This window comes from Mirounga leonina, unplaced genomic scaffold (assembly GCF_011800145.1).
Source record: "Mirounga leonina isolate KUSES-001 unplaced genomic scaffold, KU_Mleo_1.0 Mir_173, whole genome shotgun sequence".
NCBI classification, from domain to species: Eukaryota; Metazoa; Chordata; class Mammalia; order Carnivora; family Phocidae; genus Mirounga; species Mirounga leonina.
The window spans coordinates 88,506,358-88,650,077 of NW_023270447.1; the positions used below are offsets into that span (position 1 = coordinate 88,506,358).

Here is a 143,720-nt window from a genome sequence, read left to right on the forward strand (position 1 = left end):
ACGTTCTACTTGTCTTTTTCTCCTTCCTCCTCCCCCTCCTCCTCCTCCTCCTTCTTCCTGTGAGAAATGAAGGATTCTCCATGGCAGAGTGATATGATCAGGTACATATTTTCGAAAGAGCCACCACCATGGCAGCAGGGCAAAAGTCAGATCAGAGAACGGAAGATCCTGAGGTCAAGGAAGACCAATTCAAGAACCAGAGGTAAAGTAGCTGCAGGGCAGCAGGATTGGAGAGGAAGGTACAGATTAAGAGCTTCATTTAGCAGATGGAATTCGGGCTTTGATCACCAATTAGATGGGAGGGATTAAAGGAACAGTGATGTGACAGAGATAATTGGCTAAGGAAAAATTACTTAAGCCCATGCACATAGATTTTAGAGGAACCATGCTGGGTAGATGACTTTTCAGTGGACGTTTGAGTTCTGAAAGGGGAATTTACTTTCTTTGTTCCTTCTATCTCCCATCTTTATATGAGCTTCCTGAATCACCATTATTCCGTTTTCCCTTTTAATGACTGGATCACCTCAAAATAAACAAAATATAAACAGAGTTAGTTTCTCAGCCACCTTTCCATAATCAAATTCCCTTTGAATTTGTTAGGGACCGACAAACTCCCATTGAATGAAGACACTTCTTAATAACGCTTGTTTTTTGAAACATAAAAATCGTTTTTGAAGTATAGACCCGGATTCTGCTTTAGAAATTCAAATACCATAAAAGTCTCCACTCTACCTCATTCAAACTTTACCCCAAAAATAGTCAGTTCCATTTTCTAAAATACATCTAAAGGAATACAATTATAAATCTATGGCCTGGAGGATAATTAGATAACCAGGCTGAGTATCTCAGTCCGCAGTACATGTGCCCTTGTCTTGTCTACACCGCAATTCAGTCTAACTGAGCGTAGCAAGTTGTTGAAACCATTTTCAAAGACCGGTTACATTATGAGCTGAGAATTATACATTTAAATTAAATAATAAAAGCCTTTGAAAATGACTAAAAACACTAGAAAACAATTCTCCCCAAAGAACCAGAAAGAGGCATCTGAAAAGCCCATACTGGACGCAGTTTGGATGACACACCGCCCAGGCATGTAACCACGCTCCTGTCCCCAAAGACAGGACGCAGATCTCTGCGAAAGCTGCATGCCCCGACCTCCGCGGCTAGGACGCTAAATGACAGCCTAATTAGACCCTAAAAAGAAGGCTTTGTCTTTCTTCTCCCAGGAGATGCAAAGGTAAAGCTGGAATTGTAATTTGCTGGAGAGCCTAGACTGAGCGTAGCCTTTGCACCACCCTCTGAAGTAAAAGCAAAGTATACAAAGGAAAAGCGTTAGTGGAAATATGAGACATTGCAACAATGACCAAACAAGCTATTCTGGACAAATGATATTTAAAGTATATTTGAAGTATTTTCTAAACCCAGTAACATTCCCTCTGAGCAATAAATGCTGTCGCTAAGTAATAATGGGAATAAGAAAAGTACACAGGCTCTGAAGTTAGACAGACCACCACCATTCGTAGCTGTGTGACCTCATGCAATTTACTCAACCTCTCTGACACCTCATTTCCTTCATCTGCAAAATGGTGGTAAGGGCATCTACTTTCACAAGATGGCAAAAAGATTAAATGAAATAATATGGGGAAATAAATACAGCCTCCAGCACAGTGCCTGGTCTGTGACAGGTTCCCATGAATGGTTATTACAATAGCACACCTGAAGCTTCTTCCTTGACTTTGCGTTTCTAAAAAATAAGTTATGAGAGATTGTTTCCCCTTTTTACACCAAGGGAGGCAAAGTTGGCCCTTCTCCTCCTGCCTGCCTCATCTCATGATTTGAATCATGGCAAAAACAAAACAAAACACTTGTGTTTTTTTACTGTGTGCGGCTAGCATCTTGCTAAGTGTTGTGGTAGATTCGACAGAAAAGAAGGGACAAGCTGTGCCATCCTAGGTCTTGCAACATGAGCAAGGAGGTGAGACCTCCACAGATGAAACAACTAGAATAAAGTTTAAAAAATAAAGTCTAGTGCCAGATTACATGACACACACTGACTTGCCATGATGGGTCAAGTGGGATTCTCGAACTCTGTGGTGAAGAACCATTTTTGTTTTCATTTCCAATCCATCGTGAACCAACAGGGGGTCCTATTGCCCATTCTTGTAACACAGCTCATGCTGCATCCAACTCATCATCTGAGTCTGACGGCACCCAGAGGGGACTATGTCCCGTCCCCAAGACTAACTCACGGACCACATCCTTGGACGTTGTGGTAATGCCAAATTGCCCAAAGTATCTCCATTTCCCTACTCGTCTTGTCACAGACCGGTAACAATTTTCAAAATAGTTTTGAACTAGTAACCTGTGGACTACTTTTTGAGTCATCCTGAGCTGGACCTATTGGGGTAGGGTTTCCGTTTTTCCAAGGGCATCCCAGGAGGAGCAGTGGAGGACAGACAAAGCAAGCGCCCAGAAACTAGAATAAGCCCTGCATGTGCTTGGGATAAATATTTTTATCACAACTTGGAACAAATCAATAGACATTGGGTCAGGGTCTAGAAAAGAGCATCAAGAACTTCTATATCTCATGATGCAAGGGAACAGTTCATTCAGTAGAGGTCCCCAAAAAAATATAAAGGAGAGGACCTCCATGAAGGTATGCTAAAACTATCACCTAATTGGCTTATCAGCTATTGAGGAACTGAATCCAGAAGTGCACTCTTTGGTAAGAACAGTCAACATCTCCTGTTTGCACACACACCTCAGCAGTCCTTTTAGGCATCAAAGGGAAGGAGACAGGAATGAGTCCAAAGCTTGGGTCAGGCCCTGCCTGTCATGAGCTAATGAGCTCAGGCTCTCAAGCCACGCTACCACGCTTCAAATCCTGGCTCCTCCATTTACTAGCTATGCAATCTTGGGCCACTGGCTTGATCTCTCTTCACTTCAGCTTCCTCAACTAACTGGAGACAACAATTGTGCCTCCCTCAAAGGGTTGTCTCAAGAACTGAATTTGGTCACAGGTGTAAACCCCTTAGAACAGTGCCTCAATGGGCCACCTGGGTGGCTCAGTCAGTTAAGCGTCCAACTCTTGATTTTGGTTCAGGTCGTGATCTCAGGGTCATGGATTGAACTCCGAGTCAGGCTCCGCCTTCAGCAGGGAGTCTGCTTGATATTCTCTCTCCCTCTCCCTCTACCCTTCCTGCTCATGCTCTCTCTCTCTCTCAAATAAATAAATAAATCTTTAAAAAAAATTAAAAAGAACAGTGCCTCGCACACTGGCAGGGCCAGCTGCTGCTATTAGACTTTTCTCCTCCAGCAGGTTCATCCTCAAGTCCAACGTAGAGGTATTTAGGAAATTGTGGTCCAATATCCTTTAACCCAGATGATGGAGCCCTGATATTCAAAAGCCCTAGGTCTAAGCAGAGCCCGTGGGAAGTGCTCCTTTCTTGGCCCCCTTTCTCAGTTACTTGCTACTCATATCCTTCAAAGCCCAGTTCAAATGCCACATCCTCAAGTAAGCTGTGTTAAATAGGAACTGCCCATAGCAGAAACCCATCTCCTGTGGCTTTAATCAAATAAGGGCTCCTTGTTAGCACCTCACAAGGAGTCAGGGGATTGACACCCTAGGGCAGGCTCAGCAGGTCCCAGATATCATCAGTACTCCAGGCTCTTTGGGTTCTACCATCTCTAGCGTGTGACTTCAATCTTCATATCACTCCGCAGACATCCCCTATCAAGGAGGAAGTAGAAGGAAACACTGAGGATGAAGAATCGGGGCCTACACCAGGAAAGTCCTACTCAGCGAGCACCATGCAGTCCACTCCTACCATGTGAGTAATCAACGCAATGTCAGGCGGCCATCCCTAATTGCAAGGGAAGTACAGAAATGGATACTTTGCCAATCCAAACAAAATCAGAGTTCTGTTCATAACAAAAAGGGGAAGAATGTTTAATGGAGAGAAAACGAGCAAAGCTTTCCCTGACCACTAAGACTAGCTCAGGTCCTACTGTAAGATACTTCCATAGCGTCATATATTCCTTCTTTGTGTCACTTACATGTAAATTGTAATTCAATAATTTCTTATGCAAATAATGTTTGGTATCTGCTTCATACCAGAATATAAGCTTTGGAAGGCAAGAACCATGTCTCTCCTGCCCAGTTTATCCCAGGACCCCCAGAGTCTAGCCCAATGCCTCGTAACCAGTAAGCACACAATAAATATATGTGGAATTGGTAAACAAACCACTTAATAAAAGTTCATTGATAGACTTACTAACTCTAAACAATTAGCTTCACTTTTTTCTTATTTAAACTCGGACTAGAAATATTTATATGCCTTATAAGGTTAATGTTATGAAGAATATGTGAAAAGAAAATCAAGAAACACTGGGAAAATATGTTGGGTAAAAACTTGATATGTGTGGCAAGAGAGAAAACAGAGCCTTAGAATTCATAAGGGATATGCTTTAAGGTCATGGGAATAGAAAAATGTCACACAGGAGAATGCCACGAATATAGCTGTATTATATGGTGATAAATACGGGAGGTGGGGACATATTTAGATATGGCTGCCTTTTCTCTTTCTTCTCCTCTTCCTCTCCTCCCAGGAAAAGAGAAATGTGTTCTTATAAACTGAATTAAACAACCCAGCAGAACACATTTACCAATAGAAGTTCATCTCCATTCATCTCCATAATGAGCAAAGAGGCTAGATTTCACTCAACCGAACAAACCAACGTTTGTGGGAACGTGCACCATCTTGGATCCTAGGAACACAACAGTTATCAAACAAACATGGTCTTGACCCGCACAGCAACAGCACTTCTGTGCCAGCTGGGGCAGTGGGACAAGACAATAAAGAAATAAATAGATTTACTGCTGGTGATAAACGCTACGAGATGCTGTGGCAAAAGAGTAATGAGAAGGAGGTGATATTTAAGCCACCACCCAAGAATGAGAAGACAACAATTAGAATAGCCAGGAAAATGAGGTGACCAGAACATGGTGGGAAAGGGGAGAGCGGCTCGATATGGTTCCTTTCTCTGATCGCCTCTCCTACTGCTCTCTTTCACTCACTGGCCAACCCTGCTGTTACTTGAACATGCCAAGCATGCTCCTGCCTCCGGCCCTTTGCACGTACTGTTATCCTATGCTCCACTTAAACATTCCCATGTACCTCCTATTCACTCTGATTCAGATCTCTGCCCAACAAAGGGATAGGGAAATGGATGAGGCTAGAACTATATCCATTCTCACATTAATTCAGCACATGTTGGTTGAACTCCTACTGTGTGCCAGGTACTGTTCTAGGCCCTAGGGATATCTGGTTAGATGCAAGGTGAATCTCTTGCTCTTGCAGGTCTTACATTGGACTTGGGAAAATGACAAGCAGAAAATGTCATACAAAATAAAATCTTAAAAAAAAAAGGGTGCCTGGGTGGCTCAGTCATTAAGCATCTGCCTTTGGCTCAGGTCATGATCCCAGGGTCCTGGGATCGAGCCCCACATCGGGCTCCCTGCTCAGCGGGAAACCTGCTTCTCCCTCTCCCACTCCCCCTGCTTGTGTTCCCTCTCTCGCTGTGTCTCTCTCTCTGTCAAATAAATAAATAAAATCTTAAAAAAAAAAAAAAAGAAAATGTTATACAGTGACCCCGTGTAAGTGGATGGGAGTTTCTATTTGAGAGAGGGTGGTCAGAATAGGCCTCTTGGAAGAAGTTTTGAGCAGAGAGCCAAACGATCTAAGTAAGCCATGAAAGACTGGAGCAAAGATACAAGAAATGCAAAGGTCCTAAGGCAGAAACTATGTCAAAAAAAAACACAGGAAGAGATCTCAACAAAGCTGTTAAAAAAATGATATGAAAACTATATTAAAAGTTTGTGTCCCCCTCAAAAGATAGGTTGAAATCCCAGCCCCCAGGACCTTACAATGTGATCTTACTTGGAGAAAGGGTCTTGCAGGGTCTTACTGCATACATTGACATACTGAATTCAATATGACCAATGTCCCTACAAGAAGGTCATTTGCAGATGGAGCATAGATTGGAGAGATGCAGCTTCCTGTCCAGGAATGCCGAGGATGGGTGGCCACCACCACCAGCAAAAGGAGGCAAGGAAGGATTCTCCTTAGGGTCTCAGAAGGGGTGTGGCCCTGCTAACACCTTGGCTTTGGACTCCTGGCCTCCAAAGCTAGATGACAATAGATTTATGTTGTTTTAAGCCTCCCGGTTTGTGGTACATTTAATGGCAGCCCTGGGAAACAAATACAGATGCCTTTTAGACATCCAGGTTCTGGAGTTGAGGGGAGAATCTGGGGCCGAAGACATAAATTACAAGATATAATTATAACACGATGAGCAAAGAGGCTAGATTTCACTCTACAGCCAAATCCAACAATCCGCCATCCACAGGAATGAGCAGATGCCAGCCTTTGAAAGAACCAGATGGTCTACATTCTAAGATGCCTGTAGAAATTTAAGAAAGCCGAGGGGATTGCCATAGTGTTGGATTAAACCAATGCCACAGCAAGAACAATTGGCAGATAAAATCACCACATAACGGTAGACCATTAAACAATAAAACCATAACACACAATTCATGATCCAGTAAATGTAATAAAAACGTCTTAAATGGTGAGATGTAGCCAATAGCCATATGTAATGGTAACTGGTGACCTCAACAATTACCAAGTGAAAACTTTACTTTTAAAGATACAGAATTAAGTATCAAAGAACAGACAAGGAAGTAGCCCAGGATGATACAGTAAGTACAATGGAATTAGCAGGTATAAATGGAGAACAGTAAGGAGGAGAACGATAAACTTCCTTTGCAGGTATACGGGTCTTCCCAATAAAAAGTTATCAAATTTTAGAGCAGACGTTGGATCACATTCATAGATCCAAACCACAAGAACAAAAAAAATGAATAAAAGGCAAAGGTACCTTGAAGTAATCAAAACTTCATAAAGCATGAAACAACAAGGAGGATGGGATAAAATTCAGAACATGTCAGACCATTCTCCTCGAAGTGGTCAAGATAAATATAATACCTCAATTTGTAAAATGCCATATTAAATTAAAAATCATGTCCTTTGGGTTCTAGGGTGTGAGAAAAGGCTGCCTGGGAAGGGCGTCATCCGTCTGATCGCCAGGGTCGGCTTGGCGGGCCCTCCCCGGAGCTCAGGCCCCACCCGGAGGGAGCAGGCTGGGCTTTTCATGAAGAAGCTGTTGCCCCCACTTACAGAAAATCTACTACGTTTTCTTTTGTCTTTCTCACAAGTCCCTTCAAGTTGCCCATTTTTAAAGAAATCTCATTGCCTCTACACTCCAGGTCCAAATTTTTATTCCAACAGCCTGATAATCAAATTAAAAACTGTGTAGAATCCATTTTTAACAAACGATGATCCTCAGACTCAAGAGCTTAAGTGGGTGTCCAGCAGCAGCAGGGATTTCCTGCCTCTTCTGTTGGATGAAATCTCTAGTTATGACATTGTTATGTCACCAAGACACAGAGCTTGCCAAACCTCATCTTAGACATTTATGTGGGTTTTCCTGAATTCCCTTCAGCAATTTAAATCCTAGATGTTATTGCCAGCTACCAGGAAAATTAAATAGGGAATATTCAGGAAATATAAAGTGACTAACAGTTAGCATTGCACAATTCTTTCTCATGGGCATTTTCCATGGCTGGGAAACAAACTCGAGGGTAGAATGGAAGACAGTAAAATGTTCACAGACATCCTGAGGTTCAGAATCTACAGACATATGGAGAAATTTCTGGTCCTGTTCCTGGAAGGACTGAATGTTTTCACAGTAAACCTCTCTGCCTAGGGCTTGTTCGATTGTATCTTAGTAGTCATGATGAAATACAGTCAGAATTGGGCATTAGCAGAAGTCAAGATTTAAGTTTTATGGGCACACAGTTACCCCTCTCTCCTAAGGATAATGAATTAATTCCTCATCACCTGAAGTCAAGAATGGTCATTAGAAACACATTTAGACCTTCCTATTCAAATGTAACATCCCACAATCGTTTGAGATTGTATTATTACACCTTCATGAAAAATAGGAAATCTAAATAGTAAGCGCTAACTTGTTGCCTAAACAAAGAATGCATAATTGAGAGATAACCAAGTGTGCACCTTACTCGACAGTGTGATGACCCTGTAGGGACAGGACCCAGGAAGGGAGCACGGTTCTTAGAGGAGCAAAGAACATGAACACTATCAGCTAAGAGCGTTTTCACGTGTATAAGATAGAACAACAAAGGGCAGAAAACAACTATGTGCCTGCCTGACATGGACTAAAAAGATACATTCCAAAAAATAAAAAATAGAGCTTTTTGGCCAGGATCCTTTACATCTGGAATCTCCTTGGTTTTCCAGGATAATAGGAAGTAAAACCTTCAGTGAAAACTTTACTTTTAAAACAGGCTGATTTTATCTTAGACTTTTCTGTGGTGGTGTCAGTATCTGAATGCACCCAACACGGGGAAGCTGTGAAAGGTGAACAAGTTTGTCCTCTCTCTCGCTCGCTCTCCTCCTGCCCCTACATATATGGAACAATAAAACTTTAAAAGCATGCTTGTTATTTTCGCAAAACGTGTTTATCTGAAGTGAAATACTGTGCCTTATATCTTAGAACAAGGAAACATCTACCTCTCTGCTAGATATCATTGTATCTGTAAATTTCTGATTTCCTTAGAAGACATCTATCTACAATCTATTTTTGTGTGTTCAATCCCAAAATAAGCAGCACGTGCTTTCTCTGGCCCCATTCATCCTGTAGCTACCAAAAACAGGAGGTGGGGTTTGCAGGGGGACGAGGTGGTACTCAGAATCTATAAAATCCTGCTTCTGTGAAATGTTCTTTGTACCTACTGGCCCCATCTCACAAACTAATAAACTGTCTAACTTCGTGCTGCTCTGCCCTCCAGAATACACATCAGAGCGAGATGGAAATTCCACTGACCGAATTAAAACACACTAATTGGGCATCAAATTTCTTCTGAAAATGTTCCTTCCCAGCATCATAGATGAGGTATCGTGTGGGTGTCGGATGTACAACTAAGAGGAAATTCATTCTTTTTGTACAAATAAATCATCCAAATTCACTTTACTAAGCTTTCTTATTGGCTCCTGGAAATGTTGAAATGTAGGATGTGGGGAATTTAACTGCTCAAATATTCAAAAGGTTTATTCAGTGAATGGACACAAAAAGAATGAAAACAAGACAGCTAAATCATTTCTTAGATAAGATATGTTCCTTTGCAAAAACAATTCTAGAAAATCAAAGGCTACATCTGGAATACAGACATACAGATGTTCTTAGCTTCATATGGATGCGTGCAAAAATCTCTGCCGTCCAAATATGCTAAATGTTTAAAGAAATGATCTTAAGACTTTCTGCTGTAACATTAACTCCTAGTTCATAGTTTCACCAAAAACACGCTGTATAAAATTAACCTTACAGTTAGGGAATTCCCAATCAACATAGTCAGGACCATGAATTGCAATGAGCTTTCTGGCTATTGTACAATTTTCACGATGATTCAAAAATAATTGAACATCCAAATTTTTTTCAGAAGAGTTGACCTGAACTAAGTGCCACTGATTATGTTTATAGAGGCCTGAAATAACTCTGTATTCCTCAGGTCAAGGTCAACATCAACAGTGACAAATCATGTTAATAGCATATACCCTTATATGATGTGATAAAAATGGCACTTTACCTCTGTATGGTCTTCCTCTTTCAAACCAGTAACATCATGAGAAAGACATTAGATAAATTCCAACACAGGGACATTGGACCACATACCTGACCAGTCAGTCATCCTCAAAACTGTCAAGGTCATCAATAACAAGAGAAGTCTGAAATTGTCAGAGCCAAGAGGAGCCTAAGGGAGACGTGACAACTACTGTTATCTGCTTCCGTGGATGGGCTCCTGGAACAGAAAAAGGACATCAGGTAAAAACTAAGGAAATCCAAATAAACAATGGACTTTAGCTGATAATAATGTATCAATATGGGCTCATTAACTGTAAGTAATGTCAACATGGGAGAAACTGGGTGCAGAGTATATAAGAATTATGGACTGCTTTCTCAATTTTTCTCTAAATCTAAAACTGTCCTAAAAAATAAAGTCTATTTTTAAAATCTTTATGGCTATTGTTTAAAATGCCAGCTTCGCATCTGCAACTTATCTGTAAATGGTTCAAATAAAAATTATATAGAGAAAAACAGGAAGAAAAGAATAAGATAAATGTAAAAAAATGTTAACATATGAGGACTCTGGGTGAAGGTATCTGAGAATTCTTTATACTAATCTTGAAACTTTTCTGTAAATCTGAAACTATGTCAAAGTAAAAAAAATTAAGGCAAAGAATTGCCATAAACCACCACAACAAAAAGAGACATATACTAAGTAGGGGAAATATTTGTAACGTATGTGATAGACAATGAATTAATTCCTTCATATGTAAGTCATAAGAATAAGGCAATACCACAAGAGAAAAGATAAATAAACAAGTAAGTCACAAAAGAAGTATAAGGGCCAGTCAACATGTGTATGTATGTATGTTTATGTGTGCATACACACGCACACACACATATATTCTCAACTTCAGTATCAATAAGAGAAAGGTACATTTTCCTAAAATAAAAGTTTGCTTGGGCGCCTGGGTGGCTCAGTTGGTTAAGCGACTGCCTTCGGCTCAGGTCATGATCCTGGAGTCCCGGGATCAAGTCCCGCATCGGGCTCCCTGCTCGGCAGGGAGTCTGCTTCGTCCTCTGACCCTATCCCCTCTCATGTGTTCTCTCTCATTCTCTCTCTCTCAAATAAATAAATAAAATCTTTAAAAAAAAAAGTTTGCCTAATAAATTGACCCTCAAAAACAAATAAACAAAGAAAAAACACTAAAACTAATCAAAAATTCCAAAGTTGGAGAGTGTTATCATTAAATGAGCACTGTACTGCTGGTGGGTGTCCCAACTGGTCCTATAATCTGGTTGTAATTTGGGAGTCAAAAGTTTTTAAAGACGTTCGATCCCTTTGATTCAGTATTTCCTCTACTTGATAGCATTTATCCTGAGGAAATAAGGGGAGAGGTAGAAAAATTACATACAAGGCAGTTGCTTATAACATTATTTGTAATATTATGTAAAAAGCTTAACAATTGGAACTGGTCAGGCATGAATCATGCTATATCCGTATGATGGATTACTAAGTAGCTGTGAGAATATCATATCGTGAAAGAGTGCTTATTGACAGTGGGAAATGTTAACAATATATACACTGTTAACAGTATTTATCTTTGGGTGGTGTCATTACTGTGTTGGCAATAACCTCAGACACCATAGAAAGAGATTCTGCGTGGGTTGTAGGACATAAACACAGTGGTAATTCTATTTCTGAGGGAATGCAACGGCTACAATAAGCAATTGATAAGCCTAAGGATCCACCTCTGAAAAATGATGTGAACTTTACAATAAAATATTGAGTTTTCCCAATGACAAAGAAATGTTATGTATTCGTTCATTTTGCAAATATTTAAGTACCCGCTATATTCAAAATATTATGCTAGGTGCTCTGCACGGAAAGGAGAGAAGTCTACAGAGCTGGATAAGGGAATCTCTCTGTCTTCCATGAGCTTACAGTCTAGCAGGGGTGCTCAAAACAGTTTTACAAATAACTGGAATATAAAGCAGAACACTGGATGAGGGAAGGAATGTGTCCAATTGAGATGACAACAGAGAAGATGGTATCTGAGATGAAATGGAGTCATCTTTTAACCAGTTACTATTGCTATGGGGAACACCAGGAATGAAACATGTAAGGATAGTGCAGGGAACAGCATGACCATGGAAGAGAGGCAATAAACAGAAAGCTTCTCTAGGAAAGTGTGAGTTTTCTAATTTGGCTGAAAGTGTGAAGTAAGGTGAGCTAAGAACTGGAAAAGATAGGCTAAAGACAAAGACCAAAAAGCCTTAAACATCCATCTGAGAAGTCTAAACTTAATATGTTAGGCAACTGTGGTTATTAAAGGTCTCTGAGCAGTTTGAAAATCTGAGAAAATTTGTACTGACAAGAGGAATCTGACTTTCATTGCAGGAATAAGGTGGACTAGATATCCAGAGAAACTCTCCCAGTTGCAGAGCAACTCAACTGCAAGCAAAATATTTGAAAACATCTTTATAAATACATGACTGGACTGGCAAAATAGTAGGTGAAATCCTCAGAGACCTGACATAGGAAAAAGCATGACTCCAAATGGGTAAGAAAATGATGAAGTTGCCATCTGCCAACTCCTGATGGCCACGAGCAGGGGGTCAGCAAACTACAGCCCACGGGCCACATCTAGCCAGCCATCTGCTTCTGTAAATAAAGTTTTATTGGAACACAGCCACATCCATTCATTTATGTATTGTCAATGGCTGATTTCAGGCTATAATGGCAGACATGAGTAGTTGCAACAGAGACCAGATGACCTGCAAAGCCTGAAATATTTATGCAGAAAAAGTTTGCTGACTCCTGGCCTTGGGTTTTAATGGGTTGAGTCTGTGGGATTTGGGAGACAAAGCCAGGTATCTGCATAGAGCAGGAAGCCGTAGAAAAGACTACAAGAAGTTGGGACCCTAAAAGGTGACACTTCCAGTAGATGGATTAGGAAAATGTTTGTTCTGAAGAGAGAGATGGAGAGGATACTAACTTGCCTATCTGGCTGTGATGGAAAGAAAAAAAAAATTCCCCTGAAAATTTCTTTGCCATTAGCCCATCCTCATACATGTCAGAACCCACATTATCTGTGTGGGAGTCCAAAAAACCCTTAGCCAAAAATTCAGTTTATTCAAGTAATCCTGGCTCGGTAGTGCCTCTTGGTGTCTAGCATAAACAAAGACCAATCTTTGAATTCCCACAGATAAAGCTTCAAAAAATATAAGCTTCAAATCAAAAAGCACAAAATGCATGAGTAAATAAGTTAGTAAAAGTCAAACTAAGCAGAAAAAAACAAACATCAGGAGTAGACCCACAAAACTGCAGATATTAGAATTATTAGGTACCAATATAAAATATTATGTTTACTATAATATTTACTATACAAAATAAAAGAAGAGGGTGCCTGGGTGGCTCAGTCGGTTAAGTGACTGCCTTCAGCTCAGGTCATGATCCTGGGACTCCAGGATCGAGTCCCGCATCAGGCTCCCTGCTCAGCAGGGAGTCTGCTTCTCCCTCTGACCCTTCCCCTCTCATGTTCTCTCTCTCAAATAAATTTTAAAAATATTAAAAAATAAAGAAATAAAAGAAGATATCACCAAAGAAAAGAGATTATCAAAAATGACCAACCATATTTAAGATCAACCAAAGAAAACATTGAAAAATGATAAATATAATAATTGATATTATAAAGTCAATTAATGTTAAAGTAGCAGATACAGATGGAAAGTAATAACAAACTGGAAGATAGATATGAAAAAATTACACGAAATCCAACACAGAGAGACAAAAACAGAAAGTACAAAAGAGTTAAGATACACAAAGGACAAAGTAAGAAGGTCTATTACTCATCTAATCAAAGTTATAGAAGGAGAAAAAAGAACAGGGAATGTACAATAGAGGTAACAGAAATAATACCTGACAATTTTCTAGAACTAATGAAATACAGCAATCCTCAGATATAAATGAAAGAACTTCCACAGACCAATTATAAATAAACTGCAATGCACCAACAAAAAGAAAGGCTTTAGGGGTGCCTGGGTGGCTCAGTCAGTTAAGCGTCTGCCTTCGGCTCAGGTCATGATCCCAGGGTCCTGGATCAAAGCCTGCATCGGGCTCCCTGCTCAGCGGAGAGCCTGCTTCTCCCTCTCCCTCTGCCTGCCACTCTGCCTACTTGTGCTCTCTATCTCTCTGTCAAATAAATAAATAAAATCTTTAAAAAAAAAAATCTGCCTTTGGCTCATGTCATGATCTCAGGGTCCTGGGATCAAGCCCTGCTCAGCGGGGACTCTGCTTCTCCCCCTCCATTTTCTTCTGCCCCTCCCTCCACGTGCTCGTGCATGCTCACTCGCTCTCTCTCTCTCTCAAATAAATGAGTAAAATCTTTAAAAATAAAAAGAAAGCCTTTAAAAACAGAAAGAAAAGATAATAATAATGTAACAACTACCCAAGAAACAAGAAAGAAGAAAAAAGAAATTCCTTAGAGCCAAATAGAAGGTACAGAGTTATGTGATAAAAATAAATGATAATTGGGGCGCCTGGGTGGCTCAGTCATTAAGTGTCTGCCTTCAGGGTCCTGGGATCAAGCCCCGCATCAGGCTCCCTGCTCAGCGGGGAGCCTGCTTCTCCCTCTCCCACTCCCCCTGCTTGTGTTCCCTCTCTCACTGTCTCTCTCTCTGTCAAATAAATAAATAAAATTTTTTTAAAAAAATGATAATTATCAGTAAATATATCAGTAATCACAATAGATAAAAGTGAACTAAACTCTCCAGTTAGAAGACAAATTAAAAAAAACAAAACAAAACTAGCTCTGTGCTTTTTACAAGACACACCTAAAACTAAAGGAAACTCAAAGATGAAAAAGAAAATTTTGAAAAAAGATTCACCAAAGTACAAACTAAATAAAGCCAGTGTGACTACAGCAATACCAAACAAAACAAACTTTAAAGCAAAAGCTATTACTAGTAGAGGCTCATTATATATTAAGAGAATGTTCAATTTACCAGACAGGTTTAACAATTCTAAACTTATATGCACCTAATAACATAGCCTCAAAATAGCTAAGTAAAAATGTCAACAAAATTACCAGAATAGAGTGAAGGAGAATAAACCAACAGCCAGAGAGAACCAAAGGAAGCTATAATGAGCTATCCAGATCCCCCTTGAGGGCTGAAAGTCCTACCTCTGGGATTAGACCCCATACTTCTATGATTGATGCCAGAAAATAGTCCTTACCTGTCAACCCTCCTTAGAGAGTGTCTCAGGTGAACAAAAAAAACCTGCTTTGCCCAAAATTACTCTTCCTCCCAAGGGCAACCCACATCCAATGACTGGCCAAAGGGGGTGGAAGGAATAAAGACACAGCTCCCTTGCCCAAGTTGGGACACCTCTGGAGGGCCAGTCCAGCTCCAAAGCTTTCCACAAGATCAGCTAAGGCCTATCTTGGGCCTGCTTCACAGCTCAACTTCTCCTTCTGCCCAAATCTGCTCCTTCTTCCTCCCTTCAATAGATTCCAAAAGCAAACTCTAATAAATTATCCTCCATCCCAAAGCCTGCCTCCCAAGGAAGCCAATCTGCAACAAATATCCAAGGGGGAAGCATTTGTAAGAAACCAAAAGTGTGGAATTAAAAGTCAGGAAAGAAGATAGGGCTACAAGTAGATTTTGGCACAATTCATATAGAGGTGATAATAAAAGTTCAGGAATTGAATGAGATGGCTAAGTTAGAAACAAATAAAGAGAGCTCCAGAGGATGACTGCAGGGAAGCATCTTAGGAAGAGAAGACTAGAAGGCTGAGGAGGACTGAGGAGGGACGCCAAAAATGTGTGACAGTGTAGAGTCATCGAGGTCAAAGAACAGAAAACTTCGAGGTATTTGTAAGTTACTGTGCTAAATGTTTATCTGATAGACAAGAAAATTGTTGTTGCGGACTCTCTGTATACCAAAAACATCCATTTCCCTTTTCTCCTGGTCAATTGTCCAATCTGACAGGAGGAGACCACCACCTCCTCTGGCTCAAGTTGATGTTCTTCAGGTGGAGCTGATTCTACCCATGGTTCCCACGGGGGGCTCACGCTCAGGCTTGGCCACTCAGAACACTCATTCCCTGCCCCTCTGTTTGAACTAATGAGACTCAGGCCCAGGGTTTTTGTTCGAACCATTAAATAAGCTCTTTTTTTTTTTTTTAATTAAATGATCCAGAGTTTGCTGGCAGCCATCTTGCCTCAGAGACACTGGCAGCCATGATGCCACTGAAGAACCTCAAGATGAAGTCACTACAAAATAGAACAAAGCCAAAAGTGAGAGAAAGCCCTGATGTGGATGACATTGAGCACCTGAATAAAGCAGTGCATAGAGCCACACACCCTTAGACTTGTCCATGACTGAGGCACTGAATTCCCTTTTTTTTTTTAAATGAATTTGAGTTGGATTTTTCTGTCCTGATAACATGAGGATAGGTATTCCATATTTTCAATTTCATGTTCCACTTTTTACACCAAGCAGGATAATGGAAGAATTTGTGGTGCTTGAAAGTAACTGCCTCAGTTTAAACCCACAGTGACCAGCTTTGTAACCTTGGGCATATTACTTCACCTCAGTCATAAACTGGGCATAGTAACAGCATGGACTTCACAGGGTTGTGTGAAGGTTTAATTAACTCATATAGGTAAAGCCCTAGAACAGAGCCCACTTCCTAGTAAATGCTATAAAAGCTTTAGCTGTTATTAGTGATTATTATTCCTAATTACAAAATCTGCATAAGCGTCATTTTTAATAGCTGAATAGATACTCGATATTTTACGTGCTGATCATCCTATTAACAGGTCAGTTGTTCACTATTATGAACGACACCGCATCAAACAACTTGAGTGGAAAGCTTTACTTATTTCCTTAGTGTAGAGCTAGTGAAAATATGGGTTCAAAGAGTCTATTAGAGTCTCGAAGTTTTTTTTTTTTTTTTTTTTTTTAATTTATTTGACAGAGAGAGACACAGCGAGAGAGGGAACACAAGCAGGGGGAGTGGGAGAGGGAGAAGCAGGCTTCCTGCGGAGCAGGGAGCCCGATGTGGGGCTCGATCCCAGGACCCTGGGACCATGACCTGAGCCGAAGGCAGATGCCCAACGACTGAGCCACCCAGGTGCCCCGAGTCTCGAAATTTTTTAAGGAGGAAGAATCTACAGTCTTGCTATGAAGACTCTTTTGCATTTTTATATCAATTAGGTTTCCTGTGTGCTTGTCTATAATCCCCACCACCCCACATTCTCTGAACATTTCTCTGGCTCACTATCCAGTACTTAGCATGGATTGGCACATAGTAGTTCAATAAATATTGATTGGTGAATGAATGAATAAAGGTAGAACCGCGAGAAGTGTTGGCATTCACTGAGTTCTCACAATGCTACTATACCTAATCACTGGGTATATCCCCTTGTCCTTGCATTACAGAGAAAACAGTAAAGCCATTCATATTTAGAAGTTCTGCAGGGACTTTAAGTTTATGTACAAACTAAATCTATTTTTCAAAAGGACACATGCCAGGGCACCTGGGTGGCTTAGATGGTTAAGCGTCTGCCTTCAGCTCAGGTCATGATCTCAGGGTCCTAGGATGGAGCCCCACATCTGCCTCCCTGCTCAGTGGGGAGTCTGCTTCTCCCTCTCCCTCTGCCCCGCCCCCACTCGTATGCTCATTCTCTCTCAAATAAATAAAATCTTTTTAAAAAAAAGGATACATGCCTATGGATGTTTATGAGTATGGGTTTACAAGAAGGTACTCATAGATTTGTGGCTACTTGTTACCTTCCCTTCAGAGATGCTGAGATTCTTCCCACCCCTAGCGTATTTCCCCAAGGATTACTAGTGCCTGAAATTTCACTATGGCAGATCCTCTTCTTTGGCTTAAGGTTTTATAGCCTGTTAAATGGAAATACTGATCAAGTAAGACATTTTATCTTATAAATCGTTTATGCTCCTGGAATTTAACGAAAAAACCTCCCAGACAAATTAAATCATGCATACTAATAAGCAGTAGAGAATTTTGGAATCTTGCAAAGAAAGGTGTTCAAAAATCTCTCAACAAGTATATTACCGGCAATCACAGTGAGAACATTGCAATAATGACAAAAACAGATATTGTTCTTGAACCCCGACTGGGGCCAGGCTATGTCCTAAACACTTTCCCACGTACAATCTCATTTCTCTGGTCCAGGACCTTGTGGAGTAAGTACCATTATTATCACTGTCTTACAAAAGGTGAAGTAAGTGCTTGAATCACTCAGCTGGTGAGAAAGTTAGGACGTAAGCCCAGAGCCTGGGCTCTTCTTCACTGCATCAGATTTCCTATTCTCATTCTACCCAGAATAAAAGAAAAAACCTGTCACCGAGGGATCGATCTGGTAAGATAATAGCAAATTATTTCGGAACTAAATCCAAAGAAGTAAACCTCTCAAATTTTTCTTTTAATGGTACAGTTTTGCTCTCCATATATGCTATGTGTGCTGAGCGATTCGCTTGTGTCTATATCAACAGACCTCATCTGTGTTGGTGGCAGTGAAGGAATGGAATAGATTTCTGAAATCTCTTAATGAAGGGTTTACATTAATATTTTGATTAATTTATTAATTTATTAATTTATTTATCTGGCAAGGGACTAGAGCGCACCCTACTGGCCAACTAATAGGAAATACAGCATTTACTGGGAGGGGAACGTAATGCTAAACTTTGAAGATAAAATCAGATTCACGTTTAAAAGAAACCTGAAAAACACTGTCTTGCAAACATCCACGTATTCAGTTAATGCGCCTATTGGACACTAAAAAGTTTCTAATAGTTCTAAGTTCCAGAAATGGGCTATTAATGCTATTATATTGATGGAAATACAATAATCACCAAATAGCATCAAAGTTTCTTAAGGGAGAATGAGATCAATGAAAAGTGGTTCAATTTAAAAATAAGCAACTATACAAATAGCCTCTCTAAGACTCGTACTAAGAAAAAGGTAGCCTCACAGGCTGAGTATACTGCACATATGTTTTTTCTTTTATCTCTCTCTCTCTTTTTTTTTTTTAAGGGGAAAATCTAGGAAGGGAGAGGAGTATCCCTAACTACAGAAGGGAAAAATGGAAGGTGTAAAGAAATCTTTTTCTGTGCAATTTTTCAAATGGCTGCTACAGTTGGAAGCTCAATGGAGAGAGAGTCCCTTGGGCTGTGGTGCCCTTCATGAATGAATCTCAGCTCTCACCAGCATGGATATTTTGCAGTAACCCACAAAGGCTATTGGATATATAAATATATATCTGTGCCTGGATGGTTCCAAATCATAAAGTGGCATACTAACAAATGACCTCTAAGAAATGCAATTCTTCCATTGTCGTGTATTCTTTATTGCACACTTAGCTATAAAAAAAAAAGTGCATAGTCACATTTATATCATGAATAGACAAAAGTAAATGCTCTAGAACTAAGAGGGTGATTCAGAAAGTGTCTCACTTAAAAGTATTTCTTTATAAACAACATAGAAACGCAAAAGCATCTATAATCAAGAAGAATAAACACCAAAATGTGTATCCTCCTCTGCAGGATTCAATAATATTCAAACATAAATTTGGGAAGGCTGTAAGGCCCTTGTCCAGCATGTTCCTGCTTACACACAACTTGTGGTATTGTTAGACAGGAGGAAAAGGAACAATGTCTTTAGAGAAGCAGTGTCTGTGATTCTACAGTTTCTGAGCCAGAGCCTCTCCTTGTTCTTATTCCAAGGACAGCTTCTTCTTACACAGAAAAATGGGCAAGTGCAAAGGGACAATTTGGGTCAATGTGATATAAGTCTAACATTTTAGATATTATGTTTAGTTTTTTAAAATTAAAAACTAATCAGCTAATTATACTCCCTGGGAAGTGCATCCAAATTAAATAGACTGTGAGAGATGTAAAAAAAAAAATTGACCTTAACTTTCTCTCTTACTGGAGACAATTTAAAACAAGTTAGGTTTGGTACAAAGAGAATATTTTTACTCTAAACCTCTAGTCTAGTGTTCTAATCGTTAAAAGTCAATGAATGATCATTTGATGAACACCATATGCTAATACTATTTCAAGCTGCTTAGCATTTTCCTTTTAAACTCTTCCCAAAATATTCTACAATATCATTGACATGACCATGTTATTACAAAATATCACTAGTAGACTATTAGATAAAAGATTTGTGGGGTGAAAGTCTATTCATGTAATTCAGCCACAGCTGAGAGAGCTATATTACATGAACATAATTGTAAGCAGAATTCAGTAAGATATCAACTGTAACTGTTCTTTCCTCAAAATGAAAAAAATCAAGATGTTGATTTTGCTGGTTTAAAATAGATCGGAAGAAAAAAAATGGATTAATCATGTATTACTCGTGTGATTTTATGATTTTTGATAATTTACCAAAACAGCACACCGTATAGCTCACAAACATATAGCAAGTATCCTATTGATCTTCTTTCTCTAAAGAAGGGCTGTGTTGTTGTTTTTTTTAAGATTTTTTATTTATGTATTTGAGAGAGAGACTGAGAGCATGAGAGCGGGGAGGGCCGGGAGGGTCAGAGGGAGAAGCAGACTTCCCGCCGAGCAGGGAGCCCGATGCGGGACTCGATCCCGGGACTCCAGGATCATGACCTGAGCCGAAGGCAGTCGCTTAACCAACTGAGCCACCCAAGCGCCTAAGGGCTGTGTTTTGATGGTTGCTCTTGCCATTTTCACTGGCAACGAAGAGGGGAATGTAAAAACATGCCAATAAGGCCAAAGCACAAATTACAACTGTATTGTAGTGGCTTGAAATAGCATAACGAGGGTTCCTTTTGGATGAAACTCGAGCTCATCTAGGTCCCCATTCAGTCAATGCTGCAATGTTAGGTCTGAAAAGATGTTCTCTGGCAAGTTCTCAGGCTGGTCCTTTTGGTACGCTGATAACAGCATATGGGTAAGTCTTAAACATAAATGAAACCAAAATGGGGGGCAACAATCTGGGTGGATTTTCTGTGAATCAAAAAACTGAATTTGGTTAAGAAAACCAGCAAAGAGTTGTGACTAATTTCCATCATCCTAAAATAATACTAAATGAAAGGGCAATAAGAACGTAAGTTAATAGATGGAATAACTGAACTGTTGGTAAGTAGCACAGGCATGAAAATGACCCAAGAGACCCTGTAGGCCAGAAAGAGCCCATCAGAAAGACCAGAGAGTAGAGCTCTCTGCTAAATACCTGTTGATCTTGCAACTGAAAGGGGGCAAAGGAATCCTTCAGGTGTGTGTGTGTGTGTGTGTGTGTGTGTGTGTGTGTGTGAAGGCATTGAATTCAAAATTAGGTCTTTGAATTAAATTTAAAAAGAATGTAAGTAAACAATAGGGGAGAAAAGGCAAATCATTTCATGGAGTGCGTAAGTTAATAGTTAACCTGAAAATGAGGTCAGAATCTCATTCCATATGTTAAACGACCCCAATTAGGTGGTGCTAAATGTGTAACTCTCAGGCACAATTGCTGAAACCAGAAGGGGCTCTACAAGACTAAGGAGGTCAGCCGGAGGTCTGTGGCCTCTACTTAATAGAGAGTACCATTCAGGGGACTGTTCTGGTTAAAACTGGAGGGTTTCTGTCTGTTTGCTTTTTTTCTTACTTTAGTTACTCTTGGTTTGTTATCATTTGTATTATTTATTTTACGGTTAAACTATAAGCCTAAGTTGCATCACCGTTGCGGGGAGAAGCCTCCTCCCGCAGGCTTTTGGGTGTTTTGTCCTTGGGCATCACTGGCTGCCCGGACGCCCAGAGATGCTGAGAGCAGCGTGGGTCTAATGCGTCAACACCAGACTGGAAACTGAAGGAGAGGCCAGGTGGCGGTTGGGGCTGCTCCTTAGGGAAGCCCGTGGGCTTCTGCCACCAGAGACTGGCCTTGATTTTCAAACATGTGGTCGGTCAGAGGAGAGGGGGCTGGGCGGACCGCGTTCAGCGTTCCCATGAAAGGCCCTCGGCAGGGTGGCCTCACTGCCCCTCACGGTCTCACCCTGTCCCATGCTGTCCCACTCTGCCCCACACTGCAACCCTGTCCCTCGGTGCCTCTTGCTGTCCCACACCGTCCGTCAATGTCACTCTGTCCATGCTGTCCCCTGCTGTCCCTCCCACGCCTCTCCTGCCCGCAGAGGCTCTACTGGCCTTGGCCCGGGCGTCCTCCGCCATCCCCGCGGAGGCGGACCAGGTTACACCCGCCAAACCCCGCCGGGGCCAGGAAACTACGGGAAAGCCTGCGCGACGCTCGGCGCCCCCTTTGGTTTGGGCGGAACGCGGGCCAAGGCCGAGCTGCCCCCACCCTTCGGGAAAAAATTCAACATCAGGATTCGGGGGGCTCGGCAGCTGCCGCCGGATCCGACAGAGCCGAGGCGCGGAGGCCGCCGAGGCCCAGAAATGGTTCCCCGGAGACAAAGGCCGCATCCCCGCGGGCCCGCGCGACGCCGGTGGACCCCACGCCAGCGCCTGGGCGGCGGCATCGCCCCTTTAAGCGGCGCGCGGCCGGGATTGGCTGAGCGGGAGAGGTGGGGCGCCGAGCGCCGACGTCACGGCCCCGCCACTCGCTATATATGGCGGCGTCGGCCGCCGCGCCGACCGCGGCCGAGTGCGAGCGGGGAGCGCAGTCGGAGCCGGGCGGCCAGTGAGTGGCGAGGCGCCTGCGCGGTGTCCGGGCCCTTGAGCCCGCGGCGCTGAGCCAGCCGGGACGGACATGCGCGGGAGGGCGCCGTGGGGCAGCGGCGGCTCCGCGGGGGTAAGGGGCCTGCGGGCCGGGGGTGGGGTGGGGAGAGCGGCGCCGCTCCGCGCCCCCGCCCCTGCCGGGCCCCTGCGCCGGGCTGCGGGCGACTCCCGACGCTGGGCGGGTCCCCGGGACGCGGAGTCTCCCGGGACGGACAGACAGACGAACGGACGGGGGCTCGGGGCCGGTGCGGGGGCGCTGCGCGGGGGCCTGGGCTTCGGGAGCGGCCGGCCGGGGTCCTGCGCCCGGAGGCTGGCGGCGGCCTCGGCGGCCTCCCTTCCACAACGGGGCTGCGCTGCCCCGGCGCGCACCGCGCGTCCGTCAGCCCGGTCCCGAAGGTTGGGCTGGGGGTGGCCGGTCCGCGCGGTCCCTCGGCGACGGCGGTCGTCCCCGGTTTAGGGTCCTTGAGTTCCACGGAGTAGTTCCGAGCCCCCCCTTCCTCCCGTCTCGGAAACGCGATCTTTTGGTCGGAGCGCCCTAAATACTGCTTCCGAAGGAATGGAAGTTCAGAATTCTGTGTTCGGAGCGTGACTGCTTACTGGGTGTTTCTCGTGTGTAGGTGCGTGTGTATTTATTTGTGTATCACAGCCTCGTTCAAACTAGATGACTTCTTAACCGTGATTGGTGCTGTATTGGTGCTTGCAAAGTCTTTATTAGGATTTCGTCATTGCTTGAAAGGAACCAGTCTCTTACCTGATAAAAAATATGAATAGATTGTTAGTCATAAACTTAAGTGCAGTCAGAATAGACTGTAGCTTTAAAGGAGATGTGTTGGTGACTTTAGGTACACCTGCAACACAGGTAGGGCCGGACTGGTTTCTAAGCAACTGTCAGAGGTGAAGAAAGGTGAGGTTAAAATGCCTTCCCCCCCCCCCTCCAAGAACAGTATTCTGCACGGTTTTCAGCTTTTAGAAATCTGTAAGAATGAAAGGGTATGTGTTTGTTGGGATACTGAAACATTCACCATACCACGTCTTTTTTTTTTTAACCCCCCCCCCCCCCCCCCCCATTTCTGTAATTACACAGTTTTCAGCAAAGTTTTACTTAAACAGACCAAAGACAGGAGGCCAGGTACCCATTTCAGCAATTGACCACATTTTGCTAAGAATAAAAGTTGGCTTCTTGTTAATTGTGCTATGATTGGTTACCAGTATGTACTGCTATCTTTTCCAGATATTAGCAGATTTGAAGAGAAATACATACAGCTTTTAGCCTGAACTTCAGATGCCATTTGTCAGTTTCTTCACTTCACACAGAGGTTTATTTTCAGCTGCATGTCTCAGTGGATACTGGCTAATAGGTGATAGAGGTCCTGGGCTAACAGTATATAACCTGACATATATTAGATTGTAAACCCCTTAAGGGCAGGAACTCTTCCTTGTACAGCTTCTGTCTTGCACAGCCTTGCACACAGTTGATGGTTGATAAATAATTGCATGGAAGCATATTTTACATCTTAAAGCTCAGCAGGATTGGACCAGTCACTGATAAGGGTGGAAAGCAAATCTTTTTTTATGGCTGTTATGAAATGTCTGAATTATTCATATTTTCGACAGATACGTAAAATTACTGTTTCAGTGAATTGTTTCTCCTCCTTTCAGTCCACAATAGCTACTGGTCACTCTTTCTGTGAGATTTAATTATACTGTAGACTTGGGTTTTTGTTTGGAAATAACTCTCTTAACTGCTGCTCCTCAGAAGTTGAACCGGATAATACTCCCTTTCAGCTAATACTAATGGTAGCTTTTAAAAGCAAGTTGCCTAAATTACAGGTACAATCTAACATGCTTGAAACTGACCTGAATGTCTGCATACCATCAGGTTGCTTTAGAAAGGTGAGCAGAGGAGGGAAAGGTGGTGCCAAGGGTAATTCCAGGAATTTGAATGTCATCAGCTCCCTCTGCCAGAGAAACAGCTCTGCTTTTAATCTCAATAAATTTGAATTGGTACCTCATCATCAGGGTTCCTTTTGCATCTTTTGGTGCTGGTGTTTGGCCATGCTTCATAAACACTAAGGAACAACCTACTAGGTACGAGATAAGCAAGATCCAGCTGTACCCGCACAGCATAAATGCATGCTCTGTAAAGGTAGATAAAACTGGTGAGTTTCAGGGTTCTGAATGTTAGTTATTAGCATAATAGAGAAATTTGCTTTGAGATAGGGAAAAGTTAGTGTGGGACTCAGACTTCAGAAGGGGAAAAGGATTCTGCAATTTGGAATCATTGTTGATAACTTTAACCCAATTCCTCATACTGTAAAATGGGGCAGTATTACTAAGAGGTGAATCTTCCGGGCTTCAGTGAATGCATTTGTAAAATATGGGGCTCTGGCTACATGAGTTTTACTCCTTTTCCACTCCACAGTGCCGTGATTCAGCATTTCAGGGGAAGCAGTAGGTGGGTAAGGATGAGAAGACATTGAGGCTCTTCTTGAAGACCCACAGCATATGAAACTGGCCAGGTACAGATTATTTAAAATAATCTGTATTTTATTCCCTCTGAGTGGAATGCTCTTCTGATTCTTCTCATGGCTGCCTCCTTTTCATCATTAAATTTCAGTTTAAAAAAGTCACCTCAGGGAGGTCTGCCCTAACTACCCTTGTCAATCCGGCCTCCCCACTCTCTCCTCCCGGGGAAGTTATCACGGTCTGAAATTGCTTCTTGTCTCCTGGTTAAATTGAGGCTTTCTCAGGCAGCAGCCACGTCTCTTTCACTACCATAGGATCTACTCCAGAATAAGCACTTGAGAACCATTTGTGGAAATAACTCATCCTTGCCCTCTAAGAATTTGCGGGTGGAAACCCTGTGCATGGAGCTCTAGTTCCTATCTCTGCAGTTGGCTTACACTGAGGTCTTGAGCATTTCTCTTGGCCATCCCTGCATCAGTTTTCCTACTGATAAATAAGAACATTAGAGAAGTGAGGTTGGGGTGCCTGGGTGGCTCAGTCAGTTAAGCGTCTGACTCCTGATTTCGGCTCAGGGTCATGAGATCGAGTCTCCCCCTCTCCTCGGGCTCCACACTCAGCAGCGGGGAGGCTGCTTGAGATTCTCTCTCTCCCTCTCCCCTGCCCCTTCCTCATGCTCGCTTTCTGTCTCTAAAATAAATAAAATCTTTAAAAAAAAAAAAGGAAAAGAAAGAAAGAAGTGAGGTTTTTGCCTAGAATGAAGAGACGGTGGAGAGTGAAAGAGACGGTGGAGAGTGACTTTCACAGGAGTGAAAGTGTGGCGGGGGAGTGCTGGATCAGAGGGCAGAAGAGCCTCACTGGCCTTTCTGCTAACAGAAAATGTTTGGCCTCACATCCTCATCTGCAAAATGCAGAGTGTAATCCCTGCCTCCTCTTACAGGGATGTGGTGGGGATCAGGTGAGATGCTGTGTCAGAAAGTGCTTTGTAATTTGTAGAGTGCTTTACAAATGCAAGATGTTCTATTATTAAATTCCAGACTTAAAATGGATCCTGATTGTAACACCATTGCCGGGATCCATGCTGCGAGATTGAGGCCCGTTGGGTGTATGTGGGGGCCCCTTTTATGGGTAAAGACAGACCTGCGTGATACCAAGTATCATGTTGTGACGGGCTCTGTAATGGTGGGGCACCAGTGTATTCTCAAAGATTGAGGGCTTCGAAAGAATTGCTTGAAGTAGTCACAGAATATAAAATTGATACCTTAACCCACCCTTCCAGAGGATACATAGACCAAGTCTGCAATTAATAACTTTCACAGGAGGATCTGAAGGAGTTGAAGTAAAACAGGAACTTTGATAGTCTAAGGGTTAACCCCCCCCCCAAAAAAAAACTATTACCAAGCAGCAAATCCCCAGAAAAGTCTGAGCCACACTTGAACACAAGCCTTGTAGTGGGTCAGATCTTACTCCCAGTTAGGAGCCTCAGGGGCTTGGAGAGGCCGGGTGGTGTGGTGAGAGCCTGGCTTAAGTCTCTAGGCCCCACCATTGACCTGGAACAAGTTACTTAACTTGGTGTGCCTCCAGTCCCTCATCTGTAAATGAGGGTCATAATAGTAACCCACCCCACAGGGTTGTTAAGAGGATTAAATAAGTTATACATATAAATCACTTAGAACGATGCTTGTCGGATAAGTTTCCAAGAATTAGTTTATTTTTTGTACAGGTTTTATGTTCCTTGTAACAATCTGGAGTTACGCATTGGGTGACTCCAGTGCTCATTAAGTAAATTTCAAGTTTTCAAGACTCCCTTCCCATCATTGGACCATTGTGCTCCTTGTCGTTAAGATTATAATAGAACCCACATATTTTTTCCATTTGGAAACCTATTATGTGTATGTCTGGAAGGAATAATATTTTCCCATCCCGTGTGTGTGTGTTGCTTCTGAGGTAGCATCTGTAGGAAGAGTACAAAGGACAAGAGGCCACATCCCCGCTGTGGTATACTTCACCCCTGCACAAGGCCGTGCAGGACACCAAGTGAATCAAAAGGCTGTTGATGACGATGGCTGTGGAACGAATAGGTTTTTTGTTAGTTTGCCATTTCTTAAAATACTCAGCTAGAAAATACTCTGAATTACTCAAGAAATTATGTCACTCAGCTTTGCTTTTGACAGTCTGAAGATAAATTATTTTCCTTATTGCCCCAGTTTTTACCACCTGCAAGTGGGCCGTTACGTGCTGGCCCACTGAAGGGACGATGGATGCTGCCGGGGACAAAAGGTCCATCCTCACCCCGCGGAGCTGCATTGCCGTGGGTCCTGAAGCCGTCACGTTGACCTTGAATTCATGCAGGAGCATTTCAGTGACTTAATATAAAAGATGTGAAGTCCTCTATGCTTTTACCATGAAGGCCATTTATGCTTCCTCTGGTAGCAGGGGGACCGCGAAGGACATTCCTGCCCGCCTCCCCCTTCACTCCCTGCCCCCAGAGCATGGTCTGTTACGGTGAAATCTGAGAAGAACCCTGAATTAGGGCCTTTGATTGTGAAGAGTCCTTTGCTCAGTAAGTAAACTCCGCTCACGCAGCACTGGATGTCCTAGACACTGAATGTGTTACCTGAATGTGAGTGTCACGTCAGTAAGTCTTCTCGTGTTCTTAATAAAAGTTAAAATTCGGTAAAACAGCCACACTCAGTGTTCAGCGTGTCGAATAGCTTGGCTGCCAGTGCTTTAGGCACTAACACAATAAAAATGATGGGATTTTGTTTTGTTTTTAATATTCTCAAAGGTGATTACTTTAGGCATTTTCAGACTGAAGATAAACATGCAGATGGTGGTTTATGTGGGGAGAATCTAAAATCATGGAATTAAAAGAAAAATTTTTTTAAATAAAAAATAAAATCATGGAATTTGTCACGTTCCGAAATCAGTTTCTTTTTACAAATCTTGGCTTTGAATAGGATTATCTTCTATCTCTTTTCGGTAAGGAAATAGTCGTGTAGGTAGTTGTTAAATAAGGTTGAAAAGACCATTTATCACCCTGAATAAACAGAAATCAGGTTCTAAAACCAGATTGAAAGAAGGAAATTACATCACACTTTTAAATAAGGAAGCACTGGGCAGAACTGGATGAGTTGTATGACAAAAATGTGCCCCTCCTCCTCTTGTGGATTGCTTTTGAGATTTATTAATGAGATCTGCTGGAAGGTAAGCACATCTAGGTTACTGTCTTAAGGTAGCCTGGTTTAAAAAAAAAAAAAAGTTTCAAAGTGACTTTCCTCAATCTAAAGGCATGTGATTTCACCTTAATGAAGCATCTATGGTATGCTTTTTGGTGTAGCCTTTTTTGTTTTGTTTTCTTTAAGGAAAGTGACCTTAAATTTAGCCACAAAAACAGTAGGTGCAGAAGGAATAGTGTGGAAGAGGTGAAATTCATTATTTTCAGAAAGCTCTGCCTTGGTTGCTTAAGTGAATGTACAGTAATAGAAACCAACTTAGAAAGTTACATTGTTAACCACTTAAGCTTAGCGTTTTTTACCCAGTCTGCGAACTGTCCACTTGAGATCTTGGAAAGGAATGTAATGAAAATCCTTTGCCTGCTATTTACCTAAACTTGTCACATTATTATCATTGGGAGGTGTCCACCCACGTTAGGTTTATCCCTTAGTTCTTCACTGATTTACAGGACACGTGAGTCTGTCATGTCATTACTTTTTTAAAAAGTGAGATGAGTATTTTCTCTGTTTCGCAAATATCAGAAGCGAATGACGCCAGGATCTACACTGGAGGGGGAAAAAAAAAAGTCCTGTCCCAAAAGATTTGGAGGATGGGCAAGAAATCGGGGCATGGCACGAAATAACCCAAGAACATGGGGACCTGCGCTGGCTTTTCAGCAGAGAGCCAGGTAGTGGACAAGGTGGTGTGACAGCTGGCCTCGAAGGAAAAGGTGCATTCTAACAGAGATGAGGGGGAAAGAGAAGGAAGAGCTTGAAGAAGGTGGATCAGGGCCTGCCTTCTTAGAGAGGCCTTAAGGCCAGCCTACAGAGCTTTTCTTTAGAAGCGTTTGAAGATTTTTGAGCAGTGGAAGATCTGAATTTGCACTGCAGTTCAGGAATATGGATCTGGTACTGGTGTGTAGGGCAGGTTAGGTATTTTCAGACCCAAGGGCAGAGCGGTGCCCGTGAACGGAAGGAAGAGAGGTTTGAGAAGCAGTGTAGAAATAGGCTATGGAACTGGGCGATTGAATGTGCATCTGTCATAACTCAGGTTATTAAAAATGGTGCCTGTAGGAGAAGCGGGATCTTCGCAGACCCTGAGCTGGTTTGGGAAGGGGGAGGGGGTGTGAAGTAAGTGACAGGAGTTTGGTTTGTAGCATTGCAGATGCCAGAGGGCCGTCCAAGTGGAAAGATAATCACCAGACAATAGGAAATGCAAAGTGGAAGCTTGAACCCGGGCTGGAGTGGAGACTCAGGAGGTTGAGGAGCTGTCTACGCAGAGTTGAAGCCATAGAAGGGGATCCAATCTCAAGGCGCTGGGTGGGGAAGGGGGAGTTGCACGGAGAGCAATCAGAGGACAGCAGCAAGAAACAGATGGGTTTAGGGGATATTATTTTTCGTCTTGAAGTTTTCCAAAAAAGTGGGGTTAGTAGGAAACAGTTCCCATCTGGGATTGGTATTTAACCGCATTTTTGACACACTGAAAAGGCCAAAGATTAGTTGATGAATTTTGGGGACGTTCTTTTGCCCAAGGTCATTCCGATCCTGTTTGACATCATGCTGCCTGGGTCCGCATTCGCTCTCACAGTTTGCATTTCATAACAATGCCGTCTTGTGCTGAGAGGTACCGATTTCCCCACATAGGGCTGTTCTGCAGTTGCTTTCCTAATGAACTGTCAGGTAGAGCTGGCCTGACGCTTTACACAGAAACAACATTAGAAACACTGCGGCATTAGCGAAATTTCACCGGAGCGGTGGGTTTCTTTTTAACTTGAGGTTGGCCGGCCTGATTCCCACCCCCCTCCCCCCAGGAGGGCACACACTGCAGACTTGGGGCGTTTTGAGAGGGGCGTGGAAAAGAGTTGCAGGTGGCTTCCTGCCTCAGCTGGCATTCCCAGGAACACGCCGAAAACGTTTGCTTCCAAACCTACGGCAGGTCCCCCTCCCTGAGCCCATAGTTGGAAGTTATTTTCCAAAAGAGAATATGCAGTTACGTTTCCCTCCTTGGCTTCTCCCATGCAAGCAAGTAGGAAGTTCGGACAGTTTCATAACACGTCCCATTCACAATTCCCCATTGAAATGTAGAGGCAGGTCACCTTCTATGAATACACAAAGACACTATTGTGGTCAGAAGTGAGCTGGCTTAGTGAACACAATTCTTTTTATACTAAAAAAATTTTTTTTCTGCAGAAAGCTAACAAGTAGGTGATGGAAACAATGAATAAAAAATAACTTTCTAGAATGCATATATAATTTTCAGGGGCCACCGAGATGTGAGTTTAGAATTCCGAGGCCATTCCAGCAGAGGCGATAGTTACACAATCATTCTGTTGAAAGCTAAGATTTAGATGGCATTAGGAGCCTGACATGCAGTAATTACGAGGAGCACTTGCTGGCCTGCAGACAGGTGGGGGTTGGGCCTCCAGAATCCCCCGCAGCATTTTTCTGTAATCTGGATGAGTGATCTCCAAACGTGTGCTTTCAGACTACTTAAATACCATATTCTTCTTCCTATCTTGGCTTTTCGTTTTTTTACATCACCACAGATACTTTCCCTGTGGTCTTGCCTGTGCTTGTGGGGTGCTGGGGGGTGGGGCCCCACATACCACCAGGCCAGGTACCCGGAGGGGGCGCCGAGCAGTGCGTTCTAAAAATGTTTTGGGTTTTTTGGTTTTTTGTTTTTAATTTTCTGTAGCTTTCCTCAATCCAGGTAAAGTAAAAACACGTGGGTTTCATCTCAAACGTCTGAAGACCAGAAATAAAAAATAAAAACATCTCCCAATAACTTAGATTTCTAAAATGGTGGGGTTTCTTTCCCCTGTTCTTAATCATCTACCTTTGAGAGACTGATCACAGGAGAAGGCTTGACTATTTGAAATAATATTTGAAACCTATTTACGTCTCTGCCTCATGGATCAGAGGCAGCTGGCTTTGGGAGAGTAAAAAGCCGAGGATCAGTAAGGGCCCTGTCTTCGCTTTATCACCGAAACGTTACTGTTTTTGCATGAAAAACAAACAGTAAGCACTTGCAGAGTGTTTTTTTGGTTTGTAGCTAAAAAAAAGACCCCGTGCTGGATTCACTGCGTAGGTTCAGTTGATCCTGATGGTGGTGGTAATGAGATGGTAGCCTACCGTCGTTCATTCAGCGAGCACGCAGTCCTTGAGCCCTTGCTGTGTTTCAGGTAGTGATGATTATGATTGGGACCTAGCCTCTTTCCTGGACTCCGAGTTTAGTGGGTGACAGATCTGTCCATAAAACAGATGACCTGTGTACCCCCTCCCCCAGCATGCATGTCTCACTCATCTGTGTCGCCCCCCAGTCCTCAGCACACCGCCGGCCCTGGGTGGCTGTGCGCATGCTTGGGGAGAGCGTGAGAGAGCGTTAGGAAGCATCTATGCTCATCCCAGAAGGGGTCAGTGTTACACAGAGAGTTGACAGATCGTGTCCTGGTGTCTGAAAGAAAAAAAGCCTCAACTCTAAGGAAGCGTGAAGATTCAGAGAAAGCAGAGATGGATGCTAATGAACACCTCTGGCAAGAAGGTGTGGGTCGAGCTACTGGTTGACCCCAGACGCAGACCATCTGATGAGGGAGAGGGTCCTCACACTGAGGAACTACTAGATTAAGAAAAGGGCACTTACTTAGCCTTCGTCATCTGTGCCTTGCAGGGAGGCACGAATGAATCACAAGGCACTTCGTACAGGAGAATGTGAAGAATGTGCCTTTAAGTTTGTCTTTCAAAGGGAGGAGGAAGCTGTCCGTGGCCCCTGCTGAAGCCCGCAACCTTGCAGAACTTGATTTTTACAGGATAATGGAAATTGGGATCTTCATATCTATTTCTTTATTCTTGAATAGGTGGTAACTGGAAAATTCGTCCTCCCAGGGCCAACCCTGAACTGCAGAATCCAAACCAGTGCTAGGCCGTGGGGTGATCCGGTGCCACGTAGGATCTCCTGTTCAGTTGAAGCATTGGGTTCTAGTGAATGTTGGTTCTGCAGGTCTGAGTACAGTGATCTGTGAAATGACCCTATTGGCTTGGGGGACCGGGAGCTCCATGCCCACTACGGCCACACTCTGGAAGGTCGGTTCATAGGAGGCTAGAGAACTGTGTGCGCTGTGGCGAGCGAGCAAGATCTGTTGGGCCGCAGTGGGAGATCTGCTTTTGCTCGCCGTCGGTTATTCCTTACTTTGCCGGAAACATTTAAGAGCTTTGATGAGTATCCAACCCCCCTCCCCAAAATTGTTCTCAGTGTCTGTGTTTAAGTACTGTCGTGAGAAGGATGAGTTCATGCCAAAGGGTCGGGATCAAGTGAACGTCTGTAACTAAAGTTTTCTGTCCCACATCCCCCCAAGTTCTCTGATACTAGCTCTGTGTGGGTATTTCTGAATTGTTTATTCTCTCCTCTCTTCTCTGCCCCCCCCCCCCCAGGGAATGCAAGCTACTGGTTGACCACAGATCCCTAGGCCTCACAAGTGTGGAGACTTCCCAGAGTCAGACACCATGTCCACGGCAGGAGTTGCTGCTCAGGAGATTAGAGTCCCATTAAAAACTGGATTTCTGCATGATGGCCAAGCCATGAGGACCGTGAGGACCTGCTGGGGTGGCCGCAGTGAGTTTGAAAAGTAAGCGCAGGACAGAATGGCCCTGAGATCTCCAAGCCCGTGATGTTAAAATGAGATCGAGAATAGGATGGCTCCTTGTTTATGACCAAGCTGTTTTTCCTTTCCTTTCAGTCACTTTTTGAACATTGACCCAATCACCATGGCCTACAGCCTCAACTCTACGGCTCAGGAGCACCTAACATCTCTTGGTATGTGTCCGGAAATCCAAGCGGGGCTAGTGCTTGAGGAGCAAGTTGGCAGTGGGGATGGGGATGGCCCTGGCTGGCCCTGGCTGGTCCTCCAGCACCATGCTGAAGTGAGGAAGCCACCTGAGCCGTTTCCAGCAGGAGCCTGACCCCTGGTGGCAGCAGGTTCTGAAGAGAACCGTGCCCGGCTCTCGAGGCACCCTGCCCTCGTCCTGAGTCACCGACCTATTTGTGCAAGTGTGATCTCTCACAGTCATTGAATTCTGATCCCAGCTCTGATCCACATTTAACTTTCAGAGGCCTTGGGTGAGATCTCTCCTCTCTCTTACGAGTATCGGGTACGCATCCGAGGGAGATCATCAAGTAGTGTCCATGTGGATAAAATACTTAGGAAAGTGTGTGATGGGCCGCCTGGCACTTCTGACGTGGATACTGTGTTCCTTAGATTTTTTTTTTTAAAGATTTTATTTATTTATTTATTTGAGAGAGAGAATGAGATAGAGAGAGCATGAGGCGGGGAGGGTCAGAGGGAGAAGCAGACTCCCCGCTGAGCAGGGAGCCCGATGCGGGACTCGATCCCGGGACTCCAGGATCATGACCTGAGCCGAAGGCAGTCGCTTAACCGACTGAGCCACCCAGGCGCCCTTCCTTAGATTTTTGTCAGGAGCATTTAGCACATTGCAAGCAGGCCCGTGCTCTCCTGACGTCACGTTGGCACTAACGGAGCGGACCCGGTGTCGCCTCACACACACCCTGCCTGCCTCGTGTCGCCGCATCTCTTACCTGCCAGGCTGGCGTGGTGCGGTCATCACGGAAATTATACGCTGCTCGTCGTCTGTGAATTTTGCCCACGTCACAAAACCTGCCGAGATGTGTGGGTGTGTACCGCGCACATGTCCGAGGGAGATGGAAGAGATAACTTGTTCTTTGAACCAGATCATGTGCATTAGCAATCTTCTGGCCCCTAATTACACCTGTGGCTGTCCCCCGGGTGTTCTCAGGGCGGCAGCCGTCAGCGGTGAGCTGCCTTAGCAGAGAGCCGTGGGCGCACGGGTAGCCGGGCTCGGCCTCGAGCGGCTGGGCTCGCGCGGGCCTTTTACTCACCCCTCTCGTTCATTCTAGGGCACGCGGCGACATCTGGTCCGAAGAACAGCAGCCACTTCGCAGAAAATGGCCCCGCTCAGAAGCCCAGCCTGGCCCCTCTTATTATTCCCCCGGGCGAAGACTTGGGGCAGCGTGAAGAGGAGCGAGTCGTGTGTGGTTTTAAGAAACTCTCAGTGAACGGGGTCTGTGCTTCTCCTCCTCCGCTCACCCCCATAAAGAACCCCCCGTCCCCCTTCCCCTGCGCGGCCCTCTGTGAGCGGGGCTCCAGGCCCCTCCCGCCGCTGCCCATCTCGGAAGACCTCTCTCTGGACGAGACAGACTGCGAGGTAGAATTCCTCACCAGCTCGGACACGGACTTCCTCTTAGAAGACTGTACGCTCTCTGCCTTCAAGTATGATGTTCCCGGCAGGCGAAGCTTCCGTGGGTGTGGACAGATCAACTACGCATATTTCGATACCCCGGCTGTCTCTGCAGCAGATCTCAGCCAGGCCCCTGACCAAAATGGAGGGGTGCAGAATTCAAATCCTCCTCCGTCTCAGACCCACCGAAGACTAAGAAGGTCTCATTCAGGACCAGCCGGATCCTTTAACAAGCCAGCCATCAGGATATCCAGCTACATACACAGAGCTTCTCCGAACTCCGATGAAGACAAACCTGAGGTGCCCCCCAGGGTCCCCATACCTCCGAGGCCAGTGAAGCCAGATTATAGAAGGTGGTCAGCAGAAGTTACTTCGAGCACCTACAGTGATGAAGATAGGCCTCCCAAGGTACCACCCAGAGAACCTTTATCCCGGAGTAACTCCCGCACACCCAGCCCCAAAAGCCTCCCGTCTTACCTCAATGGGGTCATGCCCCCGACGCAGAGCTTTGCCCCTGATCCCAAGTATGTCAGCAGCAAAGCCCTGCAAAGACAGAACAGCGAAGGATCTGCCAATAAGGTTCCTTGCATTCTGCCCATTATTGAAAATGGGAAGAAGGTTAGCTCGACACATTATTACCTACTACCTGAGAGACCACCGTACCTGGACAAATACGAGAAGTTCTTTCGGGAAGCAGAAGAAACAAACGCAAGCACCCAAACCCAGCACCTGGGTGCTGACCACAGTGCCGTCTCGGCCGCAGACAAGCTGGACTCGAAGACAAAACTGGATCCAGGTGGCCACGTGAAGCGCAAACATCTGTCCTATGTGGTTTCTCCTTAGGCTCTGGGGTCGCGGTCCGGCAGCGGCTCCCTGGGAGCAAATGGTTCTCAAGCCACTTCCCCATTTGGTTGCGGTTCACAGGGAAATGTTTCCGATTGCAGCATAAAATAGTGGAACCCTCTGTGTTAGAGACAGAGAGGGTCAGCAGCCATGGGGCACGCTCGTGCTGAGAAGCCCAGATCTTGTTGGCGTCGGAGAAGAGTCTGTTCCAGCCTGCAGCGTAAGGCTGTGCTGGCGGGGAGGGAAGGCTGGGGAACCTTTGACATGTGTATACGTTAGAGACCTGCAGAAGCCTGTGGGGCAACCTCAGGCCATAGTCGCAGGGTGACCAGTTAGTTGCTACCTTAGAGTAACATGTATTCAGAAGGATAAAACAAGCTGGAGGACAACTCCTGACCGAAAATTGAGCAAATGGAAGAAAACACAGTATTGTTTAGATCGGAATCCTAAAACAAAACAAAAAAACCCGTTTTTGCTTAGTTTGAAAGGGTCTGGCTCTCGGGCCCGGGAAGTTCTTCTGTCTCCTTTATTTCTGCAAGCAGTCTGTGCCCCGGGGGGCAGGGCGCACGTCCGTCCGTCCGTCCGTCCCATGGCTCCACCTGCCCGGTTTAAAAATCGCCCCGAGGCCCGGGTGCCCCCGGGTTTTGCCTCCTGCTCCGTTGAGGGGAGGTTGGCAGTGCGCTGGGCAGCCGGGTTTTCCCCTGCGCACGTGTGTCTCACCCCTTGGGAAGCGAGAAGATCCCGGAACCCATCAACGGTTCTTGCTGACAGTTCCTGCTCCGCTCTGCCCGCTGACGCCCGTTGCGCAGGCCTCGCAGCTGTGGTGGGGGGCACGGCCGACTCCTGCGGAGAAGCAGACCGTTGGCCCGTGTTCAGGATGTCATTTACGCCATCGAGAACCAGCTGTGTGACTGAGCGTCACTGGGGGCGTGTGGGGGGTTTTTTTGGTTTTTTCGGTTTTTCGGTTTTTTTAGACTGCATTAATAAACAAAGACAACACAAGCTGGCCTTGTGTTGCTGGTTCCTACTCAGTATTTCCCGGGGATTGTTTGCTTTTTGAGCAAAACGCTTCTGACCAACCGTGCAGCATGGTCCAGCACAGGTCACGTCGGCGTCTTCCTGCTTCTGAGACTCTCCCGGCCGGCGGCTTCCCCCCGAGTCAGCGAGACCCCCGGCACGCGCTGGGGTCGCCCCGTGCTTTGAGGTACGGGTCTTGTATAGATAAGCACAAAAGAGAAGGTGCTCACTAACCGAGGGACATTACTACAATGTTCTCTTAACAGTTAAACAAGCTGTTTACAGTTTAAACTGCTGAATGATACTATTTGAGCTATTTAAAGCTTATATTTTAGTATGAACTAAATGAAGGGTAAGACATGCTTTAGAAAAATGCACTGATTTCTGCATTATGTGTACAGTGTTGGACAAAGGATTTTATTCATTTTTGTTGCATTATTTTGAATATTGTCTTTTCATTTTAATAAAGTTATAATACTATTTATGACACCGTTAACAATGTTGCTTGCCTAAGCTCTTATAAAAGTCGATGTCTCAAGTACGTTGACAATCATTGCCATCTCTAAGCACAAGGGAAGATTTTTTTTTTTTTTTTTTTTACAAGGGAAGATTTTTGACAGCTTCCTAAATGCTTGAAATTCACTGTCATTCCCTAAAATAAAAGTAATTTGAACGACTGATACTGAATCTTATACACACGCACAGTGAAAAGTGGGCTCTTTGTTTTCACCTTCAACAGTTCAGAGAAGGGACCTGAACTGATGCTGGGGTGCTTCTGTCCAAACAGGCGCTGCCTGCGGAGGGGCCCGCCCCTCAGGGGGAGCATACGGAAGAAATCAGCTCTCACACAGGCTTGCCGTGACTCACTGGGTTTCAGGATTAGGTCCGGGTTGCTGTGGGCCCTTTGGGAAGCTCTGCGGCTTGTCTGGTGTGCGGCCACCAGGGGAAGCCCAGCCTGCCCAGGCCTCTCACGGGGAGAACGGCCATGCTCACAGCTTCTGGACGCAGGAGGAAGCCGAGCCGCTGCGTGTGAGGGCCCCTCTCCAGCGCCGGGGGGCCCTGTGCTCAGCTCTCCCCTCTCCTGGGCCCTGTGGCCAAAACCCAGCCACTCTCACCCGTCCACAGGCTCCCGGGCAATGGTGAAGCTCTCCGTGACCTTGACTGAGCCCCTGCATGTGCTTGGTATCCTGCAGAGTCAAGAGGGAGGGCTTGGAGGTCAGTGAGCAGGGCTGGGAGTCCACCTCTACCTCCGCCTAATTATGAGTTGGGCAGATGCTTTAACATCTCTGCCCTTGGGTAAAATTGGGGCAGGGGCGTCCTGATACCCACAATAGGAAATTACCTGTGTCAACTGCATATAACCAACTGCAACTGGTCCGCGCATGGACTTCATGGTCCCTGGTTACTGTGCCTTGACAGGTATTATTTCGGACACTTTACAGACGAAGAAATGGGCTTGGGGAGTGGCTTCCACAGACATTCGCTGGGGAATACCAACCACATTCTAGGTCCTGGGAGGTGGGCATATCCTCTGCCCTCTAGAATTTTTTTTCTTTTAAGATTTTGAGAGCGAGAATGAGAGTGCGCGCATGCGTGTGCGTGAGAGCGGGGAGGGGCAGAGGGAGAGAAGCGGACTCCCCACTGAGAAAGGAGCCCGATGCGGGGCTCGATCCCAGGACCCTGGGATCATGACCTGAGCCGAAGGCAGACGCTTAACCGACTGAGCCACCCAGGCGCCCCTGCCCTCTAAAACTTAAAGCAGTCCCTAATTACAGTTTGCGGTGAGCGCCAACAAGGGGTGAATGGTGGGGCTCTACTCTCTAAGGTGATAAGATGCGAAGGGTCAGACTCAAAGCTGAAGGAGGTGGATTGAGTAGGAAAAGCAGACTGACCAAGTTACGTGTGAGCCCCTGACGCTGGAAAGAAAAGGCTGACGCTTCCATAAGCCAGAAGTTGTGGCGGCAGGAGGATGGACGCTGGGCAAGGTAGGGACCACTCAAAGATCTCGGTGGGGGATCGGCAGGATCTGATTGTCTTAAAAAGATGACCGTGGCTGTTGCATGGCAAACAGCTTGAAGAGAAGCCAAGGGGAATGCAGGGATGTCAGGACAGGCAGGCATCAGGACCCGGAGAGATAAGGGGACAGGGAAGATGTCAGGACCAGAGACAGAGAAAACTGGCTTTGAGAGATCCTTCGAGGTAGAAGCAAGCAGCAGCTTGGAGACCTTGGGTGGGACAAGCCCAGGGGTGCATAGCTCTGGCGCCCCCGCCCCCCATTCCCACCCTCACCCCCTGTGTGGGCTCCACCAGCCTCCAAGGGTCTCAGGGTGGTCCGGAGATGTGAATGGAGCGCTCCCAATGATCCTTATCTGCATCTCATTTTTTGCCTCTTTTCTTTCCCCCTTCCATTGCCTTTCCTTGTATTGTGGTCAAGATCATCTTTTTTGCTTTCTTGGGTTTTTTTTTTTTTTAAGATTTATTTTATTTTAGAGAGAAAGCGTGCATGGAGAGAGGAGGGGCAGAGGGAGAGGGAGAGAGCGAATCTCAAGCAGACTCCCTGCTGAGCACAGAGCCCAAGGTGGGGCTCAATCTCACAACCCCCAGATCATGACCTGAGCCGAAATCAAGAGTCGGCCACTTAACGGACTGAGCCCCCCCCCCAGGCGCCCCAAGCCCGTCTTTAATTAACTCCACATTTGCTTCCCTCTGAACCTTTGCATTTTTCCTTGATTTTGCAAGAGTACTCTTTTTCCCTATCTTTTCGTGGCCAACCAAATGCACCTCACCGCGGTGTGAATGCCACGCAACTAAAATGCCATCCAGAGCACCAGCTCAATCCTCAACCCGCACCTGCACCCAGAGCCAGTGGAACTCTCTGGAGAGTTCTCCCGGCCCAGGCCTGCCCAGGCCCACACTCTCAGCTGTTGCTGAGACCAGAGGCAAGGAGAATCAGCTGTTAGCTACCACTAGATGCACTGTGATTAGGCAGGTACTATCTAGTGACAACGTACTGTCCTAAAGTCAGGAAATGGGGGCTCCAGTCAACCTGTCACAACCATGCAAGCTTCCTTGAGCCTGCCGTCCCCTCAACATGAGACCAGGCCCCAGCAGGCCCAATACCACACAAACCGCAGGGATTTATTATTAGGGCCTGTCTCCTGGCAGAGAGGAGATGCTAAGGTCAAGAGGACTCATTTGTCAGTCAACTCGAAATGCAGATAATATTAAATGGGAAGTCTTCCCAGGCTGTAATAATCGATCATGTGTTGCCTATCTTTTTTAAATGCCACGTGTTTGTATGTTGCTTATTTCTCTCTAGGTCTCTAGGGATATCTTAACTATGTAATGAAAAGAACTCTCCTTAAGAGGGTGTCTAGTCGCTGCTAGGGGCCCTGTTCCCAAAAAAGAGGCCAACAGATCCTTCCAGAGCATTTCATAGTTGGAGAAAAGAGAACGCATCCCTCTGTCTATTGGCTCAAGTACAAAATATATATTAAGTTATTCTCTACTGTAGTTCTTAATTTCATCACCTAATCTGTAGTTCTGAAGTACATGGAGACTTTCTCTTAAAAATAAGCTCCTAGCATGGGTATCTCATACTTTCTTGTTTTGGTTTTTTATTTTGTAGTAATTATAGACTCACAAAAAATTTCAGACTTGCACAGAAAGATGCCCTGGACCCATTACCCAGATTCCCCCAAAGATAACATCTTACAAAATTATAGCCCCTTATCAAAACCAGGAAATGGACATTGTCACAATACTCGTATGTGGTATTTTGTTTAGAAAGAGTTCCTATCAAAACGGACTTGGGTCCCACTTTCTAAAATTAACTTAGAAATTAATTCTGGCATTCTGTTAGGCGTTTTGTGAGAAGCTAATAAAGCTTTAAGAATACATTGCCGTGTAAATATTTATACATTATGCTAATGGTAACTGAGATAAAGCTGATGTGTGTTAACTTTGATCGGCCAAGATTTTCTGCAAGATTAATTTGCATGAGCTCTAGTAAAGCTACTCCTTCAAACCTGGAGGATCCGTGAATGGTTTCCCAGAGCCTTGAGGTGCCACAACTTTGAAATGTGTAACAAAGCAAGAGGTGAACTGAATTTGTAAGCCGGTACTAAAGCTTTGAGGTATCCTTGTCTTTAGAAAAAAGTCTGGTGCAAACGACAGGACAGAGACAAGTTTTCTTTGCAGACTAGACCATTTGACAAATGTTCTGGTCCTTCTCCCCGGCACATGAGAATCACACCTTTTAAGAGAAGTTCTGGGGTCTTATTTGGGGGAAAGCAGAGAGGGGAGAGGTGAGAAGAACGGGGAAGAAGGTCCAAATGTGCCTGAACTTGGTGAGCCTTGCCTTTTATGCCTTGTGACTGAGTGAAATAACATGATGTAGGCATGTCTAAGGCAATTGGAGGGTGTGAATTTTCATGCTTGCTTTTCCCTTGAATGTATCGAACTTCAAGAACCTTCTGCCTAAGCCGCAGAGAATCTGTCAGTGGAGCGTGTTTAAACAAGCTCAGCTCAGCTTTCATGTTAGCTGCCCAGAACTCAGAGCGGCAAACATACTTCGTGTGTCTGACTTTTCGTATCTGAGGAAACCCTTCACATCAGAGCAGCCCTGTAAACCGTCCCTCAATGTCCACTGCCCACTGGCAGCAGAGGGGGTTTGAGGCTGGGGAGGGAGCTGGGGACGGTCGGAAAGGACTCTTCTGGGTCCTAGTTTCACCTGCTAGAAAGAGAGATGCTATCAGGCTGTTGGGCTTAAGTGTGCCTCCCCAGTGCGGGCAGCCCTCACCCCGTGGTTCCCGAAAACTGCCAGGAACCCTCGGCTCGGCAGGTCAGCCTGTAGCAAGTTTACTAACACAGCATCCATGACCATGCATAAATCTGCTCCCCGCCACCCCCCCCCCCACACACACACACTAAGTAAAAAGGCCTCAGGGGAGGAGGCAATTTGTTGTAACCAGGGGACCAGTCTTTGGGAGTGTTTCTATGTCCCTCAACTTGACTTTGTGCCCTTATGGAGAAAGGCAGCCACTTCAGTCCTGGGAAGTAGCTTTGGATCCATGTCAAATAAAGGTCTTAATCACCTGCTTCGTGCATATTTCTTCCTTTTTACAGTCATGAGGGTTGAGCCCAGTGCCTCCCCACAGGACAGCATGACTTTTGTACCCTCCCCTCTTGTGTAAGGCTGGATGAGTCTGTCTTTCTGGCCTGAGCCCGCAGCAGCCTAAGGCGCCACGGCTCACAGGAAGCTGTCTGTATTCTGTGTGTGCCCGACTGCCAGCCGCCCTAGTGTGCTCGCATGAACTAGCGTCCTTGTCTACGCGGCTTCTGTTTAGTGACCCATCAAAGTTCTCGGCTGAGCAGAAGCTTGGACAGTTCCCGTGGCTCAGGGAGGCCCAGGCGCCGGCTCACCAGCTCCAAGCTGTAGAGGGAACTCGCGCACCCACAGCAGCCCAGACGCATGATAAGACTTGTCTGCGCATCGTCCCGGCCCGGGAGCCTCTAATTACACGTCTGGGGCTTGCAGGAGCCCAGGTGGCCGGGCTCACATGATCCCAGAACTGTGAAGATAGCGCGGGCCGGGTTCTCACTGCCTGCACAGCCAGGTGGGGGAGGCCCCTCGGAGCCCCGTGCGTCATTTCAATACAAATTATAACAACCGCATTCCAAAGACAACAAGAGTTCATTTAACCGGGCAGTTCCTTCTTCCCAAAACATTGCCACAGTTTTATCTTCCCATCTACCCTTTTAGCTATTCCATCTTCAACCTTCCTCCTGGCCCCTGTCTTGGGACAGCTACTTGGCACCTCAGCAGAATCGGTGTGCAGGAGAGCCCAGCGTCGGGTCCCCAGGCCATGTGGTTTGCTCCACACAACGTAGCTCTGGCCCACGGGGTGTCTCGTGTCACGGAATTCGGGGTGATCTAACTTGCAGCGGTCCTTAACAGTATTCACAGCCCCCAGTTATCAGAAACTTGTCACCTGCCGGGCGCTGTGCTGGGCACACCGAGTGTGCAGGTGTTGTGACCTCATCGGGATCAGCCTTAGAACCAAGAGACCCGGCTCGAAAGGAAACACACCTGTCCTGAGCCAAGTGAGAAAGTCACCATCATCGGGGCCCGGCAGTGGCTCGCGGAGGAAAGCCACGTGCTGTGGGAGTGTGTAACACAACAGTTGTTGATCCTGTCATTAATCAGCTGTGTAGGAGGATTTTGAGGACCGAGGCCAGAAATCTGTTTTTGTTTTGTTGTTTTTGAAGACACATTTTTTTTTTCTTCCAAGCTCCGTGGATGCTGAATCAGTCCAGTTGTTCCTTTTGCAAGAATCCACACATTTTTAACAGCAATAAATAGATTGCCATTTGTCATCTGGTCATTGATAAGGATCTCATAAAGAAATTGATTTACCAAACTGAAATGCTTATTTGAAATGTTTCTCTCCAAAACCTTCTCTATGAGTCTGTAGACAACTTCTATCCATGTCGTTTTTTTCCTTAAATCATATTCCTAAGGATTCTATATATGCATTAATTACAAAAAGTTTTGTGGGTACAGAGTTTTCTCTGAACAGCCTTGGTATAGGCAAAAAGAAGTGTTACCACCCACCGGCATGCATTATAATTCTGTCCTTGCTTAATCCCCACCCAAATGCCCATTTCCATCTATACAAACTCATATTATTCTTTCTGAATCATACCTAAGTGCCACACCCTGAGTTGCACATAAAACTTGGCCATATTATTTATACACCAGTGTGTACTCACACAGCTGTGGCTGACTTAGAAGTCCACTTATATTTTTCTGGGATTATTTATCACCTTACTTCTCCATTACTGGATCTGGGTGGGAAATTCCCTGAAAGGTTTTCTTCTAAAATTTGGTAGCCTAATCTTTTTTTTTTTTTTTTAAAGATTTTATTTATTTGAGAGAGAGAGAGAGACAGCGAGAGCAGGAACACAAGCAGGGGGAGTGGGAGAGGGAGAAGTAGGCTTCCTGCCGAGCAGGGAGCCTGATGTGGGACTCGATCCCAGGACCCTGGGATCATGACCTGAGCTGAAGGCAGACGCTTAATGACCGAGACACCCAGGCGCCCTGGTAGCCTAATCTTAAGGATATATTTTCAACTCCTTTTCTGGTTACAAATCCTGATGTTGGCAGGTCTCTTTCCTTTAAGTTTGAACCTCAACTGAGACAAGCTGCACTAATTATTCAGATCAGCATCCTATTTTATAGCTCACAGCCAGGAATGCACTGTAATAGAGTTAATGGAGAGTCCATAGATAGCCTAACACATGGGGGCCTCCTGCCGCCCTGCTCAGCATCTCCTGAAATCTCCTGAAATCAAGGATCAATCTGTAAGTAAAACACAAAACTGTCTATTGGCATACCAGACTGTTTCAGGAATTCAGGAAAGATACAGAGCAGACAGATGTGATATGATGGAGAAATAGGATCAAAGGAAAAGAAAGACTAAAAGAGTCACAGGATATGACTTCTATGACAGCCCCTCCAAGAATTCTGAGAAAACTCTGCCTCTATGGATGCAGAACAGGAAGGAGCCCTGGGGTGGGCGTCAGGGTGATTATCTGGGCAACTCCTTCCAGAGTATCTGCCAGCCAACTTCTTCCCTTCTCCCCTTGTGTGAAGCTTTGCCAGTGAGTGTGTGCCTACAAGCTGGGGCATTGGTGACAGAGACACAGCAAGGCCCCAGGTAGCAAGAAATGTTGAGGTGGAGAGCGCCCATCCCAACTACACACTCTGTCTGGAAGCATAGCCCTTCCATTTCCAAGCCTGTGTAGTCAGACCCTGGATCCACAGGCAGGAGAGTGGGGATTTTCAAACACAAATATGAGCATAAAATCAAAAATCACCAAGCACTTGGGGAAAATTAACATCAAGAAAATAACACAAGTCAATAAACAGAGACCAGCACCCATGCAAACATTTCACAAGGCAAACAGATGTTAAAATAATCCTCAGAGATTAGACAGAATATTACATCCACAAAAACAGCCTATTGTGAAAAAGAGCCAAGGGACAGAAAATAGGAGGAAAAGTTAAGAGGCATTTAGTATCTGAGAAGACAAGAATAGAAAGTAGCATAAAAGAAATACTTAAAACATGTATATTGTAATGTATATAATTGTCAGATCACTATGTTGTATACCTGAAACTGATGTAATGTTATATGTCAACCATACATCAATTAAAAATTTTAAAAATAATAATAGGAAAAAAATTTTCCAGATCTGAAGACATGGGTCTCATACAGAAAGGACCCTCTCATACCAAGTAATCTGCTTGAAAATAAGACATACCCAGGGGCGACTGAATGCCTCAGTAGGTTAAACAGCTGCTTTTGGCTCAGGTCATGACCTTGGGATTGAGCCGCATTCAGGTTCCCTGCTCAGTGGGGAGTCTGCTTCTCCCTTTGCCCCTCCCCCTGCCTCAAATAAATAAAATCTTTTAAAAGAAAGAAAGAAAGAAAATAAGACACACTCAGACACATTTCCCAAAACTGCAGAATACCAAGCATACAGGGCGGCGCGGGGAGTGGGTGGGGAACTACCTTTCAAAGGGAAAAACAAGCAGGACGTTACCCACAAAGGAGCAAGAATTCTATAAGCCCCAGCAACACAAGATGCTGGAAGAAAATGGAGCCGTATTACCAAGGTTCTAAGAAACAGTGATTCTGAACCCACAGTCTTGTACTTGGCCAAATTAGCATTCAAGTGAAAGGTCAGAATGAAATATTTTGGACATACAAATCTCAGAAAGTCTGTCATTCTCAGATTGGCTTTCTGAAAGAATTTCTCAAGGATTGCAACACAGCAAAACAAAAGGAACCCAAAGAGGAGGAAGATGTATCCAATGGGCAATGGTGAGCAGAAAAGCCATTATAACTTACAGAAAATTTTAAATAATTTTTTATGCATAACTAAAGAATTAATAATAATGGAGAACTAAGATCCCAGGTTAATCCCAGGAGGAAGAGAATGAGGAGGAAACTGAAAACAGAAAAAGATTCTGGTCTTTGGGAGGAGAGGATACAATTGATTAATTCCGGATATTATTGAATACTATTAAATGTACATAAGAAATTTAGAGGCTAAGTTTCACTTCAGGTAGTAGCATAAAAACTTGCGTCAGATTAACCATCCTGCCTATGACAATTATAAAGTCAGGACAAAATATTTTTAAAAACTACTATATGAAGGTAGTGGAGAGAAACCAGTGCCCTGGAAAATAAGGAAACAAACTAGTGCAGATCCATCTGTAACCATCTTTCCCCCAAGACAGTTCCTTAATTCTCTCAGCATACAAGAAATAGAATTCAAACTGAAAGTGGCAGTTTTACTGGGCTGAAAAGACAGAAGTTAGAGTTCAGGGTTCCCTGGCAGAGTAGACAGGAATTGAAGGAGGGCAGATCCTGGAAAGGAGGAAGCCCCCAGATCTGTGTACAAACATCCCCCAAATCCTTGGCTGAATCCTGGACTGCCTGTGCAGGTCACATCTCCAAGGGATCCGGTGGAAAGCAGCAACCAAAAGGCCAAAGGAGCTGAGTAGGAATTTCAGCAGCTGCCCAACTATGGAGACAGAGTTTGGATATCAAGTACAGCCAAGTTCAAGGTGCTTGGTAAACCCACTGGCTTTCTACTAAAACCCAGAAAGGCCATATTTTAGAAGTGAGGGCCACATCCCAGACTGAGGGCAAAACTGAAATAAACAACCTAACAAAGCCTATAACCAAACCACCACAGAATCAAGGTTATCAGCTGGTAATTTATTTGCCTTCTAAAACAAAATTTATCACTTTTCAGAGGGAAGGTGACAGAAACCCTTGTTCTATATCATATCATCTGCAATGTTCAGTATATGATAAAAATTTATAAGACATGAAAAGCAGGAGAATGCGTCTCATAATCAAGAGGAAAAATCAGTCAATAGAAGCAGACCCACAGATAACCTGATGCTGAGTTAACAATGATGCCAAAATAATTATCATAAATACAAAGATTTCACAGGAGAAGTGGATAGAATGGGTGAAGATATAGGGAATTTTAAGAAGTAATATAGAAAATATAACAAAGAACCAAATGGAAATCTTAGACCTGAAAAATGCTGTATCAAAAATTTTGTTTTGTTTTAGAGAATTGATAGCAGATTGGATAAAAGAAAAAAATCATTAACATGAACATCAAGACAGATGAGTAGAAAGTATTCAACCTACAGCACACAAAAAGCAAAAACGATCAGAAATTTGTCTCTGTTGGGATACTAGAAATTAGATGTACAACTTCTAAATATTTTGAAGAAAGAGAAAATGAAAACTTTAAAAAAATGATGAATCCAACAAATGGAAAGAAAAAGGGGGAAATTTAACATTAAAAAAAATCATAGTAGGGGCACCTGGCTGGCTCAGTCAGTAGAGCATGCAACTCTTGATCTCAATGTTGTGAGTTCAAACCCCACATTGGGTGTAGAGATTACTTAAATATAAAATCTTTTAGAAAGAATCATGGTAAAAAGTAAGCAAAATAAGTTTTCAGGAATAAGTCAAAACATATCAGCAATCACACAAAAAGAATGAATTAAATCCCTATTTTAAAATACGGAGATTTTCAGATTTAGTTAACAACAACAACAACAACAAAATCTATATGTTATTTACAGAAGATGCATATAAAAAGAAAGTTATGTGTTGGTTAGAACTACTTTTGAGTACAAATAACAGAAACACCACCCAACAATAGCTGACAAAGTGGGTTTATTTTTCTTGTAGAAGTCTGGGAGTATGTGGCTGCTGGTCTTTGTTGAGTAGTGTAGAGATAGTGTCTCATCATTTCTCTTGACCTTTCCTTCATGGTCACAGAAAGGCTGCCAAGGCTCCAGCCATTATATTCATAGTGAAGGCAGGAAAAGAAAAGAAGCAATACTGGTCACATTGTTTCCTTTTTCAGGAAAAACAAAAACCTTCCCAGAATTCTCAACAGACTTCTGCTTGTGTTTCATTAATCAAAACAGTTGTCACCGGGCAAGAGAAGATAGTCACTCCCACCCTATATAGTAAAAGTATACAAGAGAGAAGAGAATTCAAAATTAGTGCTCAGTAGCCAATGAATAGTGTCTCCCAAAGGTTCAAAATAAGGGGATGGAAAAGATACACTAGGCAAATATTGACCCAAGGCTAACAAGAACTGAGCTGTTACAGAGCAGTGAGAAGCTAACTGGTGGTTCTATGCTGAATATAATCAACAGGACTCAGTACACATTACCAACTCCTGCATCATAGAGGCTAGAAAGTAAAAACTTCATTTCTGATGCTCTTTTGCAGCTAAGTTGTAGATGTGAATTAGGTTTGGCCAATTACACAGACCTGTGTGAGATTTGGCAGATGAAGTTGACACAGAGGCCGTCTTTAAGCTCATAATTAAGGTCATGAAGACAAGTGTGAAAGATAGTTGTGGCAGTGGCCAGACTCAGCATTTCAGGGTCTTATCAGCAGCTTTGTGGGTAGATATGGTTGTTATGGTAACAGCTTCAGTAGCCTTAGTGGCTTCCTAATCCTAGTTTCCTTATGTCTGAATTAAAACTATGATGATATGGTCTTCAACTCAACAGTTCCAGAGAGGCCTCCTGATTATGACTCCTCCATTTTTCCAGGGATTTTATAAGCACTTAATTTCCTGTTTTAAACTCCTTTCTGCATAAAATACAGAGTGGTTTCTATTTTCTGCACTGAACTCCAAAACTGATACCAAGTGTGCGTGCATGCAACACACACACACACACACACACACACCCCACCCATCATCTTGGGATAATAGGGCCCTCAGGTGACTTTCAGAAGCATATGCAAACCCCCTCTGGAAGAACTCAACCTCAGTCCAAACCTCAAAGAATTCCTACTGAATAAAAAATGAAATAGAGGGAAATGAACACTTCCTAAGCAAAAATCACAAGATACACAAGGAAACAAAGCACCATAAAGAACAGCAGAAACCACAGACAGCAGACACAATTACAAAGACTTCTGATTTTATCAGATACAGAACATAAAATACATGTGTTTGGTATGTTTAAACAAATAAATATGTACATAGAACAAATAGATTTGAAAAAGAATAAAATAAAACATTTAAAAATAAACTTTATATGTAATAATTACAACGAATAGTTAAGTGGATGCTCCAGCCACCAAATTGAACACAGATGAAGAATTAATGAACTACCTGGTGGATTTGAAAAATATCACAGAGAATGCAGTACCAAAGCACAAAGAGAAGGAAAACACGAAAAAGAGTTTGAGACAAAATATAGAACAAAAGTTGGTAAGTTATGTTGTCTGGAAGGAGAGACCAAAGGGAATGAGAAAGAAGTAATATTTGAAAATATAATGGATGAGAATTAGCCAGAATTGTTCAAATATACCAAGGCTCAAATTCAAAAATCCAATAAATCCCAACAGGTTAAAAGAAGGAAGGGAGAGAGGGAGAGAAGGAAGGAGGAAAGTAGATCCACAAATCATAGATTTGCAGTGAGACTGGAAGATACCAAAGAAAAGCAAAAATTTTGGAGGCAGCAAGAGCAAGGGGATGAAACAAATCACCTACAAAGGAATAACAAGTAGATGACTAACTTCTCAACTGCAATAATCAATGTCAGAAGAAAGATAATAGTTAAAAGAAAACACTGTTGAACCAGATTTTTTAAAAAATAATTCCTCTACATGCTGTTCACAAGACATGCTTCCAAAACATACACTAAAAAAATTGAAAATATAGATAAAGATAAATTGGAAAACAGTAGCCAAGAGAAAGCTGGAACAGCTATCAAACATCAGACAAAATAGATAAGAAAGCAAAAATTGTTACCCGTGATAAAGAGGACTACATAATGACAAAAATTTGCAATTCACCAGGAAAAGATAATGATTCTAAACTTTTAAGCACCCAATAATATAGCCTCAAAATATATACAGCATGTATTTACAGATCTATGAGAAGAGACTGACAAATCCACTGTTATGGTGGGAAAGTTTAGTATAACTTTTCTTAGCACTTGACAGATCAAGTGTGTAAGAAATAAGTAAGGACAGAGATTTGACCAGAACAATTAACAAGCTTGATTTAAAGAAATTTTTTTTAAGATTTTATTTTTAAGTAATCTCTACACCCAACATGGGGCTCGAACCCACAACCTGGAGATCAAGGGTCACAGGCTCCACCAACTGAGCCAGCCAGGCACCACTAACAAGCTTGATTTAATGAATATATAACTATTGTGCCCAGCAATTAAAGAATACACATTCTTTTTTTTAACTGAAATTTTTTTAAAAGATTTATTTATTTGAGAAGAGAGAGAGCGCACGCATGCGCACGAGTAGGAGGAGGGGAGAGGGAGAAAGAGAATCATCAAGCAGGCTCCCCATTGAGTGAGGAGCCTGTATTAAGGCTCCATCCCAGGACCCCAAGATCATGACCTGAACTGAAATCAAGTCAGGTGCTTAACCAACTGAGCTACCAGGTGACCATTAACTGAACTTTTTTATTGAACAATAACATATATAGAGAAGAGTATGTGAATCAAAAATATATGACCTAATGAATTCTCGTGAGGTTGACACACTACAGACCTAGGACTTGGATTATATCAGGAAATAGAACTTTATGACACCCTCAAACCCTTTTTCTTGCCCCTACACCACCCACAGTCACAGTCCATGCTACAGGAAACCACCATCCTGACTTCAAATGCTTAAGTGATTAATTTTGCCCATATTTACTTATTATAAATGACATCATACAGTAGTACTCTTTTGTGTCTCTTTTGCTCAATATTATGTTTATGAGATTTATGTGTGTAGGAATATCTTTTTCATTCTTATTTCATTGTATGAATAAACCACATTTACCCATTCTTCTGGGTTTTTTGTTCTTTTTTTTTAAGATTTTATTTATTTATCCAAGACAGAGATCATGAGCAGGGGGGGAAGGGTAGAGGGAGAAGCAGACTCCCTGCTGAGCAGGGAACCCAATGCAGGACTCAATCCCAGGACCCTGAAATCACAACCTGAGCTGAAGGCAGACACTTAACCAACTGAGCCATGCAGGCGCCCTCCATACTTCTGTTGATGGACATTTAGATCGTTGCCTCTTTGCAAGTAGCACAAATGGTGCTAGGATGAACATTTTTTTTTAACCTTTATTATTATTTTTCTTTTAGTAATCTCTATACCCAATGTGGGGCTTGAATTCACAACCCCGAAATCAAGAGTCATGTACTCTACCAACTGAGCCAGTTGGGTGTCCCAGGATGAACATTCTTGTAAATGTCTTCTGATGATCATGTGTATGTATTTCTGTTGGGTATGTTTAGCTTATGTTTAGCCTTTGCAGACATTGCCCAAAAGGTTTCTAAATGGCTGTAGCAATTTACATTCCCACCAGAAGTATGTGAATGTTTTAGTTGTCCCACAGCTCATCAGTGGTTGGTAGCATTCTACCTCTTCATTTTAGCCATTCTGATGGATGTGAGAAGACCCATTCTTTTCAACCACATGTGAAATATTTACAAAAGTTGACCAACTGTTAGGTTTCACATATTTCACAGGATTGGTACCATACAGACCAGTCTCTCTGACCACACTACAATTAAGTTAGAAATCAGTGACAAAATATAGAAAGATAAACTGGAAAAAATGCATACACTTGGAAGTAATCAGAACTGAACGCTGACACAAACTGACATCAGTATATAGAAACAATGTTTAATCTTTGCTATGTATGTTGGAAAAGAAGAAAATCTCAAAATAAATGAACCAAGCACTCAATTTCAGAATTTAAAAAGTTTGGAAAGGAAAGAATAAGAGTAGAAATTTCTGAAAAGCTAGGAAAACATAAAATAGAAAGTATTATCGGGGCGCTTGGGTGGCTCAGTCAGTTAAGCTTTTGACTTGGGCTCAGGTCATGATCTCAGGGTCCTGAGATCAAGCCCCGCATTGGGCTCCATCCATGCTGGGCAAGGAGCCTGCTTAAGACTCTCTCTCTCCTTTTCCTCTGCCCCTCCCCACCCCTCTATCCCTCCTAAAAAAAAAAAAAAAAAAAAAAAAAAAATATATATATATATATATATATATATATATATATATATATATATATTATTAAAGCTAATATCAACATTTATGCCAATACATTTGAAAACTTAGATAAAGTAGTAGATACCTTCCTGGAAAAAACACAATTACTGAAACCATCTCAGGAAGAAATAAAGAACTCGAATAATCCTGTTACCTGAAAAGAATTTTTTTTTAAATATGGAATGCTTCAGGAATTTGTGTGTCATCCTTGTGCAGGGGCCCTGCTCATCTTCTCTGTATCATTCCAATTTTAGTACATGTTCTGCCAAAGCTACTTGAAAAGAATTTGAATGGTGGTGTCTCAAAAAGCTAAACAGAGAATTACCATAGGATCCAGCAATTCCCCTCTTAGGTGTGCATACAAAAGAAGTGAAAATAGGTACTCAAAACAAATGGTTGTACATGAATATTCACAGCAGCACTATTCACAACTGCCAGAAGGTGGAAACAACCCAAATGACTATCAATGGATGAATGGATGAACGAAATATGGCAGACCCATACAACAGGATCTCATTCAAGCTTAAAAATGAAATTCTGACACATGCTGCAATGTTGATGAACCTTGAAACATTCTGCTAAGTGAAAGAAGCCAGACTCAAAAGGTCACACACAGGATAATCCCATTTATGTCAAATATCCAGAATAGGTAAATCCATAGAGACAGAATGTGGAGGAGAGACTACCAGGGCCTCGGGGAGGGGGAAGTAGTGACTGCTAATGGGGACAGTCTCCTTAGGGAACGCTGAAATGTTTTGGAACTGGATAGAGGTGATGGTTGCACAACACTGTGAATTTCTAAATGCCACTGAACTGTATGCTTTAAAGTGGATACTTTTATGTTCTATGAATTTTAGCTCAATTAAAACAAAAATCTCACCACAAAGAAAACACCAGACCCAGATAGATTCAGAGGCAAATTGCATTAAACATTCAAATAAATAAACATGCATATATTTATGAATGATTAAAATTATGTACATATATAATTTTAATCATTCACAAATGTTTCTGTAGAAAAGAAGAAGGACTCTTCCCACTCAAGGTATGACTTTAGCATAACCTTGACACGAAAAATCATACAAGAAAGGAAAATGCCAGTTCAACCTCCACATGAGATGCAAAAAATCCTAGATTAAATACTTGCCTAACAGAATTTAGTAACATATAAAAAAGATAAAACATTATAAACCAAGTTGGTTTATCTCAGGCATGTAAGAGTAGTTCACTAGAAAATGTACTAACATAATTCATGACATTAATGGATTAAAGAAGAAAAACCGTATGATCTTAACTGAGAAACTTAGGACAGTCATTTAATAAATTTCAACATCTACTTATGACAACAACTTAGCAATCAAAGAATGGAAGTGCATTTCCCTAACCTAATAAATAATATTATGATAGTCGTGAGATGGGGAAACTAAAGGGACCCCATGAAAATGCTTTTTTTGCTCCTTTTCCTGCTTCTGTTCTTGCTAGGATCTGCCCCCACCTTACACAGGTCTTATAGAACAGTTAATGTATGTCCTCTTTTTGGAGGTCAAGGACTTAACAATTCTTTTCAGGCTTCCAGCACAATAGATAATATCCAAGGAGTGACTGGGAGGGGTTGTCATGAGCGTTTTCTAGACCACTGGCTCACCAAGACCCCTGGCTCCAGGGCATAAGTGACTTATGGAGAACACCTAAACACTCACCTTTGTTTTAACCAGTTCCTGGGTGGTGGAGAAAACACATCACCAGATTACAATCCTCAATAAAAACCCCAAAGCCCGAGCAAAGATAAGATTCACTCTCCTTTCCTTCCCAAGTCTCCCGGATGCTGTGTCCTTATCTGCACACCCTGTCTTCAATAAACTCTGCTCTCACTTTGTCTCGGCTCACATTTGATTTCCATCCTGTGCAAGGCCAGGGACTCTCTTGGCTGGTCTTTGTGGGACTCCCTCTGGGTCCTCAGACCCAGCCAGCCTACATGGGTTGGAATAATGCCCCCTGCAACCCGCCCCCTCTAAAGATGGCCCATTCTTATCTCCAAAACCTATACATTACCATTCATGGCAAAAAGGACTCTGAAGACATGATTAGGGTTCAGGACCTTGAAATGGGAGATTATCTTGGATTATCCAGGTGGTCCAGTCTGATCACATGAATCCTTTAATGTGGAGCACCTTTTCTGGCTGCAGTAGGTCAGAGGGAGATGTGGCTATGGAAGGATCATTGATGCAACATCACTGACTTTGAAGTTGGAGGGCGGAGTCACAACCAAGGAATGTGGGTGCCTCTAGAAGCTGGAGAAGTCAAGGAAGTGGATACTTCTTTAGTGTCTCCAGAAGGAAGCACAATCCTGTCCACACCTTGATTTTTGCCCAGTGAGACCCTGTCAGATGTCTACCCTCCAGAACTGTAAAATAATATATTTGTGTTGTTAAACCACTAAAATCATAGTATTTTGTAACAATAACAATAAAGATGGAATACGAGTATATACCAAAAATGACAACTCTACAACAAATGTTATATTTAATTCCCTTTAAAATCCAATGTGACCTACGTTGCCCATTTTGATCACTTGAATTTAGCATTGCACTGAAGATCCTAACCAGGATAGAATGGCAAGAAAAATAAATAAAACATTTAAGGATTGGAAAGAGAGAAATAAATTGTCATTCTTTGCTGATGATATGAATAGATATATGAAAATTTTAAAAATAATTTATGGCTACATTATATTAGAATAAGAGAATTTGTAAAGGTTGGATACACGATCAATATATAAAAGTACATATCTGCATTTCTATATACCAGCAACAATCAGAAAACAATTTTTAAAAGGTCTTTATAATATCAGAAATAAAAAAAGAACTGAAAGGTGGGAAGGAAGGAAGAGCTAATAATAAATCTAACAAAAGATGTGCAAGCCTTTGCTGGAGAAATTAACAAGATTTTATTGAAAAGACATTAGATGTTAAAGGACACCTAAATGAATGGAAAGCAGATTATATTCTTGGATAAGACTCAGTAACAGAAAGATGTCAACTTTCCACAAGTTGCTCTACAAATTCAATGCAATCCCAATTAAGAATTCCACGAGTTATTTTTTGTGAGATTTGGCAAGCCGATTCTAACATTTCTCTGGAAGAGCTGAGGCTGCCAATAGCCAGGGTACGCCTGAAGAAAATGAGAGACTTGCCTCCACCAGGTAAAGAAATTGGATAGAGCCCAGAAACAAAGCACTTATGGAAGTTTGCTTTCAGACAGAACTGGAACTGCAGATTAGTGGGGAATAAATGGATTCACCAATTGGTGCTGGGACAACTAATTAACCATGTGGGAAAATAATGAAATCAGATCCCTACCTCAACATACATAAAATTAATTCCAGGTAGATTGAAGACTTACATGTGAAATACAAATCTGTAAATAATTTAGAAAACAATAAAAGTGGAAGTCTTCATGATCTTTTTTTTATTAACATATAATGTAATGTATTATTTGTTTCAGGGGTACAGCTCTGTGATTCATCACCTTACACAATACACAGCACTTACCCCAACACATACCCTCCCCAATGTCCATCACCCAGCCACCCCATCCCTCCCACCCATTCATGATCTAGAAATAGAAAAGAATTTAGCACAAACTATAAAGACAAAAATTGACAGATTCTACTATATTAAAATTAAGAATTTCCGTTTTATCACGGATACCATGAAGAATAAAAAGGGCAAGCCACAATCCAGAAGAATATACTTGCAACATATATAAATAATAGGTTTTTTTGTTTTTTCTTTATTATTTATTTAAACAAAAGCAAAAACACTTCATCCATTTCTCCGCCATTTCTTCTCATAGGGAGAATTCCTACAAATCAGAAAGAAAAAACCAAAAACCCAACAGAAAAATAAGCAAAAGACAGTCATTACAGAGAAGGAAAAAAACACATGGAAAGATGCTTCATGAATAATCAGGAAAATGCAAATTAAAGTCTCAAGTAGATACTATTTCACACCCACCATATTGGCACTAATTTGAAAGCCTGACTATAGCTAGTGTTGTCCGGAAGTGAGACAGGAATCATTCGCTGTGCTCGAAGTATAAAGCACCATAACCATGTGGGAGATGGGTTAGCATTTCTTAGTGTGGGGATTCTTAACCTGGGGTAGACAAATGGAACTTGGGGCTCTGTAAACTTCAATGAGGAAAAAAAAAGAAAAACTATGTATTTTTGCTAACTTTTAACTGAAACTTGGTATTTTCTTCTATTAGCAATCAAACCAAAGTAGTATTAGTCATGCCTATGACTTCCACCAAAAGAATATAGATTATCACATTACCACATTAAACTTGTTGCTGATATCTCAAACTATCATTTATGTTCATCACAACTTCAAAATTAGGGTATGTATGGGGCACCTGGGTGGCTCAGTCGGTTAAGTGTCTGACTCTTAGTCTCAGCTCAGGTCTGGATCTCAGAGTTGTGACTTCAAGCCCTGCACTGCACTCCCTGCTGGGTGTGGAGCCTACTTAGAAAAAAAAAAATTAGGGTGGGTATGAGACTGATGACTAAATATTACCATTTAATGGTAGGAGGACATATATTTTATCATGAATTTGCTTTCTTAATATTTTGAAAACTATATTCCAATATAATTGGTTTTCTTTGTAATCCTATGTATTCTATTTTACATATTTTTAAATGTTATTCTAAGAAAGTGTCCAATGGTTTCACTAGTGTGCAAAAGGGGTCCATGAAACATAAGCAGTTAAGAACCCCTGTCAGGGGGCGCCTGGGTGGCTCAGTCGTTAAGCATCTGCCTTCGGCTCAGGTCATGATCCCAGGGTCCTGGGATCGAGCCCCGCATCAGGCTCCCTGCTCGGCGGGAAGCCTGCTTCTCCCTCTCCCACTCCCCCTGCTTGTGTTCCCTCTCTCGCCGTGTCTCTCTCTGTCAAATAAATAAAATCTTTAAAAAAAAAAAAAAAAAAAAGAACCCGTCAGTCCTACAATAAAGCATGAGCAGTCCACAGCAAAGTGTTGCCCTGGAAAAGCTCCTGCACGTGGGTATCAGGAGACATGTGCACAGCATTGGAAGTGACCCAAATGTTCATCAGTGTACAATGGACAAATTGTGGGATATTCATGCAGTGAATTCATGAAAGTGGTTACCTTTGGGTCTTAGGTTGCGGGTTATGACTGGGAAGAATCATGCAGTAAAACACTGGTAAAGTTCCTTTTCTTAATTTGGGTGGTGAGTAAACAACCATTCATTTAAAACTGTACCTCTGCATTTTCCTTTTTTATTATTTTTAATTTTTAATTTTAATTTTAATTTTTTTTAGAGAGAGAGAGAGCATGTGCATGCGGTGGTGGGATTGGTGGGGGGAGAGGTAGAGAGAGAGAGAGAATCCCAAGCAGGCTCCATTCCCAAAGCAGAGCCCAATGCAGGGCTTGATCCCAAGACCCTGAGATCATGACCTGAGCCGAAATCAAGCCCAACTGACTGAGCCACCCAGGTGTCCCATGACATCTGCATTTTCATCCACTCTTTGTATGTAAGCTATTTCACAAAGAATATTTTTAAATAAAAAGATGGATATGGAAGCAACCCACATGCCCATCAACAGATGAATGGATAAAGAAGAGGTGGCATGTATACACAATGGAATATTACTCAGCCTTAAAAAAGAATGAAATCTTGCCATTTGCAACAACATGGATGGATCTAGAGTGTATGATGCTAAGTGAAGTAAGTCAATCAGAGAAAGACAAATACCATATGGTTTCACTGATATGAAGAATTTAAGAAACAAAACAGAGGCACCTGGCTGGCTTAGTCAATAGACCATGTGACTCTTGATCTTGGGGCTGTGAGTTCAAGCCCCGTGTTGGGCATGGAGCCTACTTAATTAAAAAAAAAGAAAAGAAAAAAGAAAACAAACCAACAAAGAAAAAAAGAGATAAACCAAAAAACACACTCAACTATGGAGAACAAACTGATGGTCACCAGAGGGGAGGTAGGTGGGGGGAGGGCGGAAATACATAAAGGGGATTAAAGATTACACTTGTCATGATGAGCACTGAGTAATGTATAGAGTTGTTGACTTACTTTATTTGCACCCGGAAGTAATGTAACACTGTATGTAAATATATTGGAATTAAAATTTAGAAAAAAAGGGTGGATAATAACAAGCATTGTTGAGGACGGGGGAAGCAGGCAAATTGGAGAACAACTCGGCCATATCTATCAAAATTAATGTGCCTGCTTTTTGATCTTACAAACTCTAATTTTTAGAGTTCACACTTGCACAAAGATGTACACACAAATTTGTCCCTAAAATGTTTTCTTAAATATTGAATAACTGTAAAAAAAAAACTTAAAAATCCTTTAATATCACCAACAAAAAAACGAAAGAACCTGATTCAAAAATGGGCAAGAGCCTAAACAGACATTTCTCCAAAGCAGACATACAGATGTCTAAGAAGCACATGAAAAGGCGCTCAGCATCACTAATCATTAGGGAAGTGTAAATCAAAACCACAGCGAGCTATCACCTCACACACATTAGGATGGCTACTATCATTTTTTCTAAAAGAAGAAAAGCATACATGTTGGGGAGGATGCAGAGACACTGGAACCCTTGTGCATTGTTGGTGGAAATGTAAAAATGGTGCAGCCGCTGTGGAAAACAACTTAGTGGCTTCTCAAAAAATTAGAAATGGAATTACCATTTCTAGAAGATCCAGAAGTCCACTTCTGGGTGTGTACCCAAAAGAATTGAAAGCAACCTCTCCAAGAGATATATGTACACCCGTGTTCCCAGCAGCATTATTCACAGTAGCTAAAATGTGGAAGCAGCCTGTCCATCAATAGATGCATGGATGAACAAAACACAGTCCGTCCATACAGTGGAATCTTACTCAACCTTAAAAAAGAAGGAAATTCTGACACGTGCTACAACATGGATGAACCTTGAGGACATTGAGCTAAATGACATGAGGCAGTCGCAAAAAGACAAATACTATATGATTTATAGTCATAATTCATAGATTTATTCATAGATTCAGAATATAGTCAAATTCATAGAAACAGAAAATAGAACGATGGTTTCCAGGGGCTGGGAGAGGGAGGGAATGGGGAGTTCATTTTTAATGGGGACAGAGTTTCAGTGTGGCAAGATGAGAAAAGTTCTGGAGATGGAATTTTGCACAATATGAATGTGCTTAATGCTACTCAACTGTATAGTTTTAAATGGCTAAGATGAGGGGCGCCTGGCTGGCTCAGTCAGTAGAACACGCAACTCTTAATCTTGGGGTTGTAGGTTTAAGCCCCATTTTGGGTGTAGAGATTACTTAAAAAAATAAAATCCCTTTTTAAATAGAAAGGGAAAAGGAAAAACAAGGTGTAGAACTTCCTTTGGTGTTTAAAAAATTATTTAAAAAATGGCTAAGATGACAAATTTTATGCGATGTGTATTTTACCACATTTTTAAAAATTGGAGGAAAAAGTCCATCAGTAGAGGATTGGTTACAATACATCTGTGCTGTTCAACTGTCACATAGACAACCCACCTGGTATGGGCAGATCTCTAAGACATTTTAAGTTTTTTTTTAAAAAATCGAATCTGCGGGCACCTGGGTGCCTCAGTTGGTTAAGCGACTGCCTTCGGCTCAGGTCATGATCCTGGAGTCCCGGGATCGAGTCCCACATCGGGCTCCCTGCTCAGCGGGGGGTCTGCTTCTCCCTCTGCCCTCTTCCCTCTCATACTCTCTGTCTCTCATTCTCTCTCTCTCAAATAAATAAATAACATCTTAAAAAAAAAAAATCGAATCTGCAAAACAATGCACACAATAGGATCCTATTTTATTTATCCCAGAATAATTTTTAAAACTCTAATGTGCATATCTATGTGTATGTGCAACCTATTAGAATGTGTGTGGGTGTGGATGTGTATTATTAGACATTGGGAAGTTCACAGAAACTAGACTGGAAGAGAGACCCCAAAGTGGGACTTTGGGGCAAGACTGGGGCAAGCGAGGGCAGGAAGGCACACTTCTGAGTCCTGCATTGTGTATTCATGTATCATCTGAGTCTTTTCCAATGAGCAGGTATTGACGTATCCATTGCATAATTAAATTTTTTAAAAAGTGTTTTAAGACTCAGGTGGCACTGAGCTAGATGCCTCATGGAATAATGACATAGTATTATCCACAATCCAGAGATAATTTGCTCTGCCCTAAGTACGCTGAGTGGCTGTCATTCTCGGATAAGGGACGGAGATGCATAACCAAGTATTAGAAAAGAAGGTGATCTCATTCTTGCTCGTGAACGTGCACGTTTTATTCCTGCATTGATTCACCATGTAAAACGAAGGGACAGTCTCAGGCTCTAGGGTGCGGCTATCAGCTTATGTACCATCTTCTACCTGCCTCTCACCTGGTTAAGTCATCTTCACAGGGCTGGCACCTTACAACCCCCCATCCCCAGGGCCGGTCATTCAGCAACGGGAATGGAGAGAATTGGGCTTTTTGTGAAACTGACCACACACCGCACCATGTTGGGGCCCCGAGGCTCGGGGCAGGCAGGGCCCAAGGCCTCCACCCAATGGCCGGGCTGGAAGGACAGATCCTCGGAACACAGGAATTCAGGACTGACACTGGCTACATTCCATCTGGTTGTAAAAACAAAGCACCACTTTCTCTTCAGTAAACTTGGTGAAATTATTCTCCCTTTGAAAGAAGAAACCTCAGCCAAGCATACTTTTTATGGCTTTTTTTTTTTTTTTTTAATACTGAAACAGAGATGTGGATCCATCGAGGCCCAGCGCCCTGATCCTGGTTGCTCTCTTGTAAGGTAGCTCCCCAGATTCTATTGTCCCCAACCCAAGGGTTGCATCTGTAGATGGCTACTGCATTACCTAGTTTTGTTCTTGTCTTTGTTTTTTAAGACAACGAACTTATCATTCGAATGTTTCTTTTTTAAAGACTTTTGTCTTTTTATTATTATTTTTTAAAGATTTTATTTATTTATTTTGACAGAGAGACAGAGAGACAGCGAGAGAGGGAACACAAGCAGGGGGAGAGGGAGAGGGAAAAGCAGGCTTCCTGCCGGGCGGGGAGCCTGATGCGGGGCTTGATCCCAGGACCCTGGGATCATGACCTGAGCCAAAGGCAGACGCTTAACGACTGAGCCACCCAGGCACCCCTGTGGTTTTTTTTTTTTTTTTAAAGTAATCTCTACCCCCAACATAGGGCTCAAACGCACGACCTCAAGATCAAAAGTCGCATGCTCGGGGCCCCTGGGTGGCTCAGTCGTTAAGCATCTGCCTTCGGCTCAGGTCATGATCCCAGAGTCCTGGGATCGAGCCCCACATCAGGCTCCCTGCTCAGCGGGAGGCCTGCTTCTCCCTCTCCCACTCCCCCTGCTTGTGTTCCCTCTCTCGCTGTGTCTCTCTCTGTCAAATAAATAAATAAAATCTTTAAAAAAAAAAAAGTCGCATGCTCCACTGACTGAGCCAGCCAGGTGCCCCTCTCATGTTATTTTTAAGCCAAGTAAAAATTTCCAAGAGCAGGCTGAACTCAAAAACAGAGTACTTTTTAAAAAGAAAAGACCCTTGGGCGCCTGGGTGGCTCAGTCGTTGGGCATCTGCCTTCGGCTCAGGTCATGATCCCAGGGTCCTGGGATCGAGTTCCGCATCAGACTCCCTGCTCAGCGGGAGGCCTGCTTCTCCCTCTCCCACTCCCCCTGCTTGTGTTTCCTCTCGCTGTGTCTCTGTCAGATAAATAAATAAAATCTTAAAAATAAAAAGTGATGACATGGTCACACACAGAACTGAAAAAGCAAAAGAAAGCAGCAGAGCCATGAGGCCCGATGGGGAGACCTCATCTGGTTTGACAATCGTTGCGGCTGGCCCAGGACTGGTTTGGGAACCTGGAACAGCCCCTTCGGGTTGCAGGAAGCAGAGGATGGCGGTGATGAAGATGATAGTGATGGTGGAAATGGTGAGCAGGTGAAGCCTTCCTCCAGGCCCCATGGGAGCCCCCAGGCCTGGGGCCTCAGGTCAGAGCTGGGACAGGGCCAAGGGCCAGCTCCAGAAGGACCCCACGCTAGGAGCAAACAGGATGTGTCCCGGCCAGATGCAGACAGGATTTCCTGCAGCCCCTTCCTGCACACCTCACTGCTGATGACTTTGCAGGCAGGTGTGACTTAGGAAGGTCCCCTAACTAAGGGCAAAGATAGGGAATTTCCTTAAAAAAAAAAAAAAGCTGAGATTATTCTGCAGGAAAATTTAATGTTCTCCTCATTCCTTAGGGAACCAACACCCTAGAATAGAGAACACATAACCAGACTCTAAGATGAGACAGTTGGTCACACTAAAAATACATTTCATGTTTCACAGTTTAAGAAAAGGTACTTCCCTTTTACTGTGGCCTTCGATCCTTCCGGCAATCCTGTACAGCACAGGACAGACAAGTTCTCAACCTCTAAAGAGACAAGGTTTTTCTCCTTTTTGCAACGGATGGCAACTCCAGCCACGTTGTAAGGCTGCCAGCATTGAAGATTGGGTTGAAAGGGGCAGCACGCGAATCTCTCCGTACACATTTTCTCTACGACAGAATCAGTGCCCGAACAGGGGGCAGAACGGGGTGACATGCGCTATGATCCCTCTTGTGTAGAGTGTGAAGGAAATGAGTCACCTAGCTCAGTGCTCGGTACCCAGTAGGTGCTCAACAAGCTGTCCTACTATTCAGCCCTGGGGACCCAATCAAAGCCTTTCACCTTAATATCCTACATCACACCGAAAGACAGTCACTGACTTCCCCTTCCGAAGAGCAGTCTGGCCGTCACTTCCCTGGACAGGCCCCAGGAATGGAGCCTGGCCGCCTCCTGCCCAGCGCTGGGCTGTGTCCCGCCAGGGCATGTTCTCCTTTCTCGGGAGGACTGAGCTCCGGGCTAGAGCTTGATTTCTGGACCCACTCTCCTCCATAACCATCCGGGCGACCTGGGCAGACTGAGGGAGCTCCCAAAGCTGTGGCTAGTGTCCCTAAGGTTGAGTGGACAAAGTGGGGGCCAAAGTCCCTCTAACTTTGACCTTCGGTGACCCCGGGCCTAGGAGGGGTCATCCAGTCAAGCTGGACGGGCCACACCCCTAAACTCCAACTCCAGGTACTTCCAAATGTTCCCAGGTTTTGTCTGCCTCCCCCTCTCCCCCTAGAAGGAGGGCAGCAGGTGTGTTTAGCACAGAAAAGCTGTAGCTGGAGAGAGGGTGGAGGCTCCTGCCTGTTATCAATGTGCCTAAAGCCAGTAATTCTTGACCTAGCCAGAAACGGCCCTAGGTTTAGATAAGGCAGTCCTGCGGCCCCTGCCCCAAAAACTGTCAGGAAAAAACCCTTCCCGACAACACCTGAGCTCTGATAAAGGATCCTCTCAGAAATGCTCTTTCATTGTCAGCCATTCTGGAACTACCTTTTCTGGCTGCCCCAAGGGCACAAAAATTCAAATTATCTACTTCGCTGGTTCCCTTCCTGTCGATCCCTCTAAAATTCCAGGGAGCTTATTCAGAGCTAGGGGCTGCTAGTAAAAAACCCTGGTTAACTTGGGAGAGTTTACAAATGCTCACTGTTCTCAGGTCAGTAATTTGTGACATTCTGGTTTCGCGTTCCATAGCGAAAGTCGATTTTATAGACACCTCAAATTTGTCCATCTGATCTCTACATTCGCCCCACCCACCCTCAACCACTTCCTCCAGCTCCAGACACAGAAGCTCCATTTGACCTTGTGTTCGAGTCGGAGATGCGGCAAAATGCCCTAGACGCCTCTTCTCCCACCCACGCACAGGCGCCCCACCACTGCCATCCCCCCCATGCCTCAAGCTTCCCACCCTGGGGCCTGCAGCAGCCCTTCTCAGCAGGGCCTTTGAGCCAAGTAGGACGGTCCCTCCTCGATGGTTCTCTAAGTTCCAAGCCTTGGCTCAGGCTGCCTCCCCAACTTCACCTCCCTGAGTTTCCCCTCAACTGGCCCCCTTGCTGTCCCTCCATACCTCAGGCCCTGCCTCAGGCCCTTTGCACTTCCGGCTTCTCCTTCCTGGAATGCTACCAGACCTGCCTCATTCACACCCAAGTGCCCAGTTTCCGAGGTCCCTTTCCAGAGAGGCCTTCTCTGACCAGCTGCAGTGACCCCATCACTGCCTCCTTACCCTACTTGCCTCTCAGAACACAGTCTCTCCTGTCCTCTCTCCCTTAGCAGTCTCTTTATAGCTTCATAGTTTATCAAAATGTGCAGTTAGATGCCTGCATTTAAAAAAAATTATCTGCCTTGCTTCCCAGTCCAGGGGTCAGCAAAGCGCAGCCTGAGGGCCAAAGCCCCACAGCTGCCTGGTTTTGTAAATTTTGTTGGAACACAACCATGATTATTGCCTAACGTGTGTCTTGTCTGCTGCTTTGGTGCTACAAGGCCCGTCGAGTAGGTATGACAGATACTTGATGGCCCACATGTTTAAAATAGTTACCGGCCCCCAGCCGGCCTTTCCACAGTTTGCTGACATTTGTTCTTTGCCAGAGGAGGGAAGGTGGAAAAGGAACAGGAGAAAGAAAGCAAAGAACATGCGATGAGGTTGTTCAGCTGAGAGCTTTACTTAGTAGCTCAGCTCCGTGTTCTGAAGCCTTAACCCTATTCCACCCCTTTGGAGATGTAGCAGTCACTCGTCAGGAGATAAAAAGAAGCCCAGGGACTCTGCTGGCTTCTGTGACCAACCAGGAGTCGTTCTTGCTCAGGTCCAGCTGGATCCCAGGTCAAGTACCGTTCTCAGCGTTCTTGGGCAGGCTCTCCTCAGTGACAGGTTGGCGGCCAGTGGCTCCAGGCTCCCTGCCGTTCCTCTCAGCCACTCAGCAGACAGAACGCCCCCAGCAGGCACAGCAGAGGCTCCAGGATGGAGTCGCACGCGCTGGCAGGTCTCACCCAGGTCACGTGGGCAGGGACAGAGGGGGGCTCTGGCTGGTGGGTTCGGGCAGCGTGTGCGGCAGCCCCTAGTGTCTGTTACCCAAAGACTTAGGGGAAACAGAGGCTGGGCCAGCCTCGAAAGGCTTTCCCTTCCATCTGAGGACCCTTTCTGCAATGGGAAAAGGAACTGGTCTACAAAAATTCACTATGACAGCCAACTTCATTGGTATTTTATTTTAAAGATTTTATTTATTTGACAGAGAGACAGCGAGAGAGGAAACACAAGCGGGGGGAGTGGGAGAGGGAGAAGCAGGCCTCTCGTGGAGCAGGGAGCCTGACGTGGGGCTTGATCCCAGGACCCTGGGACCATGACCTGAGCCGAAGGCAGACGCTCAACGACTGAGCCACCCAGGCGCCCCTTCATCGGTATTTTTAATAGCACATTAACGATACACAGTTAACATGGGAGAAAATCACAAGCTGCTTAAATCTTTGCTTTTGCGCTTTTCCTCCTTGCTGTGTCAAATGTGTTCACTGCTTGTGTATCTCAGTAGCTCTATCAACAGTTAACAGATGCAAGTGAGGCTGATCATGAATTTGGTTTCACACACACCAATAAGGGGAAACCAGCAATAAACAAAGTAACAATTGGTAGTTTGCTAAATGCCATTTGCTCTGCCATCAAGGGTCAGGACCGTGGGGACCCGGGCGCAGGCGGGGAAACTCTGCACGGGAAGCGCGCGTTTTGCTTCAAGTGAACGCGGTGAGAATGATTACGAACGGCCTGTTTGTCTACTTCTGATCAAAGATGTCTGTCCTAATCTTTAAGAACGAGCGGGGCCTTCACTTGGTCAGCCACGTCCTTGCCGTTCAGTGCCTCGACGATCGCGAGCGCGAACTCAAAGCTGGTTCCAGGCCCGCGGCTCGTGAGGATCAGGCCGTCCCTCTCCACCCGGTTCTCGGAGTAGCTGTAATGACCTTCGAAGTCAGAACGAGAAAGGGTTACATCCCAGTGTGCTCTGCCGGACACCAGCGGGTACCACTCAGCCACTCCATGCCCTGATACAGCAGAGGACTGGTCTCACGTAAATTCAAACAAACCCAAACCGCCACACTGTGGCTGGCCACCGGGAAACCACCGGGAGGCAGAGCGCGGGCAGCCTGGGGGCGAGGACGCCCAGCTGCTGACGTGACACACAGCAATACGCGCGGGGGAAATGCACCTGCGAAAGACCTCCTCCGTGTGAGGCTGAGTGGGAGGGAAGGCCGACCGGTCACATTTCTGTCTCCCACAAGGGCTCCAGAGGCCGCCCATACGCTGACACACGGACGGGTAAGCAGAACGTGCCCCCCAAAACGTGCCGCCTCGCTAGGGGGATTACTTTGAGCTGAAGACATCTGCGAAACAGCCAACGCTGGGAGAGGCTTTCTTTGAACCCCCTCTCCGGCCCGAACACAGGTCCTCCTTGGCTGCCGTGTGCCCTCGGGAGTCCATCAACCAGGGAGGACGGACTCGTGTCCCGGGAGAGGAGACCACAAGTGAACACCACACCCACTGTCACAAACGATCACACCTCCCATCTGTTCTCCCAAGGGCCCCTTCATCTTTCTTGAAAATCAGTTATTCTCTCCTGAGAGGCCTACCTTCCCTTCCCCTTCTCTACAGACTGCCTGTCACGCAGACTCCCTGTCACAGACCGCCTGTCACACAGACTCCCTCACAGACTACCTGTCACACAGACTCCTGTCATAGACTGCCTGTCACAGACCCCCCATCACAGACCGCCTGTTATACAGACTCCTGGTCATACAGACTCTTGTCATAGACTGCCTGTCATACAGACTACCTGTCACATAGACTCCGTCACAGGACCGCCTGTCACAGACTCCCTGTCACACAGATTCTATGTCATACAGACTACCTGTCACACAGAGTCCTTGTCACAGACCGCCTATCACAGATTCCATGTCATATAGACTACCTGTCACAGAGTCCCTATCACAGACTGCCCGTATCTCTCTTTCTCTCTCTCTCTCTCTCACACACACACACACACACACACACACACACACACACACTCTGTTGTCTCAAAAACAAACAAGCAAAAATTACACAGGACACACAGGGAGGGGGAGAGGGAGATAGGTGGAGGGAGAAACCACATTCATTTCTTGGGGACCCCTTTCCTTCTGTGTTCCCCAACTGGCTTTTTGGAGACAAATACAATAAAACAAGAATGTGCTTCTCCTATATTCGAATTCAGTGAATGATATGACATCTGGGCAAATCACAGCCACAAAGCTGGGCTTCCTCGGCATCAGCTCCCCAAGGCCTCACCCTCCGCACAGTCATCAAACCCTGCCCGTGCACAGACCGACCAGGCCCGAACTCCTCAGGAGCAGCAGTGCCCCCATGACCTGGCCCCCCATCTTCCCCAACCTGTCCCCACGAGGCTCCCACCTGGCGCTCCCCAGCCCCCTGCTTCCACTGTGCAGAAAGCTCTTCTCACCTCCTCCCACCACCCCTCAGAGGAGGGGTATGGGATCCCTCCCCAGAGCAGGCCCCTTGAGTTGCTCCACCAGCGCCTCCCAGCACTGACACAATATGAAAAGTCTTCTTGTTTACTGTCTGCTCTTTAAAAGACCGGGCCTCCGCCGGCCTCCTGTGGCCTAGAACACTAACAGTACAGTGGAGGTGCCCCCAAGTATCAGGTGAACCTATGAACAACACATCTGTTCTCTCCTCCCCGCACCTGCCCCTTCACGCAGGCTCTCCGCCTGCCAGCCCTCTGTCCGGCTGCCCTTCCCTCCACTCGCTGCTCAGCACCACAGAAAAGCTCACCCTTCCAAAGTGCACATCAGAGCATATCCCGTTCTGCCCCCAGGAGAAGGCTTTGCCAACTTCCTCCAGCACCTAAAGGTGACCCTGTACTCCACATCCTGGTGGGCATACCCTCTGAGTCAGACCTGCACAAAGACTTGCCTGGAAGGAACCAAACGGGAAGACAGAAAAGAACTGCCATCTGGTGGGAGCTTATGGTGACCTGGGTGCGGAGAGCATTGACAGGGGAGAAACGATGGTTTGAGAAACCTCTTAAGAGCCAAAATGCAGGACTGAACGTGGGGAGGTGGTGACGATGACTCCCGGCTGCCTGTCCTGGGCAATGGAGTGGGTGCTGGGGCCACACTGATACCACTCTGCTTCTGCTGTATTCACGAGCTTTAGAAACCACGCATTGATGTTCACGTCCTTTCCAAGTGATCAAGAACCCCTAGAGTAGTTTATACTTTACTATCCTCATTAGAAATCAAGTCACCCACTAAAATAACGGAATACAGCACATCGCAAGTTTCCTAGTTACCCTACCATAGAAGAAAAGAGGGTCTGGTTTGAAGGGAAAAGGTTTTCAGAATCTAACCCATTTACTGATGGTTAAACCGGGCCAAGGCAATCTTAGATGCTAAACCAGAAAAAACTGGCTGGGTCGAGTCTTCCAGAGCTAAGAGATGAACTGCCCAGACTGCAGCAGTGAGGCAATTTCTAAATGGCTCACCGAACAATCTCTTTGTGGGCAAAATATGACAAACACAGCTTAAACTGGTTAAAGACCTTTCAAGGTTCCACAGTTCTTTCCACAATTTCAACCAGGAAGAGCACAAAGACTACACTAACCAACCACCTCCACCTAGTGGCAGTGACGGACCAGGACAACGCGCATGCGCGGCGACCCGCGAGTGCTGATTTGATTTGGGAGCTCTGCAAATTTACACCCCACAGCCAACTGGCATAAAGCATTAATTATAAATTTCTTTTTAAAGATTTTTTTTTTTTAAAGATTTTATTTATTTATTTGACAGAGACAGAGATAGCGAGAGCAGGAACATAAGCAGCGGGAGTGGCAGAGGGAGAAGCAGGCTTCCCCCCGAGGAGGGAGCCCGATGTGGGACTCGATCCCAGGATCCTGGGATCATGACCTGAGCCGAAGGCAGACGCTTAATGACTGAGCCACCCAGGCGCCTATAAATTTCTTTTTAGCTTTAAGCAAGCACCCCAAATCCAGAAGTCTCTTCAGAGAAAAGGCAACTGGACCCGAGGGGTCAGCACCAAACAGTGGCTTTTACCGGGACACCTCTCACCCACTTGGTCAGTGGCTCTGCGACAGCAGAGTAGTTGCCGTCCAGACCCGAAGTCCCCGAAAGCCCAAAATATTTACTCTGGCCCTTTATGGAAAAGTCACTGACCGCTGAGCCCAGCAGCTCTGGGTTCAAATCCCAGGGCTGACATTAAGTAGCTGTCTGATGGCTCTGAGCCTCACTTTTCTGTAAAACGGGGAGGGCACAACCCTCCCAGGACTGCTGTGGGAGTCCAGTCCCGTGGAATAGCAGGGCCAAGGGGTGGTGCCATTACAACAGATGGCAGCCGGGTGAGGGCAGCCTGTTCACTGCCGGGCTCCCAGCACTTGGCCCAGAGCTGGGCACTTACCAGCTCTCCCTTCCCCCGCGTGGGCTCGTGACAGGCAACATTCTGTGGGCATCACACATAGTAAGTGACTCACGGGGCCTGTCAACAGCCCTGTGAAGCAGGGGCCACCGGTATCCTCAGAGGACAGGCGAGAAACTGAGGCTCGGCGGTGGGGTAAGGAGACCGCCCACAGCGGGAGCCACACCCACATTGCCGGGCCCCAGGGACGCAGCTCCTCCCAGCTCAGCCACTCGACGGGGCCTCCAGATGCTTACTAGCACAACGGGCAGGGAGGAACTGAAAAGGCTACTAAAGTCACAGTTTCTTCGTTTAAAAACTGAGAAATAGGAAGACTGTGTCCTTCCAACTGGGTTGCTTATCTGAGCAAAAATTTCACTTATCTACTAGGTACGTGATGAGGACAAGGAGGACCAGACAAGCCACCCAGGAGGTGACGAGCTCCGCCTCTCGGAGCAATCTGAAGGGGCACATGTTTCAAGCATTTTTTCCCTCACAGTAGGACTTAATGGCTGAACTCAATACCTTGGAGCTTAAGCGGGTGTGGGAGCCTCCCTGAAGACAGAGGTGGGGCCTGAGTTCCAGCCTGACTCTGGGCAAGTCGCCTGGCCTCTCGAGCCAGAGCCGGTTTCCTCACTTGTGAAGTCAGTAACCTGCCTTGCTGGGCACCAGGGCCTGGGAGGCTCCAGGGAGATAATGCTTGTGAATGTACTTTATAAACCCTGAGAGTTAACAATCTAATCTGCTTCTATTCCTAATCAACCTCAGTGTTCTTGAGGCATTACAAGACAACAGACACAACAGATCTACCTTCAGATAAAGGAGGAACGTAGCCTACTACTTGACCCTTCCCCCAATATGTCGTAATGACTAAAGGAAGCCTGATTCCGATCTTTCCAACTCTCCAAAACCTCTCCGTTAGCTCCAAGTAAATTCTATTACTTTTTTTTTTTTTTAAGATTTTAGATGTAAAGATTTTATTTATGTATTTGACAGAAAAAGATATATAGAGAGTGAGAGAGTGAGCGAGCAAGCGCGGGCGCACGCACAAGCAGGGAGCTGCGGTAGAGGGAGAGGGAGAAGCAGACTCCCTGTTGACCAGGGAGCCCGATGTGGAACTCGATCCCTGGACCCTGGGATCACGACCCGAGCCGAAGGCAGGTACTTAACTGACTGAGCCACCCAGGAGCCCCAAGTAAATTCTATTTCTACATTAAAAAATGCCCAGTAGCCAGAGCCTTTAAAAAAAAAAAAATCACTTTTCACACAGATGGTTTTATTGACAACTTAGTATCTTTCTAGCAACTAAAATAAAGTTATAGGTTTTCAAGAAAATACTACTTTGGACCAAATTTAAGAATATTCAGAATGTCCAACAGCAAGAGCGAACCCTAATATCAACGGCGGATCTGGGGCGACGATGCCGTGTCAGGGCAGGTTCACGGACTGTAACACGGGTACTGCTGAGGCACAGGAGAGGAAGATGAGGAAGACGGTGGTGCGCACCCGGGCAGGGCATGTGTGCGAACTCTGCACTCTCTGCGTCCTTTTGTTGTGCACCTAACACTGCTCTAAAAAGCAAGGTCTGTTACTTAGAAGGAAAAACACAGTGAAAATGCACAACTCGACTTGGCTGTAAAGCCAGCGTAAGCGATGCTACCCTGCCCTCCTTTTTGTTTGAGTTCAGTATCAGCCTCTAGCAGGACTGAGGCAGGGAAGAAAATGCAGCCCCGGCAGAGCGGTTCCCAAATCAGCTGCTGATGTTACTGTGTTGTCTTTTTGTTTGTTCACTGAAATTAGGCTGATGTTTTACCCAGAGCCAGCCACTTCGTCTCTTTGCTGGCTGAATGCCAACCGAACCACTTCTGGCTTCTAACTGGAAATTTCAGATGCTCACACTAGTGTGAGCTTTCTTTCTCTTTACAAGTTCCTGGGTCTCCGCCTCTCTGTTACGGGCACTCCAGGGAGAGATGGCAAAGGAAGACGCCACCTGACAAAAGACACTACCTGGTTGGTGTTCTGAATCTCATGCTGAGAAGTGGTAGCTCTTATGAGGAAGGATCAGTCAGTACGTAGTTGTACATTCAGATGCTTGGTTATACAGCTTTGGGTGAATTATACATTGCCTTCTATTTAAAGATATGCTTGATAAATGACCCCCCCCCACACACCAGAGGATACAATCTTAGGTTTAAAAAGCAAGCTGCAGAACAATATATTTAGCCGATCTCATTTGAGTAAAAACATTAAAATACAAAGGATAATGAGTATGTGCAGAGAAAACTCTAGAATTACACAGGGAACTTTCTAACAGAAGTTACCTCTGAAAAGCAGAAAGGGGGTGAGGAAGTGAGAAAAGGCATATTTATGTTTTGACTTCATCCTCCTTTTGTACTGTTTGCACTCTGTACCACAAATAGAAATTGTTTTTATAAAAATAAATTAAAGTTAGCGGTCTAGCTGGTATTTATAAAAGAAACATGCCACCTAAGGGAGCAGGTGGGTGGCTCAATCGGCTGAGTGACTGACTCTTGGTTTTGGCTCAGGTCATGACCTCAGGGTCCTGGGATCAAGCCTGGCATTGGGCTCCCTGCTCAGCGGGGAGTCTGCTTGTTCCCCTCCTTCTGCTCCTCCTCCCTCCCCTTGTGCTCTCTCTAAAAATAAATAAATAAATCTAAAACAAAACAAAACAAGACCATGTCACCCAAGGAAACAGACCCGCCACCCAGGAAGAGAGCAATATTCACTTTACTTTGGACTGCGGGCAAAAGGGCACTTTCTGAAATTGCTGTTGAGGTTTAAAGTTTACCCTCAGGCCACTGGCAAAGTGTTTAGTAAAATATCCTAGTTAACCTGGCATTTCATAATCACTCCCATCTAGGACAACTGGGCCCCTGGCTGGCCTTTGCTTAGCCCCTGAGCCCCCGTCAGGGCGCACACAGAGACAGGTACGCACCACCTCTGCCCCACTGCTCGCTCCCCCTCTCTGCCCTCTGTCTAGCTGGAACACTTGAGAAGAAAGCAAGGAACAGCCTGCATCTCAACCCAGAGTCTCTCTGCAAAGGGTTATCCTGGGTGGGAAACAATGCTAAATAGCAGCTTTCTGAGGAGATCTTTCTGTACATTAAAATAGAAGCATATACTTACTTCCATTCATCATTTTGTCTTTAGCAAGTGGGTGTGTTGTAACTTTGCTTCCAAAACCTATTTCATGAGCCAAAAGAGCCGTCGGACCTATAAAGAAGATTAATAAAAAGACTTAAGGATGGATACAGAAAAACCAATGGTTTAAAAATTGCAACAGCAGAAGTATTCTTCAAAACCAGGAGGCTCTTACCTAAAATATACTTATGATTCTGAAATTAAACACTTTTTCATATGAGAGGTAAAGTATGTTTGTAATAAACCATCTGCTGAGCACATCAGGCAAAAGTGTACAAACTCAAAATACTTCAACGCCCATCTAATCAAATCACACTGAGGAGCATCTAGATAAACAGTGTGTGACCCCCCGCTCAAGGAACGGTAAGCAAGGGTCCCAGGGGTCCAAGGAGGGGAGACCACCAATGCCTTCCTCTTAGCACGTGAAAGGCAGCTGGTGCTCTCCCAACTTCTGGACTTGACTACTACCTCACAGACTAATTTTTTCTATTTGAAAATGAAAGATGAGCACACATTCCACCATCTACCCACCCAAACATCCCAGGTGGTAGGATTAGTACAATCAACAGGACATTGTCCAGCCCTGCGAAATGCCCAGAAGTGTGAGATATAAGAACACTAATATTTCTTTATTAAAAATCACTTAAGACTATGCACAAATGTCAGTTTCTGATCCTCTAAAATATGCAGTTGCTAACTTGAGACTTTTATCCAAATGTATTCACTGAAAATGACCAATTTCATTGATAATCACAAGCATATTTCATATGTAATGGTCCTCAAATAAGGTCTAAGACAAAAAATATCTTATAAACTTTGTTACCTTAAAACTTTAAAAAGGTAGTTACTCTAACTTTTTTCCTCCAAGCCTCACACCACACGTAGAAAAACATGCTTTGGAACAGCAATGTAACCTTCAGAATGGGTTGGGGTGCCGTGGCTAAGACCTGAGGACAGAGCCTGTGCTTCAGCCAACGCATGCACCTGCTCTCACTGACCTTTCATTTATCAACACAGTTCCAAGGAAAAGGGAGTTATAGACTATACCTACCGACTAGATCACAGCTGCTATTCACAGGAAGATCAACAAATAATACTTAATTATGTAAGCCTTCCGCCTGACATCAAGCCAAGTCCCAATTTATAGCTCCTAAATCAAAAGCCTTAAATAGATTTGATGTCTCTCACTACCTTACTTTCATGCTACACACCAGACAGCCATGTATAGTGGCAAATTTTAAGTCTGTAAAGTCTGAATAATTACCACTCAAGTTTTATTTGAATTGACTCATCAGTTACCCTGAATTCTTACTTTGTAAGATTTTTAAGAGATAAGAAATAATTCCCTACATGATCTTGTAGTTGAAAGCAAACCTCAAGAGGTGATCGTACAGTGAGTTAGGAATTTTTAGGCTGCTCCCTTGAGCTGATAAAATTGCTACCTACAATAACATTAATAAATCTGTTTCGGTTGAATGCAGGAATTCCATGATGCCTTACTCGTCATGGTAAGCCCATAATTACTGCTTTCTGGGGCTTAAGAATCCTATTTGGAGAATTCGAGAAGAGATATTTATCTGCCATCACTTGAAATTCTGGTGGATGAAAATGTTGCTGAGTCTGCAACAGGGACCCAGCGAGCTGAGAGCAGAGGGCACCGCAGGCGGGAGCCCCCTGGGCCGCCACAACACGGAAGCCAACAGCGCCACCGTGTGGTGATGTGCAGAGAGAACATCACAGTCATCCACCCCGCCCCACAACCATGACCTGGAGCTGGTACCCAGAGCCAGGCATCTGACAACTCCTGGACCTTTCACCTCCAGGCTCCTTTTCCTCTCCCACCCAGAGTGAATGTCATTTTATTTTATCAAGATAGTCTCCCTTCCAGTTTCTGTCCCAGTGACTCCATACCATCCCTCAATACGAGGGGCTAAGAATAAGAAGTCTTTCAGTCTAGTACGCAGTGCCCAGTTCCTAACTGCAACACTTAGGAAGCATCTTATTTTTCATTACACTTCCTATTTTTGGCCGCACACAGAGGAGCAGTACAGGATGTTCCACAACACAAACACAAGGCGAGAGTGCTGTTTACGGCTAACATCGATTTAAGGGATTACGAGGTCTGAGCTCCTTAGCATGACATTCAAGCTGCCTGAGCTCGCAACAGTGAACCAGATGTGGCTAATTCTGCCACCTTAGTGACACAGAAGGACAAACTGACACGTGGTTTTTTCCTTTCAGCAGAGTCTTAAGGGAACAAATCCACCCCAAACCCTTCCTTTCTTCCTTTGGTTAGAGAACCTAAGAATGAGGCTGTGGCCACAGTGACTGCAGTATTCTTCAGCGAGGAGAAAGCCCTGTGCTCAGAGGGCAGGTCAAGAGGCTACTGCTGACTGGAACCTGAGGACAGGGCCCGCCAGGGTGGCCACCTCTGAGGTCCTCAAACGTCCGGGTCTTAGGACCCCTGAGCTTTTACGTGGGTTACATCAATCAATAACTGCTGTGTTAGAAATTAAAACTGGGAAATTTTTACAACAAACAATACTTGAGCATACGTGTCACGCCCAAATGATGGCATTGTCCCACTCTCATGTCACTCCTGTGAGAATGTGACGGAAAAGGGCAAATAATGTCTTAGTATCTGCTTTCACCTTATGACCCCCTTGAAAGAACTCTTGAGAATCTCTGCTGTAATTATGCAAAGTCCCCAGGCTCCCTGGCTTATAACTTCTTAAATAAATCCATCGTACTGAACAAAACATCATGTCATTTTATCTAACCATCCATCTATTCATTTATTTATTTGCTCTTTTGACAAAGATTTCTTAAAGACCAATAACAAAGAAGGCACTGGCCAAAATTATACTATGGAAAAAATGCAAGACGCCAGAATATCATGACACTGGAGCATGAAGACTGGATTTTACAATGGTATCAGAAAACAAAATATTAAGTTTCAAAGATGTGGGGACATCTATGAAGTACCGACGACCTTCTTCTAAGTTACGTGACAGATAACACAGTGCCTAAGATCTAAATTTTAACACTGAGGGTCAGGCAGAAAACACCCCGAGGCCTCTGAATCCGCAGGGCAAGCACAGGACAGAGCTGTTATGTTTATGTCTGACCAATTCTTGCTGACTGGGTGCTGGCAGATACACTTTCTGGCACAGAGATTTGCTGTAACAAGCTGTTTACTGAATTCCAGAGGGCCTTATTTTCCTCAGAGGTCAACCAAACACGGAAACCATTAAGTTTCACAGAACACAGACCAAAAGCACAGAGAGGTAGAAAATAGAACAACTGTACTCATTTCTGAAATGACACCAACTTCATGCCACCCAAACTAAATATGCCAATATGGATGCCCTTCATGCTTTGTGAAGGTAAAGAAGTATTTGGAACAAAATCTTCTAATTTTTGAAGAAAACCCAACAACACATTTTAACACAGGATGGGTCTGCACGTTACCTGCACAGATGGCAGCTATGAGGCCCTTCCTTCTTTCTTGTTCCTTCAGTATCTCCTTCACAGCAGCAGACTATTCAAAGAAAGCCCAAACATATCAAGTTATCATGAAACCACAAGTTCAATCTCCAGCTGGAAACTCTGGGTGAAGATCTCGCAGTTAAACTAAAAGCAGATTCTACCTATTTTATAACAATATTTCTAAATCATAATTAGAAAGATTATCAAATTCATACTGTTTCTACATTGTTAGACCTAAGCAAAGCATTTATTTTAAGAGAAAGGCATCCTTTTTTAAAAGATATTTAAAGATGAGATGAGAAAAGCAACTGCCCCTGGGCAAATTGACCCTTGCCATTTTGTGCTTCTGGGAGAAAGAAGGAGGAAGGAAGGGTATGTGGTGTTTTGGGTGTTTTCAGATGGCAGAGTAAGGAACAGTCCAGCAGAGTCCCATATATCAGATTCGACCTGCTTTGTAAGCTTCTGTCTGCCGTGCCCCTCCCTCCTCTCCCGCTATTCCTGCAGGCTGACTCCTCACAGAGGACTTCAGTGAAGAAGCAGTGGCCTCTTCCGATGCCATTTTTCACCCCCACTGTCAGCTCCCGGCCCCCAGCCCCATGGTCTCTTAGCTTTTTACACTTAAACCTTCATGAAACGCAAAATTAGATTCATTCTTCTCCCGCGGACTGCAGACACAGAATCTGTTCACGAGTAATTGTTCCACCAATGCCACTTACTCACGTGGTAAATGTCACTAGAGATGTTTTTCTTAATTAAGCCAGAACACCATTTTGTTCATTTCACCTGCTCCTAGTTTATTCCCAGCCTCCTTCCTGAAATATTTTAGTAACAAAACCAACACAACACAGGCAGATGCTGAAATACTTCCTCTATACGGTTTTTACCTCAGATAAATTCTGCGCACCCAGATTGCCTCCTGGCAGAACCACTACGTCATAAGGTCCCTGTAGTTAAGAAAAAAAAAAAGGTAAAAACATTTCACTGGAAATGTGCACTACAGTGATAGTCCAACAACACTTTCCTATTTTAAATGTGGGTCAGAGCAAAAAACTGTTCACAGAAGAGCAGTTAAATAAAGGAACGTATATCTCTATGATGCAATGTTGTTGTAACTAGCAAAAAATCTGAATATAGTAACACGAAAGGACATCCATGTTGCAGAATTACAGGTGTAGCATGATCTCATTCTTAAAAAAAAAAAAATGGGGCATCTGGCTGGCTCAGTCGCTGGAGCATGTGACTCAATCTCAGGGGCTGTGAGTTGAGGCCCCATGTTGGGTACAGAGCTTACTTAAAAAATTTTTTTAAAAAGGTATGTAGTTGTGTGTATATGTCCCCAACATACATGTGACACACATGTATGGTCTGCAGGTAATCACGGACAAAAGAGGCAGCCCAGCTGCTTCTGGAGTGTGGTATGGGACGGTGGCGAGGAGACAATGAGAAAGGGACATTTCACATTTGGACTTGGTCTACACTGTATAGGAGTTATTTTTTTCAACAAGAATGTACACGGTCATAAAAATAATTAAAAGAAAAACAAATTTTAAGTGAAAGGCACAGAAAAAAGTTTTTACCTCTATGAAAAGTAGAACTTAGGGGAGAAAAACAATGGCAGTATTTTAGTGTCCCAAACACCCAACATCCCAAAAACCTACTGAGTCCAAACTTGCTGAAATTATGAAATGGAAATTGGTTTAACAATACTTTAAGATGTGAAAAAAGATTTTTTAAAAATGTAGTCACTCAGCAGATCACGAAGTGACAATCTGGTACATAGGGCAACACATACTGCTTAGAATTACTCTTAAAGACAATGAACATTCTACTGCTGTTTTAAAACCAAGCAGAACTACAGACTAAATAGAAAGTGTGTGTAGTACAGAATTTCTTTCACTCCTTTTAGAATCTGAATAAACAGACACAAAAGGTGACCACTGTTCTAAAATACCCAGACACCACAAGATGAAACAGAACAGAGAAGAGGGACTATTTACCTCTACTCAGCCACTGTGAGGCTATTTATAACATTTCAACAATTCCTACATAAATACCAATACTCCTATACTCCACAATCTGGCACTGAAATACGTGAGCTTATCAGATAGAAATAAACTGTTCTCTGTGTGAGGACCGCCGAGCATGGGAATCACACTCTGGGCTCCTTGGCAGGGGACAAACGGCCGTCCACAAGCTGCCTCTGCTCATTTTCCTGCCCCACTGACACTCCAAGAGCATACAGCCCACAGCCCTATCACATTGGCCATTAAGCAGTGAACTCCACGGAAGGGTAGGCAAAAGCGCCTGCGCACTTTGGGGTGGGCTTACTTCCGAGGAAAGGGACCTCAGCTCTTGACAGATTCCCAAGTGTCAGGTGCCATCAAAGATGACTGTCAAGAAAAAGTGGCACAATTTAACTAGAATTCTTACTCCCCCCCAATCCCACCACTAATCAATTACGAGCTGTTCCACATAAAATGAATCACACAACTACGTCTGTGTCACTGAAAACGAAAGACAAAAAGCAGCTTTCGAATAAAGAATAAGAAATGAACGGGAAATGTGGCAGTTGATTCCTTGTATCAGGTGATGAAGTTGATGTAACGGGAGGCAAAGTGGCCTTTGAGGCCAGAGGAACACTGATGAAAGTGTCCTACCCACCCACTGAGCACAGGCAGCAGGGAACTGCCAGTTTCCATGGAAACAGAGTGGAAAACGGCAGAGTCCTCGACTTCCCAGGGCTTATTATAGTGGGGAAGACATCCCAGCAAAGTTGACTTTCTTAAAATAAGTCTGTGCTAACAGCCTGAAATGTAATCAAAAGACATTTGAAGAACCTGATAAAGAAGTCATAGGAAGGAATAATTCCAGGTCTGGAGAACAAACCTCTTTTTTTGCATCTTCCAGACTGGCATCAGGACAAATGACGACGTCTCGGCTACACTGTACCGGGTCTTTCCCAGCCAGACCTGCGATGGTGACTTTAATCTAAGAGAAAGATGTCATCACATTTAACATTGAAACATAAATTTAGAGTAACATTTTCACAGCTGCTGTTTTAAAATAACTTGGCAGGAAATACTGCAACAAAACCATGCTGACTTTAAGCTAGTAAGTCAGCTAAATATAATTAATAACTAGGTCTATCCCAGTTCGCCTGGGACAGTCCTGATTTATAGATGCTGTCTTGGTACCCTGCCTGGTCAGTGTCCTTTCTCCCACAAGTGTTCTGCTTTGGGCGATCATCCTGTTAATAATCCATCTTGCAAAGTTATTGTCGCTATTTAGATCTCATGGCATTTCCTTAAGATAGAAAGACAAGTTAAAACAACAAAATACTACTTTAGCTTGCAAAAATTTACAAAGTTAATAAAACCAAGAGCTGGTACTGGGAAAATGGGAATTTTCCTATACTGCTGGTGGGCCCACATTGGTACTTTGGGGAGCCATTTGCCAAAATCTGGTAATGCTGTCCTTTGGCCAAGCAATTCCACTTTCAGGCATAAAATCAGGAAAAACTTCCACACGTTTGCATAAGGAAACCTGTACAAGAATATTCGAGTATTATAATGTCCTGAAACAGCGGAACAGAAGCATGGATAGACTGCAGCACATTCATATAACATAATAATAGGCAGCAATTTTAAATAAACAAACCGGATCTAGATGTGTCTTCATTCACGAGAACCAGAGAAATGAAGGGTTAAAAGACTTTGGGGTCAGACTGCCAGGGTCGATGTACTGACTCTTTTCCTTACTAAGTTTACAAACTTAGCTAGTGTCTCTGTGCCTCAGTTTCTTCAACTGTACAATGAGGACGGCAATAACTCATAGGGTTGTTATAGGATTTAAGCAAGTTTATGTAAATGCTTAGAATGACACCTAACATCAGTAAAGGCTATTTAAGTGTTCACTACGGATATATATACATAGAAAGAAAGAGACACATGCAAAATACAACTGCAGTCTAATGCTATTTTGAAGACATGCATGGGATGGATACACATCAATGAGAGGACAGTTATCTCTGGGGCCAGAAGGGGAATAGTACCGGGGAAATTTACAAAGAGTGCTCTGCAATGCTTTATTTCTTTAAAGCACCTGTTCCTCAAGAAGTGGGTCTACAAGAAATATGGCAAAATGTTAACAAGTATTAAATGTGGACAGTGAATAAACAGGTAATTATTATACACTGTGTTTTTGTGTGTTTGAAATATTTTATAAAGTACACTGAATATTATTTTATTAAGAATGACTGCAAAACCGTGGCACGGGTGGCCCAGTCGTTAAGCATCTGCCTTCGGCTCAGGTCATGATCCCAGGGTCCTGGGATCGAGCCCCGCATTGGGCTCCCCGCTCAGTGGGAAGCTCGCTTCTCCCTCTCCCACTCCCCCTGCTTGTGTTCCCTCTCTCGCTGTCTCTCTGTCAAATAAATAAATAAAATCTTAAAAAAAAAGACTTCAAAACCCAAAAATGTTTGAAAAAGGGGAGGGCTAGAAAACGTTGGGGGACTTACTCCAGCTCGCCTCATGACATCTACAGGGATGACTGTCTCCATCTCCTCTGCTCCTTTGGCCAGGATGACCAGAGCTCTTTTCGAAGCCATTTTTATGTTGTATTTTTTAAAGACTTACTTAAAAAAAGAAGAAGAAGAAGAATTTCAAAGAACTTTGCATTGCAACCTTAAAATAGCCCAAAACTTCAAGTTTAGGAACATTTTTAAGCAAAGTAAGTAAGTGCCTCCTACGGAAAACGTTCTGATAAACAGAACGCGAAAAAAGCACTTTAGGGTAATACTGGTTTACACATTCAACTGCTGTTACTTTGAGATTCGAACACAGTAAGGTTGCTAACACGTGTTAGCACTGTTTGGATTTTCTTTTACCATGTCTGTTCGTTTGTTTGTTTTTTAAACAAACCCAATATACAATAACTTATTGCAACCAAAATTTCCTACAACACAAATACACGGGTCTTTCTTGCATTTCACAGAATGCGGGGAGAGTCTTATTTTGGAAATACTGTTTCAGAGAAACGACTAAACTTAATTTCATGGGCAAAAAGCTACAGACACAGTCTTTAGCAATGAGCCGGTGAGATTTTTGGAGGGGATTTTCTTTTAAGTTCCAATAACTGCACTAAAAATTCTGGAACGTTAACAGTGCTAAATAGTTCACCTTTTTTTTTAATGATGTAGAAAGATGGGAATTCCCCCACTAAACTCAACCCAACTGGACCCGCTCTTTACACTTCGCTCTCTCGTTGTAGAGGGCAGCTGCCAAGCGGGGGTCCGAACAGTTTTTAGCCCGTTCTCTTTGTGGAGTTTGCTGTCCATGCAAAACATACGCTAATGAAACCACTTCAGCAAACACAGCACTGACCAGTTTACCAGTTGCAAACTGGTGGGATGCCATGCACACAACCCCGGGGAATACGAGGCCGTTCCGTTTGTTCCTGCCGGAAGGCCGCACACCCCGCAGCCGCGGCGGGACCCCGTCTCCGGCGCCCCCTTCCAAGCCCGCCCCGGGCTGCCCGTGGCCCCCTCACCACCCGCAGCGCTCCCCATACCGCGACCCGAACCTCGACTCTGTGCCCACAGACAAGGAACCTCGGCCCCTTCGGCAGCAATTCCGCGCCGGGGACGACCGAATTACAACCGGACTAAACGGGGACGCACACGAGCACGCACGCACGTCGCCCGCGCTCGGGCCCTCAGAAGCGCACTGCGCAGACGCACGCCGCTAGGCTTCTCGTTCTGCCCCACCCCTCGGTACTACGCAGACGCCCGCCGCGCAGGCCCTTCCATGTTCTCCCCCTCGCCCCGCCCCCGGCCCTGCACTGCGCAGACGCACGCCGCCTGGCTTCTCATTCGGCCCGCCCCCCCGGTACTGCGCAGACGCACGCCGCCCAGGCCCCACCTCCTCCTGCACTGCACTGCGGACTGGCGCCGCTCGCTCGCTTACGTTACATCCGGCTGAACCCACCTAGGACAGCCGCGGGGGACGGCCGGCCTTTCCGAGCCCTCACTGTGAGTCCCGGGATGTTTCCATTTGGAACACCCAGCACCACGAGAATCCCGCTGGCTCACGCACCCCCCCGAAATCTCCCCCGCCCCGAATGGCGCGGTCCGGCCCGCTGCCGGCGCCCGCTGGAGTTAACCCGCTTGTCGCCGCAGCCTGGAGGCGCGCAGTGCCCTCGGGAGCTGCGGCGTTTTGCTGTGAAGGGGCGTTTTCATGGAGTGGCCTTGTGCCTTCACGCTTCTTCCGCGCACTCGGTTCCCCTTCCCTGGAGCACTTTCCCGTGTCCCCTCCGACCTGTTATGACTTGAAGGTGTTCCCGATCTTGTGTCCCCCCACGGTGGGTCACCGGTCCCCCGAGCCTGTGCGACTCTTAGCATTTGTGTGCGTGCGTTAATTTCACGTGTGTTAGTTTCTCAAGGGTGTTTTATCCCAAAGATCCCAGTGCTGCTTCTGCACCCACAGGATTAGAGCACTGCTGAGCACATGGACCTGATAGTTACATTGAACAGTCACCTTGTCCCCATCCAGTTCCATCCCTGCCCCCAGGCTCCTTGCGGGTAACGTTATCTTAGTTTCCTGAGCATCTTTCCAGGATTTCCTTATGCAAGCACAAGAAAATACATTGTTTTACTTCTTTCTCATAGAAATGTAGCAGACTATACATTGTACTGTCCTTCTCTCCCTGCCACCACCTTATTAAGTGAATATGTTGGAGATCTTTCCTTATCAAAAGGAACTTCCTTTTTTACAGATAGTATGCCATTGTGACATGTCTCATAGTTTATTTATCGGTGCCCTACTGATAACACTTAGTTATTTCCAGCTGGTTTTTTTTTTTTTTTAAGTAGGTTGTCCGCCCAGCATGGAGCCCAACCTACAGCTTGAACTCTCAACCCTGAGATGAGGAAGACCTGAGCTGAGATCAACAGTCAGATGCTTAACCAACTCAGCCACCCAGGCGCCCCTGCAGTCATTTTATTGTACAGACAGCATTGCATTGAATCACCTTATTCACATGTCCTGCTTGTGTAGGTAAAACTGGAGGGCAAATTCCCAGAAGTGGTAAATACATTGGAGCAACTCCATACAAGTTGAGTCACTTATCACTCTTGCCAGTAATGTGAGGTCAAACAGTATTTTAAATATGTCGGTGTTTTTGAAATTTCAGTTTAGCTATTAAAAACATTTATTTTCAGGGAATAACTTACATTCCTTTGTTAGTTTACAGAGCGCTTTAATATATTTCATGAGATCCTTACAATGACGGTTAGAGTGGTTTTTAATAATTTTAAGAATTGTAAATGTATAAATTGCAACACTGCATTGTGCAAAATTTTTAAGTGTCTTTAATCATTTGGCATTTTAAGGAAACATTTTGGGAGTTCTGGAATAACTTCATCTTCGGTTATTTGCAAAGGAAGCAGGCAAAAGCCACCCCCTTTCAGTTTTGAAGTATGGTGGGAAGTAGGCAAGTGGTCAGACATGTGTTTCAAAGACCAAGGAGGGATTTAGGTAGATGAAGGAAAACCAAGCGAAGATGGGCTGTTGTGTTCCAGGGCCCGGAATAAACTCTTGTAAGGAGACAAGCATGCTGGTGGCCTGCTGCAGCATGAGATAGCCAGCACAAAACAAAAATGGCAAGACCGTCTTAGTGGTGAAAGGGAGAGAGAGAATGAACCTGACGTAACACGCCTGAGACATCTGGATCACCATCAAGATCTGAAATGGACCTGGGTCAGCATCGATTTTATCAAAGAATACATTGCATGCGGTGTTTACAACTCAAGTATTGCTTGTGGTGGATTATCTTTTAGAAATATTCACCCTTTCCTCTTTCACCTTCTGAGTGGAGGATATTCCCTGCCCTTTGACTTTGGGTTTGGCCTTATTTATTGTCTAAGGTTTTTACTTTATTTATTTGAGAGAGAGAGAGAGAGCAGGGGGAGGGGGCAGAGGGAGAAGCAGACTCCCTGCCAAGCAGGGAGCCCGATGTGGGGCTCGATCCCAGGACTCCGGGATCGTGATCTCCGCTGAAGGCAGACGCTTAACCAACTGAGCCACCCAGGCATCCTAGATTTGGCCTTGTTTTAGCTAGTAGAATATTAACAGATGAAGCCTGAGCAAAGCCTTGAAAAGCAGTGACCTGGTGACCAGGCTTGCTCTCTTGTACTTTCGCACTGTTATATGAAGAGCTTTCCCCCAGGGCTGCTGCTGCTGCCCATTCCGCCTGGGTTTCAGAATGAACACCTGTGGAACCTGTACCTGTGCCCGAGGCACGCACCACAGCCAAATGGCAGACCGTAGTACTCAGATTTTGTTATGCCACGATAGCTCAGTGATAAGGCTTTAAAAGGCTCATAATGAAAAACAGCAGTCTTCTGACTCAGTCCTTTCTACCCCTCAACCCTGCTTTCCAGAGGCAAATATTTTCAACTCTTTAAATTATTTCTTGTAATTGTCTCAATACAGTTGACCCTTGAACAGCATAGGCTTGAACTACATGGGTCTGCACAGACATTTTTCGATGAACACAGTTCAGTACTCTAAATGTATTTCCTGTTACGATTTTTCTTTTATTTGAGAGAAAGAACGAGCACAAGTAGGCGGAGGGGCAGAGGGAGAAGCAGACTCCACGCTGAGCAGGGAGTCCGACAAGGGGCTCAATCCTGGGACTCCGGGATCATGACCTGAGCCAAAGGCAGACACCCAACCAACTGAGCCACCCAGGTGTCCCTCTTATGATTTTCTTAACATTTTCTATTTTCTGGCTTACTTTATTATAATAATACAGTATATATAAAATATAATGAACAAAATATGTGTTAATTGACTGTTTATGTTATTGGTATGGTGTCCAGTCAGCAGTGGACTATTAATAGTTAAGTTTTGGGGGAGTCAAAAGTTATATGCAAATTTCTGACTGCACAGGCTTGGGGGATAGGGGGTGTTTGGTAGCCCTAACCCTTACATTGTTCAAGAGTCAACTGTATTTTTAAACAATATGCTAGTACTGTTATTTTTCCTTATTGGTTTAGACATTATATATTAACTTCCTGGAAAACATACTTTTCATCTCAGCTGCAGAGGTTGGAGTTTGGAAGGGTGAAATGACTATAATAGGTCCTGCAGAGTCTTGGTCAAATGCAGATATTCTGATACCAAAGTTCACACTCTACCCACCATAAACTCTATCAGTATTACTTAATAAGTCCACAACACCCATGACACTCTCTTAACTTTCTAGTTCATACCTATTTCTCATCACACATTTGCAGAATAAAACAAAACATTAAACCATCCACCAAAAAATGTTGCTCTATTACTGGCGGTGAAGACACCTCCTAATTCAGTCCCTGATTTCCAGGCAGAAAAACCTCATCCTATTCACTATTTTTTTTTATTCAACATTTGACAAGTCTTTATGCATTGTAAGAAGTGCAAACTAAAAGTCTCTGGCTGTTTTCAGGGAGCCTAAAATCTCCTTTTTCTTGCAGCACTTGCAACATTTAATTAAAAGATCCTGTTCTGCCTTGGTGAGCTCCTAATCCAGCAATGGAGAAATGATATTGATAATGTGAGTGAAGGAGTTTGGGACATGCTACCTCCAAACATGTCACCTTGGCATATTGATTATTTTGAGCTAAAGGCATTTTTTTTAAACAACAGGTGCAAGAAAGGCACTCAGATTCCCATTTTTTCATCCTGAAAGCAGAAGATGAAACTCTCAGGTGAGAACTGCGCTTCCTGTGCGGAGAGGAAAGAAACAGCACCAGAGAAGCACTTGAGTCTGGAAGAATTTGCACATGGAGACCTTGTTAAAGTAACTCATATTCCTTTAGTCTCCCTGTTTTACTTTACTTTTCCACAGTTGCCACTCTTTGTTCAACCCAGTATGTAAACATTAGCTTTGCCACCTCTGGGTCTTCATCTTCTTATGAAGGCTCCTGGGTCTCGTAAAATTTGCGTTAAATAAATTTGTATGCTTTTGTTCTGTTAACCTTTTATGTCCATTTAATTCTCAGGCCCTGCCCACCAGAGACCCTAAGGAGGTAGAGGTGAAATTTTTGCCTGCCCTACGTTAACAACAGCCACCAGTGGCCATTCTGATCCTGGTTCCAAAAAACAACCCTCCCCCAAAGTAGACTGGTCACAATAAATATTAAAGAAACCGCTGCTGGGTTACTTATCTTTCCACGCATCCCTTACATTTCGCATCTCATCTCACTACTCATTTTCTGTGAATGCGGATGTGTCTTTTATCTCACTAAGTACTTAGCATCTTGTCTTTTGTTTACTCCTCTGTTTCCCTCTAATCCTGTGAACTCAGTAGGACCTTCCTGTCTTCGTCACTACTGAATCCCTACCATCTACTACAGTCCCTGGCACATAGCAGGTCCTCAATAAATACTTGCTAAGCATTATCTTAGTTTCACCCTAAAGATGTTCCCTCCTTTGACTATCGCTATAGAGTAATAGTTTATATTTGTAGAACACTAGAGTTTACAATGGGGCTCCAACCAATTTCTTATTACTGTTTTAATCTTTTCCACAACAAATTCATTTCGCCAGACAGCGAATGGGAAATTTTGTGTGCAGCGGATAGGGTCACTTTATTTTCACCCTTTCCTGGGTTCGCTAAAAAGGGCGAGGGGCTAAACTGCAGTTACTGGGTATAAGGAAGGCATTTGCGGCATTGAGTGAAGTATTTTTCAACATCCTCTAAAGGCTGGTTCGGGGCAAGCTCCAGAGAGGTCCGGCAGAAACGGCGAATTTCCCCTCCGAGCCCCCGAAAGGTTAGGTCTGCGAGACAGGAGAAGAGTGGGCGAGCCCTGACATTTGAGGCAGCGCTGGCGCAAGGGGGAAATTCTGACACCGAGGTCTGTGAGGGGCCCTGGGGGGCGGCTTCGCCTCTGCTCCCAGCGGTGTGAAAGCCCACCGAGCGTGGGCCCCCCGGCACCACTCCTACCCCCGGACGGGCGGCCAGAGGCCGGCTGCCGACCCGCAGTGACGTCAGGCCCGCGCCGCGCCGCAGGGGGCGGGGCGGCGCGCGTTCCCAGCAGCCCGTGCGGCGCGCTCGAGCCTGCGGCTGCCGGCCGGAAGTATCCAAACGACTTCCGGACCGCGGTGGGGGCGCCGTCGCACCTCAGCGACCCCGCGAACTTCCGGGGGAGGTTGCGGCCGGCGTAGGCGAGGCCGGAAGTCGACCCTTCCCACCTCCGCATCCCAGATTGGTTCCGGTGGCGGACGCCTAAGGGCGCGCGGGCTCTGGCGCCCGGGAGCGCCGCTACGTGCAGGCTGCTGATCGCCCAGCGGTGGTTTTCTGGAGAAGCCGCGGAGCCCTGCGTCGGAACAGGGCGGTGCCGTGGGCCCCGTCCGTTCCCATTTCTCCCTGGCCCTTTGTGGACGACACCGTCCTGCTCTGCTGTTACTGCGCTCTTCTCGGGTCAGGATCTGGTTAGGGTTTCGATGTAGGAGTATCAAGAGCGTTAAAGACACCTTTCATTTGTGAAATGGGAATAGTAACGCCTGCCCATAGTTTGGTGAGGACCTAGTGAGAGCCCACGTAAAACAAGAGCTCAGAGGAACTGAAATGTGGGGTCCCACCTGGCTCTGTCCTGTGGTGGTCCTTTATTCCAAATCTGCTGCAGTGTTTCCAGGTTCCAGGGGTCTTGGGAACACGGTGATCCACGAGCCACAGCGACATTTCTCTCAGTGGTCGAAGTGATCAGTATTCCACCCAGCAGCACACGTTGGAATCTGGCAGAACTTTCTGGGTCCTTGCTTCTGCCCCTTGATTGTGTCCTGTGTCCCTTTCTTTTCTCAAGCCAACTTACTGCACGTGGTGTCAAGCCGGGGCTGCACCCACGGTGAAAACAGTATTCTGGCAACCTCTGGCATGCCTGCATGGTGCTGTGGATCTGCTGGCTTGGGCAGTGCACACCTACGCAGGGGGTTACAATCAAAAGAAGGTATGTGACGGTGTTCAAATCCCTCCACACTGTGGTTCCTTATCTTCCACATTCTTATTTTTTTTATTTTTTTTTAAGATTTTATTTTATTTATTCATGAGAGACAGAGAGAGAAGCAGAGGGAGAAGCAGGCTCCCAAGGAGCAGGGAGCCCGATGTGGGACTCGATCCCAGGACCCTGGGATCATGACCTGAGCCGAAGGCAGACGCTCAACCATCTGAGCCACCCAGGCGCCCTATCTTCCACATTCTTAACCTCTTACTCTCCCTCACTCATTTTTTCTGTTCCTTGAACACACCCTGTACTTTGCCTCCTCCATGCTTTGGCACAAAGCAGTTCCCTCCACCTGGAATGCCATCTACTTCCCTACCGGCCTTTCAAGGTATTTTCCATTTTGCAAAACCCAGTTGCAGTGCAAAGACCATATATTCCCATAGCACTTTGTTCTCCTATTACAGAATCTGTAAGGCTGGGTGGCCTTATCATAGTTATTTGGGTAAACTTCCTTCCTCTCTAGGGTGTGAAGGCTGTTGGCATGGTGTCTTACCTAGATATGCCTCACAAGACAGCAAAACTCATTCAAGAAGCTTTGAGTGCCTGTCATGTGCCCAGCGCTGCTCTGGGTGCTGGGGATACAGCAGTGAAAAAAACGCTCCCCTCCGATGGCGCTCACGTCCCTGAGAGTGGGAGAAGACAAACAGTAAACAAATGCACGAAAAGCACTATGTGCCAGGTGGTAGTATGTACAGTCGAGGAAAGTAGAGGGGGAAAGGAGATGGAAAACAACAGGGAGAGGAGGAAACCTTGGTGAGACGAGGACACAGTCATCTAGAAAGTGAGAGGACGAGATTTTAGATGAGAGAGCAGCAAAGAAGGGCCCTGAAGCGGATGTGTGTTCCCTCCGCCCAAGAACAGCAGGGCAGGCCGGCTTGAGGGGCGTGGAAGGACTTAAAGTGGGTGAAGTGGCGGGTCAGATCATGTGCACGCTTGCATCAGACATTCAGTAAATGCTCGTGAATCAGATTTATTGAATTGATAAGGGATTAGAGAATAATGACAGTCACAATGAAACTTAGAAATTGTTAGAATGGGATAGACCTCGTGGGCATATATTAGGTGTTCGCAACTTACATGTGTGTCCATTGGAACTCTATTTAGTGCGGCAGCATTTAATTGAAAAAAATCTCAATGAATACCGATGGTTAATGCAGTGGTCTTCCATTAAAATGGAAATCTGGAAGAAAAGGACACAGATTCTGTAGAGGACGAAATGGACTGACATGTGACTGGAGTTATTTGGTAGATAATACAGATCACCATTAAAAAGTTCAGAAGGAGGGGACGCCAGTAGGTTGAGTGTCTGCCTTTGGCTCAGGTCATGATCCTGGGGTCCTGGGATCGAGTCCCGCATCAGGCTCCCTGCTCTGCGGGGAGCCTGCTTCTCCCTCTCCCACTCCCCCTGCTTGTGTTCCCTCTCTCGCTGTGTCTCTCTCTGTCAAATAAATAAATAAAATCTTTAAAAAAAAAAAAGTTCAGAAGGAGGGGACGCCAGTAGGTTGAGTGTCTGCCTTTGGCTCAGGTCATGATCCCAGGGTCCTGGAGTCTGGATCCCTGCTCTGCAGGGAGCCTGCCTCTCCTTCTCCCTCTCCCTCTGCCTGCTGCTCCCCCTTTGTGCTCTCTTTCTGTCAAATAAATAAAATCTTTTAAAAAAGAGTTCAGAAGGAAACAAAATCTATCTTCTGATGTTGTCTTGCTTTTGATTTGGAGGAAAAAAAAAAAACCTTGTATGTTAGTTGACAAAAGTTGAGTTTGTGAAGTAATTGGATATATTTGTGTATTTGTTCGTTATAAAAGCACTTTCCTTCCCCAGGGCTAAGGTGAATGCTAGGGAGAGGGGCCACAGGCAGAAGGTGGCTTTCAGCAGAAAGTCATAAGCTTCAGGACAACTTTGCTTGTTGTGGTGATCTTTCTTTGATCACAGTTGTCACTTGCAGCCCAAAGAACATTTCCCCTTAAGTGACCTGTGGCAACTATCTTCAGTGGAATTTTAAAATATAGAACACTTGGGGGTGCCTGGGTGGCTCAGTTGGTTAAGCGACTGCCTTCGGCTCAGGTCATGATCCTGGAGTCCCGGGATCGAGTCCCGCATCGGGCTCCCTGCTCGGCAGGGAGTCTGCTTCTCCCTCTCATGCTCTCTGTCTCTCATTCTCTCTGTCTCAAATAAATAAATAAAATCTTTAAAAAAATAAAAATAAAATAAAATATAGAACACTTGTTTACTTAATAGTTTTTGGTTACGTGCTCTTAAATTCTTAAAAGTCAATCTAACTTCCTTCAGAAAGTGGCTACTATTGATTGCACTCTTCATCACATTTCTCAAAGTTGAAATCGGCTGTCAGTTAATTGGCAATCATTCACATAGATGAGCTCAAATGTGGTTTCCGATTCAGCTCAAACCACTGCATCGGCAGTCTCAGGCTCCGCTGCTGAGTCAACAGATCTTTTTATTCATTCACAGGAATGAGTAGCTCCCGAGTTAGTCATAACTAATGTTAAGGTAGCCTTGGAGTGAGAACAGCAGGGCTCCGGCCCTGGCTTCTTTCCCTAACTGTGGCTGTCCGGTGTGCCGAGAAAATACGCTGTCCTGGTTCCAGCCTGTCAGTGTTTAAGCCCACCTCTGCCACGTGATAGCTGGATGATCCTGAGCAAATTAGCTGACCCTCATGCCTTGGCCCCCGTCTATACAACAGGGATAACTTCGCAGGATTATTCTGAGGATTAAAGGAGTTAACGGAGATGAAGCTAGAACAGTGGCCTGTAGTAGACACTCTAATACTGTCATTAACACTTGGCTTGGTCACTTGAATTCTTTCAGCTTCTGTTTCTTAAACACTAGAAGAGTAACAATAGTTCTTGCCTCGTAGAATTGCTAAGAGACTAAATAGTATGCTGAGTACAACATCTGCAATGCAGGAAGCAACCAGTAAGTGTTAGCTATTATTAAGTATTAGGAAACATTCATCAATAGTTGCAATCTGTTTAAATTCATTAGTGAAGGGCCCATAGGAGAGGAACATAGAAAGTGATAGACCATAAAAACATGCCATCTTGATGGGGGTGGGGAGGGATACAAATTACGCAGACAGAGCTTTTGCCTAAAGGTGCGGTGACAGGATCCACATAAAGGTTCAAAAGAAGAACGAATCAAAGACTAAGCAAGTTCCCGGAGCTAAAACTAAGTATTGAGTATATCTGTCTCAACACAAGACCTGAAAGGTAGCAAGGAGGCTAGGTACAGGGCTTGTGATCCTGGGGTCGGCAGAAGACCAAGGGGCACGGATAAAATTCAGGAGTCTGTGAATGTGGATTGCATCTTTTATTTTCACTAACCTCTGGCAGAAATCTAGTATTTCCTTCAATCTTGAATTTAAAAATCGACAGAGCATAGCCAGAAGCACAGTACCTATGATATCACACCAGTGGAAATCAGTTATTTTCTTTTTTTTTTTTTAAGATTTATTTATTTATTTGTCAGAGACAGAGTGAGAGAGCACAAGCAAGGGGAGCGGCAGGCAGAGAGAGAAGCAGTTTCCCCACTGAGCAAGGAGCCCGACTAGGGACTCGATCCCAGGACTCTGGGATCACAGCTCGAGCTGAAGGCAGACGCTTAACTCACTGAGCCACGCAGGTGTCCCAGAAATCAGTTATTTTCATATCATGTTACAGTTATTGCAGATATCTCCAAATACCATTTACACTCATGATTAATTTGAAATTATGACTCATGGTTAATTTGAAATTATGACAGGTATCTGTTAATGACAAAGTCCATATAGTACCACATTGCAAGCTGGCCTTTTAAATATTTGGTGAGTATATTTCAAAACAATTAGTTTCCTCTGTAATCCTTTGTATTTTATTTTACAAACTTAAGAATATTATTCCGTGAGGGGTAAGCCTAGAGATCACAGGATGAAAGGGCCCTGTGCACAGAAAGGTTAGGAGTCCTTGTCAAGTGCATAGGGTCTGGAGCCAGCCAGCCAGGCGAACCCTTTCTCTGCTCCTTACCTTGACACTGGACAGGCTACCCAGGTTCTCTGCGCTCCAGTTTTCTCATCTGTAAAGTAAGGACAAAGGCTGTTGGAAGGTATACTTGGGGAAACCATGTAAACACGTAGAACAGTGCCTTGCAGGGAGTAAGCCCTCAGTAAATGTTAGCCATCAGCAGAGCATCTTACGTGAGACCCAAGGAAGGGAAGGGTAAACCGTAGGCGGGGATACACACACCAGAATGATTTCCCAAGGGAGAGAGAGAAAGCAAAGGTTAGGGCATGAGGAGGTAGGCAGGCTATGAGACTGGAGTTAGCAAACTCATCCATTCATTTACTCATTCATTCATTCAATAAAGGTTTCTTGAATGCCTGCTACGTGCCTCTCAACACTTTCACTAACACTTGTGGGGTCTGGAGCAGGTGTAGAAATGGAACTCACATACCGTATGTCTGAATATTTAAAAGTGGCAAATCAAGCTAACGATGTGTTCTGTTTTTCTACTCCCAACAGAGATGTCTTCAAAATAACACTAGTAATTGTTTTTATGCCACAAAGGTGGGAAAATATCAACGGTAACCAAATTTAATTATTGCAGGTATCTGAATGAACTTGGATGGTCTGGGAATGTTTAAATGGGTGGTAAAGACACACAATTCATAAATTATTATGTATTTGCTCCATAAAATTTCTTTTTCCCTGCCTTTATTTCATTTGTCATAACTGAGAACTTCACATAAATTGTGTTTTGTTGACAGTGCTGACAAAGGAGTAAAAAAACATATGTAATTGTACTCAAAGCATACAGAATTTATATGCATGTAATGTAAAATGTAAATAGAATTTTTTTCAATTAAAATTATTTTTCGTGTTTGTTTTTAAAAAGTTACTCTACCAAAAGCTTTAAAACTATCTATTAAAATAAAAAATGATAATTGATAAATATCAAATATCTAAAATTATTTCAATATATCTGAGACTTTTTATTTTTGAAATGTAATTAAATTTCATTAATTTTTTTTTTTTGAGAGAAAACATGCGAGTGGGGTGGGGGTCGGTAGGGAGCAGAGGGAGAGAGAATCTCAAGCAGGCTCCACACTCAGCGTGGATCCCAATGCGGGGCTCATTCTCACGACCCTGAGATCATGACCTGAGCCGAAATCAAGAGTCAGACGCTCAACTGACTGAGCAACCTAGGTGCCCCTGTTTGTTTATTTATTTAAGTCATCTCTACACCCAGCGTGGGGCTTGAACTCACGACCCCAAGATCAAGAGTCACATACTCTCCTGACCGAGCCAGCCAGGTGCCCCCAACCTTGCAGTTTTCATGTTATTTACTAGGCATATGCATATTTAAAAGTAATATAAATTAATATTGCAAAGAGTTCCTCAGACTTCATTTGCAACTGTTATGAATTCCATGCTAATTCACAAGGACTCCCAGAACCACAAACAGGAACATTAATAGGATCAAGAAGATGGACACTTGGGACTTTTGGAAACTATACTTGCCATAATATTCTTGCAAAATAATAGATTATATGAGAATCTGTTACATCTCAGGTATTGCCAAATAATAGACTATACAAGAATCTATTACATTCCAAGGATTTGGCTAATTAATTTGCCTTTCCCAGCCGCAGTACTCTGGGGCTCACGCTGTGCCTGCCACTCAGTACAGAGAGGCTGTCACCATGTATTTCCAGGTCATAGACCAAGAGCTGTGGGGTAGTGTTTTCCTTTGGTTAGCCTGGATGGTACGTGCATCAGGTTAACTACAGAATTTGCCTTAGCTTCCTGTGATGGTTTTATCAAACAAGAATGTGTTAAATGAACAGTATACAACTCCTTAAACACTCGAATCGAGCTGTGCATAGCCTTCAGTAGACTAATTGTGAAGTGGTTGATTTTGGGTAACACAGGCTGGTGAAGCTAATCTTGAGAATCTTTCCTCTCAGTAGAGACTTCTATGTCACTCGCCCAGCCTGAAAAAGTGAGCTAATTATTGTGCTGGGAAATGACAGACATCACTTTCAGAGGAGGTAATATCTCCGCCCACAGACTATCCAAAACGTAGATTAGTAAGTAACATTTAGTTAAATGAAAATAGAGTCCAGTTAAATGTCACGCAGCAATGTTAAACAGCGGACCATATGTAAATGAGGAGGCAACTTGGTTAGATCGTGACTTTGAAAGTGTTAGGAGATCAGCAATGCCATTTTTATATGGTATGAAACTCCTCCATTGGGGCCAACTCTGCTGAAGCCCGTGGAGGGAATCCCATAATCATCACAGGTAAAGTGACTCTCAGAGGATACTTAGAATTTGAGAATAAGTTCTATGGACAACCCATGCATTTTCCTTCTCTTTTGCTACTTGCCCTCATTACTTTACTGATGACCAGCATGGGAAGCTAGGGAAGGCAAATTTTAAAGCAGTAAGTCTTGTAATAACAGTTACTGTTTTCTTGAGACCTATGTGCCAGGCATGGAGCTAGGTAGTTCATATTCATTGTTTCATTTAGTCCTCACTAAATGAGGATGAAGCACAGTGTTACTGTTTCTGTAAGACATGGTTGGAAAAATTGACTCAGGGAGGTTAAGAAGTTTGTCCAAGGTCATATAGCAGAGCCTGGATTCAATCCAAGTCAGTCTGACAGCAAAGCTTGGGCTCTTGCTCATGTGCCCTACTCCACTGCTCCCATTATGTGTGTGTGTGTGGGCAGGGGCGGGGGCATAATAAAATTGGGCTAAGGTAGCAAATGAAAACCAGAATGAAGTACCACCTACCAGGATGACTATAGTAAAAAAAAAATTAATTAAAAACAAAATGAAAACATAACTCATCCCAGCAAGGATGTGGAGACATTGGAATCCTTATCCATTCCTGGTGGGGATGTACAATGGTGCAGCTGCCGTGGAAAACAGTCTGGCAATTCCTCAAAAAGTGAAACAGAATTACCATATACAGCAATTCTACTTCTAGGTATACACCCAAGAGAACTGAAAAAAATGTCCACTCAAAAGCGTACACACACATACTCAGAGCAGCATTATTCATAGTAATCAAGAAGGGGAATAATTCAAATGTCCATCACCTGATGAATGGAGAGACAACATGTGGACATCCATCCAGTGGAATATTATTCTGCTAAGTGAAAGAAGCCAAGATGCTGTATCAGTCTATGGATATGGAATGTCCAGAACAGGCAAATTCATAGAGACAGAAAGCAGACCAGTGGTTACCAGGGTCAAGGTCGGGCTGCCCTGGGGAGTGACCGCTCATAGGGATATTTTGGGAGTGACGAAAATGTTCTGGAATGATATAAAGATGAGAGTTGCACAACATAGGGAATATCAGTGAATTCCATGAAATAAACACTTTAAAATAGTGACATTTATGTTATATGAGGTATATCTTAATTTTTTTAGAGACATCTTCAGGTCAGGTCCCAGAAGTCCTTGAATAGTGGGCTATAGGATCCGGGTTTCCTTTGGTGGCCAACAGGGAGCCACAGAAACTTTCTAATGAGGATGGTGGTATGATAGGAGTCATGGGAACATGTAAACTGCATAGCACATAGCAAGTGTTTAATAAACATCGGCTCCCTTCTCTCTTCCTCCCCCAATTCGACACTAAGCCCCCATGGCTCCTGGGGGAAAATAGTTCTTTTCTGTTTGGATCCTAACAGAAAGCCATCTGTTTCAGTTGAAACCACTGTTGCTAGAGTTCCCCTGGTCATCTTCCTGAGGGTCCCTAGCCTCCCAATGCTGGGCAGGTTCATTTTAGTGTCCCTAGAACATCTTCCTCCTCTTCCTCCCTCCTCCTCACCACCCCTTCCTCATCTCTTTCTCCTGTACTCCTCTTCCTCTTCTTCTTTTTCAATTTTTTAAGTTTTTATTTATTTATTTAAGTAATTTCTACACCCCAAATGGGGCTTGAACTCAGGACCCCGAGATCAAGAGTTGCATGCTCTTCTGACTGAGCCAGCCAGGAGCCCCCTTCTTCTTCCTTTTTTTTTTTTAATTAAAATAATGGTTTTCTAAAAAACCCTCATAGATCTCAACTTTACCTAAAGTTATCCACCATATAAGTTCTATGCCTTCCTTGTCTCCACTTCATTTCTCCCTCCTTCTTCCCCCATCTCACCCACAGAGCAAGGAGCTCAGTAGAAAGGAATCAGGTTGCCCTGGGTTCCAATCCTGGCTCCCCATCCTGCTGATTATCTGGCTAGATTCATAGGCTCAATGTTCTCATTTGCATAATGTCACTCTAATAATAATGATAATGTCAACTCCTGGGGTTCTTTTGAGGATAGTATTCATTAAAGCGCTTATTAGAGTGATGCCTGGTACATCAGCGCCCTCAGTGAATTATGGCTAGAGCATCACTATTATTATACCAGTAGGGGGTAGGGTATGGCAAAAGTGCTGATATTTCGTTAGAAGTGGATTTCATCCCTCAAATCTCAAACATGTGTAGGACGCATTAAAGGTTTTGACAAGGAGGGCTACTTTAAGTGACAACACCCTTTCCCAAAGTCATCTGAGAGATGTCCTAACAGTACATAGCTGCTTCCAAGAAATGATTTGAAGTGCCATTATCAAGGGAGGACGGGGGCTCTAGGGGATTTTGGGGTCAACAAACATCAAATGCGCGACCTCACAGAGTCGTGGCAGGAATTTCCCATGAGGCCCCGCCCCCGGCTGAGTCACCAAGCCCCTGTGTTTGACTTGCAGCGAGGGAGAGGCAGAACCTCACTGCTCTGAAGATCAAGGAGTGGAAAGTTCTTCACCAGCCCTGAGAATCTCAAGGTTTGTCTGTCTGGAACAGTCGGGGGAATGGAGTTGGGGTAAGGTTAGAAGCTTTATTCCTTTCCTCCATGTCTAGACTTTTTGCCCTTCTAATTTCTAATAACTTTTATTCCATAGCCTATTAAATAAAGATCAAGCACCTGACCCTAAAGAGATTTCTTACTTCTTAGTTTTGTTACTATAGGAGCTTCCAACCTCAAAATGGGCAAATATATATCTATTAAGAAAATGTGATCATGAGTTGAGCAGAGCGGTGTTTCAACATTTTAGCAACTGGGTGTTGAACTGTTCACATATTGTTCTGACAAAGGGGAAAGAGTAATGAGATATCTCCCCACTGAGCTGAGCTGTTAGGTAAGACTGACAGACTGTCATTTTAAGAACTCTATCTCAGAGCCAGCAAAGAGCTGGCATTGTTGAAATCTGGATGCTAATGCTAAGTGTCTATGAAAGTCCCCCAAAATTCTTGTTATTGTTATTTCTGCTTTTTGGCAGAACATGGTGGAGAGTGCACGGTTAGACTTTGGCAAACCTGCACGAAGCTATGTGTGTATTCATGTTTGTCTTATCATATCAAATGTCTATGCATTTGCACCTTTTCCATAATATTCCATCATTCATTGTTTCTGAGAAGCCCCGAGTTATGGTCTTGTGGATTGCATAGGTAATGGTTGAAATGTAGATAATCCTAAAAGGAGAAACCACCTCATTCTTGGAAATTTTTACCTTTTGCAGAGTGGTATTTGTGAAACCAGCTACTTTGATTAAAACCCTTTGGAATCTGCTTTGCTTATATCCTATCGATGCAAGATTTCACCATGGGCAGTAGCTATTACAACATAGTGGCTGCCGTGTTGTTGGTCATGAATTTTGAGAGGACAAGATCAATGCAGGATTCCTGCAGTAAATGCCCAGCTGGTAAGAACCAAATTAACATGTGTGTTTGATCTGTTCTGTTGAACTCATGGTTCAGTTAGTCTAGTAGTCAGGGTTAATGAGTTCTGTTTCAGTGACTTTTTAAAAATTCATTCATTTACAAATATTTCTTGGGTGCTACAACTTAGCTGTGAATATAGCCATGTCACTTAATCCCTTGTGCCCCAGCTTTGGCATCTGGGGATAATGAAAGAACCTATCTCGTTGCTCTGCTGGGAGGATCCTATGATAGGTTCTGAACAGTGCATGGCACATGGCAAGACCTCAGTAAATATCAGCCTTATCTGTGAGGACCTGTGCTCAGACTGGGGGGCACAGCAAGGAATAAGAAGTGGCAGGGGGCTCCACAGAGTGGGGAAGAAGCAGACACATGTATTGTTAGTATACTGATGAAGGATGCTGATCTCCTGAATCCAGTCATATTGATCTCCTGGATCAATCAAGAGAAATCATTTTTTTTGTTCAATAGATAAAGGAAACTGTTTTCTTTTTGTTGGATTGTGTGATGCAGTATCTATACTTTCTTATTTGTAATTCTGCTGCTATGCTAAAGGCAACCTTGCAAATGTATAATTATAAAAGTCAATCAAAATAAGATCACTGTGACATCTAGAAACTAATCATGTTTCTTACGCTAGTTTTCTTGTGAACTTCATAATGCTTTGGGCGATTACTATGCATTGTCCAACAGTACACCTATTATCTATCTTCTTAGGTACTTTCTGTGGGAAAAACAAGGGTCAGATCTGCCTTCCTTGTCCTCCAAACAGTTTCTCCAGCACCAGTGGACAAACGGCCTGTGACATATGCAGGCAGTGTGAAGGTATGATTTAAAAGATGTATGTTGATCCGGACATGTGTTGGGACAACAGGTTTTTATTCCCTAGTATGTTGATCTCGGTGGAAAGTGTTAAGTGTTAACTATGCTGGTTCCTCTGTCAAAAGGCAGGTCCAGTAAAATAATTTGCTGTAAAAGCAATAATTTGTAGATTGAGGTTTTAAATGTTAGGAGCAACACTCATTGACCAGAGAGAAGTGTTTAATTAGGAAAATGTAAAAATGTCTTCTATAGAGATTTAAACAATGAACTTTATACTTTAAGGTCATTAGGAACATTATAAGAGTGAGCATGGTTTTTGTGGGTTTGTTTAGGATGATTTTTATTGCAGAACATAAATTTGCTTCCTGGATTCAAAGATCAAGTGTAATGTAACTTGGGAAACTTTGTAGGTGTTTTCAGGACCAAGAAGGTGTGTTCCCCCATCAGCAATGCAGAGTGTGAGTGCATCTCAGGATTCCACTGCTTGGGGGCAGGATGCACCATGTGTGAACCGGATTGTAAACAAGGTCAAGAATTAACCAAAGAGGGTAGGTTTGCTCTTCTTCAATCTAGTGCAAGTCTGTTTATCTAGACATATGTCATTAATTTAGGTCTTGGTCCTTTTTATATAAAGTAAAACAGATTAGTAGAACCTTAAAGTAACATGCAATGAAGCACTGAGTCAAGTATATGATATTTACAAAATTATTTTTCAATCAATGGAAATAATTTGAAATCACAACATTTTTATTCACCAGGATTATGCCTTTGCATACATTCTATACATATATATACAATACTCTATGTACAATTAGAATAAAAACTTTAGTCATCTTGGGGTTTCGTTTCAAGAAGCATTGTTGAACAGCCTGTGTAGATTGTATTAAGTTAATGACTTTATTATTATGTAAGTATGTTCATCACAGGAAAAGTTATGAAATCATAAAAAACTCCCTTTTTTATTGTTGCTTTAATTTTTATGCAGGTTGTAAAGACTGTCGCTTTGGGACATTTAATGATCAGAAACATGGCTCCTGTCAACCCTGGACAAAGTACATATAATTTCCTTTTGCTTTCAAAATAGAGAATCTGGATTAACATTTTTGGGTTTTTTATTTATTTATTTTTTATAAAGGTTTGGTTGTTGTTGTTGTTTTTAATATTTTATTTATTTATTTGTTAGAGAGAGAGAGCACAAGCAGGGGGAATGGCAGGCAGAGGAAGAAGCAGTCTCCCCATCAAGCAAGGAGACCGACTAGGGACTCGATCCCAGGACATTGGGATCCTGACCTGAGCTGAAGGCAGACGCTTAACCGACTGAGCCACCCAGGCATCCCTGGGTTAACATTTTTAAAGACAAAGAATGTTATCACTGAAGTTTTAAAAAATCCCTCTGGGGCGCCTGGCTGGCTCAGTCAGTGGAGCATGTGACTCTTGATCTCAGGGTCATGAGTTAAGCCCCACGTGGGCCTATCAAATATAAGCATAGAAGAGCATATGAACAGGCAGTGTGTGAACAGTATGAGGTAGGAGTGATTTGATACAAAGTGGGCATTTTCTCCAGAAATACTGCCCAGAGCATTTAGCTCAGATTTACTAGAACTTTGTTACTGTTTGCCCCAGCTGTTCTGTTCTGTTTCCTTCCAATCTCTTTGCTGCCTCTTACCTTTCCTCACTGATCACTCAGCCCATCTTCAAGGGTGCAAGGCCAGCATTGAGGATGATACAAGAAGGGTAAATTATGTTTCCTAAAACACAACACCTACTTGGGCAAACAAGACCATCACAGAAGTAAAACAGCCAACAGCACACATGGGAATATGCCTGTTGACCTGTGTGATCAGGACCAGAGCTACTCAGAGTGTGGTCTGTGGACAGTTGCTGGTCCACGGACAGTCTGTGGTGTCTGGCAATTGGCGGAGTCATATGTGTCCATCAACTCTAATAAAAATTGAGGTCTTGTATTTTGTATGCCTTTGTTCTTTTTTTCATTTGATTTTCTTACTAGAAAATCATTTTGATTATTATTTTCCATTTACATTCTTAGGTGTTACAAAAATATTGGTTCGTACAGATTGGGGAAGTTTTTTTTTTTAAGGTCTTTCAACACAAATAGTTCAGAGAAGTCAATGAGTCTGCATGGAAAGTGGGATTGAACTGCTTTTGGAGGAAGAGTCAGTTTGCATTAGGTAAAGGGATGAGGGAAAAGACAGGACAATGGTGATGGTGATGATGGTATGTTGATGGGGATGATGATGGTGGTGATGATAGCTACCATTTATTGGGATGTGTGGGTCTGGGTTCATAACATCCAGCCCTACAAGTGTGTCCCTGGGGTCATTCATTTGCTCTTCACGATAGTCCTCGGTGCATGTATTCCTTATTTTACAGATGAGAAAACAAGCTTAGAGAGATTTTCTTAACTTGTCCATGGTCATTCTGCACAGAGACAGACCCTGGGCTCAAACCCTTGTCTGTCTGATGCCAACACATCATAAGGTTAGGAACTCCTAACCCTTATGCTAGGTTGTCTGTCCTTCATATATGCCAGAGATGGTCAAATATGCTTAAGAAATTGAGGGTGAGAGACTAACCAGGCAAAACAGTCTGGGGACAGTTGTGGGACAGGGCTCCCCAGCCTGGGAAGAAAGAAGAATCCAGTTAGGTGGGTAGAATAGGGTGCATTATGGAGAACTGTGAAAGTTAGAGGAAGCCAGTCAGTCAAGTGTATGTTTTCCATAGTATCTCTATGAACCCAGACCCACACATCTTTGTCACTAGGCTGCTTTATTGGATGGAAAATGTCAATATTTTTAATTAGAATGACCTGTACCTAAATTAATTATTTGAACTCTTTTCATTGGATGGTCTAAGCTGTTCTTTGGGTGGCAAGTCTGTACTTGTGAATGGGACGAAGGAAAGTGACGCAGTATGTGGACCAGCTTCGGCTGACTTCTCTCCAGGTACAGCCTCTGCCCCCACGCCTGCCCCTGCAAGAGATCCAGGTAGCTGGTTCATTGCTGTTGAATCAGAGTGGATGTAGTATGGCTATTCTGATTGGAATCTAAATCACCCCAATACTGTGATGCCTCACGTCTCTGCCTACGATGGCACCTCCTGCATGCCTTCCTTGTTTTATCCTGGCATCAAGAAACCCATCAACTTTTTTCAAGTGTTTGTCATGCAATCTGAGACATACATTAGTAAGCAGAACAAGGTGAAACTACCCAGACAAATACTACACCTTTGATAATGTCAAATTAAGGGGATGATGGAGTCCCATATTTTCTATATTCTAGAGAGGCCAAGCCATTTAATTTTTGTGGGCCTCTGGAAAAATTATTTAGGTTTTTAAGAAAAGTTTTCTTATGTGCAAGCAAGTTTATTAGGTTAGCTGGTTAGAGATGTCCAAGGCACCACTTCTCCTTGTGATTAGGGGTTTACCAATGTAACTATAAATATATGTATATTTGCAAAACTGTATATCTGCATGTATTTCTCCTTTTGCTTTTTTTTAAAGGTCACACCCCCCAGATCATCATCTTTCTTGCACTGACTTCGGCTGCCGTGCTGTTGCTGGTGTTCTTTCTTGTGCTCTGTTTCTCTGTTCTTAAACATGGCAGAAAGAAGCTCCTGTATTTATTCAAACAACGTAAGACCAATATAAACATATTCGATATGAGCTCTTCTGAGGCAAGGTTTTTTACAGTAGAAAGGAACAGATTATTTTTTTGGTTAGCATAGCACAGAGGTTATCAAGCAGGGGCAATTTTGCCCCCGAGGGGACATTTGGTAATGTCTGGAGACAGTTTTGATGATCACAACCTTGGGGGTGTGGAGAGCATCTAGTGAAAGGAGTCAGAGATGCTGCTGAAATTCTACAATGCACAGGAAAACAGTTACCCACCCCCCCCAAGCTCTCACCAAAATCTCTGATTTAAAGAATTATCCTTCCCGCCTTCACCCCCACCTACAATACAAATGCTTTGCCAAGAGTAGTGATGAGTAATTAGTGAGTTGCAATGAAACTGTAATCCATTTTTTAAATTTTTAGGCCATTTAAAAAAACTTTATATTTTGAAATAATTATAGGTTTGCCGGAAGTTGTAAAAGACAGTACAGAAAAGTCTCGTGTCGTTCATGGGGTTACATCTCCTGTAACTAGAGCACAATATGAAAACCAGACAGTTGACTTTGGCACATTGTGTGTGTCTAGCTGTGTGTCGTTTGGTCACATGTGTAGATTGGCGTAACCTCCAGCACAATCAATACAGAAGTATTCTCTCACCACCAGGATCCCCTCCTGCTGGTCCTCTGTGGTCACATACACTCCCTCCCCACTCCCTCCTGGCAGCACAATTCTGTTTTCCATCTCTACACTTTTTTTTTTCAAAGATTTTATTTATTTATTTGTCAGAGACAGAGAGAGAGGGAGTACAAGCAGGGGGAGCGGCAGGCAGAGGGAGAAGCAGGCTCCCTGCTGAGCAGGGAGCCCGATGCAGGACTTGATCCCAGGACCCTGGGATCATGACCTGAGCAGAAGGCAGATGATTAACCGACTGAGCCACCCAGGTGTCCCCCATCTCTACACTTTTGTCACTTAGAGAATGTTATATAAATAGAAGCATGCAATATATAAGTGGATTGTAAGCATGTGACCTTTTCGGATTAGCTTTTTTCACTCAGCTTAATGTCACTGAGACCCACCCAAGGCGTGATATGCTTCAACTGTGGGCTCTTTTTTTTGTTTTGTTTTAACCGCTGACCAGTGTTCCGTGGCATGGTTGAACCTCAGTTTGTTTGACCATTCACCAACTGAGGGACATTTTGAGAGTTTCCAGTTTTTGACTATTGCATATAAAAAGGCTTTGTGAATAATCGAGTACAGGTTATGTGTGGACGTAAGTTTTCACATTGCTAACATAAAAGCCCGGGAGGGCAATTTCTGGGCCATATGGTTTGTTGTTTTAAGAAACTGCCGAACTGCTTTCTGGAGGAGTTGTACCATTAACATTCCACCAGTGGCGTATGAGCTATCCTTTCTCCTCCCTCTTGCCAGCATTTTGTACTGCCACAGTTTCTTACCCAGCTGTGCAAAGAGGAATACAGTGATAGCCCACTGTGATCATTTGCCTTCCCCTAAGGGTCAAACATCTTTTCACGTACTTCTTTTTTTTTTTTTTTTAAGGTTTTATTTATTTGAGAGAGAGAGAGAGAGAGAGAGCACAAGCAGGGGCAGGGGGAGAGAATGAGGGAGAAGCAGGCTCCCCATCTAGCAAGGAGCCCGACCCTGGGATCATGACCTGAGCCAAAGGCAGACGCTTAACCGACTGAGCCACCCAGGCGCCCCTCACGTACTTATTTTACAACTGTGTATTTTCCTCAGTGAAAGGTTCTTTCATGTCTTTGGTTTATTTTCTAATTGGATTTTTGTCTGTCTTACTGTTGACATTGGAGAGTCCTTGATACCTTCTAGATGAGTCCTTCGGCAGGTGTGTGGTTTGTGTTTCTGCCCACTCTGTAGCTCGCCTTTCCCTCCTCTTCATGGAGTCTTCTGCAGAGAAAAAAATTTTAATTTTGATAAAGTACAATTTGCCAGTTTTTTTCATTTATGGAGTCATGTCTGAGAACTCTTCAAGTCCTGGATCGCAAAGATTTTTGTTTTCTCCTTTCTCAATGTTTTACATTTAAATCGTGGTTTATTTTTAGTTAAGTGTTGTATAAGGTGTGAGAGGTTTAGGTCAAGAATTTTTTTTTTTTGCCTTCGATGTCCAATTGCTCCAGCGTCACTTGTTGAAAACATTATCCTTCCTCTACTGAATTGCTTTGGTGGCTTTCTCGAAAATCAGTTAATTATACTTGTGCGGGGGCTATTTCTGGTTTTTCCCTTTTGTTCCACTGTTCTGTGTGTTTATTCTCTGCCAGGACCACACTGTCTTGATTACTGTGGCTATAAAACAGTTCTTGAAAGTAGATAGAGGGTAAATGGATTTTTCCCACTTTATTCTTCTTTTTCAACATTGTTTTAGCTATTCTACTTCCTTTGCATTTCCATATAAATTTTTAGGACAATCTTATCTGTATCTACAAGAAGTCAGCTGGGATTCTGATAGCAACTGTAGTAAACCTGTATATTAATTTAGTGAGAATTGATGTCTTTACTATGTTAAGTATTTATGTCTTAACATAGTAAAGACATTTCTTTTATTTCTTTTTCTTTTATTTCTTTCATCAGCATTTTGTGGTTTTCAGCATACCAATCCTTAGCATGTAAATTTTTTTAAGAATTGCAAATGGTATTTTATATTAAATTTTGTTTTCCAGCTGTTCGCTGTTATTCTATAAGAGTATAGTTGATTTTCATAGATTGATCTTGTATTCTGTGATCTTGCTGAACTCACTTATTAGTTCTAGGAGCATGTTGTAAATTCCTTGGGATTTTACATGGACTATAATGTCATCTGTAAATAGAGACAGTTTCATTTTTTCCTTTCCAATCTGCATTTCTTTTTTTTCTTTTTCTTGACTTTATGTTAGCTAGAACTTCCAGCACTATGTCAAAGTATGGTCAGGGTGAATATCCTTGCCTCACTTCTAATCTTAGGGAAAAAACATTCAGTCTCTCACCAGTAAGTATGATGTAAACAATAGGTTTTTAGTAGATCTTTTTTATCAAGTTGAGGAAGTCCCTCCTCTATTTCTAGTTTTCTGGTGTTTAATTTTGTCAAATGCTTTTTCTGCATCAATTGATATGATCATGTGACTTTTCTTCATCAGCCTAAGATGGTGGATTACATAGATTCGTGTTTGAATATTGAACCAGCCTTGCATCCCTAGACTAAATTTCACTTGGTCATGGTATATAATCCTTTTTATATATTGCTTAATTCTATTTGTTAATATTTTGTTAAGAATTTTTGTAGCTACATTCACATGAGGGATAGTGGTCCATTTTTTTTTTTTTTTTCTAGAATTGTCTTTGTCTGGTTTTGGTATCAGAGTAATACTGGCTTCCTCAAATAAGTTGGGATGTGTTCCTTCTTTATTTGCTGGAAGAGATTGTGTAGAGTGATGTTAATTCTTCTTTGGATAGTTGGTAGAATTCTCTAGTGAAACTATCTGGACTTGAAGATTTTCTTTTTGAAGAGTTTTAATTACAAAATCAATTTCCTTTTTTTTTTTTTTTTTTAGAAAGATGAGATGAATCTTTCTTTCTTTTTTTTTTTTAATTTATTTATATGAGAGAGAGAATGAGAGAGAGAGAGCACATGAGAGGGGGGAGGGTCAGAGGGAGAAGCAGGCTCCCTGCCGAGCAGGGAGCCCGATGCGGGACTCCATCCAGGGACTCCAGGATCATGACCTGAGCCGAAGGCAGTCGCCCAACCAACTGAGCCACCCAGGCGCCCCAAAATCAATTTCCTTAATAATTGTAGGACTATTCAGGTTATTTACTTCATAGAGAGCGAGTTGTGATCGTGTTTTTTGAGGAATTGGTCCATTTCCTTGAAGTTGTGAAATGTATGTGTTTAAGTTATTCATAGTATTCCCTTATTATCCACTTAATTCTCCAAATATATTTGTGAGCTTGTGTATTTCCCCTTTCAGTTTTATCAGATTCAGCTTCACTATTTTTTTTTAAGATTTATCTATTTATTTATTTATTTATTTATTTATTTATTTATTTATTTATTTGACAGAGAGAGACACAGCAAGAGAGGGAACATAAGCAGGGGGTGTGGGAGAGGGAGAAGCAGGCTTCCCGCTGAGCAGAGCCCGATGTGGGGTTGGATCCCAGGACCTTGGGATCATGACCTGAGCCAAAGGCAGACGCTCAATGACTGAGCCACCCAGGCACCCCCAGCTTCACCTATTTTGCAGCTTGATTGATGTACACATATTTAGTATTGCTAAATACTGGGTAAATACTGGTCTTCTGGGTAAATTGACTTTTTTAAAATTGTGAAAGTTCCCTCTCTGTGCTGATAATTCTCCACAGCAGCTGGAGCTGTGATTCAGCTCCTTGCCTGGGCAAACCAGGCTCTATAGTGGGCAAAACTCCTTGTTTGAGGGTCTGAATCAGGCAGATTTGCACCCCATCAGCTTCCCTAGTCAGGGTGAACCCTCAACTTGGCTCTGCAGATAAACAAAGCTACTGGTTGGGATTGCTACTTGGACTCTGCAAATATGTACTCAGTCTGCCAAGATCTGTGTACTGGTTGCTGCGAGCTCCTCTCCCTTCTGCAACACAGTCAGATTCCCAGTGGTTGGATGCTGCATGTTCCCCTGCCTTTCCTGGGGTGCGAGATCAGACTAGGAGCTCCCAAAAAGGGACCCCAATGCTGGGAGAAGCTGGAGGTTCCCTTTGGGTCCTCTTTTCCCACTGGAGGAACCAGAAGCTTGGGGAGACCTGTCTGTGTGGTGCTGTCCTGGCCTGCCAGAGGGGCAATGTGGTCAATGGTAACTGCTTCTCTTACCCTCCTAAAACAGTCTGTTTTGGTCTTTGTGATGCAGAGGTGGGTGCTCCAGCCTCATCCCCATGTTCTAGGATTCTGTCAGTGGTGTCTTGTTCTTGAATAGTTGTTAGCTGTTCTTATAAAGGAGACCAAAGTTGGGAACAAACTATGTTGCCCTCTTGTGATATCACTCCCCTTGGTTATTTTTTTTTTTTTTACAGCAAAAAGCATGTGATATTAAGGCAGGCACTTTTGCTTTGTCGGGCTATAAAAAAAGATCTGTTTAAGATGAAAAGTTGCTCAGGGCTGGATGGCTCAGTCAGTTAAGGGTCCAACTCTTGATTTTGGCTCAGGTCATGATCTCAGGGTCCTGAGATTGAGCCCACATTGGGCTCCACATTCAGCACAGAGTCTTTTTGTCCCTCTCCCTCTGCTCCTCGCCCTCCACCCCCGACTTGCACACACACACACACACACACACACTCTCTCTCTCTCTCTCTCAAATAAATAAATAAAATCTTTTTTAGAAAGATGAAAAGTTGCTCAGCAGTAACACAAATACTTCACCCTAACATGTAAAAGGAAACCAGGAAATTAATGTACAAATCAATTCTTTAATTGCCGATAGATAGAAGTAGTGGGAGTATCTTTAATATCTTGGTGCCATAAGTATTTCATTCAAAAGAAACTGTCTAGTGTGTAATCTGAGTAACCCTCAAGACTAAAATCCATACTGCTTAATTGAAACTATGGTTACGTTTGGGATATGACTAATTTTGTGCTATAGTGATTCATGCTCAAGTTTTTAGCCATCATAGAAAATAAAGAAAATAGTTTTTCAGGACCAATAAGAGTAATTGGTAAGGTGAAATTGTAAATAATCCTGAGAAAAAGCTCCTACTTGCTATTATCTCTCTTATTGGTAAACTTGTTCAAATTAGAGTTGAGCATGGTTGTGACTTAGAGATGTCCTGTGACTGTGATTTACAGAAACTGGATGTTAAATGGCTAAAACAAACAGCAAAAGATAAGTTGTTTTTAAATCACTTTTCAGCATTTATGAGACCAGTACAAACTGCTCAAGAGGAAGATGCCTGTAGTTGCCGATTTCCAGAAGAAGAAGAAGGAGAATGTGAGCTGTAAAGCAGAAACCCAAAATTCCACTGGGACTGTCTTGAGAAGAATCACAGGAGAAACATGAATGATCCCACCATCATATCTTTTTAAATTGAAGACACTGGTCCTAGATAAGACTCAGGATTACCCCCAAGTTTTCTCAAAATACTGACAGGTTAGCCTTTAAAAAATGTACCCCTTTTAGCGCATGTATGGGACAGAGCTTGTGGGAAAGGGGCATTTTCTAGATAATGCTTAATAGGCTTCAGCTAGTTTGTTTTTGAAATCCAAAGAGAATTATATTAAAATTACATCACGTAGGCTAATGGCCCAGCTAAAATGATAGTTAAAAATCAATTCCATTTTGTGTGTGTGTGCGCTAATATATGACAAAAAGCCATAAGATGCAGGAAATACCCCCAACCAAATTTTCCATTGGTTCAGATATTCAAGACAATGAGCTCTACTGATATGAGGGGGGAAATTATGACAGTGCCCAGATTTGAGGTCAAGGGAAAAATATCTCAGACCTGAGGGAGAGTTTTGGAAAGAGTTCCAATGTCTTTGCAAACTCTGTGGTCCCCTCCATCTTCGTATCTTCTGCTTCGTGCTGCTCCTCTCTGAACCAGGGCTTACATTTTGGTTCTTTGTTGTTGTTTAAAATTTTTTATTTATTATTGAAGTATAATTGACAATGTTATATTAGTTTCAGGTGTACAACATAGAGACTCCACAATTCTGTACATTATTCAGTGCTCACCATGATAAGTATTGTCCCCATCTGTCACCATACAATGTTATTACAGTATTATTGACCGTATTCCCGACGCTGTACTTTTCATCTCTGTGACTTGTTTATTTTATAATTAGAAGTTTGTGTCTCTTAATCCCCTTCATCTGTTTTGCCCATTTAAAAAAATTAGCTTATGTGTTTTTAATTCTTAAGAACATTAAAAATAATATCTGGCACATACCCTAGATAAATGGAACAGGTGGGAATGAATAATGGTAGAATGAAGTCCCATGAACCCATAGCCCAAACAGAGGACTAGAGCGGAGTTGTCAAACTCCCACAGGCCAGATATGAGGGGTCACGTGTCTCTGGATGGCTTATGAGCTAAAAATGATTTTTACATGTTTAAATAGTTAAAAACAAATCAAAAGAAGACTAATATCTAATGACATGAAAAAGTATGTAAAATTCAAATTTCAGAGTCCATAAATAAAGTTTTATTGGAACAAACAACCACACTCAGGTGGCTTTTGCATTACAACAGCAGATTTGAGTAGAGACAAGACACTGTAAGGCCCACAAAGCCTACAATATTGACCATCTGACCCTTCATAGGGTCAGAGTCAAGGTCAACCACCATCTGTGTTGCTTCCCTCCCTCATCTGCCTACCTCCCCACCTTGTTCCCAGGCACACTCTCTCGGAACTCAATTTGATCCATTCCCTTGCTTAAAAAAAGAATCATTGCTCATATATTTATGTACCCCAAAACTATGTTATTTAATTTTGCTTGTTTTTGAGCTTTATGAAAATGGTATTATGCTGTATGTGACTTGCTTTAATCACTCAAAATTCTATTTATAAAGACTCATTCATGTTATTGTGTATAACTAGAATGCATTCTTCTGATGATTGTATCATTTTACAAATATACCGTAATTTATCGATCCATTCTGAACCAAAGGACGTTTGAGTTGTTTCCAGGTTTTTTTGCAATTATAGACAATGTTGATATGAATGTTCTTTTCTGTGTGTCTTGTGGAAGTGTCTCTAGGGAAACTTCCTTAGAGTGAAATTTCTGGGTCTTAGGGCACATGAATGTTCAACCTTATGAGCTCAGTTATGCAGAAATAAAAAACGACCCTCCTTACCACCCCCCCCCCGCCAATCTTAATGGACTACAGCAAAACAACAGAGATGCAGAGATGCATTTCTTGCTGTCATCACATGCTGGCCGTGGCTCCATCCCACATTATGTCACTCGGGTTTAGGTGGAAGGAGCAGCTTCCACTTGGAATGTTGGGTGTCTCATGACAAAGGGGTACTGGCCACTTTGCTCACAGCTGGTTGGCTAGATTCTAACCTTTAGAGCAAATCACACAGTGAAGCTGTGCACCAACGGGGTGGAAGGCATAATCTTCACCCAGGGAGGACCAGAAAATATGCCTGAACAATAAGAAGTCCGCTGTGGTGCTGAACTGCTTTTCAGAACAGTGGTTCTAAGTCATGCACCTGTCAGCCTCACTGAATCCCATCCTTGCTACCCTCCTGGATCGTCAAACTCTTAACTTTGCCCATCTAGTGGGTTTAAGAGGGCATCTCACTGTGGTCTAATTTGCATTTCCCAAATTACTAATGAGCATCTTGTCACATGTTCTTACATCATTTGTGTTTCTTTTTGTGAAACACTTGCTCATGTTTTTTGCTCATTTTTTAAAAAGATTTATTTATTTGAGAGAAAGAGAGCATCCGTGGAGGGGCAGAGGGGGAGGAAGAGGAGAGAGAATCCTCAAGCAGGTTCCCTGCTGAGCACGGAGCCGACTCTTCCCATGACCTTGAGATCATGACCTGAGCTGAAATCAAGAGTCAGAGGCTTAACCCACTGTGCCACCCAGGTGCCCCATTTTCCACTCGTTTTTAAAAACTTGGTTGTCTTTTTCTTATTGGTTCATAGTTCTTCATATATTCTAGATAATAATCTTTGGTCACTTGTATATGTTATAAATATCTGCCTTGTTTGTAATCTTTTTCTTTTTTACATTATGACTTTTTCAGTCTTTCCAGTAATAAGCAAAAAAATTCTTACCTTAATTTGGTTAAATGTACAGCTCATTTCTTATATAGTTAACACATTTTTTCTTTCCCGATTAAAGAAGCCCCTCCCTGCCCCAGTATCATAAAGATACTTTCTCACCTTTTATTCTGAAAGTTTTAAGTGTCTACTTAAGTCTAAACTATCAAGAACTGCCTATTGCATGTGTTGTGAGGTCGTGGTCCAACTGTGAGTTCTGTGTGTGGATAACCATTAGACCCAATGCCATTTATTCCATGGTCCTTTTCCCTGCGGATCTACACCACCACCTCTGTCCTTCACCGAGTTTCCACATGTCCGTGCATCCATTCCTACACTCTCTGTTCTGTTCCATTTGTCAAGAAGACTGTCCCCATGCAAATACCACGCTGTCTTTGTTGCAGCAGCTTTATAAAAGCTCTTGATACCTGGTAGGACAAATATTTAATTTAATGTCCCACAAAATTTTATAAAATTTCTCCAGAAACTTTGTACATCATTTATTAGATTTATTTCTAGGTACCTTGCTTTGTGTTTGCTTCTTATTTTATAATTTTTATTTTTTATTATTATTATTTTTTAAGTGGGCCCCATGCCCAACGTGGGGCTTGAACTCACAACCCTGAGATCAAGAGTTGCACACTCTACCGACTGAGCCAACACAGGCACTGCTGTGTTTGCTTTTTAAGTGGTTTTGTTTGTTGTCAGAGTATAAAGATGTAGGTGATTTGCTTATATTAGTTTATAGCCAGTCTCCTTGCTAAACTTCTTTATTATTTTTGATAGTACGTATGTAGATTCTTTTGGGTTTTCTGTTCAATCATGTTATTTGTTATAATAATAGTTTCTTCCTTTTCTAATCCTTTGTTTTTTATGTCTTTTCTGCTTGACTTAGTGCTGGGTCTTGCAGTGCAATGTAATAGTCTTTTCCATCTTATTTATAGGGGATATTTTCAGGAAAACTTTTTTTTAAATATACTTCATCAGGTTAAGTTCCCTTCTGCTCCTGGCTTGTGAAGAGGGTTAGTTTTTATTTTTAAACTTTTTTTTTTTTTTAAGATTTTATTTATTTATTTGACAGAGAGATAGACAGAAGAGCACAAGCAGAGGGAGTGGCAGAGGGAGAGGGAGAAGCAGGCTCTGCACTGAGCAGGGAACCCGATGCGGGACTCGATCCCAGGACCCTGAGATCATGACCTGAGCCGAAGGCAGACGCTTAACCATCTGAGCCACCCAGGCGCCCAGTTTTTATTTTTAAATCATGAATGCATATTGAATTTTACCAAATGATTTTTCTGGGGAAGAAAAGAATAATTTGCTGATGAGTCAGCCAGTGGTTCTATCATCTTTGACTTGGATCTGAACTTCAGCCACATTCCAAGAAAATTACTGCCTGAAAGAAATATAATGTAATAATAGGTATTTCCGTTTTCCTCCCTTCTTTAAAGGATGCATTTTTTTTAACGTTTTGGTGTATGATGTAATTATATGTGCTCAGAAAAAATTTGTTGTTTTAATTTAAATAGATCAAGTAGCTTCATTTGTCTTTGAATCTTGTGGATTACCAGTGCCACTTCAAGACCAAGGCTGGGGTATAAATTCTAATGTGGCTTTCCCTCTCAGCTTTGGGCACCTGGTGTATAATTCTCTGTGGTCCATTATCCACATACACAAAAGGATCGGTCATGCTCTACCGTCTTGGGTCACCTTCACTAACTCAACTAAACTCATCTGTCCCAGATTAGAAACACAGAAAGTCCAGTTTATTCTGTGTTTATTACTCAGATTGTATGATACTTTTATCATGCTATATTTTGGTATAATGTATAAAACTTATAAATGAAAAACAAAGGAACTTGGGGTAGGAGTCATTTTCCCCCTAAGTAACAGTTAACAAAGAAAGAAAACCAAGACAGAATAATATGATCCCCTTTGGGTATTAATTTAGGAATCTGATAGTTTGATAGAAATGAGTGTGCATTTTTGCAAAAATAAATGAGCATATTTAGGGATGTACAAATTGGAAACAGTTTTCTAAATGCTTAAAAGCAAGCTTAGGTTACTTCTGAAACAAATTTTTATTTTCTTTTCTGGAGGAAGGTATCATTCTGATGGAAACTTTTGATATGAGGAGCACATGGCTGCTAAAGTGGGTGTCTTTCTTCTGTGCAGAGCAGACCTTTCCATTTGTGGGTGAGAGGTACCCATGGACCTCAGCTTGGGTGCGTTATATGTGGTCTGTGTGTGATGGGGTGGGGAGGCTGGTCATTACTGATGTTTTTTTAAAAAAAAGGGCTCTGTAATAAAAACACAAAGCTATCATTTTCACAGAAAAAAGAATATCTAAGAAAAGAGCTTATTTAAAAAAAACCCTTCATATTACTATGGCAACATCAATCGTAAATGCTAATCATGGAATAACATGCCGTTCTTTGTAAACCATGGAAGCAGACTTTAGTGCCAGGGTATGTGAAAGATTTAGAGGTTGGGATTTCTTGCTCCCAACATTTTAGATACATAAAAATGAACGTTACTTTTTTTTTATCAATATAGATTCTGATAGCTGTACTTCAAATTAATTGTCATTGAAACCTTTCAAATATGTCTCTTACAAATTCATTGAAGAAGCTGATGCTGACTCTGAAATACAGATCACCACTCCACTGAACTAGCATCCCTCCAGTGCTCTGCACCAGGCACCGTGGGAGGGCACAGAGATAAAGGACCCACTGCCCACCTGAGGGCTTTGAGTCCAGGGGACTATCGGTACAACCTGAGAAGAGACGTAGTGTCACCAAGACCTACTGTGTGCCAGGAATACCATTGTGAAAGTAGTTGGAAGGGTTCTCTCAGCCTGGTAGGGAGACAGCTGTTGTTATGGGGTGGAAGTGGGGCTCTGTGTGGTGGAAAGCCCGCTCAAGAAGGGGTGAAGGAAGGAGGGAAGGCTTGGGGGCAGGGTGAGGAGGAGTTGTCTACTCCCAGTGTGTGTTTCCTAGAAGGAGCAAAGGGCCCAGGCAAAGGGGAGGGAAGGCAGGGGCTGGGGACTGAGGGCAGATGAGGGAAGCTGCAGGGCCAGCAGGGAACACATACCCAGATTTTATAGGCTATGTTGGGAAGCTTGGATTTTAAACTGTGGACACTGACTTCGGAACCAGGGAAGGGATTTGATTAGATTTGCACTTGGGAAAGAGCTCCCTGATTACAGTCAGGAAAATGGATTAATGAGAGACAAGACTGGACTCCAAGCCAGATGAAGGGGCTCCTGCAGGAGTCAGGGTGAGCCTTTTGGAGTGCGGCTCCTGGTTTCTGACCTGGGCAGCTGGGGGTAATGGTGTGTAGGCAGAGCCCAGGTCCTGCAGGAGATGCTGGGGCCGGAAGGAGCTGGTTCAGTGTCAGCACGGACCCTAGGGGCGCCCGGCAGAGGGCCAAGCTGGTGGTGGGAGAGAGGGACAGGGGAAAGTGGTCTCGCAGAGGCCAGGGCAGGGTCTCCAGAATCCAGTAGATGAGAGAAGAGTCAGGATGGCCAAAGGTCAACAAGAGGCCAGGAAGTGACAACAAAACATACCTTAGGTTTAGCAACAAGACAGTCACCTTACTGGAAGGCTTTGCGAGGGAGTGTTAACTGTGAAAGCCAAGTGCTGAGACCGAGCAAGGCATGGAGAGTGACAGCAAATGCACTCACACTTTTCAAGAGTCAGATGGGGAAAGAAAGGAGATGGTGTGGGACCTAGGCGCTGCCTGTGGTCTTGGGTAGAGCATCACATAAAACATGGGATGCCCAGTTAAATCCAATCTTCAGAGAAACAATAATTTCTCAGTATAAATATGCCCCAGGCAGCATTTGGGACATGCTTTTACTAAAAATTATCTGTTGTTTATCTGAAATTCAAATTTACCTGGGAGTTCTGTTTATTTATTTATTTATTTATTTTTTAAAGATTTTATGTATTTATTTGACAGAGACACAGCAAGAGAGGGATCACAAGCAGGGGGAGAGGGAGAGGGAGAAGCAGGCTTCGCGCCGAGCAGGGAGCCCGATGCGGGGCTCGATCCCAGGACCCTGGGACCATGACCTGAGCCGAAGGCAGATGCTTAACGACTGAGCCACCCAGGTGCCCTGAGTTCTGTATATTTATTTGCTGAATTTGGCAAACCTAGTGATGGGGGAGTACAGTTGATTCCTGAAAAATACAGGAATTTAGGGGCACCCAACTCTCTGTGCCCCCAGTCAAAAACCTGCCTATAATTTTGGACTCCCCCAAAACTTAACTACTAACAACCTACTATTGTCCAGAAGCTTTAAGGATAACAACACAGTCAATTAACACATATAGTAAATGTGATATGTATTATATGCTGTATTCCTACAATAAAGTAAGCCAGAGAAAATAAAAAGTCAAGAAAATTACAAGGAACAGAAAATACATTTATAGAACTGTATTTATGGGGGAAAAAATCCGTATATAAGTGGACCCACACAGCTAACCCGTGTTCTCTCTTTTTTTTTTTTTTTTTAAAGATTTTATTTATTTATTTGAGACAGAGAGAATGAGAGAGACAGAGAGCAAGAGAGGGGGGAGGGTCAGAGTGAGAAGCAGGCTCCCCGCTGAGCAGGGAGCCCGATGCGGGACTCGATCCCGGGACTCCAGGATCATGACCTGAGCCGAAGGCAGTCGCCCAACCAACTGAGCCATCCAGGTGCCCCCGTGTTCTCTTTATTACTATATGTTGCCAGCTTACTTACAATATGTCTTGGTGCCAGTCTGCTTTTGTTGATTTTGATGGGCTTTCTCTGTGCCTCCTGGATCTGGATGTCTGTTTCTTTTCCCCAATTAGGGAAGTTTTCATCTATAATTCCTTCAAATAAATTCTCTGCCCCCTTTTCCTCTTTTCTTCTTCTGGGACTCCTATGACATGAATGTTATTACATTTGATGGAGTCACTAAGTTCCCTAAGTCTATTCTCATGATCCATAATTCTTCTCTCTCTGTTCTTGAACTTCATTATTTTCCATTACTTTATCTTCTGTGTCGCAAATTCACTCCTCTCCTTCTTCCAGCTTGCTGTTCATTACATCAAGCCTGTTTCCAATCTTGTTTATTGGGCTCTTCATCTCTGATTCTTTTTTTTTTTAACTCTTTTATCTGTGCAGAAGGGTCTCCCTGATGTCTTCTTTTCTTCTCTCAAGCCCAGCGAGCATCCTTATGATTGTTGCTTTAAATTCTCCATCAGGTATGTTACATATATTTGTTTCACTCAGATCTCTGGCGGTGGTCTTATCTTGCTCTTTCATCTGGGATGAATTCCTCCATCTTGGCATTTTGTCCAAGTCTCTGCCTTCTTCCCTATGTTAGAAAAGCCAGTTATGTGTCCTGCTCCTGAGAGTGATGGTTTTTTGAAGAAGAGGTCATGTACTGTCCAGGGAGTGTCTCTGGTGGGTGTTGCGTGTACTCTGCTGTTGTGTTCTGACTGCTCTATCCTTCAGGTGAGTCATCTGCAAAGGCTCTGAGCCCTTGCCTGCTGTGGGCAGTGTTTGATCCCTGACCTGAGTGTGGTGAGTTTTAACTGGGTGTGCTCTGGTCTCCTTGTGAAGTGAGACCTGACGCCACCTCCACCAGAACTGAGGCCCTGTAGAACTCTCTGGTCAGGAGATGTGGTGTGGGCAGGAGCTTGTGCTGGTCTTTTGGAGAAGGGGCTTTCCTTGCTAGGACTGAGGCAAGTGTGACTGAAAAGCACAATCCCACCAGAGTGGGGATGGGGTGGCACCTGGTGTAAGCAAGTTAGGCAGCCTGTGCCCATGCTGCCTGCTTCCTGAAGGTGACTCTGTGTTTAGGCTGAGGGGTGGGGGGAAGGAAACAGTGCCTTGTGCATTCCCCTGCGTGTTACTTTCTCACACCCTTTTCCATGACCAGGGCTCCGTCCTCTTCACAGCAGCCACGATCTGTTTCACCCCCAAACCACGTCTCTGCACTTCCTGCCTTCTTCGATGTGGCCTCTTCTCTCCCCTTAGTTGTGGAGTTCATTCTGCCAGTCTTCAGGTTGATTTCTGGGATACTTCGGAAGATTTGATAGTTATCTAGTTGTGTCTGTGGGATGAGACAAGCTTAGGGTCTTCCTACTCTGCTGCCATCTTCCGCCCTCCTTCTAATCTGTATTCTCTTTCTCTCTCTCTTTAAGTAGGCTCCACACCCAGCATAGAACCCAATGCAGGGCTTGAACTCACAACCCTAAAATCAAGACCTGACCTCAGATCAAGAGTCTGATGCTTAACTGACTGAGCCACCGATGCGCCCTCTTGTGTTCTCTTTTAATTGGAGAGAATCAAACAAGGTGAGATGCGGATGTTTGAGAGTCTATAATGGGGGTCGCAGCAGCTGGTGCCTGGTGACCCAGAGGACGGGCCAGAACATAGGGAACAGGGAGGATGGAAGATACCGATTTCATAGGAGGATGGGGCCAGATGAATGCAAAGGCTCGTAGTCTCCTGATCTTGATGGAAGAGAACAGAAGGGGTACTTGCTAGAAGGTTCTCTGGGATCCTCTGCAGGTATGGGGGGGCGCAGGGGAGGCTGGAGGATGGGAGAGTGGGACCTGTTTTATTGGAGGCTTGGATTGTTGCCAAGACCCAGGAGAGCCCTCTCCCTTCAGGGATGTGGGCAGATACACTACAGGCAGATGGAGGTTCCTGCCATGGCTCAGGAGAGGTGGGGCAAACTGCTCCCAGGCTGAGGTTTTCCAGGGGGGAGCGACAGAAGGTCAAAGGGACCAGGAGGTTGAAGATACTGGCTGAGTAGCAAAAGGACTCCACATTTAGATTTTACACAGTAATTGGGTACTTGTTATAAGGGCCGTTTTAATCCCTTATTCAATCTTTCTGAAGACAGGTTAATGAATACGCTGAAACCCACAGGATGATAACAGAAGCGGTGCCCTACACAGCAGCCTCCTCCGGGAAAGGGGGCCTTCGTGTTTCACGGGGACAGATTTCAGGTTTTTGTTTTGTTTTTAAGATTTTATTTATTTATTTGACAGAGAGAGACACAGTGAGAGAGGGAACACAAGCAGGGGGAGTGGAGGAGGGAGAAGCAGGCTTCCCGCCGAGCAGGGAGCCCGATGTGGGGCTCGATCCCAGGACCCCGGGATCATGACCTGAGCCGAAGGCAAACGCCTAACCGACTGAGCCACCCAGATGCCCCCAGAGTTCAGTTTTGCAAGATGAGAAAACTCACGGGGGCTGATGGTGGTGGGGGCTGCACAGAGTGAATGTGCTTCGTGCCTGTAACCTGTGCACTTAAAAATATCTACAATGGGGCGCCTGGGTGGCTCAGTTGGTTAAGCATCTGCCTTCGGCTCAGGTAATGGTCCCAGGGTCCTGGGATCGAGCCTCGCATTGGGCTCCCTGCTCAGCGGGGAGACTGCTTCTCCCTCTCCCTCTGCCTGCCGCTCCCCCCTGCTTGTGCTCTCCTTCTCTCTGTCAAATAAATAAATAAAATCTTTTTAAAAAATGGTTACAATGGGGCGCCTGGGTAGCTCAGTTGGTTAAGCGACTGCCTTCGGCTCAGGTCATGATCCCAGGGTCCTGGGATCGAGTCCCACATCGGGCTCCCTGCTTGGCGGGGAGTCTGCTTCTCCCTCTGACCCTCCCCCCTCTCATGCTCTATCTCATTCTCTCTCAAATAAATAAATAAAATCTTTAAAAAAATGGTTATAATGGTAAATTTTATGTTATGTATATTTTACCTCAATTTGAAAAAAATAAATAATTCTTTAAAAACCACGATGTGGGCAGAGACAGGATGTTCTGGTGACTGTTGTGTCCCCCGCACCCCGCCCAGTGCCTGGCACGTAGTAGGTCTTCAGTAAAAGTACAGTGAACGCGTGAATGAGCAAATGACTGCGTTCAGACAAGAGTCAGAGATGGCCAGAGGGTAAAGCAAGTGAACTGGCCACATAGGCACTCATACTCTTGTGTTCTTAGGTTTCTTTCTCTCCTCCTTATGTGCTCAGGAGAGGTTTCTAAAAATTATCCAGCTTGGCAGAATACACCTTTTTTTCCTGACATATTACATAGAATAAAAACTCAAGAAAAACACATGCCAGCTAAGAGTTTGTCTGCTCTCACTTCAGGGACCTCCTCCTCCTGCTGCCCTCCTCCCCTGCCAGACATTTCCCTTTCTTTCTGCACCTGCTCCCTTGAAAGCTCCAGCTCAGCCCTCTGCCCATCCAGGTCTTGGGACCACATTTCCAGGGACTGGCATCCAAACAAATCCCCAGGATCATAAGTGGCATGTAATTGTGCTTAGATATGCCGCATCTTAAGGCCATAGCTTTATTTTTATAATTTTTTTATTAGACGAATAATTTTATCGACAATTAGGAAATACTTATACATTTAAAAAATAATAAAGGCACCATCTGCTCACTTGGCTTTTGTAATAGAGGAAGCGTCTATTGAAGATCTGCATATTTTGCTGGGATGTGGATTAGGGCATCTTCCCGTCAGTGTTAACAAGAGAAGAAAAAAATACCTTTTCATCTTTTCTAAGTTTTTTCTAGGATAATCTAAGTGTTGAATTAAAAATTTCTGGTCCCAAAAAAAAGAAGAAGAAGAAGGTAGCGGGAGGGGAAGAATGAAGCGGGGGAAATCGGAGGGGTAGACGAACCATGAGAGACGATGGACTCTGAAAAACAAACTGAGGGTTCTAGAGGGGAGGGGGGTGGGAGGATGGGTTAGCCTGGTGGTGGGTATTGAGGAGGGCACATTCTGCATGGAGCACTGGGTGTTATGCACAAACAATGAATCATGGAACACTTCATCTAAAACTAATGATGTAATGTATGGGGATTAACATAAGAATAAAAAAAAAGAAAAAAAATAGACTAAAGTCTTAATAATGGTATAAAAAAAAAAAAAATTTCTGGTCCCGATCAAAAGAAGGGAATCAAACACTTACCGGGCCTGTCCCATATATACCATATTTCAGAGCAACCAAATACCAGGAGGGAGGGAAATTGTGATATCAGAAAACAACAGCAACACCACCATTTTACAGCCCATAATGAAATAATAAATTCAGACAAAGATCATCAAAACCATCAGATAAAACTGGAGACTGAAAACTAGACAGACAGACAGATGGAAACATATGTACGTATGTAGATACATACGGACACACAGAAGAGGGCTGGCTGGACCAACGGAGTAGATAAAACTTCTAATCCACACAAAAGCTAGATTTCAAAGCTGAATTCACTATGTAATCCCCTCGAAACTGCCCCTCCTCCAGCATTCTCTCTCTCTTGCTCCAGGAGGCCTCCCACCAAACCCTCCCAGGCAAGGAACCTGGGGGTCACCAGGGCCCTGTCCCTCACCCTCACCCTCACCATCAAACCAATTTACACCCTCAGGCATGTCTCCAACCACACAGATGTGACCCCATCACTGTGCTGCCTACCCTTGATCAGGGGCTTCCCAGCATCCCCAGGGTGAAGTTCAAAATCCCAGGTCACTATCCCAGCCAGCACCGAGCCAGTCTTCCATTGAATCACCAGTTCTCTGCACATACCATGCTGTTCAATGATTCTGGGTTTGACCACAGGCTTTTCCCTCTGCATGAAATGCTCTTATCTGCCTGACAAAAATCCTGCTCTTCCTTCAACATTCGCCAAAGCAGCCTCCTTCTGTGAGTCTGACCTCCCTCCATACAGCCCTCTCTCCCTCCGGGGTTCTTTCCTGGGCCTCCTATGTCACCTCATCCCTGTGCCTCCCACGGTCTGCATACTGCCCTGCGTCTGTCCGTCCGTCTGTCTTCCTCTTACCTGGCTGTAAACCTCTTGAGAGCAGGAACTGTGGCTTACTCATCCCTGAATCCTCAATTCCTATGTAGTATACTGCATGTGCTTAATAAGTGCTTCCTAAATATATTGAATGTCTCCTTTAAAACTGTGGGGGAGGGGCGCTTCAGTGGCTCAGCCAGTTAAGCATCTTGGACTCTTGATTTCGGCTCAGATCATGATCTCAGGGTCACGGGATCAAGCCCTGCATAGGGCTCTTCAAGCTTAGCATGGAGTCTGCTTGAGATTCTCGCTCTCCCTCTGCCCCTCCCCCTGCTCATTCTTTTTCTCTAAATAAATAAATGAAATCTTAAAAAAAAAAACAGAAGTGGGGGGAAACCTTACATTTCACCTTAAGGAACACCACAAGAAAAAAAGAGGTTTATCTGCCCTATTAAACTTTTGGTGATTCTAGACAATTACCAGCAGTTTTCGCCTATGGAGTTAGTAAATTCTTGACTACCTGCACTAAAGAAAGAAGCAGTGGTGTGAGAATCAGTAATTTATATTTGAATTGTAACTGACCTAGGAAGGTGTTTTAAACAGATTTACTTTTGCATTTATACTCTTTTATCGTATTACATTCTCCATGGATATCCTCATGCAAGAAAGGGAGGAAGGAGCAAGGCTCATCGACCTGGGATTTTCAATTTGTCCCATATAATCCGTGTATGGATTAGTTAGAGTTGATACACAGTTAAAGTTTAAAAACCTTCCAGATTTAAACAGTATGGAGGTTCCTCAAAAAGTTAAAAATAGAACTACCCTACAATTGAGTAATTGTGCTACTGGGTATTCAGCTAAAGAATACAAAAAACACTCATTCAAAGGGATACAGGCAGCCCTATGTTTATAGCAGCTTTATTTACAATAGCCAGACTATGGAAGCAGCCCAAGTGTCCATCTACATGAATGAATAAAGAAGATGTGATACACACACACACACGGAATATTACTCAGGCATAAAAAAGAATGCAATCTTGCCATTTGCGGCAACATGGATGAAGCTAGAGAGTATGATGCTAAGTGAAATAAGTCAGTCAGAGAAAGACAAATACCATATGATCTCACTTTATGTGGGATTTAAGAAACCAAACAAATGAGCAAAGGGAAAAAGAGAGAGACAAACCAAGAAGACAGACTCTTAACTATAGAGAACACACTGATGGTCACCAGAGGGGAGGAGGGTGGGGGGATGGTGAGATAGGGGATGGGGATTAAAGAGTGCACTTGTTCTGATGAGCACTGAGTGAGGTATAGACTTGTTGACTCACTATATGTATGGTATACTTGAACCTAATATAATGCTGGAATACATAACTATATATAACTAACATAACTATACTGAAATTAAAATGAACACTTAATAAAAAATTAAAATAGAAAACCCTTCCGGATTTTACAAATATCTCAATCACAACATTTCCAGCATAATTTGTAGAAGCTGATTTCAGAGGATTGCTTCCCTGCCCAAGGTCTGACTTGAATGAGGCCGCCATGTAGACAGGGCCGAACTGGCTCCAGATTCCGCCTGGGATGCTGTTCTGGGCTGACCTCAGGCTCCGTCTTCTTGGCTGAGTCCTACATGAACTTTTCTTCTGGGCAACCTGCTTTCTCGACAACTCAGAACGGTCAGGGCTCTGCTTGCTTTCACAGACTTTCATTCGTGTTTCAGCTTCATCCAAAAAAGCTAACACTGGCTAACATATATATTTACTTGACACATTCCTTAAAAACCCACTGTAAAAAACAAATTTCTATTAGAACCATAAAAATTAAAATATACTGAAATGGATAATAAATAGATTCTAGTAGAACCTAGGGGAAAAAATTATCCTAAGATCTCGATTTTAGACATCACAAAACCTTAAAATTCTAACTTCGGCAGTTGTGGGCCAAAAAATTCTTTCACCTCATCTTTGTTGTGAAAGGTACACACGGGTAATGAAACACATGAAGTTCATTTTCCAAATCCAAATTCAGAGAGTACTAGTCAAGGAGAAACAAGGTTAACCATTTGTTTGGAGTCCCTTTGGTTCTTGCTCGGATTCTAAAAGGTGGGGGCTTCTTAATTTTCTTTGTTTTTTTCTCCCTCCCTCCCTCACTTCCTCCTTCCTTTCCTTCCTCCCCCTCCTTTCTCTCGCTATCAGCAAATATGACACTCAAGTATAAACATAGTGACACATGTCTGCAGGCCTTTACTCTTGCAACATATGATTCTTTTATTTATTTATTTATTTATTTTAAAGATTTTTTTATTTATTTATTCATGAGAGACAGAGAGAGAGAGGCAGAGGGAGAAGCACGCTCCCAAGGAGCAGAGAGCCCGATGCGGGACTCGATCCCAGGACCCTGGGATCATGACCTGAGCCGAAGGCAGACGCTTAACCATCTGAGCCACCCAGGTGCCCAACATATGATTCTTTTAGATTCCAGTAGCTTTTAAGTCAATCAACTGGAAAGAACAAGAGCCCTCTGCCACAAGAGGGCAGTAAACACCACCCGGCAGAGGGCTGGCCAGGGATCAAAGGGAGAAAGGGGCCTCTCCTTCTATGGATGGGAAGATGGAGGACTGAAGTTCGGGGCCTTGTCTGAGATGGTGGAGCTAGTTGCCAGAGTCTGTTATCCTCAAAGATTAACATGCCCCCAAGTGCCAGAGAATGAAACAGGAGGTGCCTAGTTAGGGATGCTGTTCCCCAATAACTCAGCAATCTGATGGTTATGTACAGCTCACCCGAAGAAAAAAGTAGATGCTCATGGACAGGAAATGAGAAACTCTTTCCAGCCTTAGGCATTTCAACTTGCTCTTCCTTCTGCCTGGAATGCTTTCCCTCGGGGCTCAGACTCATGCACTGAATTATCTGTTGGACAAGTCTGCATGGATTCCCACAGATATCTCAAACTCGAGATATTCCAAACTGGTTTAGGGTACTTGCTTGGGGTTCGACGGCACTGGACTGACCCTCCTCACTGTGATGGTGAGTAGTTCCTTAGCCTCTCTCTAGGTTCATTTCCTCATTTAAAAAAGATAAGAACATCTGCATTACAAATTTTTCCTGAGGCTTCGGTGACATTACACCTTCAATTAGATTGTATATATCGTGTGGCACGGTGCCTGATCACCTCAATGCATGGCAGCTTCTTCAGTAAATGATATCGTTTTTCTCCATAAACCAGCCCTTCTCACTTCCTCTCCCAAGGCCAAGAAGAGATTAGCATCCCTCCACTGTCTCTTTCACCATCCGCATTTAACTAACCAACAAATCTCAGTGTACGTTTCCAGAATCCAGTCCTACCTTTCGATCCCAATTGCCACTATCCTAATTCCTGCCTTCAGTACTTTTTGCCTAGACCACTGCTGCTGACTCCCAGCAGCCTGCCTCCCACCCAGGTTCCACACGGCAGGTAAAGTAATCTAAGTAGGATGGAGCTCAGCCATGTAATAAGAGACTACTGTGAACAGTGAAGTCATCTGGGTTTAGGGCTTAATTTGATGACATTTTTACCTCAGTTTTAATTGATCCCATCTAGAACCGATGTTTATGTTTGGTGTGAGGTAGGGATTCCATTCCATTTCTTCTACGTGGATAACCAAGCTGTCCCCCCTTAATCTGCAATGTCACTCTTGAAAACTCGAGTATCCAATTACAGATGAAGTGAAATCACAGTTTTGGGGCTTCATTCACATGTTAAGTTTCAAATAAAGCCTAGGAAAAATTTTAACTCTGCACTTGAGACACTTCCCTTGGAAAATGTTTTCAGAATGAGCTAAAATGGGGAAAGTGCAGTCACTCCCCCACACCCATTAGCTTGTCTGGACGACAGAAACAGATAGTTATTTGTCTTAAGCTCTTTCTTTAAACAAACAAACAGACAAGGTTGCTTCTGAATTTTAGCACTTAACTGAAAAATGGAGAGAGCATCCCATGATGTACATTCAGGTCTTTCATCCCAGTTAGAGTATGAAATTCTTTAACAAACTCTAACAATTCTTTTTTTTTTTTTTAAGATTTTATTTATTTATTTGAGATAGAGAATGAGAGAGAGAGAGCAGGAGAGGGGGGAGGGTCAGAGGGAGAAGCAGACTCCCTGCCGAGCAGGGAGCCTGATGCAGGACTCGATCCAGGGACTCCAGGATCATGACCTGAGCCGAAGGCAGTCGCTTAACCAACTGAGCCACCCAGGCGCCCCTCTAACAATTCTTGATTAAGAAATGAGGACTGAGCAATTCGACCTTTGTTTGGCTCTGAGTATGAAAGACTGTATTTCAAATGTTAGTTATCTTTAAATGAATAACTGACAAATTATTGATTCTAAAACAGCTCTGTGTTGTTCCTCACCTCCCTCTTGCCACCAGCATTTATGCTGTGAATTTCCTGTGCTGATCAGCCACTGTCTTCCCTAAGAGCAAAGGGGATGGCAGTAAGAGGACCATAGTCCGGTCAGACCTTCTAGGTAGGGCCAATTTGAACTGATGCACTGGGTGGTGCATTTTCTTTCTTCACAAAGGTGATGAAGAGGACAGAAGTTAAACATCTGGCCATTTATATTGATACTTAAAAACCCAGGAGGCCAAAAAAGTCAGTAAAAGATTAAAAACAATACCCAGGTCTGAAGAGTGGCATATTTTCTTTCCCTCTATTTCTGTTAACGGTAAATTTCACCACCGGATTGCAACCTGCGTGTGGCCTGGATTCAAGGGCCATGAGGTCATTGCCTCAGGCAACTTCCTGGGGCTGAGAGGCACAGGGCAAGGAGCAAATCATGATAGGGAAGCCGAGGGGAGGGTTAGGATATACTTTTGTAGATGTGATGAAGGTTTGGAGAGAGCAATTAAGGGTTTTTCATACATTAGTTGTTGAAGGTGGAACTTGGAAACATTACTTTCCTGCATTTTTGTGTCTTTCAGCTTTCTGGCTATTTGAACATCCTCCTAAACGAATTTAAGAATTATTGAAAGGTTTTAGAGAACTGGTTTTGGACAGGTTGTCAGAACAAAGATAATTGTTGAAGTAAGGAGGGAGAGGGAGAAAAAAAGAACAAAGGTAATTGTTAATCTGTAAGTCACATCTTCGCTTCTTGCTTGCAGACCTATTTGCTCTGCAATGCTCACAGAATTTTTTAAAAATGCGAATGTTAGCTAAGTATTCTTTTATTAATTTGCTGCAGGTCAGATCTTGTTGTAACACATCACCATGAAGAAGTTTAAATAGAAAGTCTCAGCCATAGCCCCACTTTCTGATAAAATCAATAGTTTTTTAAATATTTTACTCATTTATTTGACGGGGGGCGGGGAGAGAGCACAAGCAGAGGGAGTGGCAGAGGGAGAGAGAAAAGCAGACTCCCCGCTGAACAGGGAGCCCCATGCGGGGTTCAATCCCAGGACCCTGGAATCATGACCTGAGCTGAAGGCAGACGCTTCACCGACTGAGCCACCCAGGCGCCCCAAAATCAATAGTTTTTAAGAACAGAAGACCTTAGGCAAGCTGCTGGTGTCCACTGAAATAGGATCTCACCTGTATCATGGCTGATTCTACTCTTAAATGGCACTTCTCCCGTGGGGTCAGCTTCCTGCTCCTGAGACCAGTTCCCGGACGTGAGGTTCTCCCATGTGCTTTCTTGCCTCACAGGTAGGTAGGGCTTTGCCAGCACCATGGATCACCCAGAAGGAAACAGTTGGAGGCACTGGTCACTGAACATCTCACGGGAGCAAAATCAGACACATGGTCCCTAGACACCCATTTCTGGACTCACACAGAAGATTCAGCAAAATAGCACCAAACATCCAATTTCCCACGTTCTCTGTGTTATTCTCTAAATGAGCTGTTTCCCATCAGCCTGGCTGTCATCATTCCTAGAATTGGTGTTTCAGGGGCCAGCGGAGCGGCGGGTCAAGAAAAAGTTTCTGAGGCCCAACTGTGCTCCATCCTTACTGGGAGAATGAGGCCTGTCCTTCAGCTCACTCTGGCTGTGACCTCATCCAGGGGGCTCGGGGGCTGTCAGGAGGATGAATGAGTTCATGTTTGTACGGGGTTCGGGGCACTGTGAGAGCTAGGTTCAATGTTCATTCACCAAACACATAATTTTAACATTCTCAAAGGGTAAGACAATTCAAATCATTCTCGGGGAGTGTTCCTATGGTCCTGAGGAGTTCCTGCACGCTCCAGTCTTTCCTTTGTTAATAGTTTCAGATCAACGTGTACCTCCCAATTGCACGCTGCTCAGCCTGCTGGCAGGAAGGCCAGCAGGCTAATCCCACAGGCTTTGCACTGAGGTAGGTATATGTGTAATTTTTTAAAAAAAATTTTATTTAGGGGCGCCTGGGTGGCTCAGATGGTTAAGCGTCTGCCTTCGGCTCAGGTCATGATCTCAGGGTCCTGGGATCGAGTCCCACATCGGGCTCCCTGCTCCTTGGGAGCCTGTTTCTCCCTCTGCCTTTCTCTCTCGCTCTGTCTCTCATGAATTAAAAAAAAAATTTTATTTATTTATTTATTTGAGAGAGAGCAGAGAAAGAAAGAGAGCACGAGCAGTGGGAGGGGCAGAGGGAGAGGGAGAAGCAGGCTCCCCACTGCTCACGGAGCCCGATGCAGGACTCGATCCCAGGACCTCGAGATGATGACCTGAGCTGAAGGCAGATGCTTAACCAACTAAGCCACCCAGGTGCCCCTATGTGTAACTTTTTAAGGTATACATAATATGATTTAAAAAAAAGATTTATTAATTTATTTCAGTGAGAGAGAGTGCAGGGGGGAGGGGCAGAGGGAACGGGAGAGAGAGAATCTCAAGCAGACTCCCCACTGAGCACAAACCTGACACCGGGCTTGATCTACGACTCTGAGACCAGGACCTGAGCTGAAACCAAGAATTGGACGCTTAACCGACTGAGCCACCCAGGTGCCCCCATAATATGATTTTTTTTTTTTGACACTATGTTGTGAGCATCTTTCTAGGTCAATAGCCAATAGACCTCATCATTTGCCTGCTGCTAGAAACATCTTGGCAAGTACATATTTGCATATTTTCTGATAATCTCCTTGGGATGAATTCTTTGAAGTGGTATTACCACATCAAACATGATCTACTTCTTAAAGATTTGTGAGCCATAGTCCCAAATTTGGTCCTAAGGACAGAAGAGCCTTCTGCCTGCATGGCCCTTGGGAGGAGGGTAGACATTCAGATGTCTTCTTGAAAAGGCTTTGAGGGAGAGGAAAACCCAATTCTAGTTGGCCGGAGTCAGTCAAGGCCGGAGAGTGAAAGGCGGTATGCAAAGAAGCTGAGATCAAAAAGCATGTGGGAGAGATTTTCAGAGCACTTTCTAAAAAAGATTGTCTTGCGGTTGGTTTTGTTGGCATTTTTCTTGCACTGTTAATCAAGTGCAGTGGTGGGGAGGCCTGGGAGAGAGGTTCTATTTTTATTTTTATTTTTAAAGACTTACTCATCCATTCATGAGAGAGAGAGAGAGAACAAACAGGAGGGGCAGAGGGAGAGGGAATCCCAACCAGACTCCACGCTGAGCACAGAGCTCGACGTGGGGCTTGATCTCATGACTACGAGATCATGACCTGATCCGAAACCAAGAGTCAGATGCTCAACCCATGTGCCACCCGGGCGCCCCAGGGGCTCTATTTTTAAAGGCTGTATTTAAAGGATTATCTTATATTGAGTTGAAGTCTCCTGTCCTATACCTTCCAAAGACTGGACTCATGTGTGCTCTTTGGCGCCTTGTTAGGATGGAAAGCCCGTCACGCCTGCCATCATGATCATGGCTAGCATTTGTTGAGCACCTTACCTTATTAACACCTTTAATCCCCACTCGGGCCCCGGAGACGAGCACTGTCCTTATCCCTAGTCTGTAGGAGGAGGGAACTGAGAAGCGGAAGTAACTTGGCTAAGGTCCTACAGCTGGTCAGACGCAGGGAGGGATTCCTACACCGGAAGTCTGCCCAGAGCCTCCTGGACCTAACCGGCATCCACAGGACAACTCTCACAATGTTAGCACACAGCCCCTATGTACAGAGTTTCTTCTCTTCTTCCCAGTCCAAAGGGATGGTTTCCAGACACTCAGCCACCGCCTGCACACAGTTAGGTTTATCAAATGTGAGGCCCGAATCTCACACTTTCCACATGGTCTGAGGAGGCCAGGGCCCAGCACTTTAACCTCCTTCATCTTAGACATCGTATCTTGGATGAGATGACCAGAGGATTTTCAGCAGCCGGATGCCCACGTGGGCTCCTGCAGACAATGGAAACCTTGAAGTAGACACAGTACTGAAGACAGAGAAGGGATGATGAAGGGCACGGATGGAAACACTACCCGGAACTTGTAATGGGATGACCAGGGGCCAGAAAGGAGAACAGTGACTTGCAGATGACCCATCCAGAGTTGAGGCTGGTCCCCACTGGCTGGCGTGGGGGTGAGAGCCTGGATGTAGGAATTGGGGGTACTTTTGTGTCTTCCATTGCTGGAGAGATGCAAGGGTTTAACATTTGAATTCTTTTTTTTTTTTTTTTTAAGATTTTATTTTTAAGTAATCTCTTTGCCCATCATGGGGCTCAAAACTACAACCCCGAGATCAAGAGTTGCATGCTCCACTGACCCAGCCAGCCAGGTGTCCCTGATTTCCTTTCATGTGCTTGTTTCCTTGAATGATTCCCAGAATCTTAGCCCACTTCTGCCAGAGCCGGGCAAGAATTCTCAACATCTTCCACAGATGTAGCTTAGGCTTTGGGAAGAGAACCCCACTGCCCCTGTGGCAGGTGTTATTGGCCTTTTGAGCTTAGCTGAAAGTCAATGCTATAAGATATCAATCTGGCTGACTTCAATTTTGAAGAACGATCACTCATGAATATCCCTAGTTCACTTCTAATCTGTTTTTACATTTTAGGTATTTTTTTTTAAATAAGGCATTCATTGCTGCAGATGAAGATTTAAACTTGATCTGTGTGTGATCGCATTCATTATTAGCAAGGAGAATTCATGGGCACCTGCGTGGCTTAGTTGGTTAAGCAGCTGCCTTCAGCTCAGGTCATGATCTCAGGGTCCTGGGATCGAGCCCCGCGTTGGGCTCCCTACTCGGCGGGGAGTCTGCTTCTTCCTCTCCCTCTGCCCCTTCCCCTGCTCATGCTTTCTCTCTCTCAAATAAATGAATAAAAATGTTTAAGAAAAAACTAGTAACTTGGAAGGAAGGAAGGAAGGAAGGGAGGAAAGAAGGAAGGAAGGAATTAATTCATCCTTCTGCTTCCTTGATCTCTGCCTTTGCCTCCAGATCACAAGGACTATGGATTTCTCTGTGTCTTTAGGAAAGCAGAGACTACGGCTTCTCTTTCTTGGAAGGTAAAACGTTCAACAACTGCTTTAGTGCCATGTTCATGGTGGGACCAGCCCACTGGGGCTACAGACCGGTTTCCTTAAACCAATAGTTACATGTGGGCTAGGGGACTCCTGGAGATGGTGTGTGGGTTTGTTAATGGAAAGAAATGAAAACTATTTTCAGTAGTTTTGTTTTTATTTATTTATTTTATTTTATTTTAAACTCCAGTGTAGTTAACATACAGTGTTATATCAGCTTCAGGTGTACAATGTATTGATTCAACACTTCCCTACGTTACTCAGTGCTCATCACGATAAGTGCCCTCCTTCATCCCCATCCCCTATCTCACCCATCCCCCCACCCACCTCCCCTCTGGTGATCATCAGTGTGTTCTCTATAGGTAAGAGTCTGTTTCTTGGTTTGTCTCTCTTTTTTCCCCTTTTTGTTTCTTAAATTCCACTTGAGTGAAATCATATGATATTTGTCTTTCTCTGACTGACTTACTTCACTTAGCATAATACTCTCTAGCTCCTTCCATGTTGTTGCAAATGGCAAGATTTTATTCTTTTTATGGATGAGTAATATTCCATTGGTTATATATATATATATATATATATATATAATGTCTTCTTTACCCATTCATCTATTGATGGACACTTAGATTACTTTCATAATTTGGTTGTTGTAAATAATGCTGCAATAAACATAGGGGTGCATGTATCCTTTTGAATTAGTGTTCTCATACTCTTTGGGTGAATTATCCAGCAGTGCGATTAATGGATCGTATGATAGTTCTTTTTTTTAACATTTTGAGGAACCTCCACACTGTTTTCCACAGTGGCTGCACTAGTTTGCATTCCCACCAACAGTTCATGAATGTTCCCCTTTCTCCACATCCTCACCAACACCTGTTGTTTCTTGTGTTTTTGATTTTAGCCCTTCTGACAGGTGTGAGGTGATATTTCGTTGTGGTTTTGATTTGCGGTTCCCCGATGATGAGTGCGCTTAAATAGTTTTTAACTACTTCCGAATCTAATAAAACTTGAGTCTGACAGCAATATTCATTCTGAGCCTGTGGTATATCACCTTAGGTTTTCTGAGATTCCCTTTTTAGGGATTGTAGAAGTTATCACAGATAACTAGATATATCCAAAAGGACAAAGAAATTGTGCCAAAGGAGCAGATACAGAGCTGGAGAGAATCTATAGGAAAAGGAACCCCTAGGCACACATCAGAGGCTGAGTCTGTATGAACTGAAAATTCGCCCATGTTCTAGTTCTAATGCTATGTAACAAACAGCCCCAAAATACAGTCGCATAAGACAGTCATTTTAATATGATCATGGATTGTGTGGGTCAGAAATTCAGACGGGGAAGATTTGTCTCTGCTCCACCAAGCCTGGGCCTTTAGCTAGGAGATTCCATGGCTGGAAGTGACAGGTTATTTAGAAGCTGAGCTCATCTGGAGCCTTCCTCACTCACAGGTCCGGCAGTTGATGCTCGCTGTCAGTGGGAGCCCAGCTGGGCTGTCAGCCAGGACACCTACGCATGGCCTCCCATGTGCCCTGGGATTCCTCACAACACGGTGACTTCAGGGTGGTCAACTTCCTGCATAGTGACTCACACCTCCAAAGGTGAGTGTCTCAGTGAACAACAAAGAAGCTGCATCACCTTTTATGTCCTAGCCTCAGAAATCACGCAGTACCGCTTCCCACAGGGTGTGGGAATTTTACAAAATGTCCACAAATTCTTTGATTCTCCCTTTCAAGGGTGCACCTAATTCGCCTGCTCTATACTTAGTGACTCATATATCATGAATGCAATATTGCAGAGTGATGGTATATGATGATCTCCAAGACTAGGTAATAAAAGGCACTGCAGCTCCTTCCTTCCACGCCCACCCCCGCCCTGTTCTTGAGGCCAGCTGCCAGGTCATGACCACCCTCAAACAGCCCTACGGGGAGGTCCTGCCAAGAGTCATGTGAGCCGGCTATCTGGGATGTGGATTGTCTTAGTTTGTTTGGGCTGCTATAACAAAAATACCGTGCACTGGGGGGCTTAAACAACACACACTGATTTCCCCCAGTTCCAGAGGCTGGGAAGTCCAAGATCAAGGTGTTGACAGATAGGGTGCCTGGCAAACATTTACTGGTTTCTTCATAAATGGCTGTCTTCTTGCTGTGTCCTCATCTGGCAGAAGGGTGAGAGAGGTCTCAGCGATCTCTTTTATAAAAGCACTAATCCCATTCATAGGGGCTCTACCCTCATGACCTAATCACCTCCAGGTTGCACCTCCAAATACCGTCACTTTGGAGATTAGCTTTCAACACGGATTTTGGGAGGACATGGACGTTTAGCCTGTATCCCGGATCAAGCCTTCAGCTGATATCTCAACTGTAACCTGAGACCCTGAACCAGAACTACCCACTTAAGCCATTCCCAGATTCCTGTGCACAGAGACTTAGATAATAAATATCTGCAGTGTTAAGCTGCTAAGTGTTAGGATAACTTGCTACTCTGCCATAGAAGATTAATACACAGGGCCAGGCCACATTCGAGGGAAGGTGACATGCACTCCACTTATCAATGGGAAAAGTATAAAAGAATTCTAATTCACAAGGGAACAATAAATAATTATTTTGTTCCCCACCCACCCACAAAAAAAGTTTAGGTGTTCTGTGGAAGCTTCACCACAAAACCTGCTTTTGTTATTTGTTCTTCTTAATGTCAAAACAGTAACATGTGCTAGGAATCCTGGGTTCCTACTTGGTTAAAGAAAAGAGAGTTCTTTTTTTTTTTTTTTTTAAAGAAAAAGAGAGTTCTTGATGAAACTGGCCTTCCACCATTGACTTCGTTAAAAATATGATTCCTTTTTCTGGAGTTTCTCTCAAGTAGCTTCCGTGAACATATTATGCTTGATCTCACCTTTAACCACGCTGCTCTCAGGCTGGTCCCTACTCTCCTCTTCAATTTCCCTTAGTAGGAAACTAACTCCTATTCATCCTTTATATCCGAGGCCAGGAATCCACCATATCCAAAAATATACTCACCAAAAAAAAAAAAAAAAAAAAGGCTCCTTAGGAACCCACTGCTGCCTGGAACTCCCAGGTGCACATTTCTCTTACTGTATTCACTACCCTGTATTATGAAGATCTGTTTGTGTGTCTGTCTTCCCCATCGGGATGTGCGGCAGGGACTATGTCTTATTCCTCACATTAGTGCCAGCATCCAGCACACAGGGAGCACTGCCTGTCAGTAAACAGTGATGATGGTGTGATCGCCACACCTAGAGGACCAACAGCGAGAACTGACACCACCATACAACACGCTAAGCATGTTTTCACACCATCTCTTTTAATCCTCGCAAAGAGAAGATTGACTGCAATTCCCCTTTGGCAAATGAGGAAACTGTTGCACAGAGAGATTGAGAAATTGTCTGTGGTACCCAGCTGGTGAGTGGGACCACCCACCCACCCATCCACAAGAGTCATCAGACCCCAGAGTCTGCCCTTCTACCCCAATTCTATATTGAATTCCATATTCTCAATCCAAACAAAACCAGTTCCAACAGTTAGGATTCTTCGAAAGAAATACATTTGAATAAGTAATGTCTCTTAGATTATATATAATTATATATAATGTGCCAAACTATTAAGTGGTAAAAAAGAGGATGAAAGAGAGTAAAGCACAACCGAATCATTTTCATAACAAATTTTGCACATCTTAAATAAAATGTCGTGCACAAAAATGCAGACATAGGTAAAGGAGGGGCATTCTTTGATTGAATTGTAAGACCTACTCACACTCAGAAACCTACAGGCTCAATGACCAGGAAAGAAACCATTGAATCCTTCAGCTACATCCCGACATTTCTCATTTTCAAACCAGTGAGTCTATTCTACCCTCTAAAACCTTTGGGTTCCTAAACAATTAACACAATCGGCCTGCTTACAGGGAGAACTAAAGGAATGATAATAACCCTAACCCGTTATAAAGACTATTACAAACCTCACATAAACTGCATTTACTGGAAGTGGGATCTCCCATTGTCATGTAATTATACTCTAATTATGCAGGCAAACACTGTTCTCGAAAATGCTTTTCGATTCACACTGATTAAGTTATGCTGCTTCATACATGCAGGACAACAAAGCGGGGAGGTGGGCTGAGGGGGCAGGATGCAGAATAAACATGAGACCGACCTTGCAGAGGTCAAAAGAACAACAGATGCATTCTCCAGGCTTTTGAGAAAAAACTGATCGTTCAGGGAACGTGTTTTCATGAGCACCCCTCTTCAGAAGCTTAATCTGGCCTACAAACTGGGCAAAAGAGGTGAGCATGTGTGCAGTTTACTCAGTTGTGTTCTGAATGCAAACGTTATTATTTGAGGATTTGCACAAAATGTGACATGGAGACACTGTGAGGAAAAGGGGAGGCAAAGAGCAATTTTCAGTCCAACAGTATTATTATTTAGATACAGCCTCCACTCCAGTGACTAGTAAGCCCTCTTAACAAACAACCCATCCTGAAGGGAAGAAGTCGAAGTTCAAAGAATTTGAGAATTGTGAAAGGTAAACAAGGAGGTGGACTGGTAGGGAAATTAAACCTGAAGATTTGGGAGAGTAAGTGGTAAGTTTCTGGTTGTTTTTCCTCTTTTCTTTCCTGCCTTTGACCTGAGGGCAGCTCTGGTCATAAAACTGGGCAGCTCTGGGGCACCGGGGTGGCTCAGTCGTTAAGTGTCTGCCTTCAGCTCAGGTCCCCACATGGGGCTCCCTGCTCAGCGGGAAGCCTGCTTCCCCCTCTCCCACTCCCCCTGCTGGTGTTCCCTCTATGGCTGGCTGTCTCTCTGTCAAATAAATAAATAAAATCTTTAAAAAACCTGTGCAGCTCTGGGTTTTTTTTTTTGTTGTTGTTTGTTTGTTTGTTTGTTTTTCCAGAGAATAAGGAAAAAGGACTGAGAGCAACCCCATCTCAGATCTAGAAAGTAGCAGAGAGCATAGTGAAAACTCAAAGAGAAAGTCTGGATTTCTGGCCACAGGATTGAGAAAGGGGCTCCTGGGAGCCAAAGAGTGTTTAGGGAATTACAGAGAGGAGAGAGCTGGTGAAGGGGATTTCTTAATTCCATGTACAAATGGGCACGAATCCTCAGCTTGCCCTAGGGCTGTGCATGTGCAGGAGAGACCCAGAGCAACACAGCAAAGACTTTGAGAACTGAACTACAAACATAAACAGCTGCTTGCACCCTGGCTAACCTCTAAGTGCTACATGCATGAAACAGACACCAAGGAACACAGCAAAGATTTTAAAAACTTAAGTGACATTGGAACCACCATTCACAGAAGGCAGAATAGAACTTGTGGTAGTAATCTAGCCAGGTAACTGCCTGCTAAACAACAAGTCAGTGTTCTCCAGAGGATTTTAGCAGGACACAGAGTCTCACAACAAAATCATCAAAATGTCAAACCCTGTTTGGCATACAAAGAGCCAGGAATATGTATGTAACCAATTCTCAAGAGAAAAGAAAATCAACAGACACCAATCCTGAGTTGACCCCAATATTGGAATTAACAGAGGCTTTAATGTGGGTATTATAACTGTGCTCCATGGGGTAAAGGTAAGTACACTTCAAATGAATGGAAAGATAGAAAGTCTCAGCAGAAAAATAAAAACCATGTAAAGAAATATAAACTTTAGGTGTGCCTGGGTGGCTCAGTTGGTTAACTGTCTGCCTTTGGTTCAGGTCATGATCCCAGAGACCTGGGATTGAGCCCTGCATCAGGCTCCCAGCTCATCAGGGGGCCTGCTTCTCCCTCTGCCTCTGCCCCTCACCCCTGCTCTCCTGCTCTCTCCCATTCTCTCTCAAATAAATAAAATCTTTAAAAAAAGAAATGTAAACTTTAGAACTAAAAAATACAATGTCTGGAAGAAAACAAAATGGAGATGACAGAGGAAGGAGTCAGTAAACTGGAAGATAAATCAAAGAAAATAATTTGAAAAACAGAAAGATTAATTACAAACAACTGAACAGAGCCTCAGGGACCTCTGGAATAACATCAAAACATCTAATATTTGTGTCACTGGAGGTCCAGAAAGGGAAGAGAAAGAGACTGGTTTGGAAAAATACTGGAAGAAATAATGACCAAAAGCTTCACAAATTTGATGAAAGATATAAATCTACAGATCCAGGAAGTTCTGTGACCCATCAAACAGGATAAACTCAAGGAACACAGGCTGAGATACAGCATAATAAACTTGTGAAAACCAAAGATAAAGGAAAGATCTTGAAAGCAGCCAGAGAAAAGTGACACCTCATACAGGGAACGATTGGAATGACTGTGGATTCCTCACCAGAACCTACAGAAGACAAAAGACAGCAGAACAATGTTCTATACTCAGTGCAGATATTCTTTAGGAATGACAGCAAAACGAAGACATTCTCAGATGAAGGAAGACTGAGAGAATTTGTTGCCAGCACACTTGCTCAAAAACAAATACTAAAGGAAGTTCTACAGGCTGAAGGGAAGTGATGTCACAGGGAAACTTGGTACTGCAGGAATTCCTTTAGGAATGAAGGAAGAACAATAGAAGGGGTATATATCTGACTAAATATACAAGACTATTTTCTTAATTTCTCTAAAATAGTGATACTGCTGAAAGAAAAAAATATATAGCATTTTCTGGTAGAATTTTCAGTAAATATAGGTGAAATACGCAGGGACAGCTATAATATAAGAGAGAGGATGGGGGCACCTGGATGGCTCTGTTGGTTAACCGTCTGACTCTTGGTTTCAGCTCAGGTCATGATCTCAGGGTCATGAGATTGAGCCCCACATCAGGCTCTGCACTCAGCGCAGAATTTGCTGGAGATTCTCTCCCTCTCCCACCCCTCTACTCCTCCCCCAAATCACACTCATAAATAAATAAATAAATAAACAAACAAACAAATACAATAAAATGAGAGGGTAAAAGGACTTATATGCTTATAAAGTTTGTGTATTTTACTTGAATTGGTAAAATATTAATCTAAATAGACCGTGAAAATTTAGGTATGTATATCATAATCCCTAGAGCAACCACTATAAAATAATATGAAGAGAAATGGGCAAAAAAATAGATAAATTAAAATGAAGTCCTAAAAACATTCAAATAATCCAAAAAATGTAGGAAAGAGGGAACAGAAGAACAAAAACCAGTGAGAAAGAAAAAAAATATATATATATATATAAAATAGGAGGCCTAAAGCCAACCATATCAACAAGTACATTAAATGTAAATGGTCTACATCACACCAACTAAAAGAGAGATTTTCAGATAGTATTGAAAACACAAGACCCAAATATATGCTGTATTTAAAGAAATATAATGACTTAGGTTAAAAGCAGAAGGATAAAAGAAGATATACTATGAAAATATTAGTCAAAAGAAACTGGAGCAGCTATATTAATATAGACAAAGTAGATTTCATAAAAAGAAATGATGAAAAAGTGATCAAAAAGAACTTTAATAATAGTAAAAGGACCAATTCACCAAGAAGACACACCATTCCTAAATGTGCATGTACAACAAAAGAGCTTCAAAATCCATGGAGCAAATCATGATTGAATGAAAAAGAAAGTTCATAATTATTCCCGGAGATTTCAACAGTCTTCTCTCAATAATCAATAATTTCTAGTGCAGAAAATCAGCAAAATATACAAGACTTGAACACTGTAAATCAACTTGATCTAATTGAGATTTAGAAAACATTCCATCCAGAGTGCCTGAGTGGCTCCATCAGTTAAGTGTCTGCCTTTGGCTCAGGTCATGATCTCAGGGTCCTGGGATTGAGCCCCAAGTCAGGCTCCCTGCAGGGAGCCTGCTTCTCCCTCTCCCTCTGCTGCTCTCTCACTCACTCTCTCTCTCTAAAATAAATAAATAAATAAATAAATAAAATCTAGGGAAAAAAAAGAAAGAAAACATTCCATCCAAAACAATAGAATACACATTCTTTTCAAATGCACATGGGACATTCCTCAAAATAGGCCATATTTTGAGTCATAAAACAAACATTAACAAACTTGAAATAAAAAAGTTTTGCAAAGTACATTTTCTGGTCATAATGAGATTAAACTAATAATCAATTACAGTAAGATATCTGGGAAACACCAAAACATTTTGAAATTAAAAAGTACACTTCTAAATAATCTATGAGCCATAGAAGTCACAAGAAAAATCAGAAAATATTTTGAACTGAATGAAAAAATTTAAGATATCAAAGCTTGTGGATTCCAGCTAAAACAATGCTTAGAAGGATTCTACAAGATAGTTCCTAGAACCAACAAGTAAATTTAGCCAGGTCACAAGATATGAAGTAGTATACAAAAATCAAATGTATTTTTATATACTAGCAGTGAACAATTAAAAATAGGAATTACACAGACAAGACCATTTCTTTTTTATTTTATTTTATTTTATTTTTTTTAAGATTTATTTGCGAGAGAGAATGAGAGACAGAGAGCATGAGAGGGAGGAGGGCGAGGGAGAAGCAGACTCCCTGCCGAGCAGGGAGCCCGATGTGGGACTCGATCCCGGGACTCCGGGATCATGACCTGAGCTGAAGGCAGTTGCTCAACCAACTGAGCCACCCAGGCGCCCCCAGACAAGACCATTTCTAATAGCACCAAAATTCACAATGCTACTCCCAAGTGAAAAAAAATTTAGAGTGATACAGAATCTGTATGCTGGTGTGTATAGCAGCATTACTCATAATTGCCAGAGACTGCCCTTCAGCTGGTGAATGGATAAATCATGGCACACCATTAAATGGAATATAAAGTAATAAAAAGAACTGAAATGTTGATTCAGATGAATTTCAAATGCATTATGCTAAGTGAAAGAAGCGAGTCTCAAAAGGTTAGGAACTGTATGATGATTCCATTTATATGATATTTCCGCAAAGACAAAAACTTTAGGGATGGAGGAGGCATTGTCAGGAATGTGGGTAGGAGGAAGCTACAGGCCACAAAGGGTCAGCATGAGGGAAATTTGGGGGTTGAATGGAACTATTCTGTTTCTAGATTGTGGTGGTGGTTACATAATTATCAACTTGTCAAAACTCACAGAACTGTTTGGCAAAAAGTGTACATTTACTGCATGATAACTTAAAATTAAATTAAAAATTAAAAAAACACACACACAATGAAATCCACACTCCTCATCTGAGTCCAATCTGAGTTACCAATGCAGTTCAAAACATAGTGGGATTGCAAACCAGGGTTCTAAATCAAGGACACCAGAGGAAATCCATTTTTGTTGTTGTTTTAGTCTGATTAAATAAAGAAGGGAAATAAATGTGCTGTATCATGTTATAAAAATAATAATATGGCCAACAATTGTCAATGGATTTTTTCTTTTAAGTCAGAGGATATTTCCCTTCAGAAGAAAAATATTGAAGAGCTCAATAAGGCAATATCACACTTCCCCGTATTACATGCATAATCAATCTCTTTCTCCAGAATGCTCCCATCTTTGGATTCTTCTCCTCGTTTTTCTTTTATTCCAAGAGAGCTACTGAAATTGCTACATTCCTTCCCTGTGCTTGAAATAAAAATACAGAGTAAAATGTAGGTCAAGGGCAGTAATGGCTTCCATACTGTCAGGAAACTCCATCGGCAGCAATGGCAATCACATCAAAGTATATTTTAGTTTTGTTCTTTGATCACCACACTATTGTTAGTCATTTGTTTCAGAAGCTGTACGTTAGACCAATGTGCATTTGTTCTGGGAAGTACTGTGTATATAAGTCTTCCCAGCAGGGGCGACCATGAATTGGCTTGCTGCAAGGGCCAATTGTATATCAAGATGTAAGTAAGTCTATCGAATGGTACAGAACATTAAGAACAAATATTTTTTCAGCATTTTGTAAAAGGGAATGTTCTGTAAGTACTATGTGTTTTTATAGTACAGGATAACAGTGCCCTTTACCAAAAAGCAAAACCATACCATTTTCTCTAGCAATTTCTCAAAATGATTTTTTATTCCCAGGTGAGGACTCAAAAATTTTAATAATGTGCAAACATACAACTAAATATCAAGTATAAAAATTCCTTAATAAGGCAAAAATATATCCCCCTGTAATTCTGACTGTGAAATTCATACATTTTCATTTACTTTCAGTTATAAGAGCCATAGAGTACAATTATGACAACGCTTAACTTCTATTGTAAAATCTAGAAATGGGCCTCAGAATTAGCATTCTAAATAATACCAATTTAATTTCTTTAAAAAAGTTTATTTATGATAAAGGTGTGGAATTGTTTAAAATATGATATAGGGAAACCCTATTAGAACCAATTCCTTTTGTTTGGAGTATTCTAGTTAGTGACAGGACAGTTCACAGCCTGAAATCTGATCTAGCATGGGTTTGCGTCCTATGGATTAACATTAAAAATAATTTCTTTTATATTTATTTAAAATTAACACTAGCTTGAATACTATGTCAAGCATCCCTGTCTGAGCTGAATAGGGCTATCTGGAAATGGTAAGTTGTTTCTCTGTGTCAGCAGATATTCATCATTTGCGTCGCTTGGGGCAAAGTGTCATCTGTTCCTGCAGCCTAGGCCGAGATGGGTTTGGAGCAAGCAGTCCGGGCGGCAGGAAAGGGCCAGACTCCTGAAAGCCTCTGAGATCCCCCAGACTCGGCCAGGGCAGGAAGGACTTTGTGTCAGACCTTCCCCGCGTCGTTGTCCGGGAGCACGGGTAGCGCGCAGGTCCCAACGAAGACTGACACCTGGACACCTGGGATGCCTTATAATTCGGAACAGGTGCGGTGCAGGTGACTCCCGATGGGCCCGCGAGACCAGATCGCTTGATTCTAGGGATGCAGCAAGAAACAGTGCGTGTTTCAAGCACAACAATCCAAGTACCAACAACCACCTGCCAGGGGCTCCCCCTCAGCCCTCAGCCCGGGGCTCCAAATCCCTCCCACCTCCGGGGGGGGGGGGCTCGGCGCCTTAAGCCCCTCCTTGCCCCTCCTGGCCACACCCCTCCGGACTTCACCGTCTCCCTCACCTGGCGGCACCCGCGCTGTCCTGGGAGGCCTCGCCTAGTCTTGACCACAGGCTGCCCAGCTCCGCCCCACCCCGCCCACCAAGGCCCCGTCCCTCACCAGCGTTGGCCACGCCCCCTACACCTGTGCCACGCCCCCTCGCCAGGCCACGCCACGCCACGCGTCACCCTTTGCCCGACCCTGCCCAGCCCCAGCTCCGCCCCATCACTCCCTCCAGACCCCGCCTACACGGCTCGCCACGCCCCCTAGCCGCGCCCAGGACCCGCCTCCGCTCTGGAAGGCAGGTGCGGGAGGCGGAGCCCCTGTGAGGATCCCAAGTCCTCCTCCCCTCCCTGCATCCCCCCCCACCCCCCACCCCCAGATGACCCTATGCCGGGCTGTCTCCTGCACTTCCAGGGCCTCGGGACCTCGTGCTCAGGCCGCTAGTGTTTGCCTCCGAGAACCCTGGGCCTCACCCAGGTGTTAGCGAAGCACCTGACAAAGCAGCCCTATAGACCCATAGACAAGGAAAAACAAGAAAACCTATCTTTTGGAAACTTTCCAAATATGTTCACTTTCTGAATGAGACTTATGTACAAACCAATAAAAGCTGTAAGTGGATGGATGGATGGATGGATGGATGGGTGACTGGATGGGTGGATAGAGGACGGGTGGATGAGACCACTGCTATTTGTCTTTTAGAATGGTGGCCCTGGGAATCAGGACATTGGAAAATTCTACTAGAAAAGACTAGGTGTGATTTGGCCAGGCATGTATGTATCATACAGACAACACATTCTTTAATTAAAAGTCAGCATCAGGGGCACCTGGGTGGCTCAGTCAGTTAAGCGTCTGCCTTCGGCTCAGGTCATGATCCCAGGGTCCTGGGATCGAGTCCCACATTGGGCTCCCTGCTCAGCAGTGAGTCTGTTTCTCTCTCTCTCCCTCTGCCTGCCTCTCTGCCTACTTGTGCTCTCTATCAAAAAAATAAATAAAATCTTTTTTAAAAATAACAAAAAATAGGGCGCCTGGGTGGCTTAGTCGTTAAGCGTCTGCCTTCGGCTCAGGTCATGATCTCGGGGTCCTGTGATCGAGCCCCACATCGGGCTCCCTGCTCCGCGGGAGGCCTGCTTCTCCCTCTCCCACTCCCGCTGCTTGTGTTCCTGCTCTCGCTATCTCTGTCTCTGTCAAATAAATAAATAAAATCTTTAAAAAAAATAAAAGCATCAGCAAATATTTTTTGAGCACCTATGCAGCAGAAGGCCCAGCCCTCGTGGAGCGTACAGACACCAGATAAACCCACAGCATGCCAGAGGCTGTGGAGAAAAGCCAGAGCAGGTAGGGAGCACAGGAGGTGAGGGAGGATCCTAAGGCAGCTTTTGGTTAAATGAATTTGTGCTCGTAAATCACCGAGTGTCCGTCACAGAGAAAGCATGCTGTATTATGTATTTGAGAACTCAGCACATGGACGGATGGCAAGAAGGAAGCACTTCTGGCAGTGCGGCTGGCCTGGCTCTCACAGCTGGTCCTGCTGAACACTGATTTCATGGAACACCATCAGACAAGGTCACCTGTGTCCATGATGGACCAAGACAAAACAACAGCGCTGGCAAGCAGGTCTGCTCAGACAAAAACAAGAGCTCATTCGAACCACAAAAATGATCCAACACCCCCTATCCTGGCTGACGTGAGAGATGGCTGCTTCTCTTCCATCAAAGCTCTTCCATCAAAGCCTCACAAGGTTTGTCCTACTTTCTGGATAGGAATGATGGAGACATCCAAGCATAGAATCACCTCTGTTTCCTGACAGGTGGGGCGGAGCTACGTGGGCTGTGGTCAAGGCTGGGGGAGGCCTCCCAGGACAGCGCGGGTGCAGCCAGGTGAGGGAGACGGTGAAGTCCGGAGGGGTGTGGCCAGGAGGGGCAAGGAGGGGCTTAAGGCGCCGAGCCCCCCCCCCGGAGGTGGGAGGGATTTGGAGCCCCGGGCTGAGGGCTGAGGGGGAGCCCCTGGCAGATGGTTGTTGGTACTTGGATTGTTGTGCTTGAAACACGCACTGTTTCTTGCTGCATCACTAGAATCAGGAAAACCAATCCAGAGCACAGCCCTGCTTCTCGGAGACTCCATCCCACCAAATCACTCACCCCAGATCCTTTAGGTCCTTTTCTTTTCTTTTTTTAAATATTTTATTTATTTATTTGATAGAGAGACACAGCGAGAGAGGGAACACAGGCAGGGGGAGTGGGAGAGGGAGAGAGAGAAGCAGGCTTCCCGCGGAGCAGGGAGCCCGATGCGGGGCTCGATCCCAGGACCCTGGGATCATGACCCGAGCCGAAGGCAGACGCTTAACTACTGAGCCACCCAGGCCCCCCCCCCTTGGTCCTTTTCAGTACCTCCTTACTGAGATACCACATGGTTCCCCATGATATATGGTTTTATTAAATAAGTCAAAAAACCCAACTTCGTTTGGCTCTCAGCGTGTTCTTGGTGTTTGTTTGTTTTGTTTTTAGCTAAAAGACATTGCAAAAAAAGAAGTAATAAAAATGAAATTATTTTGGGCGCCTGGGTGGCTCAGTTGGTTAAGCGACTGCCTTCGGCTCAGGTCATGATCCTGGAGTCCTGGGATCGAGTCCCGCATCGGGCTCCCTGCTCAGCAGGGAGTCTGCTTCTCCCTCTGACCCTCCTCCCTCTCATGCTCTCTGTCTCTCATTCTCTCTCTCTCTCAAATAAATAAATAAAATCTTAAAAAAAAAAAGAAATGATTTTAACAGAAACAATAGTTCAATATTCTGTATTTTTAGAAACTTGAGAGATTCTTCCATCTTTACACTGGAGGATTCAGGTAAACTAAATTCTGATCTTAGAACAGGCCTGCAAGAAATACAGGGGAACTTTGGAAATGAAAGCTTAGGTACGGTTTCAGGGGACACGAGGGTTTTCTCATCTGAAACATCAAATACTTCTGTGAGTCAGGGACTCTGGTGCATGGTGAGGAATTTAGTTTTGATGACTAGATCTGAATTGGAATAGAAGTATCAAGGATACAGGCTATCTTCCATTATATACGAGTTAAGAACTTAGGGATACAGAAATAGCAATCATGATAAAGTCACCCAGCTGACC

At 43.7% G+C, this 143,720-nt stretch overlaps 3 protein-coding genes, 1 long non-coding RNA gene and 1 other non-coding gene across 12 annotated transcripts; 3 read left to right on the forward strand and 2 right to left on the reverse strand.

Moving 5' to 3' along the window:
- The first annotated feature begins 22,351 nt into the window (after positions 1-22,351).
- On the forward strand, positions 22,352-37,635 carry ERRFI1 (ERBB receptor feedback inhibitor 1). 2 transcript variants are annotated; one of them, XM_035019882.1, is made up of 4 exons: positions 22,352-22,496; positions 32,530-32,723; positions 32,835-32,911; positions 34,031-37,635. In XM_035019882.1, the coding sequence occupies exons 2-4, from the start codon at positions 32,602-32,604 to the stop codon at positions 35,212-35,214; spliced, it is 1,383 nt and encodes a 460-aa protein (XP_034875773.1). In that variant the 5' UTR covers positions 22,352-22,496; positions 32,530-32,601; the 3' UTR covers positions 35,215-37,635. The 2 variants fall into 2 exon arrangements, with proteins under 2 accessions (XP_034875773.1, XP_034875774.1); XM_035019883.1 differs by having other exon boundaries at positions 22,354-22,385.
- Positions 37,636-51,551: 13,916 nt separating this feature from the next.
- On the reverse strand, positions 51,552-51,655 carry LOC118020417. The gene has a single exon (XR_004681859.1). It is a non-coding gene; the product is annotated as a U6 spliceosomal RNA (small nuclear RNA).
- A 13,088-nt stretch (positions 51,656-64,743) lies between these two features.
- Positions 64,744-81,203, reverse strand: PARK7 (Parkinsonism associated deglycase). 2 transcript variants are annotated; one of them, XM_035019885.1, is made up of 7 exons: positions 81,030-81,203; positions 79,966-80,078; positions 78,336-78,437; positions 76,334-76,393; positions 75,432-75,501; positions 71,946-72,032; positions 64,744-65,296 (listed from the first exon to the last, which is right to left on the reverse strand). In XM_035019885.1, the coding sequence occupies exons 2-7, from the start codon at positions 80,053-80,055 to the stop codon at positions 65,136-65,138; spliced, it is 570 nt and encodes a 189-aa protein (XP_034875776.1). In that variant the 5' UTR covers positions 80,056-80,078; positions 81,030-81,203; the 3' UTR covers positions 64,744-65,135. The 2 variants fall into 2 exon arrangements, with proteins under 2 accessions (XP_034875776.1, XP_034875775.1); XM_035019884.1 differs by having other exon boundaries at positions 79,966-80,082; positions 81,030-81,202.
- Positions 81,204-82,363: 1,160 nt separating this feature from the next.
- Positions 82,364-85,722, forward strand: LOC118020047. Of its 4 annotated transcripts, none has more exons than XR_004681801.1 (5): positions 82,364-82,501; positions 83,026-83,203; positions 84,964-85,043; positions 85,136-85,289; positions 85,492-85,720. It is a non-coding gene; the product is annotated as an uncharacterized LOC118020047 (long non-coding RNA). The 4 variants fall into 4 exon arrangements; XR_004681802.1 differs by having other exon boundaries at positions 82,364-82,497; XR_004681799.1 differs by having other exon boundaries at positions 82,364-83,203; positions 85,492-85,722.
- Positions 85,723-87,356: 1,634 nt separating this feature from the next.
- TNFRSF9 (TNF receptor superfamily member 9) lies at positions 87,357-108,084 on the forward strand. Of its 3 annotated transcripts, none has more exons than XM_035019889.1 (9): positions 87,357-87,438; positions 96,228-96,345; positions 97,038-97,220; positions 97,954-98,061; positions 98,469-98,606; positions 99,044-99,110; positions 100,933-101,021; positions 101,579-101,710; positions 107,566-108,084. In XM_035019889.1, exons 3-9 carry the CDS (start codon positions 97,106-97,108, stop codon positions 107,652-107,654), a joined length of 738 nt encoding a protein of 245 aa, XP_034875780.1. In that variant the 5' UTR covers positions 87,357-87,438; positions 96,228-96,345; positions 97,038-97,105; the 3' UTR covers positions 107,655-108,084. The 3 variants fall into 3 exon arrangements, with proteins under 3 accessions (XP_034875780.1, XP_034875778.1, XP_034875779.1); XM_035019887.1 differs by having other exon boundaries at positions 96,228-96,340; XM_035019888.1 differs by having other exon boundaries at positions 96,228-96,302.
- The last annotated feature ends 35,636 nt before the right edge of the window (positions 108,085-143,720 follow it).

Excerpts from the sequence above, each read along its gene's own strand:
- ERRFI1 (XM_035019882.1), top strand. The coding sequence starts at position 32,602 with ATGTCCACGGCAGGAGTTGCTGCTCAGGAGATTAGAGTCCCATTAAAA. Across the intron at positions 32,724-32,834 it reads GGCCGCAGTGAGTTTGAAAA|TCACTTTTTGAACATTGACC; the intron begins GTAAGCGCAGGA and ends CTTTCCTTTCAG. Across the intron at positions 32,912-34,030 it reads GGAGCACCTAACATCTCTTG|GGCACGCGGCGACATCTGGT; the intron begins GTATGTGTCCGG and ends CGTTCATTCTAG.
- PARK7 (XM_035019885.1), bottom strand. The coding sequence starts at position 80,055 with ATGGCTTCGAAAAGAGCTCTGGTCATCCTGGCCAAAGGAGCAGAGGAG. Across the intron at positions 75,502-76,333 it reads GTGCGCAGAATTTATCTGAG|TCTGCTGCTGTGAAGGAGAT; the intron begins GTAAAAACCGTA and ends TTCTTTGAATAG. Across the intron at positions 65,297-71,945 it reads AGACAAAATGATGAATGGAA|GTCATTACAGCTACTCCGAG; the intron begins GTAAGTATATGC and ends CTGACTTCGAAG.
- TNFRSF9 (XM_035019889.1), top strand. The coding sequence starts at position 97,106 with ATGCAAGATTTCACCATGGGCAGTAGCTATTACAACATAGTGGCTGCC. Across the intron at positions 97,221-97,953 it reads CTGCAGTAAATGCCCAGCTG|GTACTTTCTGTGGGAAAAAC; the intron begins GTAAGAACCAAA and ends CTATCTTCTTAG. Across the intron at positions 99,111-100,932 it reads TCCTGTCAACCCTGGACAAA|CTGTTCTTTGGGTGGCAAGT; the intron begins GTACATATAATT and ends GGATGGTCTAAG.